At 43.4% G+C, this 144,179-nt stretch overlaps 1 protein-coding gene across 1 annotated transcript; it reads left to right on the forward strand.

Moving 5' to 3' along the window:
• Positions 1 to 32,824: 32,824 nt before the first annotated feature.
• LOC140188703 (transmembrane protein 88-like) lies at positions 32,825 to 108,573 on the forward strand. The gene is made up of 2 exons (XM_072245238.1): positions 32,825 to 33,100; positions 108,045 to 108,573. Exons 1-2 carry the CDS (start codon positions 32,825 to 32,827, stop codon positions 108,315 to 108,317), a joined length of 549 nt encoding a protein of 182 aa, XP_072101339.1. The 3' UTR covers positions 108,318 to 108,573.
• Positions 108,574 to 144,179: the final 35,606 nt, after the last annotated feature.

The raw sequence follows: 144,179 nt of genomic DNA on the forward strand, positions 1-144,179 counted from the left end.
GCTGGTGCAGAAACAAAGGGCGAAAGGAGCGGGGGCGGAGGGAGAGCGAAAAGGAAGAGGCCCAAAAGAGAACCGGTTGATGTGAGCGAAGGGTGACGGGAAGGTCGGGAGGAGAGGGTAAAACGTTTGGTGGTGGTGAATGCTGCTGGCTCGGGTTGAGGGGTTTGCTGTTGCAGTGCTGGCCGAGCTTTTGGCAAATAGCTTGTGGACTCTTCCTCACCAGTCGAGGTGACATCCTCAGTGCGCAGTTGTTGGTGTTTCTCTCCAGGGGTGCTCACGTTTTTATGGGTTCACTTGCCTCAGACCTGATTGGCTACCCCTCCTGGTAACTCTGTAAACAGACATATTGAAAAGACACCATCTACAAACCCCTAAGAACTGAAGAAGCGTGAGCCAATAGAATTCAGAGGTCAGCTGAAGGGGTAGCCAATCAGGACTGAGGTAGGCCAACAGGGGCCTATATACACGAGAGCACTCCCAGAGAGAAACACCAACAACTGTGCACTGAGGATCTCACCTCGACTGCCGGTGAAACGTCTGCAAGTGAGTTGCCCAGCATTTACCACATAAGGCATCTGCTAGTCTTGCGAGACCATGGATCTGCGCCTGGAAAGTCTTCACTCTCCAGGGCGCAGGCCTGGGCAAGGTTGTATGGAAGATCAGCAGTTGCCCATGCTGCAAGTCTCCCCTCTCCACGACACCAATGTTGTCCAAGGGAAGGGCATTAGGACCCATACAGCTTGGCACCAGTGTCGTCGCAGAGCAATGGGTGATTAAGTGCCTTGCTCAAGGACACAACATGTTGCCTCGGCTGGGGCTCGAACTCGCAACCTTCAGGTCGCTAGTCCAATGCCTTAACCACTTGGCCACATGCCCACATTTACCACAACATTAAAACTTATTTGTTAGAAGGAAACAATAAAAACAAGAAGAAAACAACAAATAATTAGAAAGGGAAAAGTGAAAAGGATGGAAGTAAGAGCCAAAAGAAGAAATTATAATGGGAGTGGAAGATGAATGGCTTTAGACCACAAAATACTGCACCAAAATGGCAACGCGCAAGAAATGGCACTTGCTTGTCCCAGCCCGTGATCCCCGCTTCTGCACCTCGTGCAAGACTGTGTGGATTTAGGATGCAAGGATGATACTGGCCTTGAAGTACCATGAATGGCTGGCCAGCCACCAACGCTTACTGCTTCAGCTCTTAGTTGGAAGCCGGTGCTTGATCACGCCTCTGCTTGAAGCCTCTGGATTCCCCGGGGATAGGAATTCCTTCCTCCCCTCTTCGGAGACTCTCTGCTGGAGTGCCCTTGTAAATAGGTTGCATAAAATGCCCTACCTCCCCTGGATGGAGAAGCAAGCCAGCATCCTCTCACCAGCCGGGGTTCTCAGTAGGTGCAAAGCACCATCCATTTCTTTGGTAAGAACAAAGGCACCATTTCAGGAACATTCTCCAGATTTCCACACCTACATTTTTGTGTCTCAGTATCCAGACTGGATGGTGAAGAAGGCCTTCGGGACACTTCCTTCATCAGTCAGGGTGCTGGGACATCATGCTGCAGCTGTACAGGACGTTGCTGAGACCCCAGTAGGAGTTTTCCATGCATGTCTGGTCACCCAGGCTGTCATCAAACTGGAAAGATGTAGAAGACATTCGCAAGGCTGTTACTGGGACTGGAGGGCTTTTGTTTCAAGGAGAAGCTGGGACGTTTGCTCTGGAGCGATAGGGTTGCCAACTGTCCCGTATTAGCCAGGACATCCCGTATATTGGGCTAAATTGGTTTGTCCCATACGGGACAGCCCTTGTCCTGTATTTCTCCCGCTAAGGTAGAGCGTTCCTATGAAACCGTTTGTAAACCGAAATGGTGTAAAGCGAAGAAGCAATTACCATTAATTTATATGGGAAAAATTTTTGAGCATTCCCAGACCCAAAAAATAACCTACCAAATCATGCGAAATAACACATAAAACCTAAAATAACACTAACATATAGTAAAAGCAGGAATGATATGATAAATACACAGGCTATATAAAGTAGAAATAATGTATGTACAGTGTAGTTTCACTTAACAGAATCAGGAAGATTAAGCCAAAACCGATTTGTAGAAAAAAATCGGCATGTACACACACGCGCACGTCACCTATGTGCACGTACGCGCATGTGCACACAGGTGCCTGCGCAAGGCTTCATGGTCATGGTAGTCTTTCTCAGGGTAATCACAAGTGTTCCGTATTTGACTGCTACTTTTGTCCCTTATTTAGGAGTGAGAAAGTTGGCAACCCTATGGAACGAGGAAGACCGAGTAGTGACCTCGTGGATCTTAAAATTATGAGAAGTGTAGATAAGGTCACAGTCATAATCCTAGGATTGGGGGTCTGTAACTAGAGGGGATAGATTTCAGGTGAGATGGAAAAGATTCAAAAAGGACCTGGGGGGCTGTCTTACCTCAAACTGGCCACCAGAGGGAGGCAGAGATGAGAAGGCCAACCTCTTCCCGCTCACCTGCCTATTAAGCTAACTATTGTTAGCACCTGTGCCTTCCTTATTTGTAGCCCTGTGGAAGTTCTTTGTCCCTTGTTTCTTTGCTCAGTCATGGAGTTATCTTTTGTAAGTAAGGCTTTGCCTTTGTTTGCAGTAATCTCTAGTCTCTGGAGCCCCAGTTAATGTTTTTTTTGGATTTTGATTTTGCCTGTGAAGTTTTTTTGGATCCTTTGCCTGCTAAGGAATACAGTAAAGCCTTGTTGGATTTTTTTCCCTCTAATTTTGTGTGACCTCAGTTCAGTTTTCCTTTATTGTCACTTAGAAATGCATGCATTAAAAAATGATACAACGTTCCTCCAGAATGAGATCACAAGAAAACACAGAACAAACCAAAACTAAAACTGACAAAACCACATAATTATAACATACAGTTACAACAGTGCAAAGCAATACCGTAATTTGATAAAGAGAAGATCATGGGCACAGTAAAAAAAAGTCTCAAAGTCCCGATAGACTCGTCATCCCACACAGGCGGCAGAAGGGAGAAACTCTCCCAGCCATGAACCTCCAAGCGTCTCCAACTTGCCGATGCAGCACCATTGGAAGCACCCGACCGCAGTGGACTCTGAGTCTGTCCAAAAACTTCGAACCTCTGACGCAGCCTCTCCGAGAACCATCCCCTGCCTAGCATTTCGACCCTGCCCTGGCTGCCAAGCAACAAGCAAAGCCGAGGACTCGGGGCCTTCCCCTCCGGAGATTCTGGATCACACAGTAGCAGCAGCAGCGAAGCAGGCATTTCAGAAGTTTCACCAGATGTTCCTCCATGCTCTCACGTCCGTCTCCATCAAATCAGGATTGTGCATGGCACCCTACTTGACAAATAACAGACATCACCACCGGAGTGGCCACTGCGAGCTGCGTTGCGCCACCATCTCTGCGACCTGTCTCAACAATTGGGTTCACCACTGTTCAACGTGAGCAAAGTTAAAATGGAAGAAGTTACCCAGTCAGCTGCGACTGGGGCAAGCTTTTCACCTGGAGGTTGATGAGTAATTGGAATGAAGTGTTAGAGGCAGATAAGTAAGGATGTTTAAACGTCATTTGGACACGTATGGTACATGGATAGAAAAGGTTTAGCAGGATATGACACTATCAGATATTCATACTGGCCAGGTTGAATCAGTTGGGCCAAGGGGTTTGTGTCTGTGTGGCAAAACTCTCCAACTTCATCAATTTAATTCTAAATATTGCAAAAGGCACCAAGGTGTATGGAGAGAGGCCATAAATTCAATGTTGTGATAGGTGATTGACCCTGATTCTACTGAGGGGTGGAGTAGACTTAAGGGACCGAATGGCCTTGTGTGCCACCCAGTTAAATAGCCAGGGTGCAATTCATGTGCCTACCGCTGCGAGAAAGTTTCCTGTACATACTCAGAAGTGTCTGCTAAATGTGTTTCCCGATTGTATTCAATAGTGGAGCCTTTGAACACAATACAGACATCATCCAGCTGTGTTGTGTGGGATCACTGGATGTCACGCATGTGGAGATACTCTTACATATTCTGTTCAAAATGTGTCACTTACACAAACACATTCATAGATGCAAATTGATTCTGAACCATGAATTGCCTTGTTAGTACCTAAAAACCAACCACTGTTTACCTCTCCCACCTCTTAGCTTCTCCCATCGTTCCCTTTCAATCCCCTCCCAACCTACTTACCTCCCACACCTGGACTCCCTACCACCTGCCAGTTTGTGCTCTTCCCCTCGGCCCCAATTTTTTTATTCTACCTTCTTCCTCCTTCCTTTCCTGTCTGGATGAAGGGCCTCGGCCCGCGGCGTCAGCTGTTCAATTCCCTCCCTCGGAGTTCCACCCAGCGTGTGCTGTGTCTGTTGTTCACCCGTTCGAGCCGCGGAATCTCCTGTGCCCGGTTGTGCGGTAAAGCGTTCAGCTGTCTCCTCCTACACTTACATTAACGGCAGCCTCGATGGAGGGTGTGTAAGAACGAGTTTATTTAGAGAAACAGAGTGGAGTGGGTCCTTCAGGCCCAACAACCCTCGCTGCCCAGCAACCCACTTATTTAACCCCAACCTAATCACAGGGCTATCTGCAACAACCCATGACCCTGCTAACCGGCATGTCTTTGGAATGTGGAAAGAAACCGGCGTGCCCGCAGGGAACGTGTGGGTTCGTGGGGAAGGGCTTACAAACAGCATCAAGATTGAACCCTGAACTCTGAACTCTGACACCCTGTACTGTAATAGCATCACGCTAACCACGGTGCCATCGTGACGCCTTGTCTTAAGGGGAATCCAGAATATGTGAGAACTATGGGATCAAATGAAAAGAGCTGGTGGGGGGGGGGAGACTGCATGGGTTTCCTCTGGGGGGGCTCCAGTTTCCTCCCACATTCCAGAAAGTTGTGGATTAATTGGTTACATGGGTGTAATTGGCTGGCGCAGGCTCACTGGGCCATTAAGGCCTGTTGCCATGTTGTATCTCTAAATAAAAGATAAGTTTCGTTTCCAGATTGAAGCTCCAGTGCCTTCTGTGGGAGTATTCCCTGGTGATGCTGACCCTCTGCTTCACTCTGCACAGACAAATCTCTCCTGTAGGTGGCACACAATGTTACGCGATCAGTTTTGACCTAAATGGTTGACTCCTTCTCTTCCCACAGGTGCAGGCCGAACCGCCAAGCACTTCCACCTTTTCTATTTTAGTTGGTGCATGGCTAAGCGGTTAAGGCGTTGGTCTAGTGATCTGAAGGTGGCTCGTTCGAGCCTCAGCTGAGGCAGTGTGTTGTGTCCTTGAGCAAGGCACTTAACCACACATTGCTCTGCGACGACACCGGTGCCAAGCTGTATCAGCCCTGGTGCCCTTCCCTTGGACAACACCGGTGGTGTGGAGAGGGAAGACTTGCAGCATGGGCAACCGCCGGTCTTCCATACAATCTTGCCCAGGCCTGTGCCCTGGAAACCTTCCAAGGTGCAAATCCACGGTCTCGTGAGACTAACGGATGCCTATTAAATTTTGGTTTTAAGACTTCCGTTTTTGTTTTGATTTTTCAGTTAACATGCCGAATTGGAACAGCAGGCTGTGAGATACCATCAGGAATCATCTCCAGCCTCCCATTTCTTGTTCAGTTCCTGTGGTAAATGGTATAATTGTTTTCGGAGCTTTTTGCTAAAGATAAGCAGGCCCAGGATAAACAGTAATCTATGATCTACTGCTTACCCACCTCTTCTGACCTCACATACATGCTCTTGTCAAACACATCAGCCCCTCCGAAGTGCAGAAGCTTCCTGGCCAAGTTTCAAATGTTGCCCTGAACCGCACGTTGTGTGCAGCTCGAGAGCCTCCTTGTTCTTCTGTTGTTAACTTCTTGGGTGTTCCGAAATTCTTGCCGGTAACCGCACAGTTTATAAAGTGGCACATCGTGGTTCTGTAGTCCGAGGTTGTGTTGCACTGTTTTGAGTGGGACCCTTCGGATACTCCTAATTTATTCAGCTCACCCAGATGATTACTCAGGCTCTTGCCCTCCATTTAGTTGTTGAACTAGATGTGGAATGCATCTTAAATATTTCAACGGTACAATCCTATAAGTTCCAAGTCAATTCATTATCGAAGTGCTTGTATGATATCTTACCAAGGTGTATGTTACCTTGTGACTCATTTTCTTGCAGGCGTTTTAAAGAAGAAATGTGACTGAATTTACAAAAAAAATGATAATGAACAGCTAAAGACTGGAAACAATCAATGTGCAGAAACCAGAAAATAATGCAGTGGACTCTGGTTAGTTGGGACATAATGCGACAGTACATTTAGGCCCAATTAAGTGGCTGCCCCAATTAGCCGAAGTTTCATGGAAACAGTTAAGGTATTTAAAAAAAAAGACAAACTGTTTAACTGAGTAGCAAATTATGCATTTAAATGAAAGGGAACAACTTAGAACACAATACTATAAACTGTTTTAGTTTCTAATAGTTATCGATGGAGGAATTGATCCAGTGTAGGTTGCCATGTTCTATTGATTGACTGTAAATCAGTGCGGACACCTAGTGTAGATAGTGGACCGCCTTCATGCAGTCCTTTCGATGACTGGCTACATCCTCCACGTTATGTTTGTGATACTGGGAAGCTGGGAGGCTGTAAATAACATGCAAGAGACGGCGGGGCGGGGGGGGGGGGTGCGAAGGAACAAGATGTGCACAGTTTATTTTGCTTGTAAGTCTTCCCAGAATGCCCTCTCACCTTGCTCAGTACATAACACGTACAGAAGCTTGTCAGCAACCTGTAAAGGTCAAGATATACATAATACGTATTTGTGCTCCCTCATTTTAAAGGTTTCTCCCCCTTCTCATTCACAGACCAGCTGCTTTACTGTTAACTTTCAATGGCGTAATCGTCAAATTCAACCAACAACAAAACATTTTTTTTCTAAATTAGGGAAAGAGGGCAGACTGCCTCTTTCAAATATCACCCTGGGGGATTATTCTGCCCTATGTGCTGAGGGTTAGTCACTAAGCTGGAGGTTCAGTCTGTCTGGGGGCCAGCCGCCCATTCCTGTGAGGGCACCGGTGACCCGGGAATGATGCCTAAGCCACTTTATCTCTTGGTGGTGGATGTGTGACACCCTGGGGAAGGTTTCACTGCTGATGTGATGGTCTTTCTGTAGGAGCCAGGTTTGGGTTATGGTTAAGAGGTAACGGGTGCTCTGGAATGTGAGCCGCCCAATAAAGGGAAGGTGTTTTCGTGTTGCATGCCTGGCACCGGTGCGAGCGGGCTCTTTTGTTCAGCGGGAGAGAGGAGAGGTCGTAGGACTCGACCTGGAGCGGGGCCATGATTCGACGAGGCCCGGGGAGATTGAGGGAGGATTGGCGAAGAGGAAGCTATGAGCTCCAACTGTTTCATTAAAATGGGCCCTTTTCTTTTTTTTTTGCTTTATCGTTACTAACCCTTTAGTCAAATTAAGAATTATAAAGCTGAATCGTTTAATTGTCTGTGGTGTACTGTCTGCTGTTTTGTGGTACTGATTTGTAACAGGGTGACAAACCACACAGCATCCACACAAACGGGGGTTCTGATGGGCTCACGCTTCAATCTCCCACGTTTTAGCGGGGCTGGAGATTGTCTTCCCTAGACTTGCGCAGCTGACGGAACTGGAGTGTTTCAATTGTGGGGGCTCATCCGGGATCAATTTCATTGGATGCTGTGTGATGGCCCTGAGCATTGATCTGGGCGGCTGGGTTTAACTCTGTGCTAAACTATTGTCCAGTAAAGTGATTATTTAAGGCATCTGTTAGTCTTGCGAGACCATGGATCTGCGCTGGGAAAGTCTTCACTCTCCAGGGCGCAGGCCTGGGCAAGGATGTATGGAAGACCAGCAGTTGCCCATGCTGCAAGTCTCCCCTCTCCACGACACCAATGTTGTCCAAGGGAAGGGCATTGGGACCCATACAGCTTGGCACCAGTGTCATCGCAGAGCAATGTGTGATTAAGTGCCTTGCTCAAGGACACAACATGTTCCCTTGGCTGGGGCTCGAACTCACGACCTTCAGGTCACTAGTCCAATGCCTTAACCACTTGGCCACGTGTGATTATGGCACGTGGTTATGGATGCAGCTGGGGTTGAGTGGTGAGGCGAATCCACGGGGTTACTGGTAACGAATGTATGTGTATTGAGTGGGGCAGACATTCGTATCCCTGATGAATTGTTAATTCAAACTAAAAGTACTGTTAAAGGTGTAGGAACAGTTATGATTGTGGTGCAGAGGTTTGATAAAATGACGGGCAAAGACTTTGTTTTAGTCCAGAATAACACTGACGTAACAGCAGTGGAACTGCCTGATACTATTGGGGCCCTGGGAGAGGGGCGGCCGTGGGCTGTCCATACTTTCCGTGGGGAGGAGAGTGTAGGCGAGTGGGCCGAATCACAAGTCAAGTCTTCTGTAGCTGGGGGGAGACTTCAAAGGCAGGGTGCTCTCATTTCTGCAGAGCGAGGGGAAGGAGTGGTCTGATCTGGAATGTCTAATGAGTCCCCCAGCGAGGAGTGGGAACTCTGAGTTGGTGGCGGCCCTTACCTTCCTGGCGGATAAATGGAAAAATGCCCAGGTTCGAAGTCCCAGCTATTGTAGGCTCTGCCTGTTCTCAGGAACGAAGCCCACCCCTAAAGGGGAAGAGGAGTGTAGATGTGGGTAGAGACGACCTCTCAGTTGTTCGATGAGTGGCAGTGCTCTGATGGCATAAGACAACAGCGATTGGTTGAAAGTTTGAGAGGGCGAGCTGCTGACGTAGTGAGAGCCATAAATGCACAGAATCCCTTTGCCATTTCTGCGGCCTACGTGCAAGCACTAGAAAAGGTGTTTGGTGCGACAGGAAGCCCAGTGGAGCTCATGGCGGGGTTTCAGAACATGTGTCAGGAGGAGGGGGAGAAGCTTTTTGCCTACATTTTTCAGCTGGAGAGGCAGCTAAGTTGCTTGCGGCACAGAGGGGCCATTCAGACGGCTGAGGTGGGTCAGTTAAGAATGAACCAAATAGCAAAAGGCGCCCAGTCCCAGAACCTGACCGCTTGGGGTCTCCGACTGTCGCGTAAGATGCTCCCCACCCCACCCCCACCGTTTGCTGAGCTGATCAGAGAAGTACGGGAGGAGGAGGACGTGTCGGCGGCGCGGGGGGGAGGGGGAGTAGTCTCTGTCAGCAGGGTACAGTCCTCGGTAGTAGCCCCCCGTGTTGAAGTGACCATGGATAGCCCAAACGGGGGAGCGGTAAAGGAGATGGTGGCAGAGTTGAGAACTGAGATGTCTGGGTTGTTATCAGTGGGTGTGGCCCCCCTGTATGATGGACCCTCCAAGGGGACGGACTATGCAGAGGGCTGCTAGCAGCTGGGGTCCTGTGAGAAGGGGACAGCCTGGTGTCTCATGGGGAGCACATTCCCAGCAATATATCAAGGAACACCCTAAAGCAAAAAACCCTATTCCTGAAGGCTTAGTGGGGCCAAACTCCAGTGTATCACTACAGATAGAGGGTATTTATGCTAGAGCCATACTTGATACAGGGTGGCAGGTCACTTTGCTGTACCGTTCATTTACAACCAGTCTTTGACACATTTACAATTGACGCCACTTAGTGCACTGGAAATCTGGGGTATTAGTGTGGGTGATTATCCGTATGATGGTTATTTGTCTGTGAAGTTGAAGTTTTTGGAGGCAGATGTGGGAGTGGCTGAGGTCTTTGATACGTTAGCGCTGGTTTGTTTGGACCCCGTTGAGAAGGGTGGCGCTTCAATTCTTGTGGGGACAAATATCCTTTTGTGAGGAGGCTAATAGGAGCCTGCAAGGAGACAGCTGGAGAGAGCTTTCTGAAGACATTGTCTGTTCACCCAGTGTTTCAAGCTGCTTTCGAGGAAGTGCGTGGCCGCACTGGGCCAGATAATGAGTTTAGACGAGGGACTGCGTGTTTCACCCAGTCAAAGCTACCGGTAATTGCGTTACGACCTGGGGAAGTAGCGAGAGTGATGGGAAACCCCCAGTTTGCCAGAATGCCCAAGGCCGAGGCCCTCTTGGTTGATGCTCTGGAAGACCATGAAGAAGAGTTGAGCGTACTTGCTAGGGTACTGGTGAGACCTGAAACGTAGAAGCCTTTGGTTGTATGGGTGAATGGGATGACAGTGATTGTCAGGAACACTTCGGAGTGGGAGATCACCCTCAGGCAGCAGATGCCCCTGGTGCATCTCCTCCCGGTGATGGTAATGCCTAGTGTCCCTGTGAGACAAGCCAGGGAGAAACGATCTGCGAAAGGGGGAAATTTGATTGTTGAGTCATTTAACCTTGGGGACTCCCCGGTACCTGTGGGTTGGAAGAGGAGGTTAATAGAGAAGATGTTGAAGCTGGAAGGTGTCTTTCCTACTGACAAGTTTGATGTGGGTTGTTGCAAGAGCACTCGTCACACTATCCGGGTGACTGAGGCACCCCATTTAGAGAGAGGTCGCTGCGGCTGGCCCCTGCAGAGGTGGAAGATGTTCGGCAGCACTTGTGTAAGTTGAAGGAAGCTGGGATCATCACCGAGTCCCGAAGCCCCTATGTGTCCCCAATAGTAGTGGCCCGAAAGAAGAATGGCAAGGTACAGACGTGTGTGGACTATAGGACTCTGAACAGGCACACCGTCCCTGAACAGTATAAGGTCCCGAGGATGCGCTGGCCTGTCTGAGTGGTGTGAAGAGGTTCAGTGTGCTGGACTTGAGGAAAGGATATTACCAGAACCCCATGAGTGAGGCTGACAAAGAGAAGATGGCATTTATCTGTCCACTGGTATTTTTACGGTTTGAAAGGATGCCCCAGGGCATATTGGGAGCCCCTGCAACCTTCCAGCATGTCATGGAGAAAACAGTGGGGGATACGAACTTGCTTGAAGTATTGGAAGAACATGAAGCGAGGCTACTGAAGGTGCTGGGCTGCCTGAAAGCTGAAAGGTTAGTACTTTCTCCGGACAAGTGCCAGTCCTGCAAGACGACTGTCAGCTATGTTGGGCACATAGTCTCACGATGGAGTAGTTACGGATCCGTCTAAGATAGAGACGGTGACCACAGGGCCAAGGCCTCAGACGGTGAACACTTTGCGCCCATTCCTCAGGTTCTGTTGGTACTATCAGAGGTTTGTACAGGGCCATGCGAAAACGAGTCGTCCTTTAAATCAGCTTCTGTGTGGTTACCCTCCCTTGGGGAAGAAAGGGAGGAAGACAAAAGGAGAGGAGGATAAAGAATATTTTAGCCCTTCGGAGCCTTTTGGAGTGAGGTGGGATGCGAAATGTGAAGAGGCCTTTCAGTCGCTGAAGGAGATCCTGACCCAGATGCCTGTGCTGGCTTTTGCAGACCCCAATTGCCGTAAGTACTGCACACGGATGCCAGCCGAGAGAGCTTGGGGGGGGGGGGTGTCCTGTATCAAGAGCAGGGCACTGGGTTGAGACCTGTTGCGTTCATCAGCCGGAGTCTGTCACCCTCTGAGAAAGACTATCCCATGCACAAGTTGTAGTTCCTGGCATTGAAATGGGCTGTGGTAGATAAGTTGAGTGACTACCTCTATGGTGCCAAGTTTGAGGTGAGGACAGACAGCAATCCCCTAACTTATATCCTGACCTTGGCGAAGTTGGATGCTACAGGCCGTCGGTGGTTGGCAGCGTTGTCCGCCTATGATTTCAGTCTGAAGTATTGTCCGGGAAGTAGGTACGTTAATGTTGATGCTTTGTCCCGAAATGCAGGTGATGGAAACGGAGTGTTTCATATGCATAGAATTTGGCTTGGGTACTGCATGGTCAATGGGGGCACCTCAGAAAGCGCTGGTGATGGGGGAGCACTGGCTGCCTCATTTCGTCTTAGCGCAGGTCCTGTAGTCGTTGTCTCAGAATCCTGCTCCCTTTCCACGTCTGGATCTAGACTGGTCAGTTTGTGTTGGTTTTCAGTAACCTCAGTAGTGGGCAATTGCTGATTGACATGCCTTCTCCAGAATCAGAATCAGGTTTATTATCATCCGCACGTGTCGCGAAATTTGTTAACTTAGCAGCCGCAGTTCAATGTAATACACGATACTATAGAAAGAATAAATAATTCAATTACAGAAAACATATATGTATGAAACACTCCAGTTCCATTGGCTGGATAAGACTAGGGAAGAGAATCTCCGGCCCCATTAAACGTGCGGGAGTGAGGGGCGAGCCCACTACAAATCTCCCGTTTCTGTGGATGCTGCATGATTTGTTGCCCTATAACAAATAAGTGTCGCGAAATAACAGACAGTACTCTACTTACAGTTAAAAGATTTAGCTTTGTGATTAATTTGACTAAAGGGTTAGTAAAGAGAGAACAAAAGAAGGAAATGGCCCATTTTAATGGAACAGTCTAATATGCTCACGTCTTCCCCTTTGCCCATCCTCCCCAATCTCACCCCGGGCTTCGTCAAATCACGGCCCTGCTCCGGGTCGAATCCTGTGATGACTTCTCCCCGGTATCTTCTCTCTTCATCTCCTAACAAAAGACTCCAAGCCCCACCTTAGTGTCCCTCACCCAGAGAATCCCCCCCATCCTTAATCCAGCCATCCCAATTGGATGGCTCACAATTCTCCTACCTCTTATCTTCAGCAGTGACACAAACAAGCAGCTTGCAGAGAACAGCACAAAATGAAATACAGAACAGCATAACAGTAAACAAAAATATGAACCAGGGCATTACATGTGTGTTAGACTGATTAAAAGTAGTGCAAAAACAGAAATAATATAGATTTTAAAAAAGTGAGGCAGAGTTCATGGTTCAATGTCCACTTAGGAATCAGATGGCAGAGGGGAAGAAGCTGTTCCTGAGTCGCTGAGAGTGTGTCTTCAGGCTTCTGTATCTCCTTCTTGACGGTAACGATGAGAAGAGGGCATGACCTGGATATTGGGGGTCCTTTCTGAGACATTGTTCCTGAAGATGTCTTGGATACTCCAAAGGCTTGTACCCAAGATGGAGTTGACTAATCTTACAACTTTCTGTAGCTTTCAGTCCTGTGCAGTAGCCCCCCCACCCCTCACCCCACAAGAGACAGTGATGCAGCCTGTCAGAATGCTCTCCATGGTACATCTATAAAAGTTTGTGTTTTAGGTGCCATACCAAATCTCTTCAAACTCCTAATCAAATATAATCACTGTCTTGCCTTCTTTATAGCTGCATCGATATTTTGGGACCAGGTTAGGTCCTCAGAGATCTTGACACCCAGAAACTTGAAATTCTCACTCTCTCCACTTCTGACCCCTCTATGAGGATCGGTTGAGGTTCCCTCGTCTTATCCTTAAGTCCCTAATCAGGTCTTTCGTTTTACTGATATTGAATGCAAGTTTGTTGCTGCGACACCACTCAACTAGCTGGTATACCTCGCTCCTGTATGCCCTCATCTCTATCTGAGATTCCGCCATTAATTGTTGTGTCATCAGCAGATTTACAGATGGTATTTCAGCTATACTTGGCCACACAGCCATGGAAATAGAGGGAATAGAGCAGTAGGCTCCAGATGTTGTGGTTACTAGTTTCCACTGTGTACAGCACAGGACCGGCTTCTGCCACCGACATCAGGGGTACCAACTCTGTTCCAGAAATGTAGCTCAGGGCGAGTACTCTTTCTCCCGCTGTGAACCCTCTGTACTTCACTTTGGCCCATCTCTTTGCTTGGGTTTTCTGTTCCTTTAGCACAACCTGCTTTGCGTTTGGGAGGGTCTAAGCAGGACAAGCTGGGCATGAAGCTGTCTTTTCATCAGTACAATGGCTGGAGCCATTTTGCTGGTGGCATGAGGTAAGTTGTGGTATGCCAGCAAGAAAGTGCTATGATGCTGGTTGAGGGATGCACTTCCCATTGAAGTCTTGAGGGCTTGTTTTATTGGTTTTGTGAATCGTTCAGCAAGGCTGTTCTAGTCAGCCTCAACCAGTCTCACCATTCTCCTCTGACCTCCCTCATTAACAAGGCGTCTTTTCCCAACAGGACTGTTGCTCAGTGAAGGCTTTTTTTTGTTGTTTATCGCACCATTTTCTGTAAACTCTAGATCCCAGGAGATCAGCAGCTTCTGAGATGCTCAAGCTGCCCTGTCTGGCACCAACAATCATTTCACAGTCAAAGTCACCTAGGTCATATTTCTTCCCCATCCTGACATCTGGTCTGAACAACTGAACCTCTCGACCATGTCTGCATGCTTTCATGTATTGAGTTGCTTCCTCATAGTTGGCTGATTAGACATTTGCATTAATGAGCAGATGTACATGTGTACCTGATAGTGGCCAAGTTTGGAATTATCTGTATAGATGCCAAAACAAAGTAAAACAGACTTTCCACTGTATCTCAGTATATGTGGTAATAATAAAGCAAATACTAATTTTGTCCCCATCTCCTTGATAGCAAAGTCCTCACCACTCTCACCTTCCTCCACCGTCTTCTCAGTAATCATCAGCTCCTCCGCTAGTCCTTTGACTGCCACCCGCCAGACTATTAACAATGATCTGTCACAATGTCAGTTTTGTTTGAAAATATTTCTGTGAAATGGCTTGCATCTTGTTATGTTCAATGTGCTCAGAAATTCATGTCGTAGTTTTTGTTCCTTGTGGGATTTTACTGTAGTCAAATTAACCACCATAGAATTTTTCTAGGAATTTGTGGAGTCATAAAAAAAGTAATGCACAGAAACAGCCCCTTCAGCCCATTTAGTCTGTTCTGAACCATTTAAAATGCGTCCCCCCCCTCCCCCATCGACCTTCACTGGGACCATTGCCCCCCATACTCCACCATCCATGTACCTATCCAAACTTCTCTTAAATCATAACTCTCTCCAACAGCAACTACATCTCCAATATTTTCATTGGATGTCAAACTCTTTGGGTTGATCTCAGGCCGTGACTGTGATTTGTAAATAATTAGCAAAGTAACAGAGTTGGCTGCAGAGATGGTGAGTGCAGTGGGACCAGCTCCTGAAATTCTCTCCTCTTCGGATATCTTCCATCGGATTTGAGGGCAGCATGCGTGACGTCCCTATTTAGAATGGAAAGCAGAGCGAACAGAAGGAACTAGTGTAGAGAAAATACAGGGACCTGAGATGAAAAAGATGTGATAGCCGAGTATCTTGACAAGAAGGATGGGACCTATGAAAAGTTCACAACATCACGGGGGACAGAGATTGGATAGACAGTACAAAACATGAATCCTCAGGATCTTCCAGGACATACACCAGAAGGACTGTTTACAGAGCCCTCAGCATTGACAAGAACCCCTCCCAATCCACCCCACAATCTGTTCGACCCCCCCCCATCATCAGGCGGAAGGTACCGCAGTATAAGGACATGGACTGTCAGGCTGGGTAACAGCTTCTTCCCCCAGTCTGTGAGACGTCTGAACCCCTGCTACCAACCAGTACACATTGTTTATGACAGCGCCAGTAGCATTATACTGGTGTATATTTAACTAATGTCATTAATACACTTTATCTCAACTTGTACATCTACAGAATCCCTTTTTAACCTGTTAATATTATTCTGTGGTGTATGTGATTATATGTACTGTGTTTTACACCTTGATCCCTGGGAGAGTTGTTTTGTTTAGCTGCATGCTTGTGTGTGGTTGAATGACAATAAACTTGAACTTACTGCTCAGCAGTGCTGTCTATAACTGGAGGGCAGGGGTTTAAAGTAAGTGGAAGAGATTTCAAGCTGACTTGAGAAGGAATTTTTTTCACCCGGAGGATGCGTGTAATGAGGAATGTTTAACCTGAGGGATGTTGGAAACCATTTGAGAACTATTTCGATCATCATTTGAAACTCCTTGGCTGTAAGCCAAGAGCTGGTGAATGGGATTGGTGTAGGTGTTCTTGTGATAGCCAGAATGGTACCAGTGGCTCTTTCAGTGCTGTTTGACTCTATGAAAATTATATTTGACACTCTCGCTGTTGTCGCCTGAGGTGTGACTGGTGCAGTAGATTGGGGGAATTGGTGGACATCAGCTGCTTGGAGTTCTGAAAGGCTTTCAATCAGGTTTCCCACTGGAGGTTCAGCCCAGCACATTGCGGGTAAAGCCCTCCCAACTATTGAGTAGCATCGACGACCATGGTCATGCTCTCTTCTCACTGCTGCCATCAGGTAGAAGGTAAAAGAACCTCAGGATTTGCACCACCAGGTTGAAGAACAGTTGCTACCCCTCAGCCATCAGGCTCGTGAATGGAAGGAGGTAACTACACTCACTTGCCCCATCATTGAAAAGCTCCCACAGCCCATGGTTTCACTTCAGGGATTTATTATCTCATTATCTCATGTTCTCGTTTATTGCTATTTACTTATATTTGCATTTGCACAGTTCGTCGTCTTCTGCGCGCTGGTTGATCTTTCATTGATCCTGTTATAGTTACTATTCCATAGATTTGCAGAGTATGCACACAAGAAAATGATTCTCAGGGTTGAATATGGTGATATGCATGTACCTTGAAAATAAAATTTACTTTGAACTTTGGAGGTTGGTCAAGATTGGTTAGCACGTGTGGAACTGGATGGAACACAGATGTCGCAAACACGAGGAAATCTGCAGATGCTGGAAATTCAAGCAACACACATCAAAGTTGCTGGTGAACGCAGCAGGCCAGGCAGCATCTCTAGGAAGAGGTACAGTCGACGTTTCGAGCCGAGACCCTTCGTCAGGATGTCAATGGATATCGTTTACAGACAGAGATCAAGGAGTGGGAATAAATGGATCGCAAGGCTGCGAGTGATCAGAGCAGTCCCCCAACTTTTCATGATCAATATCAACAAGTCACCTACCTGAACTGCACTCTCTCTGTAACTGTAACACCATATCCTGCATTCTGTTATTGTTTGCCCCTGTGCACATTATGCTGTGGAATGACGAGTCTGGAGGGCTTGCAAAAAGATGCTTTTTTTTACTATATCTTGGTAAGTGTGACAATAATAAAGTTGTAACAAAAAAAGGTTCGAAGTATATTTATTATCGAAGTATGTACACTATAGGGTGGCGGGGTGGAGATGCGTCTCTGCCAAAGGTGGTGTAAGGCACTCCTTCTGCAAATGAAACACAGTGCAGGGTTAACCGTACAATGGTGGGTCTTCTGTGAAGAGTTGAATAGGGGAGTAGGGAAGTCTGGTTGCAGTGGTTTATGGCCTTGGCAAGATGGCACTTGGAGTATTCTGTGTGGCTTTGGTCTCCTTATCTCTGAAAGGATGTTCATAGGGAATAAAAGTTCAGCAGACTGGTGCCAAGGAACATTGACTTCTCTAACTTCCATTAATGCCCCACCTCCCCTTCGTACCTCATCTGTTATTTATTTATTTATTTGTTTATTATTAATTTTTTTTCTCTCTCTTCTTTTTCTCCCTCTGTTCCTCTTACTATACTTCTTGCCCATCCTCTGGGCTTCCCCCCTCCTCCTTTTCCTTCTCCCTGGTCCTCCTGTCCCATGATCCTCTCATATCCCTTTTGCCAATCACCTGTCCAGCTCTTGGCTCCATCCCTCCCCCTCCTGTCTTCTCCTATCATTTTGGATCTCCCCCTCCCCCTCCCCCTCCCACTTTCAAATCTCTTACTAGCTCTTCTTTCAGTTAGTCCTGATGAAGGGTCTTGGCCCGAAACGTCGACTGTACCTCTTCCTAGAGATGCTGCCTGGCCTGCTGCATTCACCAGCAACTTTGATGTGTGTTGCTTGAAATTCCAGCATCTGCAGATTTCCTCGTGTTCCTGGTGCCAAGGGTGCCCAGTTTGCCAGCGTCAGGACAGAAAGAGTTGACTGGGACTGCCTTGCCCAGTGTTGGGATGAATGAGAGGAGACTGAAGCGTAGAAAATCCAGCAATGGCAGGGAGGTTGTTTCCTGGCTGAGGAGTGTAGGACCAGGGGGCAGAGTTTGAGAAAATGGGGTAGACCATTTCAGACTGAGATGAGGAAAGTTTTCTTCACTCAGAGGGTGGTGAAACCTCGGAATCTTCTACCATGGACACTGAATGAGAATCAGTAATTGTGCTCATGGAGTTCCGGGCATGTAAGAAATCAAGGGATGTGGGGAAGAGCTGGAAATGGCAACGAAGCGGAGTAACAGCCATGATCTACATAATTGTCAGAACGTTCTCCAAAGACCAGTCAGCCTACTGCTGCTCCTTATCACTTAACTGATACTTTGTACAAAATGTTCACCAACAGTTCCACTATTTCAATCTTATTGCCTTGTAGCTAACTTTAAAAGATTCAAGCGAAAGTCATTAAATGTGTAATTAATACAGCACACTTTATCTGGGCCAGCGTGAATGCAAGCCGGGTAATATTACCCTCTAGATGACCACTGTGACTGCATCCACGTTATGGGGTGGAGTTTCATGATGACAAAGCTCTACATTAAACCAAATGTCACCCATTCAACACCTCCTTTATCTGCAAAAGATCTGAGAGAAAATTGTAAAACCACATTGTGTACACCCTTGGGAATCTCACACAGAGCAGTGATGGCAAAAAATGTATTGTATACACAGCTGGAACAAAGCCTCATACAGCAATGACTACACCGCAATCTACACATGGCTGGGAGCAAGGTAAGTTTATCTCAGTGGGACACCACAGTAAATATACTGATGGAATTTAGACATACAAGGTGACTGCAGGACTAATCTGTGAATACAGTCAGTTTCAGGCAAGTGAATTAAATGCACCTTTTGTTTGCAGTTAGTGTGAACCACCTCAACTATCACAGATTGGTTCCCTCCCAATGGCTTGAGATCAAGCATGGTCATTGTAACAAATCATGATTTTATCATTTTATTGGCTTTATTTATGAAGTGCTCGCTGATTTAAGTGCACATTTTATAACTGGACTGTACCGAACCCCTACTGAAATGTTACAAGTCGTGGGGTAACACAAGAGGGAATCAAGCCCTTTGGCTCAGCTTGCCCGTGCTGACCGAGATGCATTTGCCTGCATTAGGCACCTATCCGTCTAAATCTTTCTTATCCATATACCTGCCGAAATGCCTTTTTAAATTGTACCTACCTCAACCACCTCCTTGGGCAGCTCGTTCCATATACTCGCCACCCTCTGCATAGAGAAGTTGCCCCTCGAGTCTCTTTCAAATCTTTGTCACCTTAATCCCCCTCCACCATCAGATTTCTGAGTGGTCCATGGAGACGGTTTTGCTCTCTTTTTGCACTTTATCTAATTTCTTATTGTAACGTAGTAATATTTAACGTATTGCACTGCAATCCTACCACAAAACAACAAATTTCACAATATTTACCAGTGATAATAAACTTGATTCCGATTCATGAGCTATGTCTTTTAGTTTTTTTTTGTTCCCTCTCCCTGGGGAAAAATGCTGCATGCATTCGTTCTATCTCCGCTCCTCATGATGGTATATGCCTCTATAATGTTACCCCTCAGTCTCCTGCACTCCAAGGAATAAACTCCTAACCTGCCCAACCTCCCCCTATAGCTCAGGCTCTTCAGTCATGGCAACATTATGGTAAGTCATCTTTGCACTCTTCACAGCTTAATGATGTCTTTAACCAAAGCTACACAATAGACAAGATTGCCAACACCTGGTACAACTGCAACCTAAGTTCCCAGCTCCTGCACTCATTGGTCAGTTTGCAAATTGTCTTTTTAAATTGACATACAGTGTGGAATTGGCCCTTTCAGTCATGACGCTCGACTTAATCCTTTCTCTTTAAATCTTTTTATTGAATAAGTATACAAAAGGTAAACCATATAGGCACTAATACACTGTTAGAATATAATAAATTACAGGAGATATTAATACAGAAAAAAGAATTAATACAAACAGTGCAATTTAAACATAAAATAATAAGGTAAAATAATAGTATACTAATTTTTATATATATATCAATAGAGAAGGGAAAAAACCCCCAAAAAAACCCCAAAACAAAACCCACCGTGCAACTAAACTAAAAGCAAAGCAAAGCAATGGGCTAACTTGGAAACAAATAGAGTTAAAGAACTTAAAATCACGTCCTCAAACCCGACCTCCATTAGAAACAGTTAAAAAAGGCAAGAAGGAAATATAAATATTTCCCAAAAGAGAAAAAAATTACATTAAATGAAAATGTTGAATAAAAGATCTCCAGGTCTGTTCAAATTTAAGTGAAGAATCATAAAGATTACTTCTAATTTTCTCCAAATTTAAGCATAATATCGTCTGGGAAAACCAAAAAAAGGTAGTTGGAGCATTAGGCTCTTTCCAATGTTGTAAGATACATCTTTTCACCATTAAAGTAAGAAATGCAATCATTCTACGGGCTGAAGGAGAAAGATTACTGGAAATTTTAGGTAATCCAAAGATAGCAGTGATAGGATGAGGAGAGATATCTATATTCAATATCTTTGAGATAATATTAAAAATGTCTCTCCAAACAGTTTCCAGAGTAGGACAAGACCAAAACATATGAGTTAAAGAGGCTATCTGCCCCGGACATCTATCGCAAAAAGGATTAATATGAGAATAAAAATGAGCTAATTTATCTTTGGACATATGTGCTCTATGGACAACTTTAAATTGAATTAGGGAATGTTTAGCACAGATAGAGGAAGTATTGACTAATTGTAAAATCTGCCCCCAGTCATCCACTGAAATAATAGAACCCAATTCCTGTTCCCAATCTGACCTAATCTTATCAAATGGAGCTTTCCTAAGTTTCATAATAATATTATAAATAATGGCTGTTGAACCTTTCTGACATGGATTAAGGTTAATTATAGTATCTAAAATATATGTAGGAGGGAGCATTGGAAAGGAAGAAAGTATAGTACTTAGGAAATTTCTAACTTGAAGATATCTAAAAAAATGTATTCTTGGTAAACTATATTTATTAGATAATTGTTCAAAAGACATAAGGGAACCATCTAAAAATAAATCCAAAAACCGTGAAATACCCTTAGTCTTCCAAATTTGAAAAGCATGATCCCTGAAAGAGGGAGGAAAAAATATGTTACCTAAAATAGGGATCGCTAGCCCAAATTGGTTAAGATCGAAAAATTTTCTGAATTGAAACCAAATACGTAAGGTATATTTAACCATTGGGTTACAGACCTGTTTGTGGCGTTTCAAATCGAAAGGAAGAGAAGAACCTAAAATAGAGCCAAGTGCATAGCCCTGAGCAGATTGTAATTCCAATACTACCCATTTAGGAATGGATAGTATATCTTGGTCAAGTAACCAAAATTTCATGTGACGAATATTAATTGCCCAATAATAGAATCTAAAGTTAGGTAATGCAAAACCTCCATCTCTCTTAGCTTTCTGTAAATGTATTTTACCCAATCTCGGGTTTTTATTTTGCCAAATAAATGAAGCAATTTTAGAGTCAACTTTATCAAAAAAAGATTTTGGAACAAAAATCGGTAATGCCTGAAATACATATAAAAATTTTGGCAGAATAAACATCTTAACTGCATTAATACGACCAATCAAAGTTAAATATAATGGAGACCATTTAGATGAAAGTTGAGTAATATGATCAATTAAGGGTAAAAAATTAGTCTTAAATAGATCTTTGTGTTTACAAGTAATTTTAATCCCAAGATATGAAAAATAATTATTAATCAATTTAAACAGAAAGTTATGATACAAGGGAAGTTGTTTGTTAATCGGGAAAAGTTCACTCTTACTAAGATTTAATTTATAACCTGAAAAAAGACCAAATTGTGCTAATAAATCTAAAGCAGCAGGGATGGATTTTTGAGGATTAGAAATATATAAAAGTAAGTCATCAGCTGATATTTTATGGGACTTTAAGCCCCGAGTTATCCCAATAATATTTGGAGATTCTCGAATGGCAATTGCAAGAGGTTCTAATGCAATATCAATAAAGGACTAAGAGGACAGCCTTGTCTGGTACCTCGAAAAAGAGGGAAAAAAGGTGAGCTTAAAGAGTTAGTACGGACTGAGGCCATAGGAGAATGATATAACAATTGGATCCAGGATATAAATTTCGAGCTAAAATTAAACATTTCAAGCACCTTAAATAAGTAAGGCCATTCTACTCTATCAAAGGCTTTTTCAGCATCTAAAGAGATAACGCACTCAGGAACATTTTGTGAGGGGGTATAAACAATATTTAACAGTGTGCAAATGTTATAGAAAGAGTAATGACCTTTAATAAAACCCGTCTGGTCTTCCGAGATAATAAAAGGAAGTACTTTTTCTAATCTGTTTGCTAATAATTTAGAAAAAATTTTAGAATCAACATTTAATAAAGATATTGGTCTATAAGATGCACATTGGGCAGGATCTTTATCCTTCTTTAATATTAGAGAAATTGACACTCTATAGAAGGTTTCGGGAAGTTTACCAAGTTTTAATGAAGCCTCCAAAACCCTACAAAACCAAGGGATTAATGAAGGTGCAAAAAATTTATAAAATTCCGTGGTAAACCCATCAGGGCCAGGAGCTTTCCCCAGGTTCATAGAGGAAATAACATTCTTAATCTCATCAGTGGTAATGGGAGTATCTAGCATAGAAGACATATCCTGTGAAATCTCGGGGAAATCTAGGTTATCTAAAAAGTCATTCATATATTTAGAGTCTCGTAAAGACTCTGATTGATGTAAGGAGGAATAAAAATCAAAAAAGGTTTGATTAATCTCAGCATGATCAAATATCAGTCGATCATTTTGATTATAAATCTGATTAATTTGAGATTTAGTATAATTAGTCTTCAGTTGGTTAGCCAACAGTTTGCCAACTTTGTCACTATGTACATAAAATTCACTTCTTGTTTTCTTTAATTGATTTACAATCGAGGATGAAAGTAATAAACTGTGTTCCATTTGAAGTTCAGTTCTTTGTTTATACAACCCATCAGAGGGAGCTGTAACATATTTCTTATCAATTTCCTTAATCTTGTCCATCATTACCAACTCCTCCTGCTTCAGCTTCTTCCTCAAAGCAGCAGAATACGAGATAATCTGACCACGAATATAAACTTTAAAAGTATCCCAAAGGATGTTCACAGAAATACCCTCTGTGTAGTTGATTGTAAAAAAAAGATCAATCTGTTCATTCATAAAGTTAACAAAATCCGAGTCCTGAAGCAACAGCGAATTAAAACGCCATTGTCTATTATTTTGTGTATTGGCCTGAATTTTAATAGAAAGCTTAAGTGGAGCATGATCCGAAATGGTTATAGAGTCATAATCACATTTAATCAACTGAAGAAATAAGACGAGAGTCAATAAAGAAATAATCAATTCTTGAATAGGAATGGTGAACATGTGAAAAAAAAGAAAAATCTTTTTTCTAAGGATGCAAAAAACGCCAAATGTCCGTCGACCCAGAATCAGAGAGGAATGAGTTAATCAAAGATTTATTGGGTAAGGTCCGTAAAGGAGCCGAACGGTCCAAACGCCTGACTTAATCCTACCCTAATCATGGGACAAATTACAATGACCGATTCACCAACTAATCAGTCTTTGGACTGTGGGAGGGAACTGGAGCACCCGGAGGAAACCCACATGGTCACGGGGAGAACGTACAAACTCCTTTCAGGCAGCGACAGGAACTGAATCTGGGTCACTGGTACTGTAAAGCTTTGTGCTAACCACTACGCTACCGTGCCACTTTTTCACCACCCTCCCTATCTATGAGACCTCTTCTGTTTCCAACTCTGACAGCTTCTGCTTAGAGTTGCAAATGTCTCTCGACTTATAGAGATACAACCAATAGGAATATCTAAGAATACCCAAAAGCACGTACTACTTTCATTATCTAAGTCTATTACAGTCAGATTAAAAAGATAGTTGATGTGGAGCACGTGGCCAAGTGGTTAAGGCATTGGACTAGCTACTTGAAGGTCGTGAGTTCGAGCCCCAGCCGAGGGAACGTGTTGTGTCCACACATTGCTCTGCGACGACACTGGTGCCAATCTGTATGGGTCCTAATGCCCTTCTCTTGGACAACATCAGTGTCGTGGAGAAGGGAGACTTGCAGCTGGTCTTCCATACAACCTTGCTCAGGCCTGCGCCCTGGAGAGTGAAGACTTTCCAGGCGCAGATCCATGGTCTCGCAAGACTAACAGATGCCTTTTTTTAATGTGGGTTATGCATGAGTCCTTGGACTGCTATTTTGTATGGTGTACAACACATATAGAGTGAGAACTTTGACTCTGTAGAGGAGCTCAGTATGAAATCATAGTCGAACCCCTTCCAACATACAGTGCAAATTCAATTCAGATGGCATATCTTCAGTGCAAAGGGACTTGGGAGCCCTCGCGCAGGATTCCTTGAAGGCCGTCTTACAGGTTGAGTTGGTAGTGAGAAAGGCAAGTGCAATGTTAGCATTTGTTTCCAGAGAACTAAAATGTAAAAGCAGGGATGTAATGCTGAAGCTTTATAAGGCATTGGTCAGGTCTGTCTATTCAAGTGCTTATTTTAAATAGACCAATAAATTCAACAGGTCACGGAATGAGCTGGCAGAGGGCTTGGCTGAGGCACTTGGACGTGAATGTGGATGAGGAAGGATATGGGCCAGACTTTATTGTTTTAGTAATACAATGCGGAGTAGGTCCCTGTGGCCCTCCGATCCACACCACCCCAGCAACCCCACAACCCTGGTTTTTACCTAATCACAGGACAATTTACAATGACCTATTACGTCTTTGGACAGTGGAAGGAAACCAGGGGGCCTGGGGAAATCCCACACACTCCACAGGGAGGATGTAGAGAGGACATAGAGAGTCTCCTTTCAGAATGGCGCTGGAATTTTACAGTGGGAGGAGAGAGAGCAGTGTGCTGCGTGTGTGCAGCCCTCCGGTGAAAAATGATATCGTATCCATTAAATAGGGGCCGTGGACAATTCTGATCTGATGGAGACGGACGTGAGAGCACAGAGGAACATCTGGAAAAATTTCTGAAACGCCAGTTCGCTGCCGTTGTTACTGCATGATCGGGAATCTTTCAGAGGGAAGGCCTCAAAATCCCTGGCTTTGCCTGCTGTTGGCGAGCGAGATGGAGGTCGAATCGTTCGGATAGAGATGGCGCTCAGTACTTGGCGTCAGAGAGCTGATCAGAGCTGAAGTTTTCAGATGACTCAGAGTCGGACCGTGGTCGGGTATGGCAGGGAGAGTTTTTCTTCCTTCTCCCGTCTGCATGAGATGTGGGACATTTGAGAGACTTAAACTTTTTACTGTGCTCATGGACTTCTTCATCAAGTTATGGTATTGTTACACTGTTGTAACTATATGTTATAATTATGTGGTTTTGTTAGTTTTTTTTTAGTCTTGGTCTGTCCTGTGTTTTGTGATATCACACCGGAGGAAATATTGTATCATTTCTTAATGCATGCATTACTAAATGACAATAAAAGAGGACTGTGAGTCTTTATAATCGTATATCATAATTCAACTCTGAACTCTGTACACTGCAAACTGTAAAGCATCAGGCTTAACGTTACGTTACCATGGCACCCTCTGTGATGAGCTTAGGTGGGAATCTTGGTCATCCAGGAACAGTTGGGCTGAAAGACCTGTTTCTTTGCTGTATGACTCTGAGGTACTCTTGATGCATTCTACGGGGCTTTGGACAGTGTGGGAGCATAGATTAAAGCTACTCAAAACAAGGGGCAGTATTGGAAGACAAATACGTCATGAAATTTCTGTAATACTTCTGATCTCTTTTAATATTCACAAAGCATCTTATAGCTTTCTAAAGTAGCTCTGAATCATAGACACTGCTGAAAGGCAGGAAACAAGGAAGACAATTAATACACAGCAAGTTCTGACAAGACTTTCTTTATAGCATTGCATAGCTTCAGCAGGATGATGCTATGGGTGGGGAACTAAAATTATGAGGTACTAAGCACACAAAAAAACCGCATGGAGATTAAATGCAATTCTTTTTAAATTAAGGTGAGAGTTGATGAGAGAGATTTTTTCCTGTAGCTGGAGTCACAAGGGTCATCATTCGAAAGTGTCACAAAAAGATCAATAATCATGGCAAAAAGGTCTCGGCCCGAAATTTCAGCTCTTTATTCCACTTCATAGATACTGCCTGACCTGTTGAGTTCCTCCAGCATTTTGTGTCTGTTGTTCTGGACATCCAGCATTGGCAGAATCTCGTGTTTACTAAAAGATCAAGAAAGATTAGGAGATTTGTTTTGCACAGCAGCTTAGTGGAATGTAATGTCTTTTGCTACAAGTGATGGATGAGTTTTTCATCATAGTCATAAAAAAGTACAGCACAGAAACAGGACCTTTGGCCCATCTAGTCCATGCCAAACCCTTTAAACTGTCTACTCCCATTGACCTGCTCCGGGACCATAGCCTCCAAATCCCTACCACCCATCCAAACCTCTCTTAGACATTGAAATCGAGCTCACATGCACCACTTGCACTGGCAGCTCGTTCCACACTCTCACAACCCTCTGAGTGAAGGCGTTCCTCGAAGTTCCCCTTAAAATTTTCACCTTTCACCCTTAATCCATGACCTCTAGTTGTAGTCCCATCCAACCTCAGTGGAAATAACCTGTTTGCATTTACCTGATCTACATATCTCAATATTTTATATACCTCTATCAAATCTCCCCTCAATCTTCTACATTCCAAGGAATAAAGTCCTAACCTATTTAATCATTTCTTATAGCTCAGGCCCTCCAGATCTGGTAACATCCTTGTAAATTTTCTCTGCACTCTTTCAACCTTATTGACATCTTTCCTGTAGGGCGGTGACCAAAACTGCACACAGTGCTCCAAGTTAGACCTCATCAAAGTCTTCGATAACTTCAACATAACATCCCATCTCTTGCACTCAGTACCTCGATTTGTGACACCAAGATGGGGGTGTAGTGAACAGCAAAGACCATCGGCTTGCAGGATCTGGAGCTATTGGAAAAATGGGCTAAGAAATGGCAGATGGAATTTAATTCGGACAAGTGCAAGGTGTTGGACCAACCAGGGTAGGCCTTGCATGGAGGGCAGCAGAGCACTGATGAATGTGGTAGAACAAAGGGATCTGGGAATACAGAAGGAGGGAACAGAGTCTATAGAAGTGAGCCAAAGCAACATTGAGTTCATGGTCCCTATTCAGATTACGAGGAGGAGGAGTTTGCTGTCTTGAGGCAAATTAGGGTGGGCAAATCCCCAGGGCCTGACAAGGTGTTCCTCAGACCCTGTGGGAGGCAAGTGCAGAAATCGCAGGGGCCCAAGCAGAGACATAGCAACACAAGAGGAACCGGAGGATTGGAAGAGAGCTAATGTTCTTCCGTTGTTGAAGAAAGGCTCTTAAAAATAAACCAGGGAATTCTGGGCTGGTGAGCTTGGCATCAGTAGTGGGAACTGAATGCTGCTTTCCCTCACGACTATAGACCGTGCCCTTCTCCTGGCTAAATACAGATGCAAAAAAAAAATCCAAACATCAGAATGGGGAAGAACCGTGATCTAAGTGACCTTGAGTGCGGAATGATTGTTGGTGCCAGATGGGGTGGTTTGAGTATCTCAGAAACTGCTGATCCCTTGGGATTTTCACGCACAACAGCCTCTAGAGTTCAAAGATAAACAAAAAAAAAACATTCTGTGAGCGAAAATGCCTTGTTACTGACAGAGAGCAGAGGAGAATGGCTAGACTGGTTGAAGGTGACAGTAACTCAAATAAACACGCGTTACAACAGTGGTGTGTAGAAGCACATCACTGAATGCACAACACGTTGAATCTTGAAGTGGATGGATAAACTATCAATGTACACAAGGTGGCCATTTTGTGAGGTATAAAAGATTTATGATTACTTGCTTCAAAAGCCACAGCTCGTGTGCGTCAGTCAGAGCGGCAGACCCAGAAGTGTGTAGGCTGCAGCAACACTGCTTTCAGATACAGGGGAAAGGCCAGCCAACATGTGTGATGGTGTGATGGCCACAGTTTCTTTAATTTATATTTCATTTTCCTGTAAGATTTTGTCATTAAACTGCAAAATATCAATTTGTACTTTAATCTGTGTTGGCGTTTGAAGTAATGAACTGAATTTATGAAGAATATTTGGCAGGGTGTTTGTGGACGCTCAATGAAAATGTAATTTTGTGTTCTTACTCCAAGCTATCATTTTGTCAAGTACCATTAAACTGAACACAGCCGTTCCTATGGTTACTATCTCAAAAAGAGACAATATATTTGCCTTAGGGTCTTTTAAACTGATTTTAGATATCTGTTTCTATCTTATTGATCTTCAAAATCCACAACTATTCTGATTTATTCTCTCCCTGCCTTCAATAAAGACAAGCTTATGTCTTGTGCATTGAAAGGGTCTAAAATCTGCTCCAGATGTTTGTGATTCCAACTCTGCCACTCTCTGCACAGCGACATCTTGCATCAAGAGCTTCTTGCCACCTTACTTAAGGTACCCAATCTACAGTCAAAATGCTCAGTAGCATCTCAGCAGAGGATGGCAACATCTGGTATCCAAATAAAGTTCATGGAACAACCACCCCTACCCCCCACACACCGCAGACGTGCCACCAATCTTTCAAGGAGTCTCAGGGTTATTATCGTTTCCACAGGTACCATTACAGTCACTACTCCTGTGATACTTAGCTGGATGTATGTGGGAATTCTTCCAAGGTCTTCCCTCATAGGTAAGGCTTCTGCAGCCAAGCCAGCTTACGGAATTTCTCTGATCCGTGGAGCAGAGTATTATAGACTCTTCTTATGGGGGAGTCTCGGAACAGAGGGCACAGCCTTGGAATACAACAGCGTCCCTTTAAAACAGACGAGGAGGAATTTCTTTAGCCAGAGGGTGGTGAATCTGTGGAATTCATTGTCAAAGACGGCTATGGAGACCAAGTCATTGAGTATATTTGAAGTAGAGGTTGATAGGTTCTTGATTAGTAAAGGGGTCAAAGGTTACGGGGAGAAGGCAGAAGAATGGGGTTGAGAGGGATAATAAATCAGCCATGATGGAACGGTGGAGCAGACTCAATGGGACAAATGGCCTAATTCTGCTCCTATATCTCATGATCTTTCATTCCTTCATATCCACACAGGCAATAATAAAGCTACTTCGGTTACCACCAACTCTTGGTCTATATCCTTGTAGGCGTCGGCTCTTTTGAATATGATTGCAGTTTGGGACTCTGACTCACTTTTCGGCAGTGGGTCCTAGACTCTCGCCAGCTTTTGGGTGAAATCATTCTTCCTTAATTTCCTGTAATCCTTTTACCAACTGACATCCACCTACAATGCTATTTATTGACGTCTCTTGATCGGAATGAATCCCATTGTCTCCTCCTCTTTACCACATGAACCTTCTGCCGCGTCAAGAGTTCAGCTAAATGGACACAATTCTGACAGCGCTCGAGAAATTCAACACCAATCAGAGGACAGAACATTTCGCTTCATTCCTGCTGCTTCACTAGACTCAGATTATGTCCTTTCTGTTCCTAAAGCAATTGCGTACAACCTCACAGCCCCCTTGTCAGTGCAACGACTCACGTGCTACAAACATGAAGATCAGGTCTGGAAGATCAGAGCAGCAATCCACGCAGGGAGCCAAAATGAATCTTTTTTTTTACATCTGTGTTTATTCAGATTTGCTGCCACATGTTTGGCTGATTAGATATTTCGCATTAACAAGCAGGTGTACCTAATAAAGTGGCCACCGAGTGTATGTTACCATTGATGGAGACCAGGATCAATACTGGAGGGAATGGGTTGGACAGTTCTTTGGATTTATGGTGCCCTGGATACACTGTGGCTCAGGCCAGTGTCAGGTGCCCTTGATCCCTTGTTTATTTGTGTTAGTGATTTGGAAATGATACTGTTCCATTGTGTATCCAAGATTGGCTGATGATTCCAAATGATCGAGGCGTGTACACACACTAAAATACCACATGGTTATTCTGATGTTTACTTGGAGGAAATATCATTGCAAAGGTTCACAGGTTCATTTATTATTAAAGTACACAACTCTGAAATTCTTCTTCTCCAGCTAGCCATGTAACCAAGAAGGAAAAGAATGGCAGCTTGATCATCAACCCCCAAATCCCTCCTCCCCACACAAAAAAATGAACAAAAATGGAACTGACACATTGAGCCCAAAATCCCCCTACCCCACACACAAAAACTGAGAAAGATTGGGTGAAAAACATAGAATACAAAAAAAAACATAAGCCTGAAAAAGAAGTCCACAGTCCAAGTCCACATCCAGAAAGCAGAAAACCTGGGCAACGTTCTCCCTCTCCATAGCAGAGCAATCTCACCAGTGATAAAACCAGTTGGACAAGAATTCTGAGAATTTAAAGCCAGTGGAAGGGTCAAGAGAGGGAGTGGTGGGGGAGAGGACATCTATGTACTTGTGGAAGCTATTGGAAGCATCATGGAGATCTTTGGGGAAACTGAGAAGTTAATATTACAGGCATGGGCAGAGTAACCACTGGTTATCGACAGCTGAGCAGATAACTGAACCAAGGAAGTGCAATCCCCTTCAGGCAGGTAGTTGATGCTGAGGCTTGGGGCAGTTAATTGAACCAAAGGCAGTGGTCAGGTTGAGAAAGATGATCTTACCTCTGGAGACACAAGTGATTGCAGCACACAAATATCAAAGTGCAAAGTAAATTTGTTATCAAAGTAATATATGTCTCCATGTGTTATTCCTCTCCACGCCTAGTGGCACATCGGGTGGCTTTGCCATTTCTTTAGCATCTTGCCTGTTTTTTTACGAGGCTGAGCCGCCAGCTGGACGTTCTACCCAGCATGGATGGATAGTGCGCAAGGAGTTGGCCAGATTCGAACCCGTGGCCTCAACGTCCAGAGCTGACGTCACTACACCACCGGCCGGCAATGTCACCATGTGCTACTTGTGATTCATTTTCTTGCAGGCATTCACAGTAGAACAAAGAACTAAAATGGAATATATGAAAACCTACACACAATCTTGAGAACATGAGTTGAAGAGTCCTTGCAAGATAATCCATTGGTTGAGGAATCAGTTTAGAGTTGAGATGAGTGAAGCTACCCACACTGATTCAGGAGCTTGATGGTTGAAGGGTAATGCAGTTGAAGGATTTCAGGCTGCATGCGGAATATATTCTCTGATATTAAACTGGACCATCAAGTAACTGTTCCTATGCCTGGTGTTGTGGGACCTGAGGCTCTTTCCCAATGGCAGTAGTGAGAAGAGGGCATAGCCCGCATGGTGGGCATCTTTGATGCTGCCTTCTTGTGCCAGCACTCCTTATAGACCAGTTCAATGGTGGGGAGGGTGTTGCCCGTGATGGACTGGACATTTTTTGTAGGCTTTTTCGAAATATTGGATTCACTTGGCGGGTCGGGGGACATTCATGGAAGCTAACAGAGGGGAGGGAACTTCGACTCAGACCGTGAGAGGCCTGCATCGAGCATTTTCATGCCTTACAAGGTGCAGATTGGAAGTCTGTGTGGGGCGCCACTCCTTGCACAGACTAGAGCAATGTGTGATTAAGTGCCTTGCTCAAGGGCACAAACATGCTGCCACAGCTGAGGCTCGAACTAGCGACCTTGAGGTAACTAGAGGAACGCCTTAACCACTTGGCCACGTGCCCAACAGAAGCTAACAGAGGTTTGATGTTTCAGATGGAGATCCTTCATCTCCCCTGCGGACTTCCCCCAACACTTTGTCTGGAGGCTTTGTACTGGATGCTATTTGTGATATTGATTAGAGCAACTGTGCTGGGGAAGGGATTCAAGTGAGGACCTTGGAGGAAAAGAAAAGTTGGAGATGGCCAGTAGTTGTGAGGAGGGAAGGAATTTTTAGAGGAGGTGATTTGAAGGAAAAGTTGGAGAATACACCATAAAAAATCGTCTCTGAAGGCCAGAAGTAAGGCTGGACGTGGCAGAGGCTGCTTCTTGAACAGAGGAGACAGCGGCAGAGACAGGGAAGCTATATTCAAGATGATTTACAGTGAAGAAAGTATGTGTTATCTTTCCATTGTACAGTGATTCAAATCCAGCCAGACTTGGTAGTGAATGGTAAGCTGGTTCACTGCCGTGTACAAACATGTCTGCACCTTCTGGGTTCACAAAAACAATGTAATCAATGTTTTTTAGAAATAAAAAGGCTTCTTATTTAGAGGCATTAAATAAAATACTATTCAATTTTTTGTTGATTGATTATTAGTGTTCAATTATTGAATAAGTGCAGAATAGGAAATTAAAAAAAAATTGTTGTGAGACACATTTATAATTGAGATTTTTAACTCCCCATGTATATTTATTTGCAGGATCTGAAATGAAATGGGGAAAAATCATAAGAAATTTATATACAACATAATACAATATTGTAAACAATCATTAATGTAATGTTAAAAATGTTATTATTGTTAATTGCAGGAGTGAAAATTGCCTGCTGTCGATCAGAGGTGTAGTCTGGGCTTTGCACCTTGTGATAAATGCAGCTCTTACCTGGTGCCAGCTGCTGCAGTTTGTGCTAGTCCCCTAACAACCAGGTAATAGTCTGGGTGGAGCATGATCCGTGGAGGGGGGATGCAGCACAAGAGGATTGGTCCGAAGCGGGAACGACTGCACTTTCTGGCAGCCTATTAATCTCGGCTAACTGGCTTAGTGTCAAAGGCTGACAGAGTCAGCTGCCGGCTTGTAGATGCTGCTCATGTGAGGCTCGACATCAGCACTGAAAGTGATTCATACCTATCGCAGGACGGGGTGACATTAACGCGGGAGTAGCAGGAGAGCGGGCGAGGAAACTACTTGTGCAGATCAGAGCTGAGGCCAGTAAGTCACTGCATCCAGGCCGTTAAACTGGGAACTGCAGCGAAATCAATTAACTGTGGAAACGCAATCAGAAGGGAAATATCTGCAGAACTGAAATGGCAGGGCAAGAAATTGAGGACTTTGATGTGGATAGTGTGTCGGACACTGCCTGTATGCTTAATCATGTCCACCCTCCACCATACAGCATTGAGGACCAACCTTGGCCGCTGGAGGCACGTAGCGTGTGTGAGTGCTGGGGATGGGCATTACTGGTCACCGCCTTTAACTTTGTGCTCTTCCTCCTGAACCTTGCCCTCATGGGCACCATTTTTTGTATCGTGCTGATGCCCACTATTGTGGTGGTGTACTTTGGGTTTCAGTGTCACTCCCGGGTAAGTAGCCTTCGGCTCGGAATTTTAAGTCTCTGCGTGCTGGGTGCTCGGAGTTACGATGAAATGACAGTGGGCGCACCAGAGCCCTGAGAGGCCTGCCCGCTTGACTAGACCACCACATACACCTGACCGAAGTTAAACACCGGACAACTCTTTAGATAGTTGTTGGACGTTTCTATTAAAACAAGCACAGCTCAGGTGCTGTATTAGACTGACAAAGAAATGAAGCACCTTTACATTAGAAAAAGGTTGCATTATTTTCACAGTGATCCGGGTTTAAACCTTTCCCTTGCAGTCACAGAGTGTTCAAGTGATTTCAGTGTATTCAGATATTTGAACCTTCCTATCTTGGTTACAGTGAACTCAGCGTTATCCCCGGTGAGGAAGCCGCAGTTTTAACGCTTGCTTGCAGAGGTTTGGAGTGAAATCGAGTAATGGTATAGAGGGTATTACAACGGTCCAGCTCCGACAGCTTAGCCAGTGAGTAAGCTTCGGGTGTTGTTCAACTGCGCCTAATGCGTAGCTTGTGAATCACTCTGGGAAAAAAAAATTGCTGGAAACTTGAGCTGATGGATTTTGTAGGACTGCTCCCCAAACCCTTTCCATTTTAAAACGGACTTACACTGAAAGTAAATTGTGTACATTCCCTTGACAAGGAACAGAATCTTTCACATTCATAGGACGTTCGTTGCATTCATTTTTGGTAAAATAAATATCTGAGAGTTGCTGTATCTGAAATGTAGTGTAGAAAAATATGTCTGACAGTGAGAACCAGAATACAATAAATACATCCAGATTAACCCTAGCAGCTCAGGCAGCTTTTCAGGAAAGGAAAAAAATTAAACATTTCAGGTCAACGATCCTTCATCTGAAGCTTTAAAGCAGGGCTTCCCAATGTTTTGTTTATGCCATGGACCCACACCATTAAGCAAGGGGTCTGTGCACACCAGATTGGGGATCCCGGCTTTAAAGGGAGAAACTAGCCAGGTTGATGGGAGTGTTCAAGCTGGGGTAAAATAAAAAATATTCCCTATATTCTCTATGCCCTATCATCCCTCAGCCTTCCCAGCAACTTGTTTTCTCTTTCCTAGTTCTGAGGAAGCTTTTCTGAACTGTTTGTCCACAGATGCTGCCTGAGCTGCTGGTGGTTCGAGCACCTTGTGTTTTTATTTCAGATTTCCAGCATCTGCAGTATTTTGAATTTCAGGGTCCAAGTGAAAAATTACTTTCAGGATGCTGTGATGTTTAAAAATATGTCTGAGAGAAAGTGATGGGGGGGGTACATTTGTCACTATGTGTCTGACACAGAGGTAGCCAGTGTCCAGTAGGTTGCATGTTGAAGATAATCCAGGCGAGGTGGGCAGCCAACTCAATCACACTGGCTTCCTTTTCTGTGTATCCCTGGAAATGGTCCATGCAGAGAGCTGAGCTGTTGCCCCCTTATCAGCTTTGCCTGATAGTGGTGCACGAGAACTTCAGAGGATAAATAATAAATTGGAGCAAATTTTTAAACTGGTCCACACCGATGGATTTATTAGTCTAACATAGAGTTTCATTATGTACCATTGTTGTACTCACTGGAACATTGCAAAATTGCTCACGTTCTCGTCCTCTTCTGAAAAATCAATTTGCAAAGGTTTCAATGAAATACTTTGGTGATTTGATTGAAGACGCGATTCAAAATTAACCGGAAAATGAAAATCAATTTTCAAACCGCAAATGAAAACTTAATGATTTATGAATTTTAAACAGAGAACAGCGCCAACCTAGAACTGCAGAATAGTGACAATATTAATGTAGGCTGTTTGGCCCATCAAGGCTAGACTAGCTCCATGTAAGATCAATCCAGCTCTGCCTGCTCTCCCACCCTCTTCCCAGAACCCTGCAAATCCCTCCCTTTGAGATACCTATGCCTCTCCTTACTGAATGCCATAATTAACTCTGCCTCCACAACCTCGAGCAGCGCAGTCCAGACCTACCCAATTGCCATCAAAAATAGTCATTTCACTTTTGATTCTTTTGCTAATTGCACTCATTTTTAACGAGGAAAGAACAGAAAGCCTGAAAAAGCAGCATCCACGGATGCCAAAGGTGACAGTGGGATAGAGGCTGGTGGGCAATAGGTGGATCCAGGTGGGAATGGGACGATGGGCAGGTGGGGAGAAGGGGTTGGCAGACGCTGGTGGTGCAGGTGATAGGCAGAACCAAATAGGGAGTGGAGATTAGATTGTCGGAACCAGTCATGGGGCAGGCTGGGAGGGGTGAACAAAGGGAGAAGAAAATAGGTGGACAGGCGAGTGCTTATGGGAGGAGAGCACCAGATGTTTGTATTAGGTTATGAGAACTTCAGTCCTCTTTTATTGTCATTTAGAAATGCATACATGCATTAAGAAATGATACAATGTTCTTCCAGAGTGATAGCACAGAAAACAGGACAAACCAAAGACTAACACTGACAGAACCACATAATTATAACATATAGTTACAGCAGTGCAAACCAATACCATAATTTGATAAAGAACAGACTATGGGCACGGTAAAAAAAAAGTCTCAAGTCCCGATCGATTCCTGAGTCCCTGATAGCAGGCAGCAAAAGGGAGAAACTCCCTGCCATAAACCTCCAAGGCACCGACAACTGCCGATGCCTTGGAAGCAGCCGACCGCAGTCGACACTGAGTCCATCCATCCGAAAACTTCGAGCCTCCGACCAGCCCCTCCGATACAGCCTCCCGAGCGCCATCCTCTGCCGAGCGCCTTTGACCTAGCCCCGGCCACCGAAACAAGCAAAGCCGAGGATTCGGGGCCTTCTGCTCCGGAGATCCTGGTTACCACACAGTAGCAGCGGCAGCGAAGTGGACATTTCAGAAGTTTCTCCAGATGTTCCTCCGTACTCTCACATCTGTCTCCATCAAATCAGAATTGTGCACGGTCCCCTACTTGGCAGATATTACCTGAAATTGTACACATCTAATGTTCATGCCACTGGGTTGTAAATTACTCAAGCAGAATATGAGATGCTGTTCTTCCAATTTGTCTCTTCACAGCAGTGGAGAAGGGTGAAGGCAGGCAGGTCAGAGTAGGAGTGGGAATGAAAGTTAAAATGACACCAGCTTGAAATGGCCATGGTAGACTGAGTGTAGTTGTTTCGGAAAGCAGTCCCCTAGTCAGTTCTTGGCTTCACCATTGTAGAGGAGGCGGCAATGCAAACACCAGATGCAGTAGACCAGGCTAGCAGAACCAAAGGGGGCAGCACAGTTGCACAGGGTTTGCTGCACCAGTGATAACTGAATGGGTTTCGGTTCCCGATTCTGTATGGAGTTTTTACGCTCTCCATGTGACTGTGTGTGTTTCCTTGGAGTGCTCCAGTTTCCTCCCACATTCCAAAGACATATGAGCTGAGTTAGGCTTCTTTCTAGATACGCAAGCCTGGGCAGTACGATATGGAGAGCAGGCTGTTGCCCATGTAGCAAGCTCCCCCTCTCCACGCATCTGATGAACACAAAGGAACGGCAGAGACCGATACAGTTTGGCACCAGCAGTGTTGCAGGAGTGAACAATCAGCATTGAATTCAATGTAGGACTGGCTTAGGGACTCCAGCTCTGGATTTTTCCCTCGGCGTTTACTCCCAAAGCCTTCCCCAAGGCAGAGGAGGTTTGAGCTCAGAGTTTTCCTTCTACCAACCACGGCTGACGAGCCCCATCCACCCGAAGCGACTGGTTTTACAGTGCCAGTAGCCTCCCCTCGCCCCTTCTGCTGTCAGTAGAAATGGTTCAGCCGGGCTTAGTAGCTAAGCCACACGTGAAGGGCAGGAGCTGGACTTGGTTGTCAGAGGCTGTTTGAGGTGCACGCCACTGGGGGCATTGAGTAGGTAGTGGGTGCTTGTCCCCATTACCACCCCTGGCTGTAACACCCTTAAGGAACAAGTAAGGGTTAGTAAATTGTGGGCATGGTGTCACTTACCCAGCATGGCCCTGACGGAAGCAACATAATTCACTGTGTGCTTCGATGTTTTAACATACTTGTTAAAGTCAAGCTAATCTTTAATCTTTTAAGAGCTCTCTCGCAGCTGGAAGGGAACTCTAAGCCCCCAGGTGGTGATGAGGGGGAGGCGAAGTGACAGATGTCACCCTCCTTGCCTTGTCGCCGGGGGAAATACCAGAGAATGGTGGGGTGGGTGGGGACAATCCCTGGAGAAAGTCGAAGGGAACAGAAGCTGGGATTATAAACGGTGGTAGGTTTGTGTTGGGACTGGCAGGAAAAATGGATGGATGAGAGGTCTGGTGAGGTGGAAGGTGAGGATGAAAGGAATTCCTTGCTGTTCTGCCTGGGGAGAGGGAGGATGATCACAGCAAACGTGTGCAAAATGGAGAAAATACAAGCAAGGGTTCCATCAATTCTGGCTGAGGAGAAGGCACGCCTTCATTTTCCATCCCTCCTCCAATGAGAGTAAGAACGTAAGACTAGGAGCAGAATTAGGCCATTCAGCCCAGCTCGGCCATTCTATGATGGCTGATCCCGGATCCCACTCAACCCCACTCAGATAGAGAATGGTTTACCTCTCTCTATCTGCTCCTCTCACACCTTTGATGACTTTAGATCCCGTTGCACCTTCCCCAACTTCTCCACTCCACTGAATCCCCTCATTCTTGGAATCATCTTAGTGAATCTCTTTGGCAATCTCTTCAAGTCTTTTCTTGTGGGTACCCAAAACCACACATGGCTTGTGGTTGAAATAGTGTTTCACAGAATGTTATCAGCACTTCCACGTTTTGTACCACAAGGCCCTGTTTGTAAACCCCAGCATCCCATCTTCTTTTTTAAAAAAATCATTTGCTCACTTTGTGCCATTTTCACTGAACCCCGCACATACACCAAGGGATCTCTGGGTCTCATTTTTCTTTCTAATCGAATTATCTTTGTGCTGTGAGGTGGAGGAATTTTCATTGGAGGTGGCTGAGAGGTGGAGATTGCTTTGGGTTAAGCCCAGCAGGTGAACTTACTAAATTTTTCCATCCAACCTTGTGCTCCCCATCTGCCACCCGTATGTCCTGCCTTTGGGCTGATTATCACAGGCTAAATGGAGGCCCGAATGGAACCTGGCGTTTAAACGGCAGTAAGTTATGGATTTAATGCATGTCTAAGGGCGAAGTCCCAGACATATCGACCGATCCGATAAGCTGAGGCTGTGAGCTCTCTTCACTGCTGATCTCCGGTGTGGCAGAACGCAGTGTTGCTTCACACCAGCAGTGCAGGGAAGCCTTTGGTTTCAATGTGGTTTAGGAGGCCAATTACGCAGCATAAAATCAGACAAACTGGAGATGCTCAGCGAGTCAGCAAGCATTGGTAAAAAAGAGAAAAAAAATAATACTTCAGCTCTGTGACTCATTAGACAGAAGGATTTAACATGATTAACAAAAGGTCCTGGGCGCTATGAAAGAAACCTCTTTATTACAGCAAGTAGTTACGGTCCTGAACCCTCTGTGTTGGGTGAAAAGTGTCTTATGACTTTCACAAGGGAAATAATTCTGAGGTTTAAAAAGAAAACATGCAGGGCCTTAGAAAAGAGACCTAATGGACCAAGTAGCTTCCCATTTGCTGTGATGATGCTATGACACTTAGATTTTTAGGTTTAGATTTTTGGATCAATACTTACTGAAAATCCAAGTGACAAAGATCCAATGTATTCACCCGTCCTTAAGTCCTCACTGTTCATTCCTGGGAGACTGCGAAATGCAAACTCTTGTTCTGGTAGTTTGTTCTGTTCTGTGGTGTGTTTAGTTGTTGTTCACTTTATTATTTGTCATTTTTATTGTCCCATTCGTAGTAAATGGCTTTGCACAATCCTGCTCCGCAGAATCAGAATCAAGTTTAACATCATCAGCATATTTCGTGCAATTTGTAACTTTACTGCAGCGGAACAGTGAAATACATGACAGATAAATAAATATAGAGGGAAAAAATGGAATTACAGTAAGTATATATATGTCTATTAAATGGTTAAGTTAAAATAAGTTGTGTGAAAAAGCAGAAATAAACAAGTAGTGAGGTAGTGTGTTCAATGTCCATTCAGAAATCAGATGGCAGAGGGGAAGAAGCTGTTCCTGAATCACTGAGTGTGTGCCTTCAGGCTCCTGTACCTCCTTCACGATAGTAAGAATGAGATGAGGGCATGTCCTGGGTGGTCCAGACCCTTAGTGATGGATGGCCATCTATAAGATGATAAAATCGGTGATCATATCTTCTCCTTCCCAACGATATTTCCAATCTTGCTCCATTACGAACTCATAAAATTCTGTGGATGCTGGAAATCTGAAATACAAACAGTAAGTGCTGGAAATATGCTGGTAACGTTTGTATGGAGAGAGAAGCAATTATATTTTGGGTCAAAGGGCTTAAATCAGAACCGGGGGGCAAAAAAAACTTGGCCAGGAGGAAGGAGCATCGGGGAAGGTCTGAATTAGGACGGAGGTCAGAGAGGTTAACAGACGAAAAGAATGATAAAGCAGGGCAGAAGGTGATGGAATTGGGATAAGGAAAGACACAACAATGGGTCTAGGAGTGAGGTAAACTAGCAGGATTATTGTACGACATTGAATGGTTTGAAGAGTGGAGAGCTGTAATGTGAATAAATGAAAAATAAGGAGATATAAAGTTATCTTCAGATGCTTACATCAGACAAGCAAAGAATTTTGGAACCTGCAGTTGCTACACCACCACAACAGATGGAAGCAGAACTGCCGATCCACAAGCTCATATTAAAAAACCTTTTTATTGTATAGCTCAAGTATTTCTTTAGATCTCCAGATGCTGCTGCGGTCTTATCCCTGACTGCCACTTATTTCATTCCTGTACCTCATTATTTTAACCGATTGGCCTGTTTTTATATTTTCTTTCAGTCTACGTGCTAAAATTCTACTAATGTTCTTTCTGCAGCCTGTAAACTTTTACAGACTGCGGATCCGTAAAGCAATGAACTGAAATCTTTAACAGATGTTTAACTTGTAACTGGATAACAGCCCAGCCTGTGGAGCCGCTACAAATGAGGCAGCGATTTCCTTCTGCAAGAAAGAGGTACAACCTTGCGTGATTACGAAGGACCGGAAACCGTAAAGATCAATAGCTCCTGTCTCACTCACCTGGCTGCCCTGATTCCAATACTATACCGGCCCTGAACCCCTGGTGTGAGAAATGTTCAAAGCTTCACAACAGTTGCACAAGCACACTCTCCACCTGTGGTTGTTTTCACACCAGTCCCTGTAGTCTCGACGTGATTCGAAATCAAAGCTGCATTTGAATGTTAGCTTAGAGCACAGTGCGCAGTGCAGACCAGGCCAATAGCTTCATCCATTCCAAGTGCATCTGTAGTATTCTTATTATTAATGGGATGCTTTGCCGTGAGAGCGCTGAGGCAGAGGCTCGAAGGTTGCTTGAAAGGAACCTGATTGCACTAGAACAGAAAACATTATGAAGGAGCGTGGAGAACATATGGGAAATTGGGATTAAAGCAGGCTGCATACTGGCCAAACGCCCTCCTTTGTGTTGTAAATGTTGTGATAGATAAAATGAGAGGCATCAGAATACTTCAGTAGATCCACTTTGCAATATGGTCTCATTGTAGAATAGTGAAGTATATTACGCTCATGAGGTCTTGTTGCTGCTTTGTTTCAAGTAATGAAATCTGCAGCTACTTTAGAGAGACCCTGCTCGAACTAATCCTGCAATTAATATCAGGGAATATATACAGTATCCAACCTGAAATTCTTACTCTTCACAGACATCCACGAAACAGGAACGAATGAATGACAGAACCATTAGAACCCCAAAGACCCCTTTCCCCCTCCCACACATAAGTAGGAGCCTCCCCCCACTTGCTCTAGCCCCTCCTCCACCACATAAGCAATAGCAAAAACACGAAAGAGACGATCTAGACTCCATCAAAATGACTACTCTCCCTCTGAACACTTCGGTAACTCAGACAGGCTCTCTCTCACCAGCAAGGGAGAGGGCGGTATTGCTGGGAGCAGGAGACCAGCGGCTCGCTCTTTCGATGTTGCAATCTGCCGTGTCTGCTCCGTACTTACTGTACTAACTGCAGCTAGAGTGGCTGTAAAACAGATAACATTTAATGCCCATGTTAAGAAGAGTCCATTTGGCCTGTATGAATTACATCTACTAGTCCAATTCACTCATCAATCTTAAAATGGTGCCTTTAGATTTTGTTTCTCCTGAGTGAATATTTGTAGCTGTTCAGTTGTTTAGTCGAGTCTGACTCTTCGTGACCTCATGGACCAGAGTTTTCATGGCAAGATACGCCAGGCCTTTCTTCTGCACAGATATCGCTGCTTGCCCAGGTTGGGACCCAGCTGGATTTGAACTCAGGGTCATCTGCCTTGAAGTTCAGTGCTAATGCCATTACCTTCATTAATATTTGCAAGAGCGTTAAAATTAATATTTAAAATATGCGTTATTTGTCACATGAACGTTGAAACTACAGTGAAATGTGAAATCAAATCAGCAAGGGCTGTGCTGGGCTAGTCGTACTGGGCCGAACGAGCTGACAAATACCTCCACCCTCCCAGCATGCCCACAGCTCAGTAACCCTAACCTCCCACATCCCACTTGAAACCGGAGGAGCCGCAGGAAACCCACATGGTCATGGGAAGGACCGGACAAACTCCTTAGAGACGGCAGCGGGAATAGAACCCTGTAGAGCCGCCACGCTAAAAGAAAAATGAAATTCATTATCACACATGATACTGAGGCACAGTGAGAGTATATTAGATACCATCTGTCTTACTGCCAATCAGATGGTGCTCAATCTGTGTACACTAGTCAAAGAGAGGCCTCTTAGCAGCAGGATAAAGCACTTACAATTAATGTGAGAGGCTGAATGCCTCTGATTGATGGACAGATAAGTGGTTCCTGTACAGTCAGCTCAGAAAGTAACACCCAGCACAATCAATTTTTGCAGAAGCACTTTTCTTCCTAAAATGGCATCATCAAAAGTGTTGATTTATCTCAAATGGAAGCAGCTGCTTCCCATCATTCGGGGGCTTGAAAAATCAGTACTAATGAGCGTTTCCATGGCAACCTCGCTGCCACACCAATCAACTTGTGAAAGACAGCAGACTTAGAAACTGAAACTACATTTGTGTAACCTTAATGGGGACAATGAGAGAGACCATGCCCGGCCCTTAGTCTGGAGGAGAACTTGTGTGCGTGGAGGCAAGGCCAAAGGAAATTGAGTCATGCCAGGCATAGGGGTTTGCTGAACGCCAGGTAGAATTATTTTTCTCCTTAGGAAGGATTCCTCCCCTGAGGCAAGCTGATTGATAGTTAGGAGATGAGTCTGTAATCATGGTAGGGGACTAAGGTGATCTGGGGTTCCCTGATGGTAATTTTGGGAGAAGGGTTAGGGTTGGTGGAACAGACGGAGCCGGCGTTGGGGGAGGGTGGTACATGGTTAATTACAACAGGTGAATCTGATCATGGTCGCAAGTAGATTCCAATCTAACGAAATATTACATAGCTAATCGTGGTGATTTCTGGGCCATCCAAACTCTTCTACATTGGGTATTTCACCTGGCAAGGAGCTAAGCCTGCAGCATCAATGCGGATGGAGTTGAGAACATTCTGAGCCCATCTGGGATTAATCTCAAGTCGTGCTTCAGGTTCTGCACTGAACTATTTCTCCAGAAGCAGGAGCTAAAATGGCCATCGTGGGGAATTTACAGTCAGTGGCGACTTTACTAGGCACAGGAGGTACCTAATAAAGGGGCCACCGAATGTATTTGTGTACATTTGCTGCTGTAGCCCATCCACTTCACGGTTTGACATGTTGTGCGTTCAGAGATGCTCTTTGGCACACCACTCTTGTAACGTGTGGCTATTTGAGTCTCCGTCACCCTCCTGCCCGTTTGAACCAGTCTGGCCATTCTCCTCCGACCTCTCTCATTAGAGAGAGAGCGTAAGTTCTTTTCACCCACAGAACTATCGCTCACTAGATGTTTTTGTTTTCTTTTGCGCACCATTCTCTGTAAACTCTATTGCGTGTGAAAATCCCAGGAGATCAGCAGTTTCTGAGATGCTCAAACCACCCCACCTGGCACCAGCAATCATTCCGTGTTCAAAGTCACTTAGAACACGTTTCTTCCCCACTGATGTCTGGTCTGAACAACAACAGAATCTCTAGACCATGTCTGCATGCTTTAATGCATTGAGTTGCTGCCACATGATCAGCTGATTAGATATCTGCATTAACAAGCAGGTGTACAGATGTAACTGACAAAGTGGCCACTCAGTGTACATTGCCACAGCTCAATTGATCTGGTACCAGTGATAAGACCATGAAAATACTCATTTGTTAGGGAACACCCACTGTATTCACTACTATCTTTCAAGGAAGCTCATCTGCTATCATTATCCGGGCCAAGGCCCCAGCCACAGCAATCTGATTGGTTATTAACAACCCTGGGGAATAAGCTAGCAAGCCATAAAGTTCAGTGATGGGCCATAAAGGGCCAAAAAGCAAGAGGGATAACATATTAAGGAGCCTTCACAAGAAGAGCCTTGAAACCTTAACTCTGCTTCTCTGCTGAGTGCTTCCAGTGTTTTCTGATTTTGCTTTACATTCAACCGCGGTTTCAGATTTCGCAGGCGGTGGCTTTGCTCAATGATGATCAATGGATGAGAAAAATGTTTTAAAATCCGCCTCTCGGGCATGATGCGTTCTTTCTGCTGATGGGACACACCAGGTTCTGGTCAGGAGTTGACAGGGGAGTGTACACATCACAGAGTTTGGGTCGTGTATTGATGGAGCACACGGCTGGGTCGGAAGAAGCGTTTTTACAAGCGGTGTAATTATGGCACTCCGTTCACATAATCAGCTGCTGTTGTCATCTTGCGGCTATCGTTTTCAGAGATCTGGGCAAGCCATATGGCTATGGTTAAAACTGGGAATGGTAGCTTCATGATAACATTTAAATTAGATTAGATTAGATTCAACTTTATTGTCATTGTGCCCAGTACAAGTACAAAGCCAATGAAATGCATTTAGCATCTGACCAGAAATGCAAAGAATAGTGTTATTTACAAAATAACTGTGAATAAAAAGAGTGCTACAGCACACAAATATAAAAGTACTGAGACAGTATAATACCAGTGCAATACTGCTTAGTGCTGTGATGAGAGGTTCAGCAGGGTCACAGCCTCAGGGAAGAAGCTCTTCCTGTGCCTGCTGGTGCGGGAGTGGAGGCTCCTGTAGCGTCTACTGGATGGGAGGAGAGTAAAAAGTCCATGGTTAGGATGAGATGCATCCCTGATAATGCTTTTTGCCCTGCCCAGGCAGCATTAAATGACCTACTAGTTGAACATCTACAACTAAAATTGGATCTTTGCAAAAGTGAGGTGGGCTCTTTTGTTCAGGTTGTGAGAATTACTACTCACATCAATGTGATTTCAATTGTCATCACAGATTAACTGGAATCAACGTCTACAGAGCCCTTACTTACTGGTCCATGGCAAAAGAAAGGCTGGGAACCCTTAACTTACGCTCATTTCTCAATCGCACTTTCTTTACTTCAATAAGAGTCCAACCCCATCACCAAACTGTTCTTAAAGTTCAACTCGGAATTGTCAATTTTTATACAAATATTGACCCAATCAAAAATTTTGTGCACTTCCATTATTTGCAAATATAAGAACCAAACAGGTGCTAATAACCAATAACAGCTACACCTGAATGGCTGATTATACCTTAGTGTTAGTAAAACAATTGTCCGATAGTTTGTGAGTGCCTTGCAAGCCTTCACTTGTGTCCTCGGTACTTCATTGCTGTTCTCATGGGAATTTCTCCTCCCAAAGACTCCGTCCTGTACAGATGCAACTTGCTACACACTACCTTAACCCTTGCCCTGCTCTGGTTACCACCCAATGACTTTTATCACTATCTCTGTTGCTGCCCCTCACACATTAAAACATTTATTCTGTCTGTAGGACCTTACTAAGTATGTTCAAGAAGGGATTTCCACACATTGACTGCACCTATTGGCAGTTGATGTGTGATCGTAAGACCATAAGACATAGGAGCAGAATTTGGCCATTTGGGCCATCAAATCTGCTTCGTCATTCCATCGTGCCTGATTTATTATCTTTTTCGACCCCATTTCCCTTCTCCCCATAACCTTTGATGTCTTGACTAATCCAGAACCTTTCAGCCTCTGCTTTAAATATACGCAATGAACTGGCCTCCACAGCCGTCTGTGGCAAAGAATTCCACAGACTCACCATCCTCTGCCTAAAGAAATTTTTCCTCACCTCTGTTCTAAATGGACATCACTCAACTCTGAGGCTGTGCCCTCTGGTCCTAGACTCTCCCACTACAGGGAATATCTCCTCCACATCCACTCTATCTGGGCATTTCAATATTCACTGGGTTTTAATGAGATCCCCCCCATCATTCTTCTGAACTCCAGTGAGTGCAGGCCCAGAGTCATCAAACGCTCCTCCTATATTAACCCTTTCATTCCCGGGGTCATTCTTGTGAACATCTTTTCTCAGATAAGGGGTCCAAAATTGTTCACAATACTTAAAGTTCGGTCTGACTAATACCATATAAAGCCTCAACACTACACCCTTGCTTTGGTGTACAGGTCCACAATCCCTTATCCGAAATCCTTGGGGCCAGTTGCATTTTAGAATTCAGAATTTTTCAGATTTCAGACCACCCCCATTACCAAAAAAACACGTATGCTCAAGTCCCTTATTTAACCTGTCTCAGTGCGGTGGACTTTAGGACCCGGCGGCGCACCAAACCTACGCACATCCTCCCGTATACTTTAAATCATCTCTAGATTACTTATAATACCTAATACAATGTAAATGCTATGTAAAATAGTTGTTATACTGTATTGTTTAGGGAATAATGACAAGAAGAAATTTTATTTCCAACAAAAACAATCAATAAAACATAAAAATAAACAGCTTCAAACGAACTGAATCAAACACATGGTAAATGACTTATTGGAATAAATGTAGAACGTCACTGTCACTATAAAACTTCAGTAACTTTCTTTCTGTTTATTTAAATCATATACAGTGGTAGTTCTGACACTATTTTCTTCAGTAAGATGCCGCACAGACACACCACGATCAAGCTTCTGCAATAACTCCTCTTTCTGCTTTACTGATAGATGTTTCCTTCTCTTTTTCTCATTGTTACCCACGGGTATCTGAAGCTCTTTTTGACATTTTCACAGTGAAACTAAACACAAAGTCAACAGTGAACACAAAATATCAGTGAACAGCAAATGCACGTGTAACCAGTACGAGCGCTGAGCCACAGCTGACGTCTGGCGGCCTCTGCTAGTGCGGCCACGTCACACCTGAGTGACGTCAGCTGTTGGCGAAAGAAACTTCGGTTTTCGGAGCTTTCTGGATTTCAGAATTTCGGATAAAGGAATGTGCACCTGTACTAGACTTCTCTAAATGAATGCCAACATTGCATTTGCCTTCCTTAACACTGACTTAAGTTAACTTTTAGGGAATGCTGCATGAGGACTCTCAAGTCTCTTTGCACTTCTGATTTTTTAATTTTCTTCCCGTTTAGAAAATAGCCCACACCTTTATTCCTTCTACCAACGTGCATGACGATGCACTTCCCTACACTATATTCCACCTGCCACTTCTTGCTCATCCCCCCCAATCTGTCTAAGTCCTTCTGCAGGCACCCTGCTTCCTCAACACTGCCGACACCTCCACCTCTCTTCATATTGTCTGCAAACTTGGCCAGAAGGCCATCAATTTCTTCATCCAAATCACTGACACACGAAGTGAAAAGAAGCTCACAGCTAGTCACAGGCAGCCAACCAGGAAAGGCTCTATTTATTCCCACTCTTTGCCTCCTGGCAGTCAGCCAATCTTCTATCTATGCTAGTATTTTTCCCGTAATACCACAGGCTCTTATCTTGTTGGGTATCCTCATGCATGGCACCTTGATAAAGGCCAACTGAAAATCCAAGTAAGCAACATCCTCTGACTCTCCTTTGTCTATGCTCCCTGTTATTTCCTCAAAGAGTTCCAAAATATTTCTCAGGCAAGACTTCCCCTTAAGGATACCATGCCGACCTTGGCCCATATATCTTGTGCCTCCAAGTACGCAAAAACTTCATCCTCGATAATATACTCCAACATCTTCCTAACCACTGAAGTCAGGCTATCTGGCTTATAATTTCCTTTCATCTGCCTCTCTCCCTTCTTAAAGAGTGGATTGACATTTGCAATTTTTCAGTCCTCCAGAAAACTGTCTGGTGCTTCTTGAAAATCATTACTAATGCCACCAGAATCGTTTTAGCTATCTCTTTCAGAACCCTGGGGGTAGTCACCTATTCCATGTGAATTATCTACCTTCAGACTTTTCAGCTTCCGAAGCACCTTCTCCTTAGTAACAGCAACTACAGTCACGTCTGCCCACTCACTTACAATTCCGTCATTTTGCTAGTGTCTTCCACAATGTAGACTTACGCAAAATACTTAATAAGTTTGTCCCCCATTACTATCTGTCCAGTGTCATTTTCTAGCAGTCTGATATCCACTCCCATCTCTCTTTTTCTCTTCATATACAGAATCTGAAAAAACTTTTTGTATCCTCTTTGATGTTACTGGCTCCTTATGGCTTTTTAGTTGCCTTCTGTTGGTTTTTTAAAAGCTTCCCAATCCTCTATCTTCCCATTAACTTTTTCTATATTACCAGAATCAGGTTTATTATCACTGGCATGTGATGTGAAATTTGTTAACTTAGCAATAGCACTTCAATCCAATACACAATATGGAAGAGAAAAAAATAATCAATCAATTACAGTGTATGTATATTGAATAGATTTTACAAATGTGCAAAAACAGAAATACTGTATATTTTAAAAAGTGAGGTAGTGTCCAAGGGTTCAATGTCCATTCAGGAATCGGATGACAGAGGGGAAGAAGCTGTTCCTGAATCGCTGAGTGTGTGCCTTCAGGCTTCTGTATCTCCTACCTGATGGTAACAGTGAGAAAAGGGCATGCCCTGGGTACTGGAGGTCCTTAATAATGGACACTGCCTTTCTGAGACATTGCTCCTTGAAAATGTCCTGGGTACTTTGTAGGTTAGTACCCAAGATGGAGCCGACTAAATTTACAACCCTCTGCAGCTTCTTTCTGTCCTGTGCAGTAGTCCACACCCCCATACCAGACAGTGATGCAGCCTGTCAGAATGCTCTCCACAGTACTTCTATAGAAGTTTTTGAGTGTATTTGTTGACATGCCATATCTCTTCAAACTCCTAATGAAGTAGACCCGCTGTCTTGCCTCTTTATAACTACATCGATATATTTGGACCAAGTTAGATACTCAGAGATTTTGACACCCAGGAACTTGAAACTGCACGCTCTCTCCACTTCTGATCCCTCCATGAGGATTGGTATGTGTTCTTTCGTCTTACCCTTCCTGAAGTCCACAATCAGCTCTTTCATCTTACTGATGTTGAGTGCCAGGTTGTTGCTGTGGCACCATTCCACTAGTTGGCATATCTCACTCTTGTACGCCCTCTCGTCACCACCTGAGATTCTATCAATAATGGTTGTATCATCAGCAAATTTATTGATGGTATTTGAGCTATGCCTAGCCACACAGTCATGTGTATACAGAATGTAGAGCAGTGGGCTAAGCACACTCCCCTGAGGTATGCCAGTGTTGATTGTCAGCGAGGAGGGTATGTTACCAGTAACCCGCACAGACTGTGGACTTCCGGTTAGGAAGTCGAGGATCCAATTGCAGAGGGAGGTACAGAGGCCCAGGTCCTGCAAATTCTCAATCAGGATTGTGGGAATGATGGTATTAAGTGCTGAGCTCTAGTCGATGAACAGCATCCTGATGTAGGTGTCTGTGTTGTCCTGTGGTGTTCTAAAGCCGTGAGAAGAGCCATTGAGATTGCGTCTGCTGTTGACCTATTACGGCAACAGGCAAATTGCTGAGGCAGGAGTTCGGTCTAGTTATGCCCTACCTTTCAGGGCATTTCATCACTGTCAATGTGAGTGCTACCGGGTGATAGACATTAAGGCAGCTCACATTATTCTTCTTAGGCATTGGTATAATTGTTGCCTTTTTGAAGCAAATGGGAACTTCCGCCCACAGCAGTGAGAGGTTGAAAATGTCCTTGAATACTCCCGCTAGTTGTTTGGCACAGGTTTTCAGAGCCTTACCATGTTCTCCATCTGGACCTTCCGTCTTGCGAGGGTTCACTCTCTTTAAAGACAGCCTAACATTGGCCTCTGAGACAGAGGTCACAGGGTCATCAGGTGCAGCAGGGATCTTCACAGCTGTAGTTGTGTTCTCCCTTTCAAAGTGGGCATAGAAGGCGTTGAGTTCATCTGGTAGTGAAGCATCACTGCCATTGGGTTTTGCTTTGTAGGAAGTAATGTCTTTCAAACCCTGCCATAGTTACCATGCATCCAATGTTGCCTCCAACCTCATTTGAAATTGTCTCTTCGCCCTTGAAATAGCCCTCCACAAATCATACCTGGTTTTCTGGTACAGGCCTGGGTCACCAGACTTGAATGCCACAGATCTAGCCTTCAGCAGGCGACGTACCTCCTGGTTCATCCACGGCTTTTAGTTGGTAATGTACAGTAAGTCTTTCTAGGCACACACTCATCCACTCAGGTTTTAATGAAGTCGGTAACAACTGCAGCATACTCACCCAGGTTCGAAGATAAATCCCTGAATACAGTCCAGTAATATATGACTTCTCTTATCCAGAATACAGTATTATATGACTTCTCTTTTGCTTTTGTGCCGTTTTTGACTTCCCTTGTCAGACACAGTTGCCTCATTCTCCCTTTAGAGTACTTCTTCATCTTTGGGATGTATCTTCCTTGTGCCTTCTGAATTTCCGTCAGAAACTCCAGCCATTGCTGCTCTGCCACCAGCCCTGCTAGATTCCCCTTCCAATCAACTTTGGCCAGCTCCTCTCTCATGCCTCTGTAATTCCCTTTACTTCACCGCAATGCTTCTCCTTCTCAGCCTTCAGACTGCATTTTATCATATTATGATCACTGTCTCATCAGGGTTCCTTTACCTTAAGCTCCCATATCAAATCTGGGTAATTGCATAGCACCCAATCCAGAATTGCTGTTCCCCTAGCAGACTCAACCACACATTGCTCTAAATAGCCATCTTGTAGGCATTCTACAAATCCCCTCTCTTGGGATCCAGCACCAACCTGATTTTCCCTATTTGCCTGCATATTGAATTTCCCCGGATTATCACAAGTTTTCCCTTTATACATGCTTTTTCTATCTCCCTTTGTAATTTGTAGCCCACATCCTGGCTACTGTTCAGAGGCCTGAATATAACTCCCATCAGGGTCTTTTTACCCTTGCAATTTCTTAACTCTACCAATAGAGATTCTACATCTTCTGATCCTATGTCACCACTTTCTAAGAATTTGATTTTATTTTTTACCAACAGAGGCATGGTCAGGCACCCCAAACCCTTTGCCTTTCAACATAGTGTGTATCCTTAGACGTTAAGCTCCCAACTATGATCTTCTTTCATCCATGACTCAGAGGTGCCCACAACACCATACCTGGCATTCTCTAACTGCGCCACGAGATCATTTACTTTATTCCATATACTGCGTGCATTCAAATATAACATCTTCAGTCTTGTATTCATCACCCGTTACATTTTAGCTCATCCCACTGACCTCAATTTTGTCTAATCATCTACCTCTCCTTCATCACACACTCACTACACACTGCATCTAGTTGTCCCATTCTCAGCCTTATCACTTCAGTTCCCATCCCCCTGTCAAATTAGCTGAAACCCTCCCCACAGCTCTAGCAAACCTGCCCACAGGGATATTGGCCCTCTTGGGTTCAGGTGCAACCTACCCCTTTGTAGGCCTTACCTTCCCCAGGAGAGATCCCAACGACCCAGAAATCTGCCCCTTGCACCAATTCTTGTGCCAAATCAATCTATTCTTGCCCTCAATGATGTGTGGCACAGAGATTACTACCCTGGAGGTCCTGCTTTTCAGCTTCCTGCCTACCTCCCTACATTGTCTCTACAGGACCTCCTCCCTTTTCCTATCTATGCTGTTGGTACCCATATGTTCCATGGCTTCTGGCTATTCACATTCCTCCTTTAGAATCCCATGGACCTGATCTGGAACATCCCAGACCATGGCACCTGGGAGACAATATACCATCTGGGTGTCTCTTTCACATCCACAGAATCTGCTTTCTGCTCCTCTAATTATGGAATCCCCTATTAATACTGCACACCTCTCCTCCCTCCCTTCCCTTCTGAGCCAGTGCCAGAGATCTGGTCACAGCAATTTCCCCCTGGTGAATCATCCCCATCCCACACCACAACAGTATCCAAAGCAGAATTATTATTATTAAGGGGTCAGGCTACAGGGGTACTCTGCACTCTCTGCCTATTCCTTTTCACTCTCTAGACAGTTATCTAATTAACTGTCTTCTGCAACCTAGGGGTGACTGCCTCTCTGTGGCTCCTCTCTATCACCTCCTCATTCTCCTGTATGAGCCGAAGATCATTCAGCTCCAGTTCCTTAATATGTTCTCTAGGGAGCTGCAGCTCGGTGCACTTCACGTAGATGTAGTTATCAGGGAGATTGGAAGTCTCCCAGAGTTCCCTCATCTCACTCAAATCACATACCACTACCTCTGAATCCATCCTCAGCAAAGTGGTTACATATTAACAGAAAAATAAAACTTATTCTCTTACTTAGAACCTCCGCCTGTGCTTGCCTAAGCCTGTTGAGCCAAGGCCTGACCACTCCAACGCTGGCCCCCTCACACAATGGCCACTCTGCTAACACCTCCCTTCTTATTATCAGCCCTGCGTGAATTGCGGCCCACCCAAAAGAACCAAGAGCTCCAGAGCGCTTTTTAAACTTCTGTGCTGCGTCACCAACGAATGGTCTCTCGTGCTGATAGCAGCCCATTGATGTGTCTATGAGTCATGTGCTTATGGCATTCAAAGTAAATCAGCATCTTAGCTTCAAAACTCCCTTCTAAAAATCTTCTAAGAATGTAGCAACAAACTGTGATGGTAACAGTTCGTTTGGGGAAACACAAGTTTTGTGTCATAATTTGTTGCTGCATTTCCTGTACAACAATGGGTGCAATTCTTTGTCCATAGGATCAACTAGAGCACTTGATTATTAAATATTCTCCCAACAGTCAGCCAGTTCGATGAATAAATAAGAACAGTTTATCAGGCCAGTGGGGCTGAAAATCTCACTGTAAACAAGTTCCATTCCAGAGTCAGAGTCACAAAATATCGATGGTGCCACTTACAGGACTAAAGTCACACCTCTAGAGAAAAGTAAGATCCATTCCTCTTTCTTTTAATCTCCATTATTCAGAGACCCATTTTGCAGAGTCAGAGATGTGAGTAGGTAACTTCGTCTTACCTGACTGGTCAGTAAGCTGAGGGGATCGGGTTCGTCACCCAGTTTACACACTGTCCAATGTTACTCTCTATTGAAAGGTATAAAACTAGACCAGGTGAAAAAGAACCAGCTGACTGATCATGGCCTGAAAATTGGTCCACTCTGCATCTTTGGGATTAAAAAAGAGACAGTTGTGGGTCATTGCTTGTGAATCTTTCATAATGAGCGAGAACTTAAATCACAAGGTTCACAGAACATTGTTGTCTGGTCTTCGGTACGATACTGTGCTGAAACTGAATGCAACTTTGTTTACTGGTGCACGATAAGTTCTTACGGTTGTCAACATCTACCCAAGAGGTCCAATCCTTGTAGCCTCTTCTTAAAGTGAAGTCACAATCCAGCAACACTCTTCTGGAACTCATCTGCAGAAGAGAAGATGGTGGAAGAGTATTTCTAAGGAGGACATGGATAAACTAGACAGGTATATGGAGGAATTTAAGGTGGGGGGTGTTATATGGGAGGCAGGGTTTAAGGGTCGGCACAACATTGTGGGCCGAAGGGCCTGTACTGTGCTGTACTGTTCTATGTTCTATGTTCTAAACTACTGAAGAACAGTATCCACAGGAGACGTGTTCAAAGTTCAAAGTAAATTTTATTATCAAAGTACAAGTATGTTCCTGAGATTTATTTTCCTGCGGGCATACTCGGCAAATCTATAGAATCGTAGCTATAACAGGATCAATGAAAGATCAATCAGAATGCAGAAGATAACAAACTGAAAATGCAAATATAAATAAATAACAAAAACATGAGATAACAAGATAAAGGGTCCTTAAAGTGAGATCATTGGGTGTGGAAACATCTCAATGGATGGGCAGGTGAGTGTAGTTCTCCCCTTTGTTCAAGAGCCTGATTGTTGTGGGGTGGTGGGCTGTTCTTGAACCTGATGGTGCGAGTCCTGAGGCTCTTGAACCTTCTACCTGATGGCAGCAGCAAAAAAAGAGCACGGGCTGTGTGGCGGTGATCTCTGATGATGGACCCTGCTTTTCTACGACAGTGTTTCATGTAGATGTGCTCAACAGCTGGAAGGGCTTTAGCCTGGGTTCTTTGTGTAAGGGGCTCACAAAGACCCTTCAAGGCTCAGCCAGGTTATTGAGACTCACCAGTGGGCATCTCTGCAATTTGGACAAACGCCTGTCCCTGTGGGCCACAGGAGAAGTAAATGATCACAATGAACTTTGTGTGCTGCCAACACCTCTCCTCCCCCTGTGTAATCATCGGCCTGGTTAGGCATTCTCGCTTTGAGTACTTCTAATTCACTGTGATGTATAGAATGATTAGTGAATTAGAGATTTCAGCTTATTGCACTGGGGCTCATAAAATAACAATCATCAGTAGTCCAAACGGTAATGAGTTTGTAAGCACCTTGTGTATTGAAAAATGAGGCTGGCAGATGCTATGTGCAATATATCAATGTTAGAATGGTGACCCTTTAATCCTCATCTCATTGGGTAATCTCCTCAGGTCTTGCACTTTGCTTTTTCCTGATTGCTATTCTCTTGACAGAGGATGTTCATCTCGGATCTGCAGGGGAACTTGACAAGTGCGTCTGATGCTGTTTATAGGTCAAGTACTCAGTGTGGCTCCTGCCCAGGAGGTCATAGTGTCACCCAATGATGATCACATATATGATTCACTCTAAGTGAAATCAATCTTGCATCCCACAGCACTGAAGAAACATGTGAACAGTAAGCCAGTTCAATGAATAAATAAGAGCAGTTTATCAGGCCAGTGGGGCTGAAAATCCAATGCAATATAATGCAGTACAATGCAATGTAATGCAGTACAATGCAATATATAATAGAGAGAAAAAACGGTGAATTACACTAAGCATAAGTTGTCAAATTAACAAAGTAGTGCAAAGAAAAAGAAATAAAAAATTAGTGAGGTGGTGTTCATGGGTTCAATGTTCATTCAGAAATTGGATGGCAGAGGGGCAAAAGCTGTTTCTAAATTGTTGGGTGGGTGCCTCCTTCCCTCTTCCCTCTTCAGTCCTGACAAAGGGTTCCGGCCCGAAACGTTGACTGTTCTTTTCCACAGATGCTGCCTGGCCTGCTGAGTTCCTCCAGTGTGTTGTGAGTGTTCCAGGACCTCCTTCCTGATGGTGGCAATGAGAGGAGAGTGTGTCTTGGGTGATGAGGGATGCCAAGTTTTTGAGGCACTGTTCCTTGAAGATGTCCTTGATACTACAGGGGCGAGTGCTTAGAATGACTCTGGCCAGTTTTACAGCTTACTTAGATCCTGGCCAGTAGCACTCCCCCCCCCCCCCCCCCCACACACACACACACACACCAACCACCATACCAGATGGTGATGCAGCCTGTTGGAATGTTCTCCACAGTACAAATTTGGGAGTGTTTTTGGTGACAAATCAAATCTCCTGAAACTTCTAATGAAATCTAACTGCTGTTTTGCCTTCTTTATGGCTACATCCATATGTTGGGTCCATTTAGAGGGATTTTACAGTAAAAATGTTTGAGAGTAGAAGTCCCACCAAACCGAGGAGACAAATTTCTCACAGTTGCTCAGACGCCTGGAAATGTGTAGAAAAGTATTCTATTCTGTTTTAAGCCAGTTTACAGCAACACAGTATCTTGTCCTTTGAAGTTACTCATGGAATTTATGCACAGGACAGGTAGGCTTCAAACCAAATCTGTCCTCCAGTATGCTTTCATGGAGTAACTTTCCTCTAACTGGTTTTCTTTACAGTGAAGACAAAGCCTGTTAGTTGTTGACTGTTCGTTTCCACGGATGCTGCCCGACCTGCTGAGATCCTCCAGCGTGTTGTGCGTGTTGCTTTGACCCCAGCATCTGCAGAGTATTTTGTGTTCATGAAAGCCCGTTAGTCTGTGAATGCATAGTGTTAAGTGTTATATTTTCTTTCTGCACACTACCGCTGTAACATATCAATGGTTCCAATCACAGATATTGAGTTTAAGTGCTGAGGTATTGAAGAGTTGTAGTTGCTGCTGGGTTAATGTATTGATTTCTGCTAATTACCACTTGTAGTGATGTTTGCAGCATTGAATTGTGAAGCTGAACGCAGGTTGTCTCCAACTGTGAGTGAGGGAGCAAATCCATATTTCCAATGTAAATGTTACATCCACGGTATCTGGAAATGTGACTGGACACTGTTAGGAATCTGGACTGTGAGCATTGATATTGTAATCTTCTGCCTGGATAGCCTCCAACCTGATAGCATTAACATCAATTTTTCAACCTTCCAGTAATTACCCCCTCTCCCCCCACTTCACCATTCCCTCTCGCGCCTTCTCTCCTGACCTGCCATCACCTCCCCTTCCCTTTCTTCCATGGTCTTCTACCCACTTCTATCAGATTCCCCCTTCCCCAGCCCTTTATCTCTTTCACCAATCAACTTCCCAGCTCCTTACTTCACCCCCTCCCCATCTCCCAGCACTTCCTTATTCCGACTTCTTCCCCCTTCCTTTCTAGTCCTGATGAAGGGTCACGGCCCAAAACATCGACTGTTTATTCATTTCCATGGACGCTGCCTGGCCTGCTGAGTTCCTCCAGCATTTTATGCATGTTGCCTTGGTAATTTTCATTTTGAATCTTGTCTTTTGAGTTTTCTTTCCCCCATTGGCAATCTCTTGGTGAATCAGGCTGCAATTTAATACCCTGGCAGAAGGCATTCAGACGTAGATGCAAAAACACTCAGTGGCCTCTTTATGAGATACCTCCTGTACCTAATAAAGTGGCCACTGAATGTATGTTCATGGTCTTCCACTGCTGTAGCCCATCTACTTTAAGGTTTGACAGGTGTATTCAGAGATGCTCTTTGCTCACCACTGTTGTGACGCGTGGTTATCTGAGTCGCCGCCACCTTCCTGTTAGCTTGAGCCAGTCTGGCCATTCTCCTCTGACCTCTCTCATTACAAAGGTGTTTGTGCCCACTGAACTGCTGCTCACTGGTTTTTGCAGATTCTCTGCAAACTCTAGAGACTACTGTGGTGAAAATCCCAGAAGATCTGCAGTTCCTGAGATACTCAAGTCACCCCGTCTGGCACCAACAATCATACCACGGTCAAAGTCACTTAGATCACATTTCTTCCCCATTTTGATGGTTGGTCCAAACTGATCTTCTTGACCATGTCTGCTTTTATGCATCGAGATGCAGCCATATGATAGTCCGGTTAAGTATTTGCATTAACAAGCAGGTGTACAGGTGTACCTAATGAAGTGGCCACTGAGTGTATGGTTAACTTCAGCAATGAACAAGTTCCAACAACTGTTCAAGAGCATGATGGTTGAAGGGTAATAACTGTTACTGAACCTGATAATTTGGGACTTAAGATTTCAGTAGCTCTTTTCCATTGGTAGTAACAAGAAGATGGCATGGCTTAGATAGTGAAAGTGGGGGGGGGGGAGGGGATCTTTGATGATGGACGCTGCTGGCTTATGGCTGCACTTCTTGTAAATCTGCTCAGTGGTGGGGAGGGCTTTGCCTGTGTAGCCCCCTGGCAAGCCTTAGGGTCGCTCGGCTCGCTGTCCTCTAGGGAAACAGCCCTCAGCCCCACCAGACTGGGTAATTAGTTTGTGTGGATGCTGTGTGATGTACCCCACCCCGCCCAAATAACAGACAATACACCAGATACGATTAAATGATTTACAGTTTATAGATATTACTGGAACTATGTAATTAATAGAGATAAAATATAAAAGGAAGATAAAAGGCGCCACATTTATCAAAGTTCAATCTCTTCGTGCACAAGCAGTTGGAGCTTGGGACCCTCCTTCTTCACCCGCGATCCCCTCAGACCAGCTTGACCTGCCGCCTGGGACTAACAACGGTGGTCGACCAGGCGCTCCACACGAGTCCGTCTCCGTCTCCCCTCCTCGCCGAACACCCTGGACCTCAGACTCCTGCTCGGGGTCCTGCTCGTTAGCTGACTCACAGCACCTTGTCCATCCTCTCTCACGCCTTCTGCCCCAAAACCCACGCATCACAATAACTTACAGACACACTAGAAAGAATAACATCTATCCCAATTGGTTCGTTCGTTCTCTTATCAATGACATAATCCAAACAAACTGCTAGCGGGAGGACTTTGTCAGCAGTTAACATAACAAAGAAGCCATGTTAATTATAACATAACAAAGAAGCCATTTTAATTATAACATAACAAAGAAGCCATTTTAATTAGCCTACGCAGTAACATGAAAAAAGAAACCCCTTACACCTGTAATGGACTGGGTTGTATCCACCACGTTGTGAGCCTTTTCCGTTACTGGATATCGGTCATACAACCAGTTAGGATGCTCTCCACTCTGCATCCATAGAAGTTTTTGATAGCACGCTGAATCCTTGTAAACTTCTAGGAAAGCTCCTCCCACAGACCCCTGAATAAAGGTGATTCCACCTTGCCCCTTCCCCTCAGTCCGGGGGCAGACACTCACCATGGAAGTCATATCTTACTGCGAATAAAAGCCTTTCAGTATTTACCCTACTTCTGTCTTTTGGAGTTATTGAAGGTGCTTCAGTGGCACATGTTCTCAAGCTTCTGTACGTTTGGAGGGGAGAGGAGAGAATGGCCAGGGTGGGAGGGGTCCTTGATTATGTCGGCTGTTTCCCCGAAGCAGCGGAAAGTGTAGACAGAGTGTGTCTAAAGAAATGCATCAGCTCAGTCAGTTGAGGAGAAGGGTATTTGAAGATCAAAACCTCTAAGCTTGTGAAAGACTGAGCAGCGGTGATTCCTGCCCTTCCATATGCTTCTGAGCCCTGAACTCCCCAAAGTTCAAAGTAAGTTCATTGTCATGAGAAAGGAAAGGATTTAAGAATCAGAAGCAGAATCAGCTTTACTATCACCGGCATATGTCATGAAATTTGTTGCCTTTGCGCAGCAGTACATTGCCACACATAATAATAGAGAAAATAATGTGAATTACAGTAAGTATTTATATATTAGATTGTTACATTAAATAAGCAGTGCAAAAATAAAAATAGGAAAGTAGTGAGGTAGTGTACATGGGTTCAATGTCCATTCAGAAATCTGATAACAGAGCATCATAGGAAGTTATTCCTGCCTGTGGCCATCAAAGTTTACAACTCCTCCCTTGGAGGGTCAGACACCCTGAGCCAATAGGCTGGTCCTGGACTTACTTCCGGGCATAATTTACATATTACTATTTAACTATTTATGGTTTTATTACTATTATTTATGGTGCAACTGTAACGAAAACCAATTTCCCCCGGGATCAATAAAGTATGACTATGACTATGACTACTAAGAAACTGTTCCTGAATCATTGAGTGTGTGCCTTCAGGCTTCTGTACCTCCTCCCTGATGGTAACAATAAGAAGAGGGCATGTCCTGGGTAGTGGGGGTCCCTAATGATGGACTTTATCGAGGCATTTCTGCTTCAGGACGTCCTGGACACTATGGAGGCTGGTCCCCATGATGGAGCTAACTAAGTTCACACTCCTCTGCAGCTTCTTTCGATCCTGTGCACGAGCCCCTCCCCCACCGTACCACACGGTGGTGCAGACAGTTACAAAGCTCTCCACGGTACAACTGTCAAAATCTGTGAGTGTTTTTGGTGACATGACAAATCTCTCTAAACTCCTAATGAAACATAGCTGCTGTCATGCCTTTTTTGTAGATGTTTGAAGCCAGCTTAATAGGAGAACACTGGCAGACATCAAAACAATAATTAAAATAGTCATACCCAACTAACTTTTGAGAGAAAAAGTATAACGATTAGAACATACAAATGAGATTATGGCAGATAATTTAAATAGCAAGTAATTATGTTGGATGTAAAGAATTTTGAAATGAATTAAAATAATTTTTATTTAGGGTCTAATTATTTTCTTTTGCATTAACCGCGGGTTAGCAAACTGATAAATTCAAACTTATGGCACATTTAAGAAGGGATAATATTTTCACTTCGTTTGCGGATGAATAGCATTTAACGTGAAAAACTGAATTCCTTTCTCCTGATAAACACTGGAGAAGTCCACACTAGCACATCTCATGCTGGGTTGGGAAGCTCTGATGCCAACCACTGCATTTAATGACACTCATGCAAACACTGGAAATTCCATTCATGTGCATGCTTAAAAAAGTTTAGGCCTGGACTTCGTTTGAGCTGACTGCCTCTGAGCCCAACGAGTTTGATTTCTGACCACTTATCTGAGCGAATTGGGTTGAGTCAAGTCCAGACAAGTGCTGTGAAAATCTCTTTCTCTTGCTCGCGTGAAATGAGTTTTGAAGATGTGAGACTTGGAGCCTGATACTGGAACACTAATCTCCCCCTGATTTGCAGCCTGTCCCCCGCGGAGCCACTGATGAGCGCAGAGAGAAGATGTGATTCAAAACTGAGCCATCTCCCTGTGCTGCTGCCTCGCCGTTCCTGGAGCACAGTTTCAATCCTGTCCTTGAACGTGACCTGATTGGTTTGCTCTCTGTGACCACCACACTGCCTCCCCACGTCCTAAAGAAGAGCATACATTAATTGGATACCCCAAGTTTTTCCCTGGAGTAGATTGATGAGAAAAGAAGAATCAGAGGAGAGTTGATGGGCATGTGTGAGAGAGAATGAATCGCAGGAAGCAAGCGTTAGGGCTGGTGGGATAGGACCAATTGGATTGCTTCTCTGAGTGCTGGTATGAATACAGTGGAGCAAAGTCTTCCTCATGTCCTGTATTTCTCCGAGGATCATCACCTTGAGTTGTTCGAAGAAACGAAACGTTTGCAAGTAAATTGCCGAGATCGGCAAGCAGCCAAGAAGACGGAATTGTGAGGTCTGGAAGCGCACACTGCACCAGAACTTGCGTATCCCAGATCAGCTTCTACAGTCACGGGAAGGCCCATCAGTAGAACACCCCTTAGGAGAGTTCGTACTTGACCCGAGTGATCGCACTACCACTTACTGTTATATGCATAAAATAAGAGGTAGCACTAAATTAGTTAAAATTTGAGACTGAGTTTACTCATGCAGTTTCCAGGGAATGAGAACAAGATTTGATGGAAAAATGATGGAAGATCAACATAGACTTCTGCACTTCAGCTTATTCTGGATAACCGTCAGCAAAACTTCCGATTCGGCCTTTAGTGAGTGTAGACTGGGATTTCAGACTATCACCAAGTTAGACATTTCTATTTAATTATTTGTCCCTAGGTCTTATAAAAGTATCTGTCTGATGGAATAAACCCACAACGCAATGAAAAAACAGGCTGGAGGTAATGACTAATGTACTTCAGATTCTTTCCCAGTGGAAGAGATGCTGCAAAATGAAACTATTAAATTGGCTGTCAGACTGCAGGGACAAGCTCGAGCAGTTTCATTAGTCACCCTGTGTCTATTGCATTCAAAATCATTATGATGAGTTATTGACAGATATTCCCAGAGAGACGTGATTAATCAGTACTGGCTAGAAAACACAATTTGAGAGACAAATCTGTAATTTGGCTGTCATTTTCTGCAAATCTATGCTGAGTTTCATAAACTCAACTCCAACCTTTAAGCCAGTAAATTCAGATACACAATGCGGAATTACATGAAATGGTAAGAACTAAAAATCTAATTGCCTGCTGTAATGGAAAAGGGCAATCATTGACAGATAATGAAACTGATGAAAAGGGAAGTGAGGATAAAATGATGGATCAGTTTCATTTTGTGCCGTTTCTCTGCAAAACATTAGCTTTAATCTCCTATTAGTTCTCATGCGCAGCAAATCACTTCAGTGCTCTCAGTCCAAAGGCTGATAGTACACAAACAACATCATGGTGTTGCTTGCCAAGTGACCCTGGCATTTCTCTGTGGGATATAGAATCAGGCTTGGAGCCAGAGGTGAGGCATTGATTCATGGCACAGTCCATGCTTGGCTCGTTCAGTATTCTTGCTGCTATGCTATTTATCTCCTCGTTTAATATCCAGAAGTGGCTTTCAATTTGTTTAACCTTGCTGAGATACAGTTAGTGGAGTTACACACACAGAGGTCTGGGCAGCTGGGTTCGATCCTGACCACCGGTGCCATCTGACTGGAGTTCTCTTGTTACAACGTGGGCACCCTTTTGGATGCTCCGGTTTCCTCCCACATCTGAAAAACGTGCCGGTTGGTCGATTAATCCAGACATCCCACCTCTCCCGGAAGTTCCGGGAGTCTCCCGTATATTAATAGTGGCTCCCTGATGCCCCCAAATTAGAGAACAAGAGCCAGCGCGAGAGCGATCACGAGAGAAAGAGAGAGAGAGAGAGCCAGCGCAATAGCGATCACGAGAGAGAGTGCGCCATGGCAGAGTGTTCCAAAAAAAGAAAATATAAAATGTACATCACCCCAGACTACATGAAAGTGTACCCCTGCCTAATAGGGGTCAAAAATAATGACAGTGTTGCTCGCTCGGTTAAGACTGTAAAAAACATGTTGAGGAGAGCTTAACAGGTGTCATTCGTTCATTAGCGTAGCTAACGTTATTTAAACTAGCTGGCTAGCTGCTAAGGAGCTACTCTATTGCAGACATCCCACCTCTCCCGGAAGTTCCGGGAGTCTCCCGCAAATTGATGGTGCTACCTCCCTGAAATGAGTTTTTGCAGGGTGGGATGTCTGTTAATCGAACACTATAAGTTACCCCCAGTAAGTCGGGGAGCAGTGGAATCTGCATAGAATTGCTGGGAATGTAGAGAGAGCAAAATTGGATGAATGTAGGGCTAGGGTAGATGGGAGCTTGTTGCTTGGTGGGTCAAAGGCTGTTTGTGTGCTGTTTCTCTTTATGACTCTATGACCTTTGAAGTGTTTCCCAGTTTCATTGTGCACTTGTTTAAGCCCTTGTTCTTATTTGGCTAAAGTAACAGGTAAATATTCTCAGAACTAGAAGGCAACAGGAAGGCTGGAGGAACCCAGCAGGCCAGGTGTTATCGATGGGAAAGAGTAAACCATCGACGTTTCAGGCTGGGACCCTTCACCAGGGCTGGAAAGGAAAAAGAGAAGTCAGAATAAGAAGGTGAGGGGAGGAGAGGAAGTAGTGCAAGCTGGTAGGCGATGGGTGAAACCGGGAGAGGGGGAGGTGGGAGAAGTAAAGAGCTAGGAAGTTGATTGGTGAAAGAGATAGGGGGCCGGAGAAGGGGAAATCTGAGAAGAGAGAACAGGAGACTATGGAAGAACGGGAAAGGGGACGAGCACCGAAGGAGGTGATGGACAGGTGAGGTGAGAGAGGGAAACAGGAATGGGGAATAGTGAAGGAGAGGAGGGGGCAATTACTGAAGTTTGCGAAATCGATGTTCATGTCATCAGGTTGGAGGCTACCCAGTCGGAATATAAGGTATTGCTCCTCCAACCTGAGACTGGCCTCATCGCAACAGTAGAGGAGGTCGTGGACTGAAATGTCAGAATGGGAATGGGAAGTAGAATTGAAATAGGTGGCCGCCGGGAGATCCCTCTTTTTCTGGTGATTGGAGCAGAGGTGCTCAGCGAAGGGGTCTCCCAAACTACATTGGGTCTCACTGGTATACAGGAGGTCACACGGGAGAACCGGGTAAAGTAGATGACCCTGTATCTGGTGCTCCCGGTGAAAGGAAGTGGTAGAATACAACTTCCCTTCACTAATCTGTGCTCACAATCCACCAATTCGATTCTGGTAGCATGTCAGTAGTAGTTGGGGCAGCAGGCACCAATTGCTTTTTACCCCATACTTCCTCATGAGTAAATCTAAACAGATGCTTCAGACTTCAAGACTGCTAATTTGCCATTCATAAGATCACAAAGCGCACTATAATAGGGATATAAAAATGCAAATGCCACATTCATTTCCATAGACGCTGCCTGACTTGCTGAGTTCCTCCAGGATTTTCTCTGTGTTACATAAGTAGAATTTTAACACTAACACATTATGTAAATATTATAGAAAACCACATTTAAGATGCCGTGTGCATTTTCAGTCCACTTCATGTAAAATAAGAGGCACATGAGAAAATGCAAAACAATTTAAAATGGTACCAGAACAGCAAGATTAAAACTACCAGGAAAGGGAGACTAAGCTACAGCTACAATAGTACGGAGACCATTATATTTCTGAAAGTGTGGGACTATTCAGATACAGATTGGCAGTTCTTAAAATTCAAAACCAATATCCAAGGGTCCAAAAAGATATAATTGTAGAGATAGTGGATAATCTCCTAAAACGTCCTCAATTTTGGAACAATCCCAGCTGATCAAATGTGACATTGTTGTACCAGCTACCCTGGCTCACCAGTTCAAAAGCCAAAGATGAAAGTAAATTATTATTATCAAAGCACACATATGTTACCACCCTGAGATCCATTTAGTGTTTTTGTGCATTTAGGGGATGTGGGCGTCGCTGGATAAGCTGGCATTTATTGCCCATCCCTAGCTGCCCTTGGGAAAGTGGTGATGAGCTGCCTTCTTGAACCGCTGCAGTCCCTGAGGTGTAGGTACACCCACAGTGCTGTTAGCGAGGGAACTCCAAGATTTTGACCCAGCGACAATGAAGGAACGACGATATGTTTCCAAGTCAGGATGGTGAGTGACTTGGAGGAGAATTTCCAAGTGGTGGTGTTCCCAGGTATTGCAGCCACAAACTTCAAACATCAATTTTTGTGGGCATTTACAGGATAAAAGAAATACAATAGAATTTTATGAAAACTCGGTATAAACAGAGAAAGACTAGGAAACACCAATATGGAAAAGATAAACTGTGCAAATAAAACAATATTGAGAACGAGTTGTAAAGAGTCCTTGAAAGAGTCTGTGGGTCGTAGAATCAGTTCAGAGCAGTGGTGAATGAAGTTATCTACACCAGTTCAGGAGCCTGATAGTTAAAGGGCTGTTCCTGAACCTGGTGCTGTGGGACCTAGGCTTCTGTGTCATTTGCCCGTTGGTAGAAGCGAGAAGATGGAGTGGCCTGGAAGGTGGGGGTCTTTGATGAAGGATGCTGCTTGTTTGTGGGGTAACTGCTTGTAAATTTATTCAGTGGTTGGGGAGAGTTTTGCCCTTGATTGGCTGGCTATATCCACCATTCTCCACAGCCTTTCCCATTCCTGGGAAGTGGCGTTTCCATACCAGTTCGTGATGCATCCAGTTAGGATACTCCCCACTGCACATCCATAGAAGTTTTTGGTTAATATGCTAAATCTATGTAAATCTCTGAGAAAATAGAGGTGCTATCATTGCCTTCTTTGTACTGTTCAGAGGACAGATCCTCTGAAACGATAGATAAGGAATTTGAAGTTAATGACCCACTCCACCACGTTGCTCATGGACCCCTGATTTCCTCCTCTTGTCAATATTCAGCTCTTTGGTTTTGCTGACATTAAGTGAGAGGTTGCTGTAGTGGCACCATTCAACCAGATTTTCAGTCTCTCTCTTATCACAAGACAAAGGAGCAGGAGCAGGCCATTCGGCCCATCGAGTCTGCTCCACAGCTCCCCCATGAGCTAAACTATTCACCCATCTAGTTCCAATTTCTGGCTTTTTCCCCATATCCCTTGATACCCTGACTAATTAGATACCTGTCAATCTCCTCCTTAAACACCCTCAATGATCGGGCCTCCACAGCTGTATGTGGCAACGAATTCCACAAATCCACGACCCTCTGGCTAAAAAAATTTCTCCTCACCTCTGTTTTAACTGGGTACCCTCTAATTCTAAGACTATGGCCTCTTGTCCTGGACTCACCCACCAAGGGAAACAACCTTTCCACATCTACTCTGTCCAACCCTTTCAACATTCAAAACATTTCTATGAGATCCCCTCTCATTCTTCTATACTCTAATGAATACAATCCGAGAGCCGACAGACGCTCCTCATATGTTAGCTCTTGCATTCCAGGAATCATCCTCGTAAATCTTCTCTGAACTCTCTCCAACATCAGTATATCCTTTCTAAGATCGGGGGCCCAAAACTGCACACAGTATTCCAAATGAGGTCTCACTAATGCCCCATAGAGCCTCATCAACACCTCCTTACTCTTATACACTATTCCTCTTGAAATGAATACCAACATAGCATTCGCTTTCCTTACCGCCAATCCAACTTGGTGGTTAACCTTTAGGGTATCCTGCATGAGGACCCCCAAGTCCCTTTGCACTTCTGATTTTTGAATTTTCTCCCCATCTAAATAATAATCTGCCTGATTATTTCTTCTTCTGAAATGTACAACCATACATTTGTCAACGTTGTATCTCATCTGCCATTTCTTTGCCCACTCTCCTAAACTGACTAAGTCTCTCTGTAACCTTTCCATTTCTTCAACATTTCCTGCTCCTCCACCTATCTTGGTGTCATCCGCAAACTTGGCCACAAAACCATTTAATCCATAATCCAAATCATCGATATACATCATAAAAAGAAGCGGCCCCAACACCGACCCCTGCGGAACACCACTAGTAACCGGCAACCAATCAGAATAGGATCCCTTTATTCCCACCCTTTGCTTTCTGCCTATCAGCCAATGCTCCACCCATTTCAATATCTTTCCTATAATTCCATGGGCTCTCATCTTATTAAGCAGCCTCATATGCGGCACCTTATCAAAGGCCTTTTGAAAATCCAAATACACAACATCCACAGCCTCTCCCTTGTCAATCTTATTCGAGGTTACTTCAAAAAATTCCAATAAGTTGGTAAGGCGAGATCTTCCCTTCATGAAACCATGCTGGCTTCAGCCTATCTTGTCATGCACCTCGAGGTATTTCATAACCCCGTCCTTGAGGATCGACTCCAATATCTTTCCAACCACCGATGTCACACTAATCGGTCTGTAATTTTCTTTTTGCTGCCTCCTTCCTTTCTTAAATAGCGGAACTACATTTGCGACCTTCCAGTCCTCCGGAACCATGCCAGAGTCTATTGATTCCTGGAAGATCATTTCCAATGCTTCCACAATCTCCAAAGCCACCTCCTTCAGAACCCTTGGGTGCACCTCATCCGGGCCGGGATACTTATCTATTCTTAGTCCACTTAGCTTCCCAAGCACTTTCTCTCTAGTAATCTTGACTGTACCTAATTCTATTCCCTGATACCTCTGGCTATCAGGTATATTGCTCATGTCTTCCACTGTGAAGACTGATGCAAAATACTCATTCAGTTCCTCCGCCATCTCTTTGTTATCCATTATAATTACTCCAGCATCATTTTCAATCGGTCCCATATCTACCCTTGTCACTCTTTTACTCTTCAGATATTTAAAAAAACTCTTAGTATCCTTTTTTATGTTAATCGCCAACTTCCTTTCATAGTTCATCTTTTCTTTCCTAATGACTTTCTTAGTTTCTTTCTGTAAGTTTTTAAAGGTCTTCCAGTCCTCATTTTTCCCACTAATTTTTGCTTCCTTGTACGCCGTTTCTTTTGCTTTTATTTTTGCCTTAACCTCTCTCGTTAGCCACATTTGTGCCATTTTTCCATTCATGATTTTCTTTTTTCTTGGAATATATTTTTCCTGCATTTTCCTTATTTCTTATAGGAATTTCATCCAATTCTGCTCTGCCGTCCCTCCATTTAGTTTACTTTTCCAATTGACTTGGGCCAGTTCCTCTCTCATACCACTGTAATTTCCCCTGTTCCACTGAAATATCAATACACCTGATACCAGCTTCTCCTTTCTAAATTTGAAACTGAACTCAATCATATTATGATCACTACTTCCAAGAGGTTCCTTTACCTCCAGCTCCCTAATCGCCTCAGGTTCGTTACACAGCACCCAATCCAAAACAGCTGGTTCCCTGGTGGGCTTCTGGACAAGTTGCTCCAAAAAGCCATCCTGTAGGCATTCTACAAACTCCCTCTCCTGAGATCCATTTCCTTCCCGACTTTCCCAATCCACTTTCATATTAAAATCCCCCATAATTATCTTGACATTGTCCTTCTGACACGCTTTTTCTATCTCCAGCTGCAACTTGTAGTCCACATCCCGACTGCTGTTTGGAGGCCTGTATATAACTGCTATTAGTGTCTTTTTACCCTTGCCATTTCTTAATTCTACCCATAAGGATTCTACCTCTTCTGATCCTATGTCCCTTCTTTCCATTGATTTGATATCGTTACTTACCATCAGGGCCACGCCACCCCCTTTACCCACCTTCCTATCCTTCCTGTACACTGTGTATCCTGGGATATTCAGCTCCCAATCACATCTATCATTTAGCCATGACTCGGTGATGGCCACAATGTCATACCTTTTAACCTGCAGCTGTGCAGCAAAGACATCCACTTTATTTCTAATGCTGCGTGCATTTAAGTACAATCTTATGTACCGATTCATTGGCACCTTTGATTTGGCCAATGACAATGGTATCGTCAGCAAACTTAAATCGAGCATTGGAGCTGTACCTAGCCACACAATCATTGGCATAAAGTGAGAAGAGCGCAGGACTAGGCACACAGCCCTGTGGACTTCTGTGCTCATAGTAAGAGCGGAGGAGATATTGTTGCCAATCCGTACCGACTGGGGTCTGCCAGTGAGGAAATCGAGGATCCAGTTGCATAGGGATGTATCGAGGCCCAGGACTTGGAGCTTAGTGAAGAATTTCCAGAGGATGATCATATTGAATGCTGAGCTGTAGTCAATGAAGAGCATCCTGATGCACGCATAATCATTTTCCTCATGTTCTAGGGTTGAGTGAAGGGTCAATGAAATGGCATCTGCTGTTGACCTGTTGTGACGGTAGGCAAAATGGAGTGGATCCAAACCGCTCCTCAGGCAGGAGTTGATATGCTTCATGACCAACCTCTTAAAGCACATCATAGTGGATGTCAGTGCTGCTGGACAATAGTCATTGAGGCTGGTTATCATGTTCTTCCTGGGCACCGATATGAAGCCAATGGGTACATCAGTCTGCTGAAGCGAGGGGTTGGAGAGGTCCGCAGATAACCCAGTCAGTTGATTAGCATGTGTCATCAGTACTTGGCCACCTGGGCCTTCCGATGGTCAATCTGGGCCTTCCATCGTTTCACCCTCCTGAAGGATGCTTTCACGTTGGCCTCAGAGACTGAGATCACAGGGTCGGCAGGGACAGTGGGGATCTACGCCCTGTCAATTATAACAGGCATTGAGCTCATCTGGGAGTAAAACCTCAATGCCAATTATTTTGCCTGCTTTGCTTTGTAGAAGCCATTCAGCTCTTTGCACTGTTGTTGAGTATACCTCTGTGATTCAAATCTCTTAGCAGCTCCCTTCTGGAAAGCCCTACAGGGCTATTAAAACAGAACCTTCACACCATCTTAAAAGTTTCTTCCCCCAGGAAGTTGGTCTGATCCACCATTCTAGTTACCCACCCCACCTCCTCTACCTACTACCTCAGTCACTGCACTGCATTGTAAATGCTTCAATTCACTTTTTATAATGCAGTTTACATTGTAAATACGTGTCAGTGTTTATGTATCTATGCACATTTTACTACATACCCACACTTCAAGCACTAAGTTTATTTTTGTATAACTTTTTTTCTTATAATTGTTGAATGTTGTTTTTGTTGCACGTTGTGTAAACACATCACAGTAAGTTCCTAATACTGTATGTGTAAATGTATATGACATATAAAGTTGATCCTCGAGTTTAGTCTGGAATGATCAATTTGCATGTGAGATGGCCGTCCAGATGTCATTCCTGGACCTCTTGTACTTTCCCGGTTTTGGGAAACACTGTAAACTGTTATGAATGAAGTGTTTACAGGCATTTGGAAAATTACAATATAATTTGTCTGAGTCAATGCAATTTTATAAAGTGAAAATGTGCTTGACATGTCTAAGGGAACAACCAACAGGATAAGAAAGGTGAAGCCAGCGAGAAGAACATAACAAACTATGGTAAACCATATATATATGTTGTAACTGGGTTACCTGTCTGGACACGCCCCTCTGCTGACTGCTCCTGTGGCTCCTCCCACAGATCCCTGAATAAAGGTGATTGCGCCATTGCTCCTCCCTCAGTCCAGGGGCAGATACTCAGCATGGTCGAGGTCACATTTTACTGCTAATAAAACCCTTTCAGTATTTACTCTACTTCCAGTCTTTTGGAGTAATTGATAGTGCATCAAAAATAAGAGAAAATCTGCAGATGCTGGAAATCCAAAGCAACACACAGAAAATGCTGGAGGAACTGAGCAGGTCAGGCAAAGAGTAAACAGTTGACATTTCAGGCTGAGACCTCTCTCCACTCCTGAAGAAGTGTCTCTACCTGAAGCATTGACTGCACTCTTTTCCACAGATGCTACCTCACCTGCTGAGTTCCTCCAGCATTTTGTGTGTGTTGCTCCAGTGAGGAGAGTAAGAAATGACTTTCAAACAACATTTTGACAAGACAGTGCATCACAGATTTATCATTAAATTTCGGCATCATGATCTTAAAAGTGATAAATTGGCATGGATGAGGATTTGTTAAAGTACCAAAAAAAGAAAGAAAAAAAAACAGGAATAAACAAATATTTTTACCTCAACAGGCCATAATGAATCAGGTGTCACAAGGATCCATGCTGAGTACAGGCCAATCTATAATGATGATTTATAATGAAGGATAGAGAGTGGAACTGTGTATGTACTATTGATGATTCAAAGCTGGGTTTGAAAGGCAGTTGTGAAGTGGATATTTATAAAAGCAGTGGTGAGTAACTGGTTCACTTTGTATGCATTGCATCATATTCATAACTTTAAAGACCCCTTCCAGTTCTTTCACAAAATAAATACTTTAAAAAGAAAAGATCTCAAACTTTTTCAGTCTTTCCTGGTAGTTCCAATCTCTCGGTCCTAGTATCACCCTGCAAATCCCATCTTCACTCTCTGCTTAGGTTTTTACAGCACGGTGACCCAGACAGTCCACAGAACTCTCATGCATCCTGGTCTGGGTCTTGTACAGGTTTAATATAACTTCACTAGCATTGAACTTTGTATCTCTGCAAATCATTCCCAGTGCTTTGTTGCTATTTTTAATAGGTGTTAGACTATGCTGCTGCATTTAATGATTCGTTCTTCCCTGCTGTTCTGTGAACCGTGCTTCGGGGCTTTTAACAAACAGAGCAACAGGCGGAATTATAAAGTGATTTTCAGTGTATTTATAATTCACTACACTGAGTGAACTCTTTGGCTTCATTACCTTCAAAGAATATGTAATTTATCATGCAATTTATTTTCATTAGTTTTATCCCAGGCTTATTTTTCTTTCAGATGTATAGGTGTACTCCTGATTGAAAGGCACATTACAGCTTCCAGCCACATGTTGCATCATAATGCAGTTGAGACCAAATCAATGTTGTCAGATGAAGTGAAATTCACAAAAGCCTTAGGCCACTGTTGAGGAAGAAATGGAAGCATTTTCCTTCAGCGTTAGGCCATTTCCATTACTGCTCACGGTCTCAGGGAGATGGGACTTACCTTGTTGGATCTCTATCCATTAGGTTGTATTGATCTTGCACTTTCATTTTCCTTCAAAGCGTCTGAAGTGCAATTAAAAGGAGCAGCTGTAAGTTTTATTCCATGGATCCTGCAGCCAGTGGCAAAATATCAGTACAGGACTCGTGCAGCTGACACCAGCTTCCAGAAATCCGCATTTGACACAGCATGCATGGATTTGAAGCTGCTGTCTAATTTATATCATATCAGTATTAAACACTGGTAATGCTTCACTCTAAATCTGGGCCCGCTGGTGATCCAATCTCGTTACATCGATAAAGAGCAACACAGACAAAATGCTGGAGGAACTCAGCAGGTCAGGCAGCAAGCTATGGAAATGAATACACAGTCAGCTTTCCAGGCCAAGATCCTTCTCAGGACTGGGAAGGAAGGGGGGAAGATGTCAGAATAAAAAGGTGTGTGTGGGAGGGAAGGAGGATAGCTGGAAGATGATGGGTGAAACCAGGTGGGTAGGAAAGATAAAGGACTGGAGAGGAAGGAATCTGATAGGGGAGGAGAGTGGACAACAGGAGAAAGGGAAGGAGGAGGGGACCCAGGGGGACGTGATAGGTGGATGAGAAGAAGTAGGAGGATAAGGGTGAGGGAAGAGGTAAGATGATCAACATAGAGATGAGTAAAAGATGATTTAGAAAAGAGGGATCCCACGAAGACCTTAAATACAATGAAATCTTACTTTGTTGTAAAATTTTAACATTTTTTCCAGAGATTATAGGTAACACAACACATAGACACTAGTATTGGCTCACAGAATTACCATACTAAGTACAATGTATTTAATAAACACAATCCACAATAGACAGGGCCATTCACAAGCAAACTGCAAGTAGTGAGTTGTCTTAACAGGGGGCCTGGGCCTTGAGTATTAAGACAAAACCAGCATCAAGTTCCTGGGGGGCTTCCTGATTCCTCCCTTATGCAAAAATTTAGATACCTTATCTCAAGATATTGACAAATCCTCCCCGTCCATCACTGCTCTAAATACCTCAATCCATTAAAGAATCGATTGACATGGATTCTGGTTCACTGGGACACATTGAGACCAGTATATTTTGGCTCAATTAAGTGGCTTCCCCAATTAGTCCAAGTTTCATGGAACTGTGGAGGCATGTGGCCAAGTGGTCAAGGCGTTTGTCTAGTGATCTCAAGGTCGCTAGTTCGAGCCTCAGCTGTGGCAGCGTGTTTGTGTCCTTGAGCAAGGCACTTAATCACACATTGCTCTAGTCTGTGTAAGGAGTGGTGCCCCACACAGACTTCCAATCTGCGCATTGTAAGGCATGAAAATGCCCGACGCAGGCCTCTCATGGTCTGAGTCGACATTCCCCCTTCATGGAAATAGTTTAAAAAGTATAAAAAAGACTAACAGCCATGAAATACAGAACAGATTATAACACTATCAATACAACTACATTGCTATAAAACTGTGGCTACGTTCACACTACACCGGATAATTTTGAAAACGAAGCTTTTTCTCTTCATTTTGACCTTCCATCCACACTGAAACGGCGTTTTCAGCCCCCGAAAATGGAGATTTTCAGAAACAGTCTCCACAGTGAATAAATCTGAAAATGCCTAATATCCGTCGCAGTGTGTACGGGGTAACTGGAGCTTTTTAAAACCGCTGCCATGACGTGCCGCAACAGATGGTGACAGCACGGCATTTCATTGTTTTATTATTATCATTATTACTTTATTGTCGCCAAACAGTTGATACTAGAGCGCACAATCATCACAGCGATATTTGATTCTGCGCTTCGCAGAACCTAACAATTTCAGAACAGACAGCCACGAGACTGAAGCCAGAAGGGTTAGTAATGTACTCACCAAATACTTTGACCCATAGCTTACTGAATAAATAAGTATACTCACTTTGCCCTGTTTTCTGTCCTTGCTTGTATGAAGTTAAGGACAGAAAACACCCTCCTCCACCTCCAGTTTAAATTCCATGTGGAATATTTTGGAGGATCAAGAACCAAGAACCAAGGTGGTTTACCTATTTATGCAAGTACTTCTCTGACAATAGATGTGTAACAGCCTAATGTAACATTGTATGGAAATACAAGATAACACTGACGCAGTCATGTTTTGTACATTTAACAAGGTGATTTATTAATGCAACAGAGTTAGTCAGTTTTTCAATGTTCGTCATCAGCCGGGTCATACTGTCCGTGAACTCCCTGTCGGTTGCCTCCATACGCTCCAGTATTTGTTTTTTTTTTAGTTTTTAAGTCCTCCTGCGCGAGAGCCAACAGCAATTCCTTTTAACTTTTTCTACCCCGTAACTGGACAAACGCGCACCAAGTATACCGTTTCCTCTTCGCTTGTTTTCTGGGTGTCCAGCGCATGCCCAGTAGGAGGAGATTCGCACAAATATCCGTCTAATGTGGATAGAGATATTTTGAAAAACGCTTAGTGTGAACGCCTGTCGTTTTTACTCGAAACTGGCGTTTTCAAAATTATCCGGTGTAGTGTAGACGTAGCCTGTGTGTTAGTTCCTAATAGTTATTGAGGGGGAACACTGTGTTCTTTTAATTGACTGTAAATGAACAAAATTAGTGCAGATAATGGACTGCCTTCATACAATGCTATTGACAAGTGCATCCTCCAAATCTTCATATTCTTTGTAACATTCAAGATGATTGTTGATACCTTCAAATTCTTCGTAGTTCCCAACTTGTTGAAGTAGCAAAATGGTTTCATTTTCACTCCCAGCCGTTTCTAGCGTCCCCGAGCCCAAATGCTTGAAACCGCTGTGAGCATAGCAGTTATGAAATGTCTTGCTGCTTATTTCTCGGCAGCTAAAACCACTGCTTTTGAACACAAGCACACGCAACTGATGCTTGTTCTAAGCACGGAGCGGTGTGCAACAGCCACACAAGTCCTCCCGTCTGATGTCTGTTGGAAACTTATACAAGAGGAAATCTGCAGATATTGGAAATCCAAGCAACACACACAAAATGCTGGAGGAACTCAGCAGGTCAGGCAGCATCTATGAAAAAGAGTAAACAGTCAATATACTGAGCCGAGGCCCTTTATCAGAACTGGGGGAGAAAAAAGGTATCTGTCTGGACACCTTTGCACTAATCCTTAGCATTCTGTTATTTCTCCAGAGTACAGGTAGCATGGGTACTTTTGCATTTTTTTTCCAGTCCTGAAGAAGGGTCTCAGCCTGAAACTCTTTTCCACAGATGATGCCTTACCTGTTGAGTTCCTCCCGCGTTTTGTGCGCGTTGCCTGTTAGAAACTGTTTGGCAACAATCTCCTATCCCAAGCAAGCAGCGTAGTGTCCCAAATAAATGAAGAGAATCCTGGCTATTTTCTTGATTAACTTTTTTTTTAAATAAGAATTGTCCCAGATAAGTAGCTGTCCTGGTTAACCGATGGCCCAACGAAGCGGGCTGCACTGTATAGCAAATAGCTACCCCAACAGACTGCTGCTCGACGAGCTAATGTGGAATCGCACAGAACAGAAACAGATAACTCAACCTACCCTGTCCAAGTCGACAATCAAGTACCCATCTACAGTGTACTAATCCCAAGTACCAGACTTTACTGTGCCTTGGCAGTTCCATGGTCCAGCAGATACTTAATACAAGCAGTTGTGACCTCTCCTCTTCCATGGCTTCATTCATGTGCTCTTGGCACACTTAGTTTGTTCATCTCCTTCCGCTAAGCTCACACTGCGGGCACCGATTTAATTATCTTGCTTGTCTCATCTGTCTGGATACCTTCGCAGTAATCTTTAGCATTCTGTGATTATTTCTCCAGAGTGTAGGAAGCGAGGACACTGTTGCTTTCAAACCTTTCACTGAAAGGTCATCTATTGAAATTTCTAAATTAAAAATATTGCTATCTCAATGTTCCCATGTTCCTCCTATTCTGTCTCCCTGATTGCATTATTTTGATGACTACTTCTACACTGTAGTTTCACTCAGGCTTTCTAACTGTACTCAGACCAACAAATAACTCAACTTTTAATATAACAATGATACTGTGCCCAAAGCGCCTCATCGGTTCCTAACAAACTTAAGCATTTCCCATCCTTTCTTACAAAGTAGGGTCTGCAGGATTGTGATGACCTCCGCTGGGATTCCGACAAAACAGAAGGCTGGAAGTTTCCAGGCGTTATCCGGAGTCGCAGCAGGGGATATAGACCCTCCAGACCACCTGGCCTGTGCTGACCATCAGCCACACATTTGTACCGAGCCTACCTACACCGACCCCTTCTTTTATTCACGCCACATTTGTAGCAATACAACCATCACAAAAAAAAACAATCAAAGCCCTCAGACAAGATATAATCAGACCAGTGGAAGTAAAGGTAAAACAAAATATTCAGTCCAAGGGCCACAAGGTAATGCTGGAGCTCTATAAAACCTTGGTTAGACCACACTTGGAATATATTGTTCAACTCCGGTCGCCTCATTATAGGAAGGATGTAGATCCTTTAGAGGAGCGGTTCCCAACCACCGGGCTGCGGACTGGTACCGGGCTGCAAAGCATGTACTACCAGGCTGTGAGGAAGCGATATGAGTCAGCTGCACCTTTCCTCATTCCCTGTCATGCACTGTTGAACTTGACCATAGGGTTGCCAACTGTCCCGTATTTGCCGGGACATCCCGTATATTGGGCTAAATTGGTTTGTCCCATACGGGACCGCCCCTGTCCCATATTTTCCCCACTAAGGTAGAGTGTTCCTATGAAACCTTTCGTGCCGAAATGGCGTGAAGCAAAGAAGCAATTACCATTAATTACCATTAATTCCCATTAAAATGGGAAAAATTTTTAAGCGTTCCCAGACCCAAAAAATAACCGAACAAATCATACCAAATAACACATAAAACTGAAAATAAATAACACTAACATATAGTAAAAGCAGGAATGATATGATAAATACACAACCTATATAAAGTAGAAATAATGTATGTACAGTATAGCTAGGAAGATGCAGGCAAAATGGATTTCTGGGGGAAAAAATCGGCATGTATGCGCATGCGCACATTACATGCGCACATCACACATGCGCACACAGGTGCCCGCGCAAGGCTTCACGGTCATGGTAGTTTTTCCTGGGGTAAAGTGTCCCGGGATTTGACTGCTACTTTTGTCCCTTATTTGGGGGTGAGAAAGTTGGCAACCCTAACTGTGACAGACATGTTGGGGTGAGTTTAACCCTACTTGAACACCACCCACCCCCGGTCGGCCGGTCCGCAAGAATATTGTCAATATTAAACCAGTCCGTGGTGTAAAAAAAGGTTGGGAACGCCTGCTTTAGAGAGGGTGCAGGGGAGATTGTCCAGGATGTTGTCTGGATTCGAGAGCATGTCTTATGAGGCTAGGGATTTTCTACTTGGGGTGAAGGAGAATGGAAGGTGATGATAGAGTTGTACAAGATGATAAGAGGCATAAATCAAATGAACAGTCAGGGACGTTTTTCCCAGAGCAGAAATGGCTTATACCAAGGTGCATAATTTGATGGTGATTGGAGAAAAGTATGGGGGGATGTCAGAATTAGGTTTTTTTACAGAGAGTGGTGAATGCATAGACCACCCTGCCAGGGGTGGTGGTAGAGGCAGATACATTAGGACAATTTAAGAAACTCCTAGATAGGCACATATGAGGGCTATGTATATATAGGCATTCAGAAAAATGGAAGACTATGTAGGAGGGAAGAGTGAGATTGATCTTTGAGTAGGTTAAGAGCTTGGAACAGCATTATGGCTGAAGGGTCTGTGGTGTTCGATGTTCTATGTTCTAATAGTGATTAGCTCACTTCACCAGAGTGCCAGGGTAGTGTAGCGGTCAGCTCGACGCTGTTACAGCTTGAGGCATTCCTGAGTTTGGAGTTCAATTCCCGACGCTGCCTGTAAGGCGTTTGTACGTTCTCCCTGTGACCGCGTCGGTTTCCTCCGGGATCTCCGGTTTCCTCCCACAGTCCCAAGGCGTACCGGTTCGAAGATTAATCGGTCATTGGAAATTGTCCCGTAATTAGGCTGATAATAAATAGGAGGGTTGCTGGGCAGTGCGCGTCGTTGCACCAGAAGGGCCCGTTCCACACTGTATCACTGAGTAAATCTATCAACAGAAAGATTCCATTCTCCGCATGTGATGGCACTAATGATTCTGTGTGGAGTCTTGGTATTTTGTTAACTCCACTTCAGATCCAAAAGTGCAGAAGGCTGAGATGGTTGTAAATAAGCATATGGGAGCTTCTTTACTTATGAATAATCTTGGCATCATCATTAATTAGTAATTTTCCTCTTCAAAGCTAATGATTGTTATGTAGAACATAATACATAATCACAAGCCCATTATGTTCCAAAATCACAGGGAGACTAGCAAGGGAGTAACTTGCATGTCAGAATCGATTTCACAGAGGCGTCAGTCACTTAGGGTGACTTTCATTTCTATCGTCTATGAGTAAGACTGAAATGAGCTCTCTTCAAGGATGTGTAATGATGTCATCGTTACCATCAATCCCGCTGTCTAGCAAAGATCAGATATGTACACTTTCCAGCAAAGACCTCTGGATAGTGATTTGTAATCATAAATCTGATTCATTTTCTTCGCTCTCGCTTACTAACTTACTTACTGCCATTACACCGCTGGTGTTTAGGGCAGCAATGAAGATCCTCCATCTCTGGAGGTGTCCATCGTGTCAGTAGCTTCCTCCCTCTTTTTACCACTGTCAGTTACGAAAGTACCGAATGGATTGTCAGGAATACAGTCGCACTCAGATGTAGAAGGATCCTTCATTGCTCTTTCCTCAACAGTTTCTGTTTCACCAGTCAGGGTTGTTGGCCCTGAGCTGCACCCCTGAACCTGGACGACAGGTGGACCACTATTAGTCTGGTTTCTACCCTTTGACCTGTTTGGCATGGATGACCCTACCAAGAGCCAAAGCATGAAGACCTGACTCCAGCCAACGTGGCTCTCCGGGTCATTGAGGAACACAAGCCTCCAAACCCAACGACAAGGTTGTGACTCTCTTGGAGGCTCTTCTCTCTAGCCCAAAGATTAATATTCAGATTCCTACCACCAAACCCGCTGAGATCAGTCAACCAGGGGCTGCTGCCTCACGGTTCAATGCAGACCTTCAACGCTGTCTTGTACTTTGTCACCAAGGGCCCAAAAGATGCTTTACTTTCCTGTTGCATTTCAAAGATGAGTGGGTGAATAAATGATTACATTTATTGAGATACAGTGAGATGTTTATGGAGATATAGGCCTCTTTGGCCCTTCGAGCCGTGTTGCCCCAATTTAATCCAAGCCTAATCACTGGACAATTTACAATGACCAATCAGCCTACTAACCGGCATGTCTTTGGTCTGTGGGAGGAAACCAGAGTACCCAGAGGAAACCCACACAATCACGGGGAGAATGTACAAACTCCTTACAGGGAGTGGTGGGAACGGAATTGAATTGACTTTACTACTTACTGTACATCCTTCATGTACATGAGGAGTAAAAATCTTTATGTTATGTCTCTGTCTAAATGTGCAATGTGCAATTTATAGTAATTTATAATAAATAGTATGTACAACAGGACAGTCAATATAACATAGAAATACAGTTGTGTCAGCATGAATTAATCAGTCTGATGGCCTGGTGGAAGAAGCTGTCCCGGAGCCTGTTAGTCCTGGCTTTAATGCTGCGGTACCGTTTCCCAGGTGGTAGCAGCTGGAACAGTTTGCAGTTGGGGTGACTTGGGTCCCCAATGATCCTTCGGGCCCTTTTTACACACCTGTCTATGTAAATGTCCTGAATAGTGGGAAGATCACACCCACAGATGTGCTGGGCTGTCCGCACCACTCTCTGCAGAGCCCTGCGATTGAGGGAGGTGCAGTTCCCATACCAGGCAGTGATGCAGCTGGTCAGGATGCTCTCAATTGTGCCCCTGTAGAAAGTTCATAGGACTTGGGGGCCCATACCAAACTTCTTCAACCATCTGGGGTGAAAGAGGCACTGTTGTGCTTTTTTCACCATATAGCTGGTGTGTACAGACCGCGTGAGGTCCTCGGCGATGTGGATGCCGAGGAACTTAAAGCTGTTCACCCTCTCAACCCCAGATCCATTGATGTCAATAGGGGTTAACCTATCTCCTGTAGTCCGCAACCAGCTCCTTTGTTTTTGCGACATTGAGGGAGAGGTTGTTTTCTTGACATCACTGTGTCAGGGTGATGACTTCTTCTCTGTGGGCTGCCTCATTACTATTTAAGATTAGGTCAATCAGTGTAGTGTCATCAGCAAATTTAATTAGCAGATTGGAGCTGTGGGTAGTGATGTAGTCATCGGTATACAGAGAGTAAAGGAGGGGGCTTAGTACACAGACTTGAGGGGCACCTGTGTTGAGGGTCAGATGGGCAGAGGTGAGGGAGCCCACTCATACCACCTGCCTGGATCTGACAGGAAAGTCCAAGATCCAGCTATACAAGGCAGGGTGAAGGCTGAGGTCTCTGAGCTTCTTGTCGAGCCTGGAGGGAATTATGGCGTTGAATGCTGAACTGTAGTCCAAGAACAACATTCTCACATAAGCATCCTCCTTCTCCAGGTGTGTAAGGACGATGTGCAGGGCTGTGGCTATTGCGTCATCTGTCGATCGGTTGTGTCGATAGGTGAATTGTAGGGGGTCCAGTGTGGGTGATAGCAAGCTGCAGATGTGGTCCTTGACCAGCATCTCAAAGCATTTGCTTGTTAGTGAGCTGAGTGCGACAGGATGCCAATCGTTCAGACATGTTACCTTGGTCTTTTTACCCAGGTCGCCGGTACTGTAAGGCGTTGTGCTAACCACCACGGTACTGTGCCACCCATTTTAATGAGGCACAGCGCGGGGAAGGCCCTTCCTGCCCTTTGAGCCACACTGCCCACCAATCCCTGATTCAACTGGCTGCTGTAAGTTTCTCTGAGTGTATAGGTGAGTGGTAGAATCTGGGAGAGTGGATAGGAATATGAGGAAATATAAAAAGGGGGTAGTTTAAAGTGGGTGCTTGATGACAGCACATGTTTGGTAGACCATAGGGCCCGTTTCTATGACGACACTTTCCAAGAATTCAAATGTCTCAGTATAACACAAAACAATTCATAGTGCTGTTTAAAAGTCTTAGTTGTAAAATAAACAAAGATGCTTTCAAAAATAATGACATGAAACGTTTCTAAATATCTAGAATAGCCAGAAGAAAATGGTGCCAGCGGACAACATGACCGAGGGTGACATCCTTCAGATGGTTCACGAAACTACTTTCTTCACTTCTTTTATGTCTTCTTTTTCTTTCCAATGTGGTTCTGCTCCCGTCAGAGCCTGTGATCTACATTTTGGCACTGTGTTTTCGGGCTAACTGAGCAACCCGGCTCTTCGCTGCCTCCGAGAGGGTCCCATGAGGCTCTGAGCGAAGAGTGCGAGCCCGTGATCGACACCATTTCTCGCCGATCTCACTGACTAAAGTGCTGAGAAAGATTGAAATCATTGAGGCGAGTGGGTGTTTAACGCCACCTACCACCTTTTCGTTCGCTGCTGCCAGAGGAAGGTCCCTGCGTTCGAATGGCCTCTCTCTCTCTCCCTCGATGTTCCGGTTCTTGGGTGAGGTTTAATTGACGGGGTTTGTAGATTGGTGGCTCCTTCTTTTGTTACTGTTTTTGGGTGAATTTGATCGGGCCGGCCTGCAGATAAAGAACTGTGCTGAACTGAATAAGCCTGGACGCTTTCAATTTTGTGTCATGTGCTTTTCGTTCTTTTTTTTTGCAGTTTTCACAATTTGTTTTTTTCTTTTTGGTGCCAGGGGAGAGTTGATGTTTTTCTTTGAACGGGTTCCATGGTGTTTCTTTGTTTTGCGGCTGTCAGTGGGGAAGACAAATCTCAGAGTTGTATTCTGTATACATACTTTGATAATAAATGTACTTTGAATGCTGAATCTTTGAATCAGAAAAATTACCATAAAGAACAGTAAACAGTAAAAAACTAAATCAAGTCAATATTTAGTGTGACCTCCTCAATGCAGTTTTATAGGAAAATTGCTGGTTGGTTGTTCCAAGCATCTGGGAGAGCTTGCCACAGTTCTTCTGCAGACCTTGGCATGAACCGCAAAAGGTTAGTTTGCAGGTGCAGGGGGCTATCGAGAAGGCAAATGAAATGTCGGCCCTCATTGCTGGAGGGATTGAATTTAAGAGCAGGGAGGTTATGCTGCAACTGAACAGGGTCCTGGTGAGGCTGCATCTGGAGCACTGCGTGTAGTTCTGGTCTCCTTACCTGAGGAAGGATATACTGCCTTTGGAGGCGGTGCAGAGGAGGTTCACCAGGTTGATTCCAGAGATGAGGGGGTTAGACTATGAGGAGAGATTGAGTGGCCTGGGACTGTACTTGCTGGAATTCAGAAGGATGAGCGGAGATCTTATAGAAACATATAAAAGTATGAAAGGGACAGATAAGATAGAGGCAAGGAAGTTGTTTTTCTTAAATGCCCCAGATTCCACCCCTACTCAATTCCGGTGAATGTCAATTGTGCTGGATTAGTTTAATCTACTGCTGATTCCCTCATCATGAAGTTGGACAGACGGAGTCTGAAAATTGTTTTAATCACATTTTCAGGGTGGAAAAGTTATCCTGTGAGACCAAGTGAAACCAGATTCAGTCGATGTCTGAAGGTAGAGTTTATGGAGAGGTTGGTGCAGTTCGTATAGAGATCTGTACAGGTAATTAAACCTTCTTTTTCGAAAGAAGAAGAGGAAAATAAGTCAATCTCAAAATAAGTTGGGGAAGCATATCGGGGAGTACTGCTCCCACCCGTCACCAGTTGAGGAAAGGATTTGGAGTCTGGAACTATTTCGGGCAGTTCTGGGTGAAGGGCCTCCAAGAGGGCTACAACTTTGTCGTTGGGTTTGGAGGCTTGCGTACGTCAACAATCCGGAGAGCTATGTTGGCTGACGTCAAGGCTTTATGCTTTGGCTCTTGGTATAATCACCCTTGCCAATAGGTCGAAGAGTGGATGTCAGATTAAGAGTGGTCCACTGGTCCTCCAGGCTGGGGGTGGGGGGGGGGGAGCGGGGGGGGTTCAGCTCAGGGCTAACAACCCTGACCGGTAAAATGAAATTGTTACGGAAACAGTGATGAAGAATCCTTCTACATCTGAGTTCAATGGTATCCCTGAGTCTCCACCCAGGAATTACATGGCAGATGGTAGCGAAAGCAGAGAGGAAGCTACTGACACGATGAAGGAAGCCCTGAACATCGCCAGAGACGGAAGACCTTCATTGCTGCCCTAAACGCCAGCAGAGTAATGGGTAGTAAGTTAGTAGTAAGTGGGTGAAGGAGATTGGTACTTTAGATTAAGACAAGCCTGTTGGTAGATTTGTATTCAATTCCATAGAGCAAGAGAATAAATACAGTCAGGTTGCTAGTGCCTGAGGCACCCAATGCATTTTAATACCACTCTCTTTCCATTGCTCTGACTTTCCTGTGATCTTCACAAGAAAGTGTTTGGTATGAATATCTCATTCAGCTGTAGCTGTAAGGTCTTTGATCAGGCAATTATGAAGTACATATGATAGAATAAAAGCAATGCCTTTTATTTCTTTAACACCTTCAACTTAGCAAGCTATCTCAAAATGATTCACAGGAACATTACTAAAACTGACATATTAGATCTCAAGAAAGGGGAGGGGTGAATTTTAAAGTGCATTTTAGAGGAAGGAAAGTGAATAGAGAAGCTGAGAGAGCTAAGAAGTGATTTACGGAGGCTGACAGATGAAGACATGGCCAATGATGGTGGAGTGGTGCTGGACAACAGGGCAGAATGGCCCAGGGGCTGATATCATGGAGGTCTAGGGGAGATTACACAGACTGAGGATGCATGAAGACCATGGCTTAGAAGCAAATGAGAAATTAAAAAATGAGCTCTTGTTTAGCCAGGAGCCAGTGTGGGTCAGATTTGATGGGCAAATTGGACTTCACAGTTAGGACATTTCACTTGCGATCACAAGACTCTGTTGGGCAGCGATAGTGTAAGATGCTGCAGGCCTGTTACCCTTGTCTGGAGGTGTGACAGACGACACAGGAGCTGTGCAGCCTCACTTGTAGCGAGAACTAGGTCTCAAGCCGTGGGGTTGCCTGCTGCTGCAGACCAGGTGAGGAGACGCCAGAGGTGGTGCAGCATGGTATCCGCGCTTGGCGGGGGGAGCTGGCCTCTCCCATCAGTGCTGCCCTCCCATGTTTGAGCAGTGGAATGATAGGCTGGGTTGCGTGAGTCTGCGCACTGCCGGGAGACTGTACCATCAATTGTGGGACATGTCGCTGAGCATCTTGGACTACATGTACGTTTTTTTTCACATGAATATGCATTTTGTTAGTTTTTCACCTTAGCCCCAGAGGAACTCTTTTTGTTCACTGTATCTAATATGATTTGATTTGTGACAGTTTTGGACAACTTAATTGGGGAAGGGACGGGGGAGGGGGAGGGGAAGCGAGAGGGAATACATGGAGAGCCCAGTTCAGAGAGAACAAAAGCAGGACATGGGTTTCAGCATGGTCACCTTTTAGGCAATGTTACTGAGGCGAAAGTAAGCGACGACTGATTTAGGAGTTTGGCATGGGATAAAAGCTGGGTCAGATATGCAGGTGAGGGGCTGAAGGCCCAAAGGAATTAAGATTCTAATTAGAAGTTTGAAATTGCATTTTAAAGTAATTTTTAAGGAGGTAAAATTTTTTCTAAGAAATAGACAGAAGACAAGGAGGTTAGAAGGGAGGAGTGGAATGTGGATGGGGAACAAAGCAAGTAAATTATTGAATTCCTTATCTTTAACATATCTTAATTCTAATCCTTTAACAAAGTATGTGTTGAAAAACGTTTGAGATGGCAATGTCAAAGGTGTTGCCGTTAATATGGGAAATGATATGAACAGAAAAATTACAGTGGTTATGCTGGGGGCTGACACATACCAGGGACTAAACACCACTGAATTATAAAACTGAATGTTTTCTGCATAACATAGATGGAACTTACTGCAAACACATTCAATTATATCGTTGCTGGTGACCAGCAACTTTGATGTGTGTTGCTTGAATTTCCAGCATCTGCAGAATTCCTGTTGTTTCAATTATATTGTGTTGGGGGAAGGGAGTAAAATACGATGGAAAATGGATTTCAAATTAATAACTTTAAAATGAAATTGGATGCCAGTGCTTAAAGTGTTTCTAATTTTCTGCTTGGATGATTCCAAGTAGTTTTTGAAGAAGGCTGCTGATGTACTTTAAGTTCCGACCAACCAACTCTGACATCTTCCTCATCCTCAAAGAACTGCCTACAGCGAGTTCTCGGGCGGGTTGGTTTAAATAAGCAGTCAGTCACCTTTCACTCAACAAAGAGTACTCTTAAAGTCAACCATGTATATGTATATATTGCCATATAGAGAAGTGATTTATGACCAGATTAAGTTATGGTTGCAATGTAGGAAACACAACAGTTAATTGATGTACCTCCAAAGCTTCTACGACAACCATTTCTCATTTATGGTGATAGAGGAATAAACGTGACCAGGGTATTAAGCACTGTTCTATTGCAAATCCACCTCCACAGAAGATTCCATTTAAAGCTTGTTTACTTTATGTCATCAATAAGATTTAGGTAAAAATCCCTGTCGCAGTGTTGACCTAGAATAAAACTTCATCCTATGTCTCTCAAAATCCATGATCATCCCACAGCAAGGGTGTTGCCGGGAATTGAGGATCTGACTTATAGCGAGAGTTTGAACTGAGGCTGCGGCTGTGACCCTGTTCCAGCTGCCCTGGAGCCTCGTATTCATGGACTCACTTTCATTCTGAACACTGTCGCTTGTTTTTATTGTCTGCATGACTTGTGTGTTTTTCTTCTCTCTGCGCATTGCGACTTCGCCGTCTTTTTTAAACTTCGGTTCTTTCAGATTTCTTATTTTAAGGCTCCCTGTAAGCTGATGAATCTCAAGGCTGTATAATTTATACATACTTTGACAATAAATGTACTTTGGACTTTGAACTTTACTTCCTGGAGCGTAGGACAATGAGGAGAGGTTTGACAGAGGAACACCAAATTATGAGGGGTAAAGATAAGGGTACATGCGAGCAGGCTTTTCCCATTCAGCTTGGGTGAGACTAGAACTGGAGGTCATGGATTAAGGGTGAAAGGTGAAAAGCTTAAGGGGAACCTGAGGGGGAATTCCTTCACTCAGAGGGTAATGAAAGTGTGGAACGAGCTGCCAGCAAAACTGGTGGATGCGGGTTCGATTTCAGCGTTTAAGAGGAATTTGGATAGGTACGTGGATGGGAGAGGTATGGAGGGCAGGTCAATGGGACTAGGCAGATTAGTAGGTCAGCATGGACTAGTTGGGCTGAAGGGCCTGTTTCTGCGCTGTTGTGTTCTATCATTCTATGACTCAAGGCTAAAGAAGTACAACTGAGATGTTTTATTATAAAATGATGTACATGAGAAATATACAAAGCTACTTTATCCCTCCAAGTTCCTCGGATTTGGTGTATCCAAAAGGAGCCTACAATCATTTGGATTTCCTGTTCCCTTCTGCTACCTTGCCTCAGACACATCCTGGTGCAAGCCCTGGGAGATCTGTGCGGTCTCTGCAGTGCCAGGTCGCTCTGCTGGGCCCTGGATGCTGCGGGTTGTAAAAGACTCAGCTGCATGAGAATAACCCCTTTGCTCCTGGGCTCCTTTGGACACCTGCCATCCCACCGGATCCCACTGAGGTACAGGCTCGGGCAAGCACACTTGGAAATACATGGTGGAACAGCGATCCAACATCTTTTCGCTCCGCAGTGGTTCTTACTCAAATTAGTGGATACTTCTCTTTCCTACGTGGTGATTGGTACGTTTCTTACACAAGGAATGTCTGAAGTGCATGCAGTGGCAACAGGATCCAACCCTGAAAGCTGCACGGCTGTGCACTGAGAGCCTATTTCCACTCTCCCATCCGATCCCAAATTCCCTCAGAACCCAAACATTCATCAACGTGCAATTCTTGAAAACTGTACCCAGCCGTTTTCTATAGAGAGCTCCAAACATTCACAGCACTGAATGAGAAGAAACTTCACATTTTACTTCCAAATACTTGATTCTTTGTTATGAAAACAGGACTCTTTGTTCCTGGAACTCTAGCCAGGGGAAATAGAGTTCAGTTTACATACTCCTTTGTTGTTCAATGGTTCCATTTAATAGCAGATAATGGACACAGTATACAACCTGAAACTTGTACTCTTCACAGACATCCACAAAGCAGAAAAAAACAAAGAATGAATGACATTAGAACCACAAAGCACCTATCTCCACCTCCCATGCACAAGCAGTGGCAAAGTATCAATTCTCCCCCATTTATTTCAGCAGGAAGCATCAGCACTCACCACCCACCAAGCAAGCAACAGCAAAGTCCCCGAAGAGAGACCATGATCTGCAGTCCAGCAAAAACAATTGTTCACCTGACAATTCGACATGTCACAGACTCTCTCTCTCTCTCTCTCTCTCTCAGTAACGAGGAACAGAGAGGTGTAACCCTTTCCACAGTTTGAGGGGAGGCCACCAAAACAAAACAGCTCGCTGATCACGATGTTACTGTTTATCGCGTCGTTTTTATTCCGGGTTTCTCCGAGTTGAGAATCGGCAGCAAACTCTCCTCCCCCACCATCTAGAGAAAGAGTGAGCTGTTGTTGCAGCTGTTGTAGCAGTAGTAGTAGTAGTAGTTGTTATGGTTGTTGTAGTAGTTGTTGTAGCTGTTGTAGTTGTTGCTTATTATAATTGTTGTAGTTATTATAGTTGTAGTAGTTGGTGTAGTTGTTGGTTATTATAGTTCTGGTGGTTGTTGTAGTAGCTGTAGTAGTTGTAGTTGTTGGTTATTATAGTTGTTGCAGTAGTTGTAGTTGTTGCAGTAGTTGTAGTTGTAGTAGTTGTTGTAGTTGTAGTAGTAGTTGTAGTTGTTGTTATAGTTGTTGCAGTAGTTGTAGTTGTTGTTGTAGTTGTTGCAGTAGTTGTAGTTGTAGTTGTAGTTGTAGTTGTTGCAGTAGTTGTAGTTGTAGTTGTTGTAGTTGTAGTTGTTGCAGTAGTTGTAGTTGTAGTTGTTGCAGTAGTTGTAGTTGTTGTAGTTGTAGTTGTTGTAGTTACTGTTGTTATTGCTTTCTGAGCATGAAATAAACTTGACTGAGTGTAGAACTAAAGCCATGAGGGTGACACTGAGAACTTCACTGCCAATCCTCACTGGCATCAGTTTTAGTTTTGTGGCACACTTGCCGTCGATGGCAACCACCCTCACCTGCTGTAACATTTAACTTCTTTAGACAACGAGGCCGAGAGCTCAGCCGACCTAGCGCCAAGATCAGTAAGCAGATCGTCGATGAGTAAATGCCACATGATACAGTTATGAGCTATAGAGTCAATAACTTACAATGCTGTTGATTCAGAGAGTCGCCTGTTTTCTACAGACCTCTGCATCATTTTTCCAGTCACATATAACGTGATCGTATCGTAAGCTTTCAACATAATAGAGTACACCAGTAGACAAAGTGTGTGGGCTTTAGCTGTAACAGTGGCTCTGAATTCTGATGATGTTTTGTCTGTACCAATGAGTTGAGGCTGTGAAGCATTCTCTCCATACAGCTCTTCCTGCTATTTGCCATTTACTTCAGAGCTACGTGCTTCATTATAAGCAGACTCCAAAAAGGAGAAAACATCACATTTTAACCATTTAATTATTAGCCCTGAGGTCAATAAAACATCTTTTACTTCAATGTAAACATTGTCATTCAGGGGACTGACTGGAGCTAAGAGAGACGTGTGGTGCTCCTGGAACAGGCTAGTGGCGTGTGTTATTATGAAGTCCAGAAACTACTCCAAGCACCAAGTGGACTGAAGCAGATTTAAATTAGTTTGAAGTTACATCTTGCTGACATTAGTTAGGGTAATAATTTCCTTAGAGTTGCTTCTGCTCGTCCACTGGAACACCGTGGGTTGTCGTGTAGAGACAATGAGATCAGAACAGAGGCGAACATAATTAGGGACCGAAAGGTAAATATTCCAGTGGATCCAGCGGTCATGTTGAGTACCATCTGGGGCCCTTTGGACCCGTTTCTTCAGAGAGAACAGTGAATTTAACAGCTGAGTCATGATATTGGATTGGAAGCATAGCTGGAGGACGTAGGTAATTAAAAGCTTGGCAAAGTATTCGAGCTCTTGGTCGGGATACGGCACACCCTCATGTTGCAGAAGGCCAAACACTTTGTCATCCATCTGAGATTCTACTCTTACATCTTGGCTGCGAGTTAAAATTATTCTGTGGAACTTGACAGCATGGGAGATCATTGGAACTTTGTATCTGTTTGGGTGTCTACAAGAGCAACCATGTACATTTCAATAAATATTTGCTATTAGCTTTTAAATGTTTATTGTTGAAACATTTTCCCCATTCCCATTTAGAAACAGTGATGGAATCTACTCCTTCTTTTGGTTTTTATTGGCTCTATATCCCATTAATCCTTTACCTGCGATTTCAATTCATATTTTGGCTGTTTACTTTTAGTTTACTGGCTTTGGTAGCTGAGTCAGTATTATTAGATCACAGCAGTAGCTGAACAGACACGGCAGGCGATCATGTGTATGGATTTCAGCTTCAAATAGAAAGGATCTTAAAAAGCTAGTGACTTATTTCATAGAAAGCTGTAGATAAGAACATGTCTGGCAAACAAATCAGTCAAAAAATTTTGTTTGGTCCTCTCAAATGACAAATTTAAATACGAGAACGTAAGAAATTGGAGTTTGCCACTTGGCCCCTTGGACCTACTCTGCCAATTAGTATGATCACAGTTGATCTTACTTTGGCCTCGGTGCCAATTTTTTGCCCGTTTCCCATAACTTTGACCTCATATTGATACAAACAAACCTGCCTGTGTCGACCTTGAACATGTTTAAGAATTCATGAGAATTCCAATGATTCCCAAGCCTCAGTGAGAAGAATTTAATGCTCTCCGCACTAACTCCTTACTCCACTAGTTGTAGATCCCCCAAACAAGGAAATATCTTTGTAGCCTGGGGAAAAAGGCACACACAGGTCAACAAATACCTTTTTGGGTCTTAAATTCCTTTATCTGTTTTAGATGTTATATTGCTGGAAGAGGGTATCAAAATAAAAACAACAAAATAAATTTCAAAAAAGCACAGTTCCCGCTATTACAATCTCAGTTTAACTTCAGACTACACCCTTGTTACGTATGCAGTATGAAAATAACTAAAACAAAATATACAAAACCAATATGGTAGTGTGAATTCTAAAAAAAACAATACAATGTTAGAATCCCACCAACCCTGTACCTTCTACACAACTTCAAAAATATGAATAAATACATCTCATCTTGACTGAGAGATATACTCACATTTGGCACACACGTGCTTAACTTCCAAACACATTGAGGATAGACCTTGAAATGAATTCTGCTTGCTCACGCTAGTAGGGCGATTAAGGAACTTCACAATCACGCTATTCCAGTGTCGATCAATTTTACTCACGGAAATCTTTCCTCACCAAACCTGGGAAAAGCATTCGATCGTCGTCCTTTCTAGAACATGACAACTCTTCGTTCTACTCCACCCATGCAAAATGACATCACCATTTTCTCTTAATGGCACAGGCAGCAATTTTAGCATTGCCAAGGTGAATACATAAGTGCACTTTAACAATAAACAGATGATATTCAGCAGTCACCTGGTTACATCTTTTTAGCACCTAATTATAAAAAAATTATATCAAAATCTGTTCCGTGGTTGTGCACCTGGTTTGCGCATTTATAAATCTCAATTGCTGTTTTATGATCTGCAGTTTCAATATTTTCAGTTACATATTGTGAATGTTAGGCTTTGAGGATGATTTTAAAACTTATAATACAATTTTAAGTTGTTTTATTTCTTACTACATCATATGATTCATTGACAAAATGGGTCTTTGAAGATTGAGACTTTGAATCAGGCACAATACCCATGATCTGTCGGCAGCACCTATTCCTGTTCTCTGATGTGCTTCTGACGTCTCATCTATCTACTATAGGCATCCAAGGTACTGGAAAACCTCTAGCAATTTTGTATCTGCAAATTCATCCAAATATCTGAACTGATTTCAGAGCCTCTCCCCCAAGCAATCATCCAAAGCACTGCAGCCCTAGTTAGTTTCAGTCAGCTACCTAGGAAAGTCTTCATCATCCATACGCATGATACCAGCTCCAGAAGTAGATACTCTATTCTGACCTCTGTATGGGAGGAGATTGCTAGGCAGACAATGAAAAGGATTCAAATATACACTCCAAGCTTCCTTGAAGAAATTAGGTATTCCAATTGATTGTAAAATTAGTCACCTGCATCATAGGCACTAGTCTCCGTAGTATCCAAGACATCTTCAAGGAGCAGTACCTCAGAAAAACGGCTTCCATCATTAAGGACCCCCACCACCCAGGACATGCCCTCTTCTCATTGCTACCATCAGGAAGGAGGTACAGAAGCCTGAAGGCATACACTCAATGATTCAGGAACAGCTTCTTCCCCTCTGCCATCCGATTTCTAAATGGACATTGAACCCATGAAAACTACCTCACTGCTTTTTTAAATTCCGGTTTTTGCACTACTTATCTTAACCTAACTATTTAATGTACATACATACACTTACAGTAATTCTTGTTTTTTTCCTATATTTCTCATGTATTGCATTGTACTGCTGCTGCAAAGTTAACAGATCTCTCCACATATGCCAGTGATATTAAACCTGATTTGATTCTGATTTCTGGGAATTATTGAGTCAGAACCATTCAAAGTGGAGAACAAGCAATTGGAAACCTCAAAGCCATGCACTGGGGATAAACGGAGTGCCCACCTCACAAATTACCTACATGCTTGGTTTATCAGTTATCCTCACCTCATCTGTAAGAGTCTGTATTTCTCATATTGGCCTCATTGTCCATCACAGAGCTTACCCAACTGGAATGGAAATAGGAAGGAATAGGACAGGGCAGGTGACTGAAGTATGTGTGGGGGGACGCTTTGCTTCCAGTGATCATAATGCCATTAATTTCAAAGTAAATCTGGACAAAGGTAGGTTTGGTCTACAAGGCTGAGATTCTAAGCTGGAGGAAGGCCGGTTTTCAGAAAGGATCTAGTAAGTGTGGATCGGGACAGGCTGTTTTCTGGCAAAAGTGTACTTGGTAAACAGGAGGCCTTCAGAAGTGAAACTTTGAGAGTACAAAGCTTGTATATGCCTGCCAGAATAAAAGGTAAGGATAACAGATTTAGGGAATCTTGGTTTTCAAGAGATATTGAGGCCCTTGTTAAGAAAAAAAAAGGAGGTGCATAGCAGGTATAGGCAGGTAGGAACAAATGAGGTACTCATAGAGTACAAGAAATGCAAGAGAACACTTGAAAAAGAAATCAAGAGGGCTAAAAGAAGGCATGAGGTTGCCCTAGCAAATAAGCTGAAGGAGAATCCTAAGGGGTTCTATAGATATATTAAGACCAAAAGGATTCCAAGGGACAAAATCGGTCCTCTAGAAGATCAGAATGGTAAGCTAGGCATGGAGCCAAAAGATAGGGCAGTCAGACGCAAAGTCTATAGAAGTGAGGCAAAGCAGCAGTGAGGTCATAGACCCTATACAGATTACAGAGGAGGTGGTGTTTGCTGTCTTGAGGCAAATTACAGCGGTTAATCCCCAGGACCTGACAAGGTGTTCCCTCAGACCCCGTAGAATGCAAGTGTAGAAATTACAGGGCCCCAGCAGAGATATTTAAATTATCCTTAGCGACAGGAGAGATACCAAAGGATTGAACGATAGCTAATGTTGTTCTACTGTTTAAGAAAGGCTCTAAGAATAAAAAAAAACAGATTATAGGCCAGTGAGCCTGACATCAGTAGGGGAAGTTATTGGAAGGTATTGTAAGGAACTGGATATATGAGTATTTGGACAGACATGGTCTGATTAGGGATCATCAGCATGGCTTTGAGCATGGTAGGTCATGTCCAACTAATCTTACAGAGTTTTTCGAGGAAGTTACCAGGAAAGGTAGTGGATGTTGTTTATATAGACTTCAGCAAGGCATTTGACAAGGTCCCACATGAGAGGTTAGTCAAGAAGGTTCAGTCGTTTGGTGTTCAAGATGGTGCGGTAAATTGGATTAGACATTGGCTTTGTGGGAGAAGCCAGAGGGTGGTAGTAGATGGTTGCCTCTCTAACTGGGGACCTGTGACTAATGGCGTGCCGCAGGGATCAGTGCTTGGTCTGTTGTGGCTTGTCGTCTATATCAATGATCTGGAAGATAATGTGGTTAACTGGATCAGCAAATTTGTGGATGACACCAAGGCTGGAGCTGTATGGACAGCAAGGAAGATTATCAAAGCTTGCTGTGGAATCTGAATCAGCTGGAAAATGGGCTGAAAAGTGGTAGATGGGATTTAATGCAGACAAGTGCGAGGTGTTGCACTTTGATAGGACCAACCAGGGTAGGTCTTAGACTGTGAACAGTAAGGCACTGAGGAATGTGGTAGAACAAAGGGATCTGGGAATACAGGTCCATAATTCATTGAAAGTAGCATCACAGGTAGATAGGGTCGTAAAGAGTGCTTTTGGCACATTGGCCTTCATAAATCAAGGTATTGAGTACAGGAGTTGGGATGTTATGTTGAAGTTGTTTTCGACATTGGTGAGGCCAAATCTGGAGTAGTGTGTGCAGTTCTGGTCACCTACCTACAGGAAAGATATGAGGTTGAGAGAGTACAGTGAAAATTTACAAGGATGTTGCCAGGTCTGGAAGACCTGAGTTATAAGGAAAGATTGAATTTATTCCTTGGAACACAGAAGATCGAGGGGAGATTTGATAGAGATACACAAAATTATGAAAGGTATAGATAGGATAAGTGTAAGCAGGCTTTTTTCCACTGAGGTTAGGCTACAACTAGAGGTCATGGATTAAGGGCGAAAGGTGAAAAGTTTAAGGGGAACACGAATGGAAACTTCTTCACTTAGAGGGTTGTGAGACAGTGGAGCAAGCTGCCAGCACAAGTGGTGCATGTGAGCTCAATTAGGAGAAGCTTAGATAGGTACATAGATGGCTGTGATCCAGGTGCAGGTCAATGGGAGCAGGCAGTCTATAATGGTTTCACACAGACTAGATGGGCCAAAGGGCCTGTTTCTGTGCGGTACTTTACTATGAGTCTGACTCTAAGTCTTCCTTAATCCCCAAAGGAAGTACACAGTTATTCACCAAATGCGAAATCTGAAATGGCTGATTTTTCACTGTAAGAATTTTTACAGTTATCATCATATTTTTTCGGAGAATTTGACATGTTTTTCAGCGAGACTTGCTATAAGACTGACGGATACTGGTGACACAGGTACAAATAATGGATGTGTTTATCCAGACAATATGCTCACTAAATGTAAATAGCTTTCAATTCTGTAAGAGGAACACAATGGTATTATTCACCAAAAGGCCAGAGGATATGTTTTTTTTCTCTTTGAGTGATGGGAAACAATATGTTTCTGCATCGCGGGGATTGAGTCTGAAGTGAATTTAATGAACCTGTGGCATCCTTACAGCTGAGTAGATGATGTTGGAGTTCGAGGCATAATAAACATCTCTAATGTCACTATGATTCTGATTGTATACCCAGTATAATGACACTATTATTTCAGTAATACTTGGCTTCTTTTAGAATACTACACAACACAAAAGAAAACACACAATATGCCTCACAGAGAAATTCTGTTAATTCATTTATAAAAAATGCATTGCCTCATGTTGATGGAAATGTAACCTTTATTTCCGATAAAATGGAGCCCTGCCAACTTGGGATGATCTTTGGATTGCCACACTTTGCATTGTTTGAAAATTAGGAAAATGCGTGACATCGCTCGGAGGACGTAAACACTAGGGCCCGGCACGCTCTGAATGCGAATTCTTTACATTGTCAGGCACGAGCAGCAAGCGAAGAAGGTTCAAGTGCAGAGCAAATAATAAGCACTGTTAAATGACACTGTTATTTAAGCTGCTGGTGATACAAGCATTATATTAGGAACAGGATCAAGAATCAAAGCATCAGGATAGTACAGAGATGACGCTATTTGGCTTGTCATAATGTACTTAAGAGTAATCTTCAGAACAGGTTTCTCATTTGGTAATAACCCCATTTTAGGTGGCATTGCTGCAAATTTAGCTATTCAGTGAATTAAGCAAGCACATCTTAAGTTAATTCACAGTGAATAATGCGATTAAGCAATTATTATGCTTCAGATGCAATTAATCTAGGCCACTTAAATCTTGCCACCAGTTTGTCTCTGCCCTTGACAACTGGGTAAGGCTGAATCGGACTGCTTCAAGCCTTGGTGTTCTGGTCGATGCTGTCCGCACATCTGTGTTATCACTAGGACCATCTCTCTTCCACCTCTCATACATCACCCAGTTCTAGCCCTGCATCTGCTCATCACCAGACGAAAATCTCATCCATTCCCTTGTTACATCCCCTTCACTAAATTTCGAACAAGGCTGGAGGCTACATCGGATGTACGACAACTCTGGCAAGGTTTGCAAGACATTACTTCCTACAAAACAAAACCCAATAGCATGAATGGCAGTGATGCTTCACTACCAGATGAACTCAATCCCTTCTACGCCCGCTTTGAAAGGGAGAACACAACTACAGCTGTGAAGATCCCTGCTGCACCTGATGACCCTGTGACCTCTGTCTCGGAGGCCGATGTTAGACTGTCTTTAAAGAGAGTGAACCCTCGCAAGGCGGAAGGCCCTGACAGAGTACCTGGTAAGGCTCTGAAAACTTGTGCCAACCAGCTGTCGGGAGTATTCAAGGACATTTTCAACCTCTCACTGCTACGGGTGTAAGTTCCCACTTGCTTCAAAAAGGCAACAATTATACCAGTGCCTAAGAAGAATAATGTGAGTTGCCTTAATGACTATTGTCCAGTAGCACTCACATCTACAGTGATGTTACGCTTTGAGAAGTTGGTCATGACTAGACTGAACTCCTGCCTCAGCAAGGACCTGGACCCATTGCAATTTGCCTGTCGCCACAGTAGGTCAATGGCAGATGCAATCTCAATGGCTCTTCTCACAGCCTTAGACCACCTGGACAACCCAAATACTTATGTCAGGATGTTGTTCTTCTACTATAGCTCTGCATTTACCACCATCATTCCCACAATCCCGATTGAGAAGTTACAGAACCTGGGCCTCTGCAATTTGATCCTTTACTTCCTAACCAGAAGACCACAATCTGTTCAGATTGGTGATAATATCTCCCCCTTGCTGACAATCAACATGGTGCACCTCAGGGGTGTGTGCTTAGCCCACTGCTCTACTCTCTCTATACCCATGACTGTGTGGCCAGGCTTAGCTCAAAAACCATCCATAAATTTGCTGATGATACAACTATTGTTGGTAGAATCTCAGATGGAGATGAGAAGGCGTACAGGAGTGAGATATGCCAACTAGTGGAGTGGTGTTGCAGCAACAAACTGGCACTCAACGTCAGTAAGACGAAAGAGCTGATTGTGGACTTCAGGAAGGGCAAGACGAAGGAACACATACCAATCCTCATAGAGGGATCAGAAGTGGAGAGAGTGAGCAGTTTTAAGTTCCTGGGTGTCAAGATCTCTGAGGACCTAATCTGGTCCCAACATATCGATGTAGTTATAAAAAAGGCAAGACAGCGACTATACTTCATTAGGAGTTTGAAGAGATTTGGTATGTCAACAAAAACACTCAAAAACTTCTATAGCTGTACTGTGGAGAGCATTCTGACAGGCTGCATCACTGAATGGTATGGGGAGGCTACTGCACAGGACCAAAAGAAGCTGCAGAGGGTTATAAATTTAGTAGGCTCCAACTTGGAGACTAGCCTACAAAGTACCAAGGACATCTTCCAGGAGCGGTGTCTCAGAAAGGCAGTGTCCATTATTAAGGACCTCCAGCACCCAGGGCATGCCCTTTTCTCACTGTTACCATATGGTAGGAGGTACAGAAGCCTGAAGGCACACACTCAGCGATTCAGGAACAGCTCCTTCCCCTCTGCCATCTGATTCCTAAATAGACATTGAACCCATGAACACTACCTCACTTTTTAATATATATTATTTCTGTTTTTTGTATGATTTTTAATCTATTCAATATATGTACTGCAATTTATTTATTTATTGTTATTATTATGTTTTTTCTCTTCTTCTATATTATGTATTGCATTGAACTGCTGCTGCTAAATTAACAAATTTCATGACACATGCCAATGATAATAAACCTGATTTTGATTCTGATTCTAAATCCCATTTTCTATCAACCTCATGCTTGCCGACCTTCTCTGACTCTTAGCGAAGGAGTGCCTCTGTATAAAAATTCTTATCCTTTGTTTTCACATCTGAAATATAGGGCTCCGAAGGGATGGTTCCTCTGGCAGGGTAGTCTGGAATTTGTCAGGATAAGCACTCATACAGAAGGCAGATGAGAATGTAATCCTCCACTGAGATTATCATAATTCTTTCATATTTGGATTTTTGGATACAGGGGAGACAAGAGACTGGAAATGGAATGGGGCCAATGATCAGATCAGCCATGATTTATTTATTCGTATGTGGAAATAATTCAGAAGATGAGTAGCTCGGGTGCTTGATGCTTGGGTTGAGTTGTTTTCCAATCTTAGCAATTTACTTACAAATCTTTCGACACCCTGCGAGGAGACTGTGTCAGTCCACTGTTGATGCTGGTGTGCCTTCCCACTGCTTGGCCTTTATCTACTTATCAGTCAGCAGATTGGATGTCATTTCAGAAACTCGGTTGTGATGTGGGAAGGAAATCTCATCGCTAATTAGCTGCGTGGTGAACTTCATGCCTTGTGGTCTGTAGTCCCCGCGTTGGATTTTGCGGACCACATCGGTCTTGTCTAATAGCTTGGTTGATTCTTTTGGTCTCCTCAACATTGCTGTTGACTTATGCATGACTGAAATATTATGTTCTTGGAGTAGAGATAGTTTGAATGTATGCGAGGACAACCTGTTTGGTTGATTATCGGTTGGTGCATTGTTGACTTCATAAGTGTCTTTGTATAAAGTTCTGGGTGACTGCCAGTGACTAGTGATGTTCCACAGGGGTTGGTTTTTGGACCACTTCCTTTTATGCTGTATATCAATGATTTAGATGATGGAATAGATGGCGTTGTTGCCAAGTTTGCAAGTGATATGATGATTGGTGGAGGGGCAGGTAGCATTGAGGAAACAGGTAGGCTACAGAAGGTCTTAGACATATTAGGAGAATTAACAAGAAAATGGCAAACGAAATACAATGTTGACAATGCATGGTCATACACTTTGGTAGAAGAAATAAATGTGCAGGCTATTTTCTAAACGGGAAAAAAATTCAAAACTCTGAGATGCAAAGGGACTTGGGATTCCTTGTGCAGAACAATGTAAAGGTTAACTTGGAGGTTGAGTTGGTGCTGAGGAAGGCAAATGCAATGTTAGCATTCATTTCAAGAGGTTGAGAATACAAGAGCAGGGATGTGATGCTGAGGCTTTCTAAGGCACTGAAGAGGCCTCACCTTGAGCATTCTGAACAGTGGGGTCCTCATCTAAGAAACATCAAGGTGGTTAAGTTCCCTGGGGCTAATGGGATATACCACAGGATATTGATGGAGGCAAGTGAAAAGTTCGCTGGGACCTTGACCAATCACAGGTGAGTTCCCTGAGGACAGGTGAGTAGCTAATATTGTTCCATTATTCATGTAGGGAAATATGTTCCTTAGGTATCTGTTCCATGTCTACAAAATTCAGTGCAGGGACTGCAGCAAATGTTACGTCGGCCAAACTGGGAGAGAACTATCCACAAGGATCCACGGACATCAACCAGCTGTGAAGCAGCATGACCAGCTCGCCCTAGTCTCTACCCATGAAGATTGGGAGGAGCACAAATTCGATGGGCATCAGTGAAAGTCACGGCACAAGCTAACACACAGCATGCAAGAGAAGCGTGGTTGTCCGCAAACAACTCTTGTAAACAAGCACGTAGACCTCGATCCTATTTACGAGTCGATGCGAGCAAATTTCCAGACCACAAGGCACAAGTTCGCTACACAGCCACCCAGCAATGAGGTTTCCTCCCCACATCACATCTGAGTTTCTGAAATGACATCTAATCAGCTGATTGATATGTAGATAAGGGCCAAGCATTCGGAGGACACACCACAGTCAACAGTGTACTGGCGATGTCTCCTCGCATCGTGGCGAAATGTTTGCAAGTAAATTGCCAAGATCGGAGAATGACTCAACCCAACCATTGATATATTTATTGAGATACAGCATGGAATAGGCCCTTCGATCCACCCAGCAACCCCCGATTTAACCCTAGCCTAGTCACGGGACAATTTAGAATGACTAACTAACCTACCAGCCAGTACGTCTTTGGACTGTGGGAGGAAACCAGAGCACCCGGAGGAAACTCACACGTTCAAGGGGGGAATGTACGGACACCTTACAGACAGCATCAGGAATTGAACCTGGTTCGCTGGTACTGTAAATGTTGTGCTAACCACTACGCTGCCATGCTGGCTCCTGGGCTACAACGTTCTACTTTTGCTCCAATTTCTTATGTTCCACATTCCATAAGCTTCTCATTCTGGTTTCATGAATACGCCTCATTTTTGTAAATGCTTTCACTGTAGTGAACTGTGTCTCAACAATGACTCAGTGCAGGAAGGAGAGACTGGTAACATGTTGCCATGACAACAACCTTTGGTGAGGTACTCCTATCTATGTCAATGGTGTTGAGGCTGAGAAGGTTGAGCACTTCAGTTCCTAGGAGTGAATATCACCAACAGTTTGGCCTGGTCCAGTCATGGTCAAGAAAGTTCACCAATGTCTCTACTCCCTTGGGATGCTAACGAAATTTGACATGCCCCGCCAACCCTTACCAGTTTTTATCAATGCACCATAGAAAGTCTCCTTTCTGACGGTGCATTGGTCTGGCAACTGCTTGGTATGTGACTGCAAGAAACTGCAGAGTGTTGTGGGCATAGCTCAGTACATCGCAGAAACCATCCTCTTCTCCATGGACTTCCCGCTGTCTCAGTAAAATCAAAGACCCACCCACTCTCGATATTCTTTCTCTCCTGTCCTACTCCAATAGATAACAGATACAAAACCCTGAAAGCACACAGCACCAGGCTCCAGGAGAGCTATTACAAGACTATTATCAGGCTGTTATAAGACTATTAAATGGTTCCCTGGTACGATAAGATGGAACCTTGATTTCATAAGCTACCTCTTAATGATCTTGCACCTTATTGTTTACCTGCACTGAATTTTCTCTGTAGCTGTTACACTTTATTGTTTTACCTTGTTCTACCTCAAAGACATGATCCTTACGAATGTTATGCAAGGCCAGATTGTCACTGTCTCTCAATACACCGGTTTCAATTCCAAATTATTCATTCCACCAGGAATGCTAGACCCCTCAGCTGCTCTGAAATTGCCAACCAAGCCTCTCCATCTTCCTTCTGTATGAAATCAATCTCAACTCCTCATATCTCTGTATGTGGTTCAGCGTCCTACACTTTGACGTTCCAGTGAGACTCTATGTGTTCCATTAGCAGCACAATGCAAAAGCAGCTCAATATGGTTGCTATAAATTCATTGCTCTTGATCATTGCTTGAACAGAAAACTTTGAGACTTTGTTCATCCAGACAGTTTATTACCTAAATTCCTTCCCACATTATGGTCTTTTAATTCCCAAGACTGCAGTGCAACACTTCCAATTTAATATTATGAGTCTAGTGTAATCTCCCCTGCCTCCGCATCTTACTATCCTTCCCAATCACTCAATTCAGTGTCCACGTTTGACTGATTATACCTCTCTGCTGTCCTCTTGAACATTTTTCTATGTAGAGGTCTTTGTATTAAAGCATATATGTGAAAGATTTTCCAGTTGGCATAGATAAATTAATTTTATTTTTCAAAAGATGGAAGATGTGAGAGGCATTTGAACCTCCCTTGAAGTAGCCCATAACACCATAAGACATAGGAGCTGAATTAGGCCATTCGGCTTATGGAGTACCCTCCTGCATTCCAACTCCCCCTCAACCCCATTCTCCTACCTTTGCCCCATAACCTTTGACACCCTGACTAATCAAGAACCTGTTAACCTCCACTTTAAACATACCCAAAGACGCGGTCTCCACAGCCAGCTGTGCCAATGAATTCCACAGATTCACCAGCCTCTGGCTGAAGAGATTCCTCCTCATCGCTGTTCTAAAGGTACATCCTTCTGCTCTGAGGCTGTTCTAGATTCCCCCCACTATAGGAAACATCCTCTCCACATCCACTCTATCTAGGCCTTTCAATATTTGATAGGTTTCACTGAAATCCCCTTTCATTCTTCTAAACCCTAACGAATACAGGCCCAGAGACGTCAAACACTCCTCATACATTAACCCTTTCGTCCCTAGAATCATTCTCGTGAACCTCCTCTGGACCCTCTCCATGCTAGCACACCTTTTCTTAGATAAGGGGCCCAAAACTGCTCACAGTACTCCAAGTATTATAAACCACTGCTTTATAAAGCCTCAGCATGCATCTTTGCTTTTATATTCTTGTCCTCCTGAAATGAATTCTAATACTGTATTTGCCTTCCTTGCCAGTGACTCAGCCTGCAAGTTAACCTTTAGGGAACCCTGCACAAGGACTCCCAAGTCCCTTTGTACTGCTTATTTCCATCTCCCATTCCTTTGCCCATCCTCCGAATCTGTCTAAGTCCTTCTGCAGACTCCCCGATTCCTCAACGCTACCTGCCCCTCCACCTATCTTTGTGTCACCTGCAAACGTGCAAACTTGCCACAGAGACATCAATTCCGTCATCTAAATCATTGACGAACAATGTGAAAAGATGTGATCCCAACACCGGCAGAACATCACTAGTCACCAGCAGCCAACCAGAAAAGGTCCCCTTTATTCATGCTTTGCCTCCTGCTAATCAGCCAATCTTCTACCCATGCTCGTATCTTTCCTGTAATGCCACGAGCTCTTATCTGTTAAGCAGACTTGCCAAAGGCCTTCTGAAAATCCAAGTAAACGGCATCCACTGACTCTCATTTGTCTGTCCAGGTTGTTACTTTCTCAAAGAATTGCAACAGGTTTGACCTACAGGAAGCTTACTTTATCATGTGTCCCCAAGTACCCTGAAGCCTGATTCTTAATCATGGACTCCAACGTCTTCCCAATCACTGCAATCAGTCTAATTGGCCTCTAATTTCCTTTCTTCCAGCTTCCTCCCTTCTTAAAGAGTGGAGTGACATTTGCAGCTTTCTGGGAAGTTGCTGGGTAAGAGATTATACTGAGGTAGAGGTAGTGATCCAAAAGCGGTTTCCAATCAGGCCAAAGAAGGGGGTGGAGAGGCTGAGTGGATATTAGAAAGAAAGTGAGATCTTCACTTGGCAATGTTGCAGTAGCAGCAGGCACAAGGAACAGCTGATGTGTGAGCCACTGTCTCAGAATTAGTATTGGGTTTACCATCTCTGACACATTAATAGATAAAAACATTGTGAAGATGCTTAGGGATGGGAGAGTGCAAGGTAGAACTGGAACTGGGTGGAATAATTCTATGAATCCGCAGACTGAGATGGGTTATGAAAATGTGGAGTCATCTAAATTATTACCCAGCTGCGATCATTTGAATTCTAAAATTATTTATTGAGATACTGTGTGGAATAGGCCCTTCCAGGCCTTCAAGTCAGGCCACCTAGAGGTCCCCCGATTTAATCCTAGGCAAATCACGGGACAATTTGTAATGACCAATTGACCCACGTCTGTGGAGGAAACCAGAGCACCCGGAGGAAACCCACACAGGGTCTGAGAACATACAAACCTGCATGCCTCATACATACAATGGAGATAGTAACCCTGATTCTGAACTCCTTGCAGGCAGCGGTGGGAATTGAACCCTGGCCTCCTGTACCGTAAAGCACTGCGCTGACCACTACGCTGCCGTGCAGCCCCAGTGAAGCATTGGTGCGGGTTATAACAAGTTGGACACAGGAAAGCGTTTCTTTGCACTGAGTGAGTTTACTGCCTGCAATCCTGTTAGCAGAAGCAACAGAGGAATTACAGGTGGGAGATGATCTGCATTTCAAGAGGCCTATGATTTTAATGATGGCAAGCAGAGGCACTGACCGTGACGTATACATGAGCCATAGAGTGAGATAAGGTTTCTGTCAATTTTCCAATGAACTCAGTATCTCTGAGAACACAGTCATCTGAGAATTTGGCTACTGCTATTTATCTCTGCCTCTTTCCTCGATTGTCTGCCATCCCCTCCCCTCGCCTCCCCCGTGCCGTGAACAAATGCTTGAGGGATTAGGACAGCAGGGCTTTTTGTTTCTACGAAGTTCATAACTTTTTTTACTTTGTTTTTGTGCATTGTGGTTGAGACAATAACATTGTTTATTCATTTACGAAATAGATCAGTGTTAGAGTGGAACCAGAGTCTGATTTAGAGTCATAAAGTCATTGAGAAGTACATCACAGAAGCAGGCCCTTTGGCCCATCTAGTCCATGCCAAAACCATTTAAACAGCCTGTTCCCATCGACCTGTACCAGGACCATAGCCCTCTATACCCCTAAAATCTGAAAGAACAGAATAAAATGAGGCAAAGCACATGCTTCACCTTTTCCCACCTTATGAATCTCTGACAGATTGTGTCTAATTATCTTCATTTCCTGTCTGAGCGGAAATGTAGTGAGTAAATTTATAACTATCAAAAAGACATACAAAACAAATTAGATCTACTATTCCAGTCTGGGTTCAAATCTGGTTAATATATGTTAATATATGTAAATGAAAACTTATAAATATTGTATGAAGGAGAGAGAATGGAGGGTACGGTCATGGACACCGGGGTCACAATGACTTTGTATTAAATTAGTTCATGGTGCGGAGGCTGTACTATTAGAGGTTTGAGTATCAGTTTGGCCTTTAAATCAGACATTTGAACTGCACAGTAGAATTTTAAGCGTTTATTCTCAGCTCCCTCTAGTCTGCCTTAATTTGGCTCCGTAACTTCACTTTTCCACAAGATTGGGCATTTGATTTCACATATCAACCATTCATCTATTGTGAAGTAATGATTTTGAAAATGCCCATTTTCCTCTCTCAACCTTTTTACCTATTTGTCCCCTACCGCTATTTCCTTGCCAACTGGTGTCCCACCTCCCACTCAGCTGACTGATCTTCATGTATGAATGTAGAGCAGCAATGGGGAGCATCATAGCCATTCATGTCCGATCCTGCCTTCACTGAATATCTACACTTTCATTTACAGGAGGCATAATTGCATAATAATTGAAAGCAGCAACCCTAGAGCTTTCAATCCTAATTTTGTTGTCTTCGTGGAGGCACTGAGCTGATAAATGTACTTCACCCTTATTATTAACTCGTGAAGTGTTTGCTTGCTTGTGTTATTTGGGAGCTGTACAATATTTACTGGTAGCAGGACTTCATATACATAGATATTGATGATGTATTGATAAATATATTATCAATACAATCTACTTTCAGACTCCATGGATGTATTTTCTTTGCTCTTGTGCACAACTTGCATTTGGATACATCTATGCTTTCTGTCTGCTTCATTAATTTAAGTTTTTTTAAAATTAGCTTTTTTTTGTCACACGGTTCAAAATATCAAAACCAACTGTATCATTCGCATCAAATCAAATCAGTGAGGATTGTGCTGGGCAGCCCACAAACGTCACCACTCATCCAGCACCAACATAAGACCATAAGACAAAGGAGCAGAAGTCGGCCATTTGGCCTATCGAGTCTGCTCTGCCATTTTATCATGAGCTGATCTATTCTCCCATTTAGTCCCACTCCCCCGCCTTCTCACCATAACCTTTGATGCCCTGGCTACTCGGATACCTATCAATCTCTGCCTTAAATACACCCAATGACTTGGCCTCCACTGCTGCCCGTGGCAACAAATTCCATAGATTCACCACCCTCTGGCTAAAAAAATTTCTTCGCATTTCTGTTCTGAATGGGCGCCTGTTGTAAACCATATATATATGTTGTAACTGGGTTAACTGTCTGGCACGCCCCTCTGCTGACTGCCCCTGTGGCTCCTCCCACAGAGTCCTGTATAAAGGTGTTTCGCCTTGCCCCTCTCCCTCAGTCTGGGGGCAGACACTCACCATGGAGGTCGTATTGTACAGCGAATAAAAGCCTTTCGGTATTTTACCAAACCTCAGTCTTTTGGAGTTATTGAAGGTGCTTCAATGCCCTTCAATCCTTAAGTCATGCCCTCTTGTACTAGACTCCCCCATCATGGGAAACAACTTTGCCACATCCACTCTGTCCATGCCTTTCAACATTCGAAATGTTTATGAGGTCTCCCCTCATTCTTCTAAACTCCAAGGAATACAGTCCAAGAGTGGACAACCGTTCCTCATATGTTAACCCTCTCATTCCTGGAATCATTCTAATGAATCTTCTCTGTACCCTCTCCAACGTCAGCACATCCTTTCTTAAATAAGGAGACCAAAACTGCCCACAGTACTCCAAGTGAGATCTCACCAGCACCTTATAGAGCCTCAACATCACATCCCTGCTCCTATACTCTATTTCTCTAGAAATGTATGCCAACATTGCATTCGCCAACATAGCATGCCCACAACTCACTAACCCTATCCCGTACATCTTCGGAACGTGGCGGTAAACCCAAACAATCACAGGGAGAATGCACAAACTCCTTGCAGACGGTGCTAGAATTGAACCCGGAATGTTGACTCTCTAATAGTGAAATGCTTGCTGCTTCGCTACCGTGCAATCTTTAATCGAACGAGAATGTGATGCTAAAAGCTGAAATAATTTCGAGAATTGTGCATGGCATCTTTCATCTGTTCAGCAAATTGTCCGGAATGTATTAATCGCTGGCTGTGTTAGATATGGGAAATTTATGCAAGAATTATTCAGATTAGCAGTCATCTTCTCTGAATTATTCATTTATTCACTATGCATGAGAAATCTACATGAGAGATAAAAGTCAACTTCAGAGATTGGTCAGAAGATCCTGTGGTAAGCTATCACTAGCTTTTGAACTTGAAAGATCACATTTAGGCCCAACGAATAATTAGGAGGGAAAAAGGAATTTTTATTGCAAAAGGGGTTGTGCATGAATATGGGGAACTTGTGTTGGAACTGTACAGAGCTTTAGTGAAGCCACATTCAGTTTTACAGTCCTAAGATCATGAGAATTAAAACAAGAGTAATTATCTTCCCCTAGGTATCAAGGATGTTTCTCAGCGCCATTTTCCTGTACTATCCCCATATCCAGTGGTCACTTCAATATCTAGAAGTCTTCTGATCTCTATTTTAAATAAATTCGACCCCTCTGGGATAGAGAATTCCAACAACTAATCATGCTCTGAATGAAGAAATTTCTCCTCAACTCAGTCCAAAAAGGTTTGCCCCTTACTTTGAGAGGGTGATCCTTTGTTTTAGTCTTCTCAGTCAGGGGAAACACCCTTCCTGAACTCATCCTGTCAAGCTTTGAATAATATTGCTAGTTTCAAAAAAATCACTTCTTAACTCCAAAGGATCTAAACCTAGACCCCTACATTCCTATGGTGGGGGAGTCTAAGACCAGAGGACACAGCCTCAGAGCAGAGGGATGTCCTTTTAGAATGGAGATGAGGAGGAATTTCTTTTGCCAGAGAGTGGCAAATCTGTGGAATTCGTTGCCTCAGGTGGCTGTGGGAGGTAAAGTAATTAGGCATATGTTGAGGCAGAGTTGATAAATTCTTGATTAGTCAGGGCATGAAGGGATATAGGGGGAAAGCAGGAGATTGGGGCTGAGAGGGAATTGGATGAAATGGTGAGCAGACTCAATGGGCCAAATGGCCTAATTCTGCTCCTATATCTTATGGTCTTATGGTCTTACCTTTCTGCACCTTTATACATTTCAGTCAACCTTCCTCCGTGGAAAATACTGTATATTCTCTTTTTTCAGACAAGGAAACCAAAGCTCTACATGATGTTCCAGACAAAGTTTCACCAAGGCTCTATATAACCACAGTATGACATCATCATTGTTGTACACAAATCCTCTCCAAATGAAGCCAACATACAACGTCCTTTCTAAATATTTACTGGCCCTGCAAATAAACTTGCAGAGTCTTGTACACAATGGTATTTTGAACAGCAATATTTCCAGAGTCACCATGTAAAATATTCTCCAGTTGTTTGATTTGTGTGACAAAGTGGATGACTTCACATTTTTCCATAGTATTGTCTAACTGCCTTTGTCTTTCCCAGTCACTTAAGTCAAGTCAAGTCAAGTTAAGTTGCTTTTTATCGTCATTTTGACCATAAGCTGCTGGTACAGTACGCAGTAAAAACGAAACAACGTTCCTCCAGGACCATAGCTTATCCACGTCCCATTGACATACCTGACATCTCCTCCTTACTCTCAGTCCCACCTAGTTTTATATCATCAGCAAACTAGGAAATATGACATTTTGTCCCCTCATTCAATGATCATATTTCCACGTTTTGCTGATAATGCAAACCTGATTTGTGTAGAGATGGACATGCTTGCAATAGAGGTGTTTCTGAGAAGATTCACTGGATTGACTCCTGGGTTGTTGGAAGTTATTGGGTGGGTTGGGCCTAAACTCATTAATGTTTCAAAGGGTGAGAGGAGATTTTTATTAAAATATTTAAGATGTTGAGGGTACTTGACAGAATAAATGCTGCGATGGTGTTTCATGCTGTACAAGGTGTAGAGCTGGGGGCACTTCAAGATAAGTTGTAGTTCTCCATTGGAGATGGAATTTCTTCTCTCAGAGGACAGAGAAGGTTGGGGGTTGTGGGAACGGACAGAAAGGTTCAGACGAAGATCTAATCAGCCATGTTCCTGTTAAAAAATGGAAAAAATTTAAGAGCTAAATGAGTATTGCTTCCTCATTTTTGTTGTCCATTACCACTCTTTGGAATTCATTGATAATCATTCAGGGGAAGAAAAAATATACAGCAACCATCTGTGGACCTGGAAACTCATCAAAGTTACAAACATATTCCAAATTAAATGGAAAGATCAAAACATCCATTGACAGACTTTTGAGTTAAACGTGAGAAATGGGAAAACCCTTAGACTCAGCATCAAGGACTCTGAGGATGAGCGGCTGGAACGTAAGGGAATTTTTAAAAAAGAGAGGGAAAGAAACTGGGGAATTGTTTAATTAAAATAAAATCTGATATTGATAAATAATTGGCTGTTTGGATACAGTGGGATCAGTGTTTCATGTTCCAGTGTTTCCTTCCCATCCCTTACTTTGATAATTTTTATTTTATTTAGAGGTATAGCAGAGTAACAGGTCCTTCCGGCCAAATGAGCCCCCGCTGCCCAATTATACACACGTGAACAATTAACTTGCTGAACCTTTTGTCTTTGGAATGTGGGAGGAAACCAGAGCACTGGGAGGAAACCCCCACAGTCATGGGGAGAACATACAAGCCCCTTACAGTCATAGAATTGATCCTGGGTCACTGGCGCTGTCCCAGCATGATGCTAACAGCCACACTATTGCACCACCCACAATCTGCTTAAGAAATTTAATAAATTGTTAAATATCCATTGCAGGCCATCTCTGGGTAATGAACGCCTGACCTTTAGATAGAAACAAGCTCCCATAATATTAATTCAAAAACCATTGTGTATATTAATGGCTGAAGTAGATTCCTGTCTCTTTGATTTTAGTAATTGTTCTTTTCAGTCTAATGTGTTTTTGATGGCATTTATTACAGTACTGAGGAGGTATCGTTACCATAGTGAGTGATTTTGTTTTCAGTTGCAGGCATCAACTTAAGGACATCTGTAAAAACGGACCGTGTTTATTAACTGTACTGATATCCATTGGGACTTGTAACAAACTATCGCATTTGTAATTGCAGTTCGTGGTATTCTCAATGTCTGTGTGATTTAGAGTCACTTTTTTTTATATTTGATCTTCAGGTTATTCATTCGGATGCCTACTACTGTAAAACTGTCCTTGATGATAAGAGTTCCTCAGCCCTCATCGTTCTTGGCTTTGTCCTTATGTCTCCACTTATTGTGATCGCTATGGTGACCTACTGCAGCGTGGCACGCCGCCTGCGCCTCTTCTTCTGCTTCGCATCCTACTCCAGAGCCGTCTACAAGGGGCTGAAGTGGCCAGGGTACGACAGCCCCAGCTGCTGCTGCTGCCATGGGAAAGAATGGGAGAGCAGTTTGAAAGCTTGGGTCTGAAAGCCCTTTAAATGATAGGAACATATCACCATCTGTTACTGCTTTCTGTAATAATCTTGTGTTCTGTCTCTTGCATTGTGAAGTAACTAACAATAACATTTTAATATTTAAACTCAAAGGTCATTGCTGGAATGTTTCTCGTCCTGAAAAGACAGATCAGTATTTTGGTTTGATTCTTTTTAATTCTGTTATACGAATAGGAAAATATTTATTCCAATCTCTTTAAATGGGATTTGTAACTCTATGCATTTTCAATTATTTTTCCCAGCTTTACCTTTCTTTAATCTATTGAATGGTTTGCACTCCGATTTGCCTCTGTCGATAGCAACGTATTAAAAATCTTCCATGGAACCACATAAAATGCCTGTGTAAACTTGTCATACGTTTCCTCTTTGCAGTACCTCTTGCTGGCGGAGGGTTTGATTGCAGTGTACCAAGTTCACATCGACAGCTTAGAACAGTCCCAAGGAAGGCATTTAATACACTTTAGATATTGTGTATAGATATGCCTTGTAAATGTGGAGTATCAACATCATCTAACAGCTGAATATAGCCAAAGGAATTTACAATAGAAATATTGAAAATGAGATATGGACATCTGTTTGTCAGGGTCCAATTATCTTGATGTGATGAACGATTTGATGACGTTGCAACAATGCTTGTCCTAAGAGAACTATGTGTAACAACAAGGGAGATGTAAATCCCAACATGACAAAGTTCATTAAACTAAAGGAAAGGAGGGAAAGAAGAGCAAAACGAAATCAAAGAATGAGATGTGACATATCGAACAGAAACTAAAACAGTCAGTTGTCAGAATTCACTACCACGTGTGCTTGTCTAATTAATATAATTTCAGAAGAGTCCGTGAATATTTTGACGCTCATTATCATTCTTTAGAAATGATTACCAACAGCAGGTAACAAAAGCAGATTGTGACATGAGGTCAAAAGAGAGTGAATCGTGACCAGAATAAAATGGGAAAATGCACTAGGAAACAGGGTCTCATGTTTAAACAGATATCACAGCCAACAATTCAAATGGAAGGAGAATGCAGAGACTGAAGGGTGAAAGCAAAATCGAAGAGAGCTTCATCAAAATCAAGCAGACCTTCTTGATATGATGCTGGCTATGTTTCCTGAAAAGCAGGCAAAATATTATTCTTTGGATGTTTTGGGGGTTAGAATATATAGTGAATATTGACTTCAGCAACTAACCTTCAGATCTGAATATGCATTGCAGACGAAATCTAAAATGCAGCTCTGAACAATGGGTTCTTAAGACAATCGGAAGACACCACAGTTAATTGGAAGACCAGACAACACTGATTTAAATTCATTATTTGTGTGTATTTGGGTGTCTGTAGTACAGGTGCGAAGGAGGGAGGTGTGAAGTCAATGTGCGATTCAAAGGAAGTATTGTAAATATGGAATTGTCCTGAATTTTCTTTGATCATTGGCACATGAAATGTCATGAGGTGTTGGGTTGAGCAGACCGTCTTCCACTGAAAACGGTCTCAGTATGATGCCTGCTGTATCTCATTTTGTTGAATAAAGAGGCTGCTTTATGTCTACCAGTACTTCTCTCTGGTGACTTCGTTCACTTTTGGTTATAGGAGGTTAGTGGGAAGCTCTTCTTCTGAACATACGAGCAATATGGTGATATGAAAATTTACTGAATGCAGTTCTAAATGAAGATGACAATGTGCTTAAACCGAAAGAACGATTGCTCAGTTCATTAACACTGAGATTTCCATGCACAAAGGACATTAGAATTTTGATTTCATACTGTATATGTTTGTTAAATAGGACCTTTGCCTGGATACCACCCTCATTAACAAACCCGGCTCCCTGTCAGACGGGAACTGCTATGGCTCAGGAGATAGTGCAAGGGTAAATCTGTGCCTGTAGGGTTTAGACGTGTTGGGTGAGAAAGGCTGACAGGTGATGGGTAAGGGGTGGCTTATGAAGTCAGATGCTTGTAGAGTGGGGTTTGAAACTGGTTGGTAATCATCACAGAGAGAGTTCCTTGGGATTCAAACTCATTGTTTAGGCCTCTGGAAGTTATTACAATAACAACCAGTTCGTCTTAATTAAATCTCCCCTCAGTCTCTTCTGTCCCAAAAACATAAGACCATAAGACATAGGAGGAGAATTAGGCCATTCAGCCCATCGAGTCTGCTCTGCCATTCTATCATGGCCGATCCCAGATCCCATTCTACCCCATATATCTGCCCTCTCACCATGCCCTGTGATGCTCTTTCCGATCAGGAAACGATCAACTTCCCGATTAAATATACCCACGGACTTGGCCTCCACCACAGTCTGTGGCGGAGAATTCCACAGATTTACTACTCTCTGGCTAAAAAAAAATTCTGTTCTAAAAGGTCACCCCTCAGCTTTGAGGCCGTGCCCTCTAGTTCTGGCTACCCCCACCACAGGGAACATCACACCCACCCTATCTAGTCCTTTCAACATTTGGTAGGTCTCAATGAGATCCCCACGCATCCTTCTAAATTCCAGAGAGTATAGGCCCAAGCATAAACCCTATTTTTTTCTCATAGCTGGCATTTCCATCTCTGACAAAATCCTTGTATATCTCTATATCCCGTCTCTTGTAATCACCCTCTTCTTATGATATGATGATCAGAGCTATAATGGTGATATTGGTATTAATATTTTATACAACTGAAGCACAAATTTAATGCTCTTACTGTATGTCCTTACTTCAACTAATAAAACAAACTGTTACATATGTGAACCATGATCATGAACCACGGAATGCCAGCATGTAGGTTCTGTAAGTAGTCATGAAGAAAATAAGACATTGGCTTTATTCATAAAGGGAACAGGCAATGAAATGATGGAGTTATTGTAGGTGTACTTATTACAATAAGATCAGGTGAGGTGCATCAGAGCAGTTCAGAGAAGTTGCTGTGAATTGTTTCCTGGAATAAATGGGTTGACTTATGAGGAACAAATGAGAAGGCCGGGCTGTTATTTAGAATGAGAGGAGGTCTTGCTCAAATCTGCATTTCCCCTCATGGGGCAACCTAGGACAACGGAGTTTCTGAATAGGAGCACATCTTTTCTTAGATAAGGGACCCAAGAGTGCTCACGGTACTCCAAGTGCAGTCTGCCCAATGCCTTATAAAGCCTCAGCATTCCACCCTTGCTGTTATATTCTAGTCCTCTTAAAATGAATGCTAACATTGCATTTACCTTCCTTACCACGGACTCACCTTGCACGTTAACCTTTAGAGAACCCTACACGAGGACTCCCAAGTCCCTTTGCACCTCCAGTGCCTGAAATTTCGTCCCATTTATGAAACGGTCTACACCTTTATTCCTTCTACCAAAGTGCATGACCATACACTTCCCTACATGATTTCTTTCCGTCCCTCTTGTAAAAGCTTCTGTTCATCTAACCTAATTGACCAACCTACTTTCAAGGATGACAAATTCTTTAATGTTTTCTCTTTACTACCGTACGTTTGTCTCATTAAATATGTTACACTACCCGCATATTGAAGGAACAGAGTAATCATAAAAATTATTCACCCTTGTTCTGTATCTGCACAGATAAGATTTTTGCTTTCTACAAACCCCTACCTTCCAAACATTTCTCTTACCTTTGAGACTTCCTTGATTTTACTTGCCAATATTCTTTGTGTCCCTATTTTGCTTCCTAATTGCCTTCTACCTTCATCCTCTGCAACCCTGCGATCTCAGAGTGTGTCCTAAACTTCCCTTTTTGGCATATCCAATCCCGTGCGCTGCTTGGGTCCGTGGGCTCCAGGTTTGGGAGTGCCAAGCCTTTTCATTCTTATAAGTTATCACTATCGCTTTGAATGTCTCCCACAAACCCAATAGTGTGTACAGCTGTTCCCTATCCACTTTTCCAAATGATATACAAAAATAATATGATAAAACTGTCCTTCCTTTGACAATTCTTAATTGACCTTTGTTCTTTTCCATGACTTATGCTAATTGTGCTAACTATCGCCAAAACACAGCTTTTTGATCCCCTTCCACTTACTGTAAAACTGCAGACCAGCACTTTCTGCCTTTGTTGGCCTTCGGCATATCAAACTAAAACAAAAGAATCCTGTGGTAACTTTAATGTATGACACGGTCCCATTTTTATTGGGATAATTGAAATCTTCAGTTACGTGTCAAAAATGTGAACCACAAATACTGTTTGTCTTCTGGTCCCCTCTGACATTTTAGCATCTATTGAATACTCCTGGCAATGTGACTGCCCCTTTTTGGTTCTTTAGTTCACTCCACCTGAGTCGATAATCTCTTTAACATCGATACTTCAGCCATCTCACAGCTAAGATTGTTCCTTTCATCAACATTGTGAATCCTCGCCTCCCTCTCCTTTTTTCTTAACCATTCTGTACCCAGGAATACTGAACAGTTATATCTTGCTCTTAAAAGCTACTGTATCTGTGCTCAACTGTGCCATGAGTTCATATGGCTTTTCATTAGATAGATACTTTATTGATCCCAAAGGAAATTACAGTGTCACAGTAGCATTACAAGTGCACAGATATAAATATTAGAAAAGAAGTAGAAAGTATAAAAAATAATTTAGCACAAACAGACTAACAGGAGGGGGTCATCACTTCCACAGCTACAGGTTGACTCATTATAGCCTAATGGCCAAGGGTAAGAATGACCTCATATAGCAGCTTATTAGGCTCCTTATACGACCTCTGCCACTCTGACAAACTCCTCTGCTTTCAATTTTTCTAACTTTTATTTCTTCTGCCCTCCAAATGTTCTTACCAATTCTTTGCCTTCTGTTTCCAGCTTTACATGTCTTACATTTCAAAGTCCAGAGTACATTTGTTATCAAAGTATGTATTAATTGTGCAATCTTGAGATTTGTCTCCTTACAGGCTGCCACAAAGCAATGAAACCCGAAAGAACCCCTGAAAGAAAAAGATTGGTGAGCATCCAGTGTGTAGAGAAAAAAAACAAATCATGCAACCATTAAAAGTAAGCAAATAGCATTTACAACAAAAGTGAGTCCTCAAACATGAATCCCAGAGCAGGCTACAGCCTCAACTTCAGTTCAGTGCACAGCAGAGTAAACATTGCAGGAACAGTAAGCAGAACTGGCCTGACCCTCACCCCTCTGGTCCCAACACCATGCACTTCCTATCCATCTGTCCCGGCGCTTAAACTGTCCAAACATCAGCTTGTTCCTTGCTTTAAGACTTGGGCCCTGTCGCACTGATATGCTCTAGGCATGGACCCCATTGCTACACTTCAGCCTGTTCCAAATCCTACACTTTCCCCTACAAGCTGGTTTCAACTCTACCCAACACCACTAGGAAGCCTCTCCACGGCTATTTATCATCCTGAATGTAGCGATTTAGAGTCCCAATAAATGCCGTTGTCTGGGCTTTTGTTGCAGTCGGTATTGTGCCAATGGAACATCGCAACTCTGCATTTTTCTATTCAGTCAGAACAATCAAACATGTGTTTGAAAGATAGCCAAAGGGGAAAATCTCCAGAATTCAATGTTCTGGCAAGCATTTACTGCATTTATTTCGAAAGAAAAGAATCAGATATGAAATAAATGATCCTGCCCATCATAACCCACTACAATCTGGACCAATTAGCTCAGTAACAATATTAAAGCTCAGCGACATTTGGCCAGGCTTTAAGCCATCACAAGAACCATGACAGGTGTAAGAACTGCACAGTCAAAAGGCAGCTGCATTCAGCACCTCAGCTGCTGAATTTCAAGCTACAAATTACAAAATAAAAGTTATTTTTATGACACAAAGTTACTACCTTCAAATCGTTTGGGTGCAGAATACTTTGAAAAGTATTCTGTAAGTCCAGTGCATCAATTCTGATCCCAAATTTCAGCTGATGCATATGTGTGTGAACTAAATGAAACACTATTAGAGGAGAGATATTGCATCTCACAGTTTTTATACCCTTATTAATATAGGTTTAAAATTAATAGGTTTATTTCTTGGAAATAAACTTATTTACCACAATTATGATAATATTTGCCTTGCTTCTCACAGTCTTGATGCCCTTATTAATACAGGTTTATATTTAATAGGTTTATTCTTGTAAAAAGACATATTTACTAAAATGATGATGTTTGCCTTGAATCTCACAGTCTTTAAGATCTTATTAATAGGCTTATTTCTTGCAAATAGATGTATTTACCAAAATCGTGATGATGTTTGCCTCTAAGTTTGTTTATATTTGCTTCTATTTTGAAAATTTGCAAATTGAACATCATTACGACTGCGATCTTTAACAACACTGCAACATCTACGGGAACAATTGTATCAGTCCTGGCTCAGCTGATTGTACTTATGGTCAGAATGTTTTGACTCATAGGCCAGACACCTCAGTATTAACCTCGAGTGATTTAGTAAGAGAGCACCACATGGTCAGATGAATGTGTTTTTGAATCATGCATGAAATCGCATCTCCTCAGGTGATTATTATTTATCTGATAGCGTAATCACTACTTAATACAAAAGTAAATAGCTAGAAAAGTGAAACAAAAACAGTGAAGTTTTTTAAAAACGTGTGGAAAACAGAGCTAATGTTTCCAGTCAATGACCTGATGTTGGTCAAGTCAATTCCCAATCCTTAGCCAATAAAAAGTTGTAAATTACAAATGGTATATGATGTTCATAACATATTATTTAAAATGCTAGATGTATTATTCAGCAGAAATATTTTTGGAAATATCTATTCACATGATAACTTTATCTCTTCCTTCATACCTGCTTCCAGTTTGTCAATGTTAGTGTAATGTATAAAATTGTTGAAAGTATTGGTATAAGATGTAAAAGGAATAAATGTGGTTGAACACAGAAATCAAGAGATTGACGCATCTTTCACGAGAAACTTTAAGATCGGACTTTCTGTCATTCTTAATTGCCAGCCACAAATGCAATGAGCAGTTCAGAACCAGTTGCTTCTATAGTTCAAATTTATTGTCCGCCACTGTATACCTGTATACTGTCAAACGAAACAACGTTCTTCTGGACCAAGGCACACAACACAGTACATATAACTCACACACAATATTACCACAAGTAATAAGTTATATGCCAGAAAATTGACGTTTAGCATAAGGTGTACTTACAACACAACTTAGAAAGCAAACAATATAAAGCTACTGGTGCTTCATGTGTGACGACACCTGGGTGGTGGCAGGGAGTTCAGTAATCTCATGTCCTGAGGGAAGAAACTGTTTCCCATCCCAAAAGTCCTTGTCCTAATGCTAAGGTGCCTCCTGCCCGATGGTAGGACGTCAAAGAGTTTGTGGGAAGGATGGGAGGGATCCTTGTCGAGGCTAAGACAATATTTTACCACTCTGTGAATACTGCATTTAAAGAGCTTTTTCATTTCAATGAACTAATAGGATTGATAAAATATAATTACTGCCTTGGCCATTGTAGTGGTAATGAAGTTGTAGCACTTATCAGTGCAGGAACTAATGTACTGTATGTAAGTCATTATACTGAAAAAATCCATGATTATTGGTGTTGTAACATGACAATCTTGACATCATTCAACACTGGAATAGTATTACAATCAGTTGAAAAGGGATGCCGATCCCAGACATATGTAGTGCTGAAACCATTTAGAATTGTTATGACATCAACGTAATTTGAACAATTGACAGTGCTGGTGTTATACTGATGTCTGTCAATTCCACTTACTATAAAATAGAGGCTGTTAGGTGGTAGTGTTACAAAAACGAAACCTATTAGCAAAGGGATTTTGTTATTTCCTTACTGATGGCAATAAATACTACTTCTAAATCGAAGCTAAACCAAATTCCATCAAAGATATTACTGTATAACCACACATTGGGGGGTATTATGGGGACAAATTCTGATCTGGGCCTGCTTTCTGTACAACCAATCTGTCCAAGATATGAGAGGATCGATTAACATTGCTCCTTAGGGTCTATTTTCTTTTTTGGTGATACAAGACACTGCTGCAAATCAGTCACGTGACCAAAGAGATGGAGGCAATCAGAGATGGCAGATCTCTGTAGGTGGAATGGGTCAGAAGATCAGAGTAGAATATAATGAGAATAAAAAATGTGCCGTTGAGTTGGCACTGACTTTGCCTCCACATGTAGGCCTGGAGTTGAACCTGGTCTGGACCAGACAACTTTGCATGAGGTTCCAATATATTTGTTAGGCTTTTAATTTGTATATTTAGTCAGGGGAGGCTAACAGCTGTGTACAACACAATCCTGGATGGCAAAAAAATGATTTAAAGTGGATCGAACTTGACACAAGTCACGTGAGGACTGTCCCCGACTAAACTGGTACACTTGCAATAATTTTGTGCCCCAAAAATGAGTCACTACTTACATATTCCATCCCCAGCCCCCTTTAAAATTATAATATTAATAGATAGAAATATCCATATTAATTTTAATATGGGTGTGCAGCAGAATTGGGAGGTTAAGTCAGGAGCACATGAAAAAGATGGCTTCAACATGTCGGCCATGTTGTGCTGTTGTGAAGGAGGGACAAGGAAGTGACAGGCAGGTGAGAGGAGGTAAAAGGCCAGAATGGGAAATAGAGGAAGAGGAGAGAGGAAAGGAATAAAATCCCCATGAGATAAGTGTAGCTGGCAACCATACTGTGCATCATGTGTAAAGAAGTCCTTTCTTCTTTGTCTGGTCTACATTGGAACCCAGTGAGGACAGCCAATGCATTGTGCACAGTGGATCAATCAAATTGGTGCATTGAGTCTAGCTGAAGAAACAAGCTCAATGTGTCACTGAGTAGATGAGTCATTACATGCAACAGATTTTAAATGCCAAACTAAAATAGATGGATCTATGCAACCAAATTTAAATCTGATGACCTAGAAATTCAATAGTATCTAGCTTGGTTGGAGTGAATCATGCTGCAGGTGAAACACAGTAAATTTTATTTCTAATTGCTTTTTTTTTGTTTCGACGTTATGAGATTTAAATGCTTTCGATCTGAGACAGTTATTGATTTTTGGAGGTTACTACTGTGTGCTATTATTTCAAGAAATGTGTTTTGTATCGACTATTAATGGAAAAAGAACAGTCAGGAAAATTTTTCTGTTAAATTCAGCAGGGAAAATTGATTAGATTTTTGGATATCTGAAAAGTAGAATTATAACAATGGTTCATGAAAATGATTCGGATCTGATAAAATCAATTAGGAATCAACGGGACAGAAACAGAGCAGGAGGTGAAATCTGGGGTTTTCAAATGGTTTGAATGGTTCCATCTTAATATCAGAGAATGTGTATAGTGTACAACCTGAAATTCTTACTCTTCACAGACATCCATGAAAACAGAAGAGAACCTCAAAGAATGAACAACAGAAAAACGTTGGAACCCCTTAGCCCATCCTCCCCTCCCACGCATAAACAGCAGTAAAGCATCAACCTCCCCCTCCACCCCACCAGCTGAAAACACCAGTACCCACCACCCACCAAGCAACAGCAAAGCCCCCAAAGGGAGTCCATGATCTGCAGTCATCAAAAGCTATCGCTTGCTTACCCAGCAACTCAACAGGCCACAGTCCCTCTCTCTCTCTCTCTCTCTCTCTCACTAACAATAGATAGAGCAGTGTCACTCATTTCACAGCAAAATATCAATATTAATATTAACTACCAATGTCACTTTACAGATTAACTTCACTTGTCACATGTATATCGAAACATACAGTGAAATGCATCGTTTTGCGTCAATGACCAACACAGTCTGAGCATCGTGCTGAGGGGAGTCTGCAAGTGTCACCACGCTTCCTGCACCAACATAGCAGGGCTGTAACTCACTAACTCCAATTATAGGTCTTTGGACTGTGGGAGGAAACCAGAACACCTGGAGGAAACCCACGTAATCAAGGGAGAACAGAAAAAAACAGCAGCAATTACAGTCCCGATTCCCTCCCTTGCAGAAAAATAATTCCAAACTTCACAATAAATAAACTAACAGATGCTTAATACATCATCCTACAGTAAATAACCAAATAACATCAGGGATTTATGCTTTAATTTTAACAAAATGAGCAGGGCAAAACTATGAGTGTAATAGGACAAAATATTGAGGCAATTTCAAAGAACGATGGAGGAAATGCAGAAATTGGGAGAACATGCAAACTCCACACAGACAGTCCCAAAGGTCAGCACGGAATGTCCTCTGGCACCATGAGGCAGTTCCCTACCAGTGGTACCACTGTGACATTTTGGGCCTTCCCTGCAGTTTTAGCAAAATAATGCCAAGAATGCACTTTCCACCTATTAAATTGTTTCTGGTTCTGGAATTCATTTGCTAGATGCCCTGCAACCATTTGGTTTTAATTACCTTCCCATTCTGTCTCCTTATGTATAAATAATCATGGTGAAAGAATCATTACGTTGATGCTGAAATGCAAACTAGAATACTCTGGGGCCCATCATCAGTGATGTAACCTGGGTCATTGGGTGCTTCAACATCAGACACTCTCACCCGGGTGACTCAGCCAGGGTTGATCAGGCCCTGGTTTGTGTCCCAGCAGCATTGGTCCACGGGCCACACCTCTTAATCCACAGCCATCTGGAGGCCCGCCCAGCAGCCTCTGCGACGGCTCTTTTCTTTGCAGCCCCCATAATGCCAAGGAGAGAGTAGGCTCTGCACAGCGAGCAGCCAGCATGGGCTCTACACCCCACCTCTGTAGGCTGGCATCGTGCCCTCCACCCCCTGTCCCTGGCACTGCTCTGCCAGCTCCTGGTATTTGGCTTTCTTACGCTCAAACGCCTCCTCAGTCCGGTCTCCCCAAGAAACTGTTGATTCTACCATGACCTCCTGCTTTGAGGTGTCGTGTCAGGCCTCAGGGGCGATGATGCGATGAAGTCAGGGAACTTTAAGCAATGCTGGAGTACAAATTAAAATGAATTGCTTGAAAATTGAATGAGGGAAGATCTGTTAATGGTACTGAGTTCTGTATACAGGTGACCCAAAACCCAGGAGGATATCTGGTTCAAAAGTGTCAAAAGTATGACAAGTACTCCAGCCAACAAGTCAGTTTAAAATTACATGGTCTTTGGACATGTACTTTCATGAAAATATAAATCGCTTTTAGAGAGAAGATACCTTTACTTTTTTTTAATGCGGACTCATCGAGCTGCTCTGACAGCCACCATCCATTCTGAACAGCTTCCTAAATGACAACATTCTGCAGAGGCACAATGATCTACTTAGAGGGCTGCTCATCTCCGGGAGTAGAAGGCAATACATAAAACTAGAACCCTTACTACAGCACAGGATAGCCTTGGAAATACAAGGCCCAGAAGGCGACTCGGCTATGCAAAATTAAACAGCATACTGTATGTTGCTAACATGGGTTAGATAACAATATTTAAGTGAAGCAATTAAAATTACAAACACGAGGAAATCTGCAGATGCTGGAAATTCAAGCAACACACACAAAAAATGCTGGTGAACGCAGCAGGCCAGGCAGCATCTATAGGAAGAGGTACAGTCGACCTTTTGGACCGAGACCCTCCATCAGGACTAACTGAAAGAAGAGATAGTAAGAGATTTGAAAATGGGAGGGGGACGGGACAGGAGGCCTAGGGAGAAGGAAAAGGGGAGGGGAGCCCAGAGGATGGGCAAGGAGTTACAATTAAAATTACATCAGCGATTTAGACTTTAGATGACTGAAGTCAACCCAAAGTGGTGCAGGTAAAGTTGTGGGTGTGTGCACCTGAGTAATATTGATCATCTGTGCGTAAATCGCCTGGAAAAACTAATCTAAAATCAATGAATGTTTGAATGAAAGATAATACTTTTTAAATTAATCTCTCGGGATCTGAGCATCACTGACAAGGCAAGCATTTATTTCCCATCCCTAGGTGTTGGCGAGCTGCTGCAGTCCCTCTGGCAACGGTACTCCCACAATGCCGCTGGACAGGAAGTTCCAGCATTTATAATTGCTCTAAGTGGAGAAGGGCGGCTGGAAGGAGTTCATACATTCTCCCTGAGATTGTGTGGGTTTCCTTCTGGTGTCCCAGTTTCCTCCCACATTCCAAAGATATACGATGAGTTCATGTGTGAGGGGGTCTACCAAAACTCAGCATAAACAAGAAGGAGTGCATGACCTCCCAAGGACAACTTCAAAGGCTCAAAGGTTCATTTTATTATCAAAGTACGTATGCAGAATACAACCCTGAGATCTGTCTTCTCCAGACAGCCATAAAACACAAAAAACCACAGAAACAGTGGAAAGAAAGACAACAATCCCTGCCGCATGAAAAGAAACAAAAACTCTCAAACCTCAAACTCCCCTCCCCCCGCCATCCTTCCCTCATCCGAACTGCAAGATGGAATGAATGAGAGCGTGAGGAAAAACATAAAACTGAAAGAGGTCAGTATGAACTGCAGTGCATTCCATAAATCCAGAATTTCAATAGCATCTCTGAGAGCATCGGGACCCAGCGGCCCCTCTGAGGGCAGGGACTCAAACTAGTGGCCCCTGTGAGGGCAGCAACACGGACTGGCACCAAGGGCAGCAAAGTTCAAAGTACATTTTTATTATCAAAGTTTGTATAAATTATACAACCTTGAGATTCTTCTACTTACAGGCAGCCACAAAAGAAGAAACCTGAAAGAACCCAATTTTAAAAACACAAGTGTCCAGTGTGCAGAGGGAGAAAGATAAAAAAAAAACAAATCAAATCAAATTGTGCAAACAATAAAGCAAGCATCAGCATTCAGAATGAAATTGACTCCATAAACCTGAAGCCGGGAGCAGCCCGAGTCGGCCCATAGTCTCCATCTCAGTCCATCACTCGGAGGCAAACCGCCAGAGTGAAAAATCGCAGAGCAGAACTGCTTGACCCTCACCTCTGGTACCGACATCTTGCCTTTTCAGTCCATCTGCCCTGGGGCTTAAATTGTCCATGCCTTGGGTTGTCCCCCAAAATCAGGCCCGAGCCCCTGCCCCGCTTATCTAAATCTGTGTGGTGCTTAGATGGATCAATCCATTCATCACTAAGGATTTCCTCCCCCACTGGTGGAATATATAGACATCTGTTAGTCTCATGAGACCATGGATTTGCATCTTGGAAGGTTTCCATGGCGTAGGCCTGGGCAAGGTTGTATGGAAGACTAGCAGTTGCCCATGCTGCAAGTCTCCCCTCTCCACGCCACCGATGTTGTCCAAGGGAAGGGCATTAGGACCCATACAGCTTGGCACCAGTGCCGTTGCAGAGCAATGTGTGGTTAAGTGCCTTGCTCAAGGACACACAAGCTGCCTCAGCCAAGGCTCGAACTAGCGACCTTCAGATCACTAGACGAACGCCTTAACCACTTGGCCATGCGCCATCACAGATCTATTGCTGGAATAGGTCTGTGGAAACACTCAGGAAGATCATTACCTCAAAACCCACAGAAATGGAGTGGCTAGCTAAAAAAGGAAGAAGACTGAATATTATGGAAACTGTTCTATAGCTATCCAGGACACCAAGACACTGGAATACATTCAGGGGATGAACAGAGATTTCATGATCCTCCCCAAACACAGACTTCTTCCCAGTAATCTGCTGATGAGGTAACCAGAAAGCCGAAGAACGGCCTGAATTGGAAATCACGTGCTGATGTCTTCGGAAGTTGCAACCAAGTATGATTTGTTACACGAGAGGTACTTGGCATGTGGAAATAAATGATGAAGAATGGGTTTCAATCGTGTCCTTGACGACAGAACAAAATGAAATGTTTGAAAGTGGCTCAAATGTGTAAGGAAACATTTAAATCTAGCCATTGAGATTCCTAAAGAACTAACCATTTTGTGGAACAAACAGGTAGGTTAAGCACACTTGTAATCATCATAGAATTGACATTGAGGTAAAAGGACCATGGTAGTTGTGTCACAGAATGATACAAATGAATGGTAGAATGGTATGATGGTTTTCAATAGAGACAAGTCCTTCAGTATAACCTGCCTATGAAAACTATCAAGTGCTTATCTATACTAATCCTATTTACCATCCCACTTTAGATTCCTCTTGAGTGCATAATAAAATTGGGAGATATTCTTAATCCATTTACAGGATTGTAGACATTACTGATAAGTCCAGACTCAAGAGATTCTGCAGATGCTGGAAATCCAGAGCAAGACACACAAAGATGCTGGAGGAATTCAGCAGGTCAGGCAGCTTCTGTGGAGGGGAATTAAAAGTAGATGTTTTGGGCCAAGGCCCTTCCTCAGGACTGGGGAAGTCCAGCTCACACCTATTTGCCCATCACACCTTCCTGATTCAGAATCAGATTTAATATCGCCAGCATATGTTGTGAAATTTGTTAATTTTATGGCAGCAGTGCAATGAAATGCATGATAAATAAATATAGAGGAAAAAAATGAGTTACATTAAACATGTATATGTCTATTAAATAGTTAAAATAAATAATGCAAAATAACAGAAATAAAAAAGTAGTGAGGTGGTGTTCATGAGTTCAATGTCCATCCCACTCCAATCCGTGTCCTGAAGTTCTCACAGTTCTGTTGGGAGGGGAGTTCTGGTTCACAGCACTATCAATAGACAGAAATACGCCCTCAAGTTAAGCCAGAGTTGGATATGACAAACTTTCAGATCCCAGCATTTCCATGAACCACTCAGATTGAATTGAATTGAGTTTATTTCTTACATCCTTCACATACATGAGGAGTAAAAATCTTTACGTTACGTCTCCAACTAAACGTGCAATGCCCAATCATAGTAATTTATAATAATTAGAACAGTCAATGCAATATACTGTACACTCAAATCAGCGTGAGTTAATCAGTCTGATGGCCTGGTGGAAGAAGCTGTCCCGGAGCCTGTTGGTCCTGGCTTTTATGCTGCGGTACTGTTTCCCGGATGGTAGCAGCTGGAATAGGTTGTGGTCGGGGTGACTTGGGTCCCCAATGATCCTACAGGCCCTTTTTACACACCTGTCTTTGTAAATGTCCTGAATCATGGGAAGTTCACATCTACAGATGCGCTGGGCTGCCCGCACCACTCTCTGCAGAGTCCTGTGATTAAAGGAGGTACAGTTCCCATACCAGGTAGTGATGCAGCCAGTCAGGATGCTCTCAATTGTGCCCCTGTAGAAAATTCTTAGGATTTGGGGGCCCATGCCAAACTTCCTCAACCGTCTGAGGTGAAAGAGGCGCTGTTGTGCCTTTTTCACCACACAGCTGGTATGTACAGACCATGTGAGGTCCTCGGTGATGTGGATGCCGAGGAACTTAAAGCTGCTTACTTTCTCAACCCCAGATCCATTGATGTCAATAGGGGCTAGCCCATCTCCATTCCTCCTGTAATCCACAACCAGCTCCTTTGTTTTTGCGACATTGAGGGAGAGGATGTTTTCTTGACACCGCTGTGTCAGAGAGATGACTTCTTCTCTGAAGCCCACCTCGTTATTGTTTGAGATAAGGCCAATCAATGTAGTGTCGTCAGCAAGTTTAACTAGCAGATCGTCTACGCACTTACAGATGGAGCCGATGGCAGATGAGACATCTTCCTCGAGGTCTGTGCCTGCTCCTTTTGAGGTGGCCTCCTTGAACATCTGCCAACTGGTCCGTTTGAAACAGTCCTGAAGCATAGAGATTGCCGCGATAGGCCGTGCAGTAATAGTCCTCTTGACTGGTTCCTCCATCTTTGGCTTCGGCTGGGATTAACGTTATGGAGATATGGTCAGAGAGGCCAAGATGGCTTTATAGGTACTGTATCTGTTTGTATAAATGTGGTCCAGTCTGCTTGCTCCCCTAGTGGCCATGGTGACGAGTTGGTGGAATTTGGGTAAAATGCCCTGCAGGTTAACATGATTGAAGTCTCCCGCAATTATGAAGAGACTGTCTGGATATTTGATTTGTTGAGAGCTGAAGATACCGTAAAGCTCTGCCGGTACAATCTTGCCATTCCTGCTTGGGGGCGGGATGCAGACAGCAGTGACGATTACAACAGTAAATTCCCTGAGCAGCTCATGCAGCCAGAATCTAATCATAAGATGCTCAGTTTCCCCAGAACAGTGTCTGCTAACTGCAGGTAAATGTGAGCACCAGCCTTTATTAATGTGCACACAGATTCCACCTCCTTTGGATTTCCCAGACTCGGAGTCCTGCTTGCACAGAACAGAGCCATCCTGTCAAGTTGATATTCAGAGTTGGTGAGAACCAGAATGAAACAGGTTTGGGTCCCTTATCAAAGAAAAGATGTGCTGGAGACGGTCCAGAGTGGTTCATGAGAAGGATCCCGGGAATGAAAGGGTTAACACACGAGGAGCATTTGATTGCTTTGGGCCTGTACTCACTGAGGGGAGGATCTCACCGAAACCCATGGTATATTGAAAGGCCCAGGTGTCGTGGACATGGAGAGACCGTTTCCTGTAGCGAAGGAGGGTGCAACTTCAGAATAGAACAACATCCCATAAGAACAGGGATAGGAGGAATTTCTTTAGCCAGAGGGTGGCAAATCTGTGAAGTTCATTGACACAGACAGCTGGGGAAGCCAAGTTGTTTGGGTATACTTAAAATCGAGGCTGATAGGTTCTTGACTAATAATGACGTCAAAAGTTACGGGGAAAAGGCAGGAGAATGGGATTGAGAGGAATAATAAATCTGCCATGATGGAATGGTGGAGCAGACTCGATGGGCCAAATGGCCTAATTCTGCTCCTATATCTTATGGTCTTATGGACACACTAAAGAAGTTACGGGTCTTTACCTGAAACTCATCACGTCAATATAATACTGAACCTTGAGATGTGTGCCCTAAGAAGCCAGAAGCAATTAAACCCAAACTCACCAGCAAGTCAGAGATAATCAACCCGAACACAACATGATATGGAGCTAGCAGTCAACCCGAATATTAACAATACGCAGCCTGTCAAAGCATCAAAATGCTCCTCCGACGCTGAAGCCAGTGTGTGACAGAGACCAGCAGCACTAATCAATGCTGCATTCATCTCTCCCAGCTGAAACGATCGTGAAGATAAAAGCAGCCGTGTTTTCCGATTGGATCAGAGGAAGAGAGAAGAATGCAGAGATACTTGTAAGCAATCAGCATGATATCATAGTGGTGCCGGTTAACTTTGTGCTGTGAAGAGTCTGTTCTGTTCCACAGAGTATCCAATCTATGAAAAGATCTTACAAGAAATATGTGCAGTGATATTTTGTAATGGAAGAAGAAAATGCCTGGCACTCAAAATATTCTAAAGTTTTTGAAAGTTTGGTAGTTAGACTTGGGCTGAATGCTAGCACATCACATCACTGAAAACGGGTACCGTTTAGCTCATAAGAGAAACATGCTGATGGAAGTAATCAAGTTATAAACAATGAAAACAAATTTGAGAAAAGATTCAAAGTGTACAGGAGTGCATAATTCCTCAGCATTTTTCTCTAAATTTACATTTTAAATATTCTATTAAAAGAGTGGCCCAATTTATTTTGGGTTACCAGCCCCTTGGCTCCCAGACAACATCCCCATCTCCTTTTCTGACGATGATATAAAAAATATGACAATATTTCTAAATGACAATAAAAGAGGACTGAGTGTTCTCATAATCTAAAAATATAAAGAATTCTGATTTGTGGTGCACAGTGAAAGAAAATAGGAACAGCAAATTCAAAGCAGTGACAAATAATTGCAGATATTATTCAAATCTATTTACAGCCACAAATAAAATTATTCCTTTATTTAATTACAGTGAAAACAATTTTCATCAACAATGTTTGAGTGTACCTTAGTAGTCCAACTATTCACTGCTTCATTGCTTTCTCACCTCTCGATGAGATGGATGGGCTTGGTGCAGTGATATCAGTTTCTCAACATTAGTCTGAATGTCACCCGGGAGTCTCAGAGCCCCACATTCAGTAATTTGCGCTCTGTTTCATTGCTTGGAAAGAAGTTGGGTGACTAAGTATGACGTTGGAAAGGCAATAAAGAACATCTTGACCTTTTTCCACTCTGCAAGACAGCGCTCAGATTTCTTTCTGTAACTGAAAGGCTTGATATGTTTTTTTGAGCCTCAGCTTCAGCTCAATGTCTTTTTGTCGTGAGCTCAGTTCTTCCTTCATTCTTCCTGTTGATTCCTCATGACAAATACTCAGGACTGGATTTATGACCCAGTCTGGAACTTGGATCACGAGAAGATCCTGAAGTCTTTCTGACGCGTCGTTACGCAGCTCTCCCAGGCAGGCCTTGAAGATTATCATCTGGCATTCTTGCCTTCTCTTCCAATTCAGCAGGCTCAGAAATTGCAAGAAGTTGCACAGCCAATGCTGTACTTAGATAGGGTTAACTTGGACAGAAATGTGGAGACACGCACAAGGTGCTGGAGGAAATCAGCAGGTCAGGCTGCATCTATGGAAATGAATAAACACTCGACTTTTCAGGCTGAGCTCCTTCATCAGGACTGGAAAGGAAGTGGGGAGGGATACCAGAATAAGAGGTGTGGAGGGCTATGACCTGGGTGCAGGTCGATGAGATTAGGCAGTTTAAATGGTCCAGCATGGACTAGATGGACCAAAGGTCCTCCTTCTGTGCAGTACTTTTCCAGGACTTTATCAATATTGCCCAATCTCCCACCATTTAACAAGTACCCTGACATTCTGTTTTGTACAACACATTGAATGACCTCAAATCTTTCAACTTTATATTCTGCCATGAGTCCAAACTCACTCAAATTGTTCAGAACCCCCTGAAGCCTTTTTACATCCTCCTTACGTGATGTGACCATACACAGCTAAATGAGACATTGTCCCTCTGGGGCCAAGGTGCAAGCACAGTTAATATAGTCACAGACTGCACTTGGAGTTTTGATCCAGCACATGCAGTCACAAAATGAACTTAGCTCAAGCGCCCAAGTGGCATGGCCTGACATACCGGTTTTGAATTTTCAGTGGCATGAGTGATAATAGAGGAAAAAGCTGACAAAGTCATGCTTCAGTGGAATCATTAACAAGCACAGCCACACTGAAGCAAAACACTGATTCATTCTGAGGTGAAGGTGGTGAGATCCAAGCTCGATGGATTATGAGTTGTTTGCACAGTCACGTTCAAGTGCGAAACGTCGCTGCAAAATCCGGAGATGATAAAGTGCAACAAACTTTGTCACCTTAAAGATTCAGTTAATACTTTTGATGAAGAACCTCTGAGATAGATCCTGAATCCTTCCGATTTCAAAGCCTCCCCCATAAATCAATAACAACTCTGATATTATTAAAAACACCAAACACAACTTAAAAACATCTCCCAAGTACAAGAATGAACTAATCTATCAAGGCAGCTGTGTCTCAGTAAGGACCATTACTGTAACAACATGTATGATCAGTAATTGTACTGTGCTGCTGACTCAGCCCAGCCTTTTGTGGTTTTTTAATTGTTTTTTTCATAACGACGGTCTGATATTTCAAGACCCTGAGCTTCATGGGTACTCTTGGGTTTGTCCTACATCTCTGTCCCCAGATGGTCTTAAATCAGACTGTAATACTTCCATGCATTGCGGGAATTGTCTGGCTTTTGGCTGCCATCTGGAACGTCATTAGATTGGGGGTCATCCTGTGAAAACCGTAAGTATTTCCATTGACTTGGGCGGGGGGAGAGGGGAATTTCTAGAATATTGACGAGATGGCTTTTTAAAGTAGCTTGTAGTTGAGCCCACTAGCGGATCAGCTATTCTGGATTGTCTGTTGTGCAATGAACCCAGAATCGATTAGCCAGCTTAAGGTAAAAGAACCCTTAGGGGACAGTGAAACTTGAGAAGGAGAAGCTAAAATCAGATGTATCAGTATTACAGTGGAGTAAAGGGAATGACAGAGGCATGAGAGAGGAGCTGGCCAGAATTGATTGGAAAAAACACTGACGGGGATGACAACAGAGCAGCAATGGCTGGAATTTCTGGAAGCAATTCAGAAGGCATAGGATATATATATCCCAAAGAAGAAGAAGTATTCTAAAGGCAAGAGTAGTCAAGCCAAAGAGAGGGCATAGAATAGAGTAAAAAAGTAGTGAGAAGTTAGAGGATTGGGAAGCTTTTAAAAACCAACAGAAAGCAACTAAAAAGTCATTAAGAGGGTAAATATGGAATACAAAAGTAAGCTTATAGTACCAGAGGAAACAACACACTGGACCACTGTTACACCACCATTAAGAATACCCACCACGCTGTTCCACGCCCACATTTTGGGAAGTCTGATCACCTGGCTGTAGCTCTACTCCCTGAGTATAGGCAGAGACGGAAGACTGTAGCACTGGTAGTGAGGACCAAGAAAGTATGGACAAGGGAAGCACAGGAGTGCCTACAGGACTGAAGACTGGACTGTATTCAGGTATTCATCTACGAACCTGGGTGAGTATGCTGCAGTTGTTACCGACTGCATTAAAACCTGTGTGGATGAGTGTGTGCCCACAGAGACTCACCGTACATTCCCAAACCAAAAGCCGTGGATGAACCAGGAGGTCCATCACCTACTGGGGGCTGGATCTGTGACATTTAAGTCTGGCAGTCCGGCTCAGTACAAGAAAACCAGGTATGACTTGTGGCGGGCTGTTTTAAGAGTGAAGAAACAATTCAAAGCAAGGTTGGAGGTGACATCGGACACACATCATCTCTGGCAGGGTTTGCAAGACACTACTTCCTACAAAGCAAAGCCCAATAGCATGAAAGGCAGCGACGCTTCACTACCAGATGAACTCAATGCCTTCTATGCCCTTTCTGAAAGGGAGAATATAACTACAGCTGTGAAGATCCCTGCTGCACCCAGTGACCCTGTGATCTCTGTCTCGGAGATCGATGCCAGGCTGTCTTTCAGGAGGGTGAACCCTCACAAGGTGACAGGCCCCAGTGGAGTACCTGGTAAGGGTCTGAAAACCCGTGCCAACCAACTGGCGGGAGTATTCAAGGACATTTTCAACCTCTCACTGCTACAGTCACAACTTCCCGTCCTGCTTCAAAAAGGCAACAATTATACCAGCATCCAAGAAGCTGCCTTAATGACTATCCTCCAGTGGCACTCTCATCTTTGGTGATGAAATGCTTTGAGAGGTTGCTCGTAGCTAGAATGAACTCCTGCCTCAGCAAGGACCTAGACCCACTGCAATTTGCCTATTGCCACAGTAGGTCTATGGCAGATGCAATCTCAATGGGTCTTCACACGGCTTTAGATCACTTGGACAACACAAACACCTATGTCAGGACGCTGTTCATCGACTATAGCTCAGCATTTAACACCATCATTCCCACAGTCCTGACTGGTAAGCTACAGAGCCTGGGCCTCTGTACTTCCCTCTTCAATTGGATCCTTAATTTCCTAACTGGAAGACCACAATCTGTGCGGATGGGTGAAAATATCTCCTGCTCGCTGATGATCAACACTGGCAGAGCTTAGCCCACTGCTCTACTCCCTCTATGCCCATGATTGTGTGGCTAGGTACAGTATAGCTCAAATGGCATCTATAAGTATGCTGGTGATACAATCATTGGATAATCTGGTATGGTGGGGGGGGGGGGGGTTTGTTGGTGGTGGTGCTACTGCACAAGACCGAAAGAAGCTACAGAAAACTGTAAAGTTAATCAGATTCACCTTGGGTGCCTCAGAAAGGTAACCTGCATTATCAAGCACCCCCACCACCCAGGGCATGCCCTCTTCTCACTGTTACCATCAGGGAGGAGGTACAGAAGCCTGAAGGCACACACTCAATGATTCAGGAACAGCTTCTTCCCCTCTGCCATCCGATTTCTAAATGGACGTTGAACCTGTGGACACTACCTCACTTTTTTGTAACTTACATGATTTCTGTTTCTGCCCTATTTTTAATCTGTTTAATATACATATTTGCACTTACTATAATTGATTTACTTGTTTTATTTTCTTTCTATATTATCATGTATCACATTGAACAAATTTCACAACACACGCTGGTGATAATAAACCTGATTCTGATTCCCATTCTGTGCTAACCAATAATATTAAGGAGAATGCCAAAAGTTTCTTCAGATACACAAAGTGTATAAGAGAGGTGAGAGTGGATATCAGACTTGGAAAATGATGCTGGACAGGTAATAACAGGGGACAAGAAAATGGTGGACGAACTGAACAAGTATCTTGCATCAGTCTTCACTGTGGAAGACACCAGCAGTATGGTGGAAGTTCCAGGTGTCAGGGGGCATCAAGTGTGTGAAGTTACCATAACTAGACAGAAGGTTCTTGGGAAACTGAAAGGTCTGAAGGTAGATAAGTCATCTGGACCAGATGGTGTACACCTCAGGGTTCTGAAAGAGGAGGCTCAAGAGATTGTGGAGACAGTAATAATGATCTTTTAAGAATCACTAGATTCTGGAATGGTTCCGGAGTACTGGAAAATTGCAAATGTCACTCTACTCTTCAAGAAGGGAGAGAAGCAGAAGAAAGGAAACTATAGGCCAGTTAGCTTGACCTCAGTGGTTGGGAAGATGTTGGGGTCGACTGCTAAGGATGAGATCTCAGGGTACTTGGAAGCATATGATAAAATAGGCCAAAGTCAGCATGGATTCCTCAAGGGAAAATCTTGCCTGACAAATCTGTTGGAATTCTTTGAAGAAATAACAAACAGGATAGACAAAGGAGAATCGGCTAAAGTTGTATTCTTGGATTTTCAGAAGGCCTTTGACAAGGTGCCACACATGAGGCTGCTTAGCAAGCTATTAGCCCATGATATTACAGGAAAGATTCCAGCACGGATAAAGCAGTGGCTGATTGGCAGGAGACAAAGAGTGGTAATAAAGGGAGCCTTTTCTGGTTGGCTGCTGGTGATTAGTGGTGTTTCACAAGGGACTGTGTTGGGACCATTTCCTTTTTAGTTATATGCAAATGATTTGGATGATGGAATTGCTGGCTTTGTTGCAAAGTTTGCAGATGATATGAAGAGAGATGGAGTGGCAGGTAGCTTTGAGGAAATAGAGAGACTACACAGGACTTATACAGATTAGGAGAATGGGTACAGAAGTGCAGATGGTATACATGGGAAATGTGTGGTCATGTACTTTGGTAGAAGGAATGAAAGGGTTGACTCTTTTCTAAACAGAGAGAAAATACAAAAACTGGGGTGCAAAAGGAGTTGGGTGTCCTTGTGCAAGAAACCCTAAAGGTTAATTTGCAGGTTTGGTCTATGGTGAGGAAGACGAATGCGATGTTAGCATTCATTTCAAGGGGACTAGAATATGAAAGAAGGATGTAATGTTGAGACTTTATAAAGCACTGGGGAGTTCTCATTTGGAGTATTGTGAGCAGTTTTGGGCCCCTTATCTTAGAAAGGATGAGCTGAAACTGAAGAGGGTTCAAAGGAAGTTCACGAAAATGATTCCAGGATTGAATATGTGATATGAAAAAAGTGTTTGGCTCTGGGCCTGTATTCACTTGAATTCAGAAGAATGAGAAGTGTCCTCATTGAAACCTATCGAATGATGAAAGGCCGTAGTAGAGTGGATGTGGAGAGGATGTTTCCTATAGTGGGAGAGTCTAGTACCAGAGACCACAGCCTCAGAATAGAGGTGCATCCTTTTAGAACAGAGATGAGGAGGAATTTCTTTGGCCAGAGAGTGGTGAATCTGTGGAATTCTTTGCCACAGTAGCCGTGGAGGCCAAGCCTTTATATAGATTTAAGGCAGAGGTTGATAGATTCTTTATTGGTCAGGGCATGAAGGGTTACAGGGAGAAGGCAGGAGATTGGGGCTGAGAGGAAAATTGGATCAGCCATGATGAAATGGCGGAGCAGACTCGATGGGCCAAATGGCCTAATTCTGCTCCTATACCTTTTGGTATTTTTGTCCTGTTCACCTGTATCTGACCAATGATATTATGGAATTCCTTATCAAGATTATCTTCATTCTCAAGATGTATCTAACCTTCTCAAAGTCAATAGAACAGTATTAGCTACCTCTCACCATGTTATATTCAGGTGGGAGGAAGAACTTCTGCTTGGTTGTCTGATCAAAATTAATTCATCATGATCTGATGGCATGAATATCGGTTTCTCCTTCCGGTAAACAAATCCCCCTCCTCCTCCTCCATTCCTCACTCAGACCTTTTGTCTCTTCTCACCTGCCTATTACTTACCCCGGGGTCCACTATACCTTCCCTTTCTCCTATGGTCCACTCTCCTCTGCTATCTCCTTCTTCTCCAGCCCTTGACCTTTCCCACCCACCTGGCTTCAGCTATCACCTTCCAGCTCACCTCCTTCCCCCGCCACAACCTTTTTATTCTGGCATCTTCCCCCTTTCCTTCTTAGTTCTGAAAATGGGTCTCGGCCCGAAATGCCATCTACCTATTTATTTCCATAGTGCTGCCTGACCTGTTGAGTTCCTCCAGCATTCTGTGGGTGTTTCTTTGGATTTCCAGCATTTGCAGACTCTCCTGTGTTTATGCACTGCTCACTGTTTCATGCACTTGCAATCAAAGTTCTTCAGAGGGAGCCTTTGAAATACCATAAACCCTTTGGTTTCAAAAGTTAAAAGTTCTAAGTAAATTTATTAACAAAGTTCATACAAGTCCCCTTATACTACCCTGAGATTCACTTTCTTGCTGGTATACAAAGAAACGCAGTAGAATTAATGAAAATCTCACACAAAGACAAACAGCCAACGTGCAATTGACAACACACTGTGCAAATGCAAAGAAGAATAACAAAATAATCGCAATTGATAAATAACATTGGGAACACGAGTTGCAGAGTCCTTGAGAGTGAGTCCTAGGTTGTGTCGTCAGTTCGGAGTTGGAGTCAGTGAAGTTATCCACCCTGGTTGAGGAGCCTGATGGTTGAACGTGGTGGCGGTGGTGTGGGACCCAAGGCTCCTGTTCCTAGCTCTTAGGGGTTGTCTGTGGCATTCTACCTGCCATTCCTGAGCTCATTTACTTGGCTAATCGTAGAATCAAAGGCATCTCCAACGGGTGCTCTTATAGTGGCTGATGGGAGGAAAGTCCACTGGTGCTTGATACATTTCCCTGCTGTTTTCATGTGCCTGTATCTTTCTAAATTAACTCAGCTTTGTGGAATGGAACTCTATAGTCTAAGACGATGACCTGTGTGAATATACTCCTGAAATTCTCTTTTAAATCTTATGACTCCTTGTCACTAATCTGAGGTCTCCATTGGCTGGGGTCGACCATGGATGTTGCATCCTAGCGGTCAAGATACACAAGTCCGGGCAGTACGATACGGAGAGCAAGCTGTTGCCCATGTAGCAAGTTCCCCCTCTCCACGCATCTGATGAACCCAAAGGAACGGCAGAGGCCGATACAGTTTGGCACCAGCAGTGTTGCAGGAGTGAACAGTCAGCATTGAACGTAGGACTGCCTTTGGGACGCCAGCTCCGGATTTTTACCTCGAGGTTTGCTCCCGAAGCCTTCTCCATGAGCGGGTATAGCCGCGAGCCAGCGGAGGTTTGAGATCGGAGTTTCCCCTCTCCTAGATGGGCTGCCAACCATGGCTGATGAGCCCCATCTGCCCGAAGCGACTGGTTTTAAGGCAGCAGTAACCCCCATTTGCCCCTTCTCCTGTCTGTAGAAATGGTTCTGCTGGGCTTAGGATCAAAGCCACGCGTGAAGGTGAGCAACTGGACTTGGTTGTCAAAGGCTATTTGAGATGCACGCCATTGGGAATATTTAATACTTATGGAAGCGTGTCTCCATTGTCACCCCTGGCCATATCAAACTGAAGGGACTCTTGTTACTAATAAAGTAAAGGCATCCGTTAGTCTTGCGAGATCATGAATCTGCGCCTGGAAAGTCTTCACTCTCCAAGGCGCAGGTCGGGGCAAGGTTGTATGGAAGACCAGCAGTTGCCCATGCTGCAAGTCTCCCCTCTCCACGTCACCAATGTTGTCCAAGGGAAGGGCATTAGGACCCATACAGCTTGGCACCAGTGTCGTCGCAGAGCAATGTGTGGTTAAGTGCCCTGCTCAAGGACACAACACGTTGCCTCGGCTGGGGCTCGAACTCACGACCTTCAGGTCGCTAGTCCAATGCCTTAACCACTTGGCCACGTGCCCACTTGTTACTAATATGCTGACTAATAAAAATCATCCTTAGGAATTGCAACTTTGAAAATGTAGTTGGACAGGTGTATACACTGGAAATGCTTAGACATTTATGTGCCAAACACTGGCAAATGGGACTAGCTGGGATGAGGCTTCATGGTCAGCATGGGCCAGGGCCAGATGGGCCAAAGGCCCTGGTTTTCCATACTGCGTGAATCTATGGTCCTATGAAAGTGGGAAATCCAGAAGAAATGATCAAGGGACCCAAGAGAGAATTCTGAAGGAACTCTTGAGCCAAAGGGCGGTGAGAGTGGGGAACTCACTACCTCAGGAGTGAGGTGAATTGGAAAGGAAAATGGACACACATGAGTAGTTAAAAGAGTTATGCTAACAAGCTTAGGTGAGGAACGACAGATGAAGGTTCAAGTGGAGAATAAACAACGGCCTGAATGGTCTGAAATGCTCTCCATGTCCAATTTGCTCTGCTGTGAACGCCTGCAAGGAAATGAATCTCTGGGTCATACATATACTTTGATAATAAATTTACTTAGAACTTTGAACTCAAACTTTCAACCCTGTATTAAATTCCTTCACAACTTTTCTGTGAATGTATACACAGGACTTAATATAACAACTAATCTCATTCATCCCTGGTAACAAATGGGTGAAGCTACATTTCATTTCTTTCCATTGCTTCTGTGCTCTTCCCATGGCAATAATACCACATCCTGTGCAGACACAAGAAACAGAATAAATAACTTTAATAAGAGTTAGATGTGTCTGCTGTGATCCTATATTTTTCCTTAAAATTAATATCTGCAGAGAAAGTTCAACAAAGTAGAGGAAACCAATATATTTACATAATCTTAATTTTATTAAATTTGGTGAAACTTTCCAGAAACACTGCCAACCTCCTAACAAAGAAATGAATCATTCTGTACTCAATGATACTTAAGCTCTGCGTTCTCCATTCTTGCTCTAAATTTGTTTCGGTGGTTGCCTTGTGAGTACACATTGGCAGCTCACCCAGGTTAAATTAACTGTTGTGTTTTTGAATTCCACCCCTTCTTCATGCCTTCCAATGTGCGATCTTTATCCATATTAGATTAGATTATGAGGACACTCAGTCCTCGTTTATTGTCATTTAGAAATTAAGAAATGATACAATGTTCCTCCAGAGTGATATCACAAGAAAACACAGGACAAACCAAAGACTAACACTGAGAAGACCATATAAGTGCAAAGCAATACCATAATTTGATAAAGAACAGACCATGGGAATGGTAAAAAAAAGTCTCAAAGTTCCGATCGACTCCCGATAGTCCCGATAGCAGGCGGCCAAAGGGAGAAACTCTCCCTGCCATAAACCTCCAGGCGCCGACAACTGCCAATGCATTGGAAGCACCCGACCACAGCCGACTCTGAGTTCGTCCAAAAACTTCGAGCCTCCGACCAGCCCTCTGACACCGAGCACCGAGCACCACCTCTGCCGAGCGCTTTGACCCCGCCCCGGCCACTGAGCAACAAGCAAAACTGAGGACTCGGGGCCTTCTCCTCCGGAGATTCTGGATCACACAGTAGCAGCGGCAGCGAAGAAGGCATTTCAGAAGTTTCACCAGATGTTCCTCCATTCTCTCACATCTGTCTCCATCAAATCAGGATTGTGCACGGCACCCTACTCGACAGATAACAGATATCATTCACTAGAGTGGCCACTGCGCGCTGCGTCGCGCTGCCATCTTCTCCTCCTCTCTATTATTATATCTATTAACTTAACTTTATATTTTGAACATTTTCTTTGCTCGTCTTCAAATTCCATCTGACAGGAACTACAACTTATGTGCGTTGCCCAGCTGCACCCATTGGGTTTCTCTCTTCCGTGGCCCTTTCTACCATCGGTCTCCATTGCCTTTAGCCTTTCAGTTCAGAAATGTACCTTGTTTATTCTTAGGCATCCGTTAGTCTCATGAGACCATGGATTTGCACCTTGGAAAGTTTCCAGGGTGCAGGCCTGGGCAAGGTTGTACGGAAGACCAGCAGTTGCCCATGCTGCAATTCTCCCCTCTCTACAACACCGATGTTGTCCAAGGGAAGGGCATTAGGACCCATACAGCTTGACACCGGTGTTGTTGCAGAGCCCTGTATGGTTAAGTGCCTTGCTCAAGGACACACACGCTGCCTCAGCCAAGATTCGAACTAGCAACCTTCAAATCACTAGATGAACGCCTTAACCACTTGGCCACGTGCCAACATGTTTATTGTTTATTCATTGCTCTTATAGACTCACTGTATCTTAACTTCTGTAAGCCCTTTAACACACCTTATAATGAATGACTTTGAGCTTTCCTGTCTTCCTTGCCACTCTGTCAGAAATTTCCTGCCATCTATGTTGTATCCTTTGGAATGCCTTCATTAAACCATTATTTTAATTTATAAAAACATACAGAAAAGTTTTTGACAACTTCAGGCAACTTTCCTAATTGTTCCAATACCCTTCCAATCCCTCTCACTCCTTCACCTTACCTCATCCCTGCACAATCTCTCGATCTATCCTTTTCTAACACTTTCACGGTTACTCATCCTTTCTCCCCCGTGTGAAGTGTCAGAGAATGCTTCATTCTATTTCCTGTGACAGATGTATCTATTCCTCCGGTACTTTGCTCTAAAATGGCCCCAACCCTCCTTATAACAAAGGATCTCTAGAACGGGTTCTCAATTTCCACCGTACAGTGGGTTAAGCTCGGCTTCAGTCTACCTGTTCACTTCAATACAGAGGATGAATTGCCAGATTTTCTAGGGCTGACAAACTTTTCACCAGAGGTAAAAAGCATTTTTAAGTTTACTCAGTACTAATTGCTTATATTTGAGCTGCTCTTTGATGTCTTATATGTGCCGCTTAACACATAAGATGCAATCATGCATTGCACAATTAAAATGCCCCTTTGAGATGACAGCAGTTGTTAATTCCCAGTTTGAAAAGATACTTATATTGTGCGGAATGGAGGCGTGCTGTGATCTGACTGATAGCAATGCCACTTCTAGACCTAGTGCTGGGAACTGGCAAAGGTGAGGAGGGGGTAAGTGGAAACCGAGAAGCAGGGCTGCTTGGAGATAAAGGTTAGGGACAGTGACGCATCCAGCTGTCAGGAACAGGCGTACAGGAAGGGAAGAGGTGAAGAGGGAGAGGCTGAGAGGTTGTGGATGATGCAAACAGCACTCATATAAGCTGCCTAATGCAACCAGATACACTGCTCATTGGCAGCCTCAGTCTAGATCTCAAGTGTTCAGTTATGTGAGAGCTGTTCCTTTACTCAGAGGCTTTACGTAACTTGATACTCAGAATGTAGATGTAGCAGTGAAAATCTCAAATTATAAATCATTCTTCACCCCACTTCCTTTCTTATACATAAAGCATCAGGCACGTTAATCATATGATGCAGTTACACTGTTTTGGTCCTTTTCAGAATTTTTTGAGAATAGTTATCCAACCACGATAAGGAGTTTGACAGGATAAATTGATAGCTGATGTTCCTTCTGACTGAGACTCTAGACTAAGTGTTGAAGTAATGAGTCAGTTGTGAGAAAAGAGATAAAATTAAGAGATGGGGGTTCTGCGGATAGGGAGATACGGATGATACAAAGATAGGTAGGGGGGCATTAGTGTTGAGGGTGTGCGGAGACTGCAGAAAGGATAGGACAGCTTAGAAGAATAAGCAAAGAAGTGGCAGATGGAATACACAGAAAGGTGCATAGTCAGGCACTTTGGTAGAACAGACATCCCACCCTGCAAAAACTCATTTCAGGGAGGTAGCACCCCATATCACCCCCCCCCCCCCCCCGGTCGACCTCCAAGAGCGTAGGTAATAGTTTGTTTAGTGATTTTGTCTAATCTGTAAACCAAGTTGGGTATATGCAGCAAATGTGACATTAAAGTATGTACTTATATTATATTATCATGTTTATTCTATTACAACTTTAAGCAAGTCTACAGGGAGTTTGGCCTCATCACGTAGGACATCAATAGAGTAGCTCCTTGGCAGCTAGCCAGCTAGTTTAAATCAGAGGTCCCCAACCTTTTTTGCACCGCGGACCGGTTTAATATTGACAATATTCTTGCGGATCGGCCAACCCGGTGGGGGGGGCGGGGGGGTGGGGTAGGTGTTAAACGCGACTGGAATATAGGTGGTAAGTCAACTATAAGTCACTTGTAAGTGGCTAATACACTCAATTTCATTTCTAAAGGGGTTTATCTAACGAATTTAATATTAAACACACAGCGCATATTTTCCTTGCATGAATGTAGTGATAAGTCAATTATAACAGTGGTCCCAAACCTCCGGGCCACGAATGCGGCGGTACAGCGGTAGCCAGAACGCACCCAGCACATCTTTAAGAAAAAAGCGAAAATAAACAAGCTAATTGATTAGGTGCTGCCCGGCACATAAATGACAGCCCAGATCAGAGATGACGCAATCAGCAATCGCCTCTGATCTGGGCCGACAATTACGTGCCAGGCGGCACCTAATTAATTAGCTTGTTTAGTTCGGCTTTTTTCTTAAAGGTCTGCTGGGTGCGTTCCGGCCACCGCTGTATTCTTCGCGGCCAGGAGGTTGGGGACCACTGAATTATAAGTCAATAGCGTCATAACATTTTAAGTAACATTTGGATATTAAACACACAGCGCATATTTTCCTCGTATGAACGTATAAGATCATTGCAACACACCAATATCACTGAATCAGTGAGCGCCCTGGGCTTGTTTTCCTGCAACAAGACGGTTCCATCGAGGGGTGATGGGAGACAGCGATACTCGAAGGGGATTCCTTATGTCCAGTCTATTCCGCAATTTAGTTTTCGTTGCATTCATTGCAGAAAACTCAACTTCGCAGAGATATGTTGGAAATGGAAGCAACATTTTCAGTGCTTTCGTGGCTATCTCAGGATATTCAGCCTTGACTTTGATCCAGAATGCTGACAGAGATGTTATGTCAAACATACTTTTCAGCCCACCGTCATTTGCAAGCTGGAGGAGTTGATCTTTTTCCTGCGCTGACATGGATGATTCACTGGGGACATTCACAAGTGGGTCACGGACCCATTCCTTTGCACATCTTGGGTCACTGATGACCTCGCGTGCGTTAAAATTCAACAGTGCGTGACAGGGAATGAGGAAAGATGCAGCTGACTCATATCGTTTTATATCGCCAAATCATATCGTTTCCTCGCGGCCCAGTGGTTGGAGACCATTCTTAGCGTGAAGAGAGACCAATCAGGATGCTCGCTCTCGCTCTCCCTCTCAAAAAAAATCTATTTCCGGGATATTGTATATAATTTCCGGATGTCAGGGAGCCACTATCAATATGCGGGAGACTCCCGGAACTTCCGGGAGAGGTGGGATATCTGGTAGAAATAATAAAGGTATGGACTATTTTCAAAGCAGGGAGTAAATTCAGAAATCAGAGCTGTAAAGGCACTTGGGAGCCCAAGTGCAGGATACCTGAAAGGTTAACTTGTAGATTGAGTCAGTTATAAAGAAGGCAAATGCTATGTTAGCATTCATTTTGAGAATATAAAATCAAAGGTGTAATGCTGAGGCTTTATAAGGCACTGGTCAATCAACAGTTTGGGACCAGATTTGGGCCCCTTATCCAAGGAAGGATGCACTGACATTGGAGAAGGCCCAAAGGTCCAAGAACGATCCAAAAATGAAAGGGTTTAATGCATGAGGTGCATTTGATGGTTCTGGGCCTGTGCTTGCTGGAGTTTAGAAGGATGAGGGGGGATCTCATTGAAACCCACCAGATATTGAAAGGCTGAGACAGAGTGGACATGGAGTAAATGTTTCCAATAGTGGAAGAGTCTAGAACCAGGGGGCACAGCCTCAGAATAGAACTGAGGTATTTCTTTAACCAGAGTGGTATAGCTGTAGAATTCACTGCCACAGACAGCTGTGGAGGCCAATTCACTGGGTATATTTAAGGAGAGTTTGATTAGTAAGGATGTCTAAGATTGCAGGGAGAAGGCAGGAAAATGGAGAAAAATAAATCAGGTACGATCGAGAAGCGGAGCAGACTTTGATGGGGGCGGGGGGATGACCTAATTCTGCTCCTGCATCTTATGTCTTATGGTCTTAAGGGTTATTGCAAGAAAAAGGTAAAAGACCAGTCATGATCAAATTGAATTGTGGAGCAGATAAAAGGGGGCTCAAAAGTGCATTTCTACTTCAATATTTCATGTTCTTGTGTTTTTAAGCATAAATACATCATTACATAGGGAACCCGATGTCCCTAGTTGTTATCAGGTGTATGAATTAAGATAATTAAATTGACAATTTTAGAAGCTACAGCTGTAAGTAATTAACAGCTACAGTGGATTGGGGTTAATTGGGCCATTTGGTTAATCGGGGCAGCTTTTATTTGGGGTAACTGTTAAAGAACAAAAACTAAATCAAGAAAATAGCCAGAATTCCATTTTGTTTGTCTGGGACATTGTACCGCTTAATTTAGCTGGCCGGTGGTGTAGTGGCATCAGCACTGGACTGCGAGGCGAATGGTCCTGAGTTCGAATCCAGTTAGCTCCTTATATACTCACTGGATTGAGTGTCGAGCTAGCAACTCAGCCTCTTAAAAAAAACAGTTAAATGCTATGGAAACTGCAAAGAAAAAAAAATGCAGCCCAATGTGCCACAAGGCATGAAAAGGAATAACAACATGCCACTTAAATGGGGCAAGAGACCATTGCTGAGCAGTTTCTAACTAGTGTCAGTCACATGCACCTGTGCGGCCATTAGATACTACATCGTGCTAGGAGCGATCGGTTTTTAAATAGCATCAGATGCAGGTGTTGGTATTCAAAAAGCAGTGACTTTTGTCAATGATAGTTGGTGAGAAATAAGCAGTAGGACAATTCCAAAGTGTTTTGCTCGTCATGGTTTCAAGCATTCGGGCTTGGAGATGCCAGAGACAGCCGAACATGAAAATGAAACAATTTTGCTACTTCAACAAGTTAGGAATTACAAAGGTATTGAATGATACAATAAAAATGAAGACTTGGAAGACATAATCGTCTCAAGCAGGGTTTCCCAACTCGGTTAATGGCTTAAAAAAGATTGGGAGCCCCTGGTTTCATTGTATGAAGGCAGTCCATTGTCTGCACTAAGTGTCTGTCCTGAATTTGTTCACTTACAGTCAATCAAAAGAACACGGCAGATGAATTCCTCTGTCGATGACTACCGGGAACTAGTATATAGTTTTATAGTACTGTAGAGGTTTAGGTAGGATTCTAATTTGTTCCGTATTTCATTTAAATACATAATTTGTATTTCACTTCTTCCTCTGAAACCGTTTCCAAACATAATTTCACTTGCAACATAATTTCCAACATAATTTCAACATAATTTGTAAACGTATTTCATTTAAATATATAATTTGTCTTTTTAACTATATCCATGAAACTTAAGCTAACCAGGGCAGCCGCTTAATTGAGCCAAAATGTACTGGTCCCAATGTGTCCTAGTTAGCAGGAATCCACTGTACCTAACAGCCAAATCACTATCCCACAGAGGAAAAACAGGGTAGCATCCTGCCTGTAACACAATCACACTTGAATAATGAAAAGATGTTTAGAACATTCTGAGAACAAGATAAAGACTCATGCTGAACATAACTGACTGATTAATAATGATTCTGGTTACATGAGGCTATTTTGAAGGCTGGATCATGGGTATTTTATATCTGATTAAATAGCATAATTGTGAACGCTGTTCAGTGGCCTTAGGAAGAAATCATTCTGAGATGTGATTGTTCAATTGTTGACCTTGTCTGAGAATTTGTTTCAATAAAATCTATTTCCTATATTAGTATGGAAAACAATTCATTCCACTGAGATTTTGTTGGCTCTGACAGCAGTCCCATCTGTTCGATTTCCTGCTCAGTTCTGGATTCTCAGTTCTGCTCACTGTGAACAATTGCCAGTCACCGATGCAAGGAGCAACTTTCAGCAGCCAATTAAGCTGTCAGCAAGTAGATCTCATAAATCAGGAAGGAAACCAGAGCACCCAGAGAAAACGGACACCAGTACAGGGGGGGGGGGGTGTGCAAAATCTGTCAAATGCAAACTGAATTCAAGACTGAAGCCAAATCCCTTGCAGTGTACACCCACTATTAAGGTCTGATGACTGCTGCTTCAGAGGTGCTTAAATGAACTGGTGATGCCACTGGCCAATCCAGTGGGGTACTTTACAAACAACAAAGACAATGATGCTTTAATACTTTTCTACGTTCAAAAGAGAATTGTCCCCGCAATACTCCCAGCCAACAAAACGCCAAATGCTTTCTAACTACCGCCTGGGTCGCCTAGCATAAAGGATCTATGTCTGCTCTTTGTGTGCATAACCAGAGAATAAAGTTCTGTCAATTTGTGTTTTAGAGAAAAAGAAATGCAGTGTAGCAAATCTAAATGTCAGTTGTCCTGCTGTGAATTGAACCTTCCAGTTTGTCACAGACCTTCACTTTATCATGCCCTGTTCTCAGCCTCCCACTCCATGACCCTCAAAGCAGAGTGTCACCACAGTTTCCATGGCAGACAATTCTCTAATTGCCAATAGGTTCTGTCCTCATTTAAAATAAAATAATTAGTTTCTCAGTAATTTTTGGAAACGGTTTCAAAGAAAGGAGTGACAGGCTGTGACATGGACGATTATTAAAGTGTATTTCTCGAGGAGCTTTTGCTGGTGATATGGGCAATAATGAATACAGTTCTTAATGCTCAGCAATTCTCGGTCTATTCAAATAAAGAAAGAAATTCAAAGAAATTGTTAATAACATAATGAGTTATGGTGAGAGGGTCACTTTCACACCGAGGAGGTGTTGAAGTGGGGTTCCGCAGGTGTCAGTTTTGGAACTGCTGCTCTTTTTAATTTACATTAATGATTCGGATAAGTATGTATCAAATAAACTAGTAAAGTTTGTGAATGACACAAAATTACAATTCTGATTTGATAGAGAATGGACGTGAAAGAACAGAGGAACATCTGGAGAAATTTCTGAAACGTCCGTTCGCTGCTGTCGTTACTGCGCGGTCGGGGATCTTTTGGAGGGTAGGCAACCAAGAAGGAGGTCGAACCATTCGGACAGAGATGGCGCTCAGTACTCGGTGTCGGAGAGCTGATTAGAGCTCGAAGTTTTTGGATGACTCAGAGTCGGATTGTGGTCGACATGGCAGGGAGAGTTTTTCTTCCTTCTCCCGTCTGCGTGAGATGTGGGACATTTGAGAAACTTTGAACTTTACTGTGCTCATGGACTTCTTCATCAAGTTATGGTATTGTTACACTGTTTGTAACTATATGTTATAATTATGTGGTTTTGTCAGTTTTTTCAGTCTTGGTTTGTCCTGTGTTTTGTGATATCACACCGGAGGAAATAATGTATCCTTTCTTAACGCATGCATTACTAAATGACAATAAAAGAGGACTACATGTCTTCATAATCATCGTCATCATAAATTAGGGGGAAGGGCTGATAATATTCAGGCAGCAGAACCAATACAGTTCAGGCAGCAGAACCAATACAGTTAAATCTAAATAAAATCCAGATGAGGGCAGATAAATGGCAGATGAAATTTAATGTAAGTAAATGTAAAGTAATACATATAGGAGGTAGAAACACTAGATATAAAAATACATTTGAGGGTCTTGATTTAGGAAGTGCACTGCATGGGAAGTATTCGGATGTCCTGGGAGACTCAACACTATTAATATCTAGGCTATGCACAGAAGCGATTAAGAGGGCTAATAGAATGTTGGGCTATATAATGCGCTCAGTGGAGTTC

The sequence above is a fragment of the Mobula birostris genome, chromosome 27, assembly GCF_030028105.1.
Source record: "Mobula birostris isolate sMobBir1 chromosome 27, sMobBir1.hap1, whole genome shotgun sequence".
Taxonomy (NCBI): domain Eukaryota; kingdom Metazoa; phylum Chordata; class Chondrichthyes; order Myliobatiformes; family Myliobatidae; genus Mobula; species Mobula birostris.

What these genes read in the sequence shown, in the direction of transcription:
- LOC140188703 (XM_072245238.1), top strand. Translation starts at nt 32,825, where the DNA reads ATGGCAGGGCAAGAAATTGAGGACTTTGATGTGGATAGTGTGTCGGAC. An exon ending in GGTTTCAGTGTCACTCCCGG is followed by an intron (nt 33,101 to 108,044) that starts GTAAGTAGCCTT and finishes TTTGATCTTCAG; the next exon opens with GTTATTCATTCGGATGCCTA.